Raw genomic sequence first — 144179 nt, 5'->3', positions numbered from 1 at the left:
AATCCTGTTATTTTATTTTTAGATTCAAAATTTGAGATGAAAACGATGGAGTATTCATTATTGTTATCTTCTCTGTATTAAAGTCCGGTCATCGTTATTATACTCTCTCGCGTTCCGCACAATGTGCCTCTTTCATAATCCTTTTCTCGCTGTTCCGCTTCTGCGTTCTTCTCATCTTCATCTGCGGTGGTCCCGACTCTCCAGTTGAGATCTTGGCTTCTCGGCTCTTCCAATTTAGTTCGTGGTATTTCTCACGACGCCAACGAACCGTGCCTAATGTCGAGGGGTAATGGCATTTTAGAGTATTAATACGCCAACTGGTACATAATTTCGGCCCGTGATTGGGTCTATTGTTTTGATTGGATTATTTGGCTACTGAACGCCTTTTTTTGTTGTTGTTTGGTTCGTCAGCGTCGACTGGAGATATCTGCCGTTCCAGTCCATCATACTCTGCTGCCTGAGATTATTTTTTGTAGTTTTCTTTTAAAATGTCTGGCTTGTTTTAAGTTTTTTTTTAAAAGAAAGAGTTGGATATTTTTCAAGCGTAATTATAGCTTCTAGTATTTTGTCTCTAAAAAAACAATAAATAAAAAATTCACTCTGTGAGTAATAAATTATGTTTATTGTTAAGCTTCTTGTCATGAAAAAAATATTCCAAATTATTATTTTGTTCTTAGAATATTTCATGTTTTTTTTACTTTATACTTTATAATTATATTATTTTTGATCTCGGGTTAGATTCAGAGCTACATTCGAATATGGAAAAAAGCTGTTATGATTTCAATATTTTTGGTAAGGGTTAAAAATTAAATATTTTAACAAGTTGCAATAATTGTTCACAATTTTAAACTGATATTTATTAAGTTAATCATCAATATTGTGTTACTTAGCATGATGATTTATTTGTCCCCTATCTGTAACTAGTGGTGCATAGGGCACCAAATCAGAACGATGCGGTATAAGCTCGATCGACTATTATACGTGATCATTCCTGCAATTATTGCACGTGTTTCTTGGATCTAGTAGTGTATGTATTTTTAAGTACTGGAGTAAGTGAAGGAGCTCAGGGTATAAGACATTGGTGCTATATATATTGGATATTAGGCTCTACAGAAATACGAACATAACTTTGGAGCGCCCTTATTTTACAAAAATGGAAAATCTAGATTAATTATATTATTGTAAACACCAATGGCCAGAACATGGGTGGATAACATTTTCAGTAGCCGGGCCAGATTTTAGAAATGAGATTTCCTACCGGGTCGTAAAAGAAAATTATTTTTTCAATTCAAAGCAAACAAGATATTTATATATTTATGTAATATATATATATATATATATATATATATATATATATATATATATATATATATATATATATATATATATATATATATATATATATATATATATATATATATATATATATGTATATAAACATATTTATTAGGTACTTTTCAAACTTATTTGCATGTTTAGCCTCGTAATGCTGTTTAATGTTATACTTTTCAAGATAGAAACAGAATCATTGCATATCAGGCATGTTGGCTTTATTTTAAATTCCACGAAAAAATAGTTTACAGTCTGTTTTAAAAACTACTCAGTTCTTCTGTTACTCTTCTCTTCTTTAGTCCAACGTCTTTACTACTTGACGCCATTATAATTCTTGAAATTATCAGGATAGTGAAATACTCCCATATATGGAATATGTTACGAACTATGCACGGTGGAATGTTCTTTTGGTGGTTTTGTGTACACTAAAGGAAAAAATGTGTGAATTGCTCCGCGGGCCGCGGGCGGGCGGCTAGAATATTAGGATTGTATACTCGTACTCAAATAAGCATGTGTAAGCTAGAAGGTTTACTAGTCGGTTTGAGTTTTTCTTGATTTTCAATGATAAATTCTGCAGAATCAGTTGCAATTTATTTCCGAAATGCGGAAGTCCTCATTTAACGCGAAGTTTATCGATTCCAAGGGATGGTGCAACAGACCAACAGGCAGTGAGGTGTTGTTTTATCTCTTGTGCTGGCTCGGTAACGGCGATTTCGCGGTCACGGGCTTCACGGTAGCTTATCGGTTATTGTATATTTTAACGGTTTAATGCGAAGCCTGTTCACAATTTGTAATGCCAAGTGCTCGCGCGGGGCCTTCTTTAAAATAAGCCAAATTCTCGTATGCGCGAGCTGGCTTTTCTCGTTTCCCACTCCATTTTTTTTATACTGACTAACCATCTTGCAGCTTTTTCGTAGGGGTAGGCAGAGATATAAGAACACCACACCATTCTGTCTTTGCAAACTTTCTTCTCCTCTTCCACATTCACGCATCTCTTTATTCATACACGCCGATTATTTCGACTCATAACCCGACCATTTTAAGTATTTGATATACCTGATCATGCCAAGTTTTTCTCGGCCTTCCTTTGCTCATTTTTACAACTTCATTCGCTTCATAAATTTGTTTTATCGTTCTGTCTACACTCTTTCTACATCTCAACATTCTTTATTTTATCGATAATGCTTATCTCAGCCTTGCATTCTTATTTGTATACTCATTTTCTCTAAACTGAACCTTAAAAGGTTTATGGTAAAAATATTATTCTTTATCGCCTTGCTCTATGCTAAGCGTCGTGGTCCCTTGTAGTTTATAAGGAATTCTCACGAGAGGTGATATCATACATGATAAAAATAGTGTCCCTTGTAGTTTATAAGGAACTCTCACGAGAGGTGATATCATACATGATAAAAATAGTGAAGGACATTGGTACCATAAACCAAGCTAGGACACAAAATGCCAAGCCCTCTTCTACATAGTGGAACGGAAGGTCCGTTGACCACAGTCAAACAGTCCGGCTTCTCCTTAGGAGTTTTAGTGGTTTTCTCTTAGCAATGAGCTGATGTTAAGAATTTCCTTATTGGCCTCACTAGATTATCCCTCCTGTTCCCAACACAGTTTAAAAAAAAACTTGCCTTCCTGTCCTAGGCCAAGTTGAAGATAATGTTTTGGCAGGGCATTTGGTCTTCGGTCCATTTTGCATGAGACAGTTCTCTTGTTCGTTTACTCAACTATCTCCGATGATATTTTTTTCACTGCCTTACCCCTTCCTAGGTTTTTTAGGTCTTTTTTAGGTTTTGGCAGGGCATTTGGTCGTCGGTCCATTTTGCATGAGACAGTTCTCTTGTTCGCTTACTCAACTATCTCCGATGATATTTTTTTCACTGCACTACCCTTTTCTAGGTTTTTTAGGTCTTTTTTAGGTTTTGACAGGGCACGACCATTTTGCATGAGACAGTTCTCTTGTTCGCTTGCTCAACTATCTCCGATGATATTTTTTTCACTGCACTACCCTTTTCTAGGTTTTTAGGTCTTTTTTAGATTTTGGCAGGGCATTTGGCCGTCGGTCCAGTTTGCATGAGACAGTTCTCTTGTTCGCTTACTCAACTATCTCTGATGATATTTTTTCACTGCACTAAACTTTTCTCTTTTGAAATTGGTTAATTTAGTTTTTTTTTTCTTTTTTCAAAACATGTTTTAGTATTGGTAGATCTATTATTGCCAAAATGATATAAAATTTGTAATTGGTAAGGTTTAAACAGGACATCGGAAACTGCTTTATTTGGTCTGTTCATTTTGTGAGACCGTTCTCTTGTTCGCTTACACTCAACTATCTCTAATGTTATTTTTTTCACTGCACTGCCTTTTGCTATTTTGGATTGGTTCTTTTAGTTCTTTCCTTCTTTGACAACATGTTTTAGTAATGGCAAGTCTATCAGTGCCAATATGATATGAAATTTGTTACGCGTTCGTTTTATTTGGTTTGTGAAAGGGGAAGAAAAACTACACGGTTCCAGCCAAAGAAAGCAATTGAAATAATAATGCTGTTTGTCATGGGAGATGACAATCTGCGCCGGAGTGATAGCGAAGCGAATTTTATGATTCGAATTAATAAATAACCATTGATATAAAGAATTCAATATATTGTAGTTGTCAAAGAAATTAATTTGTATTTTATTAACATGGCCCGGCTTGATAAACTGAATTGGTTCATAATATCAGATCAATATCGAAAGACACGTGTGTCTTTTAAGCGATCTGATTGCAGTTAACATACCTAACAATATATTTGTCATTTAAAATAATGAAAACATTTGAAGCTAATCAAATTATAGAAATCAGTAATAACAATATTGAGTGTATGTTATTCTGTAGGCAATTGCCAACGAAACTAAAACATACATTTGGTAAACTGATATAATTTCATGATTTTTGAAAGAAAAAAACATCTTTCGATTTCATATTGAGTTAGTTAGTGTGTTAGTATATATGAAGTGAAACATATTAGAAGCCTAGATCATTTTTTAATTCATCCGCTATATAAATAAATCGATTTTAGCCATCCAATTGTATGTTAAAATAAATGAAATCATTCACCTAACTTCATGATTGAAGCATTTTTGAAAAAACATTTTATTTCATACTAAGTTATTGAGTAGTATCTATGGAGTGAAATATTAGATGCTAAGATTATTGTTTAACTCATTCACCATACATAGGGTTTAAAAATGTATGATGAGATGCCTGAATGTATGAAGAATGAAAAATGTCTGAAAGAATTTAAAAATAAATGTCTAAGTTACTGTAAGGAAATGTAAATATATAAAGATGATGTAAATGTATATAATAGTTTATATTAGTTTTAATATAAGCTAACTTAAGAAATAAATAATAAAAAATAAAAAAATACATACAAATCGATTTAATCGAAAATAAATGAAATCTTCCACTGAGTTGCCATTTATCACGAGCATAGCTCAGTTGACCGTAGTAGATAAAATGAATGCATTTTCCTGCTGTAAATTATTTTCTGTAGTTATAATAAATAAATCTGCAATGTAGGTACACTTGTATATAATATTTTACGGTTCGATTATTCGAAATCGAATTCTTATTACGCTAGTTTTATTTTCTTCAGCCCGTCAAATGACATTGTTATGATGTCCAAAGCCAATGGCAATACAATTTATGGGCCACTGAACAATCACAAAGCTAAGATTTGGCACTCCCGTTAGGTAGTTATGTTCAAATTATTATTTTTATGGTTATTTTTTAAAACTTTTAATATAATACGTATTAATATTTATCACACAACCCCTTTGGGCAGTTCAGTTTGGTTTGAAATGCATTCTAATATGTAGTATATGTTACTTACCATTTTTACGCAATAATAAATAAATGATAATTATATTTACCTAATTCAAATATCGTAATTTTCGCAAAATTTTGTCTCAAGGGTGTTTTACACGGCGATCAAGAGGAAGGCGTTTTAATTTGTCGGCTCATCTTTTCCCCGCTCCAGACTCATCACTCGCTATCATTATCATCATCATCCTATTATTATTATTATTATCTATGTCTTTATAAGTGCCCTTGAGGTAGTATTTTACGAAAATGGCGGTATACAAATTATCCAAATTATTATTATTATAATTATTCTTATTTACTATAAATTATGTTATGTACCATATACAAAGTAATTTCAATATGTATACTCGAAGAACCATATGTAATAACCCCACAAAATGAGGAATATTGCTTGAACGAAAAAGCCGTTAAATTTTAAATTAATTATAATTTAAATTTCATCGAGAGGATATTGTATCAAAGCAATTAACGATCAAAATAAATCTTTATCAAATAAATGCATTGAAGGTATTATTTATCATCTGGAGATCTATTCCGAAGGAATTTTAAGTTGTAAGCGTAGAAAACTTTTATTTTGAATTTTATTTTAAAAAATTGGCACGATCAAAATTTTTCAGCAAGACTGCTCGACGTCCATTCAGCGACATTTCAGACATCACATGTGTCATGTGTGGCTCTATAAATGCCGTAAATTTTTCATGTTTCCGCGTATTATGTGATTTTGGATTTGGTATCTTCAGGATCAGGAAATTACTTAAGTATATCAGTATTTTTTTTACAGAATAGAAGTTAAATTAAAGATAAAATATGATCTTTGTAAATAGATCCCAGGTGCATTTTACCAATAACTAAAAACATATTTGCTCACAATACAATCTATACAAATGGAAACATTCATATCTTATGTAAAAAAATTGTACCACTTTTGATTTCCATTTAATATGATATGAACGTTTACGAATCATTAAGAAAATGAATCCACACGTCAATAAAAATCGGTTCCAAAATAATAAATCATCGGTGATTTATTGTTTCAATTATGACTTATGAATTTCTCCAGTCGAAACGCGGTTTCAGTCGATAATATTGGTGTTTGAATGAGTTATCATTTCATTTATATATCGTGATTGCTATTTTATGCGGAATAAATATTTCGAAATCGTTTTTTTCAAACTCTTGTTATTTTATTTATTTAAACATTAATCAGTTTCAATGGTTTCACTAATCGATTCGGCAATCACTTTGTAGTAATATCTATCCATTTTCAATTAAAGTTTTACTTGGCAAATACCACTATTTCTTAAAAAAAAATTTAAGAAAGATTTTTAAAGTCCACATTTTTGTATTTCATTATTAAAAACACATGAAAATAAAATATGTGACAATTGTTTCGCCTTGGTGTGGCATTTTCAAACTACTGTCAGAAATGCCATAACAAGGCGAAACAATTGTTACAATTTTTAAGTTTGTGCGTTTTTAATATGTGTCGGGTTGTGGTCCTGTGGTTAGTGTCGCGAACTCTTAAGTCAGAGTTTCTCGCTCCGAATCCACACTATCACAATTTGATACCTGTTTCTAATATTGAGCCGCTGAGGCTCACAGAAATAGTAAGAAATTGAAATATTTGCGTAAACAATAAAAACACAAATATTTTTCTTTTTTACTAAAAAATAAATAAAAACAATTAAATACAAATTAGTACACTCTTAAAATGACGATAATAAACCCTTATCCGCATCCCAGTGGTGCATAGGGCACTGCATATAAACGCAGTGTTATCTTGATCGTTAACACATGAAGGAAAGGTGATCAGCCCTCCGCTTCAGGTACTAGTCCAGGGTGATATTGAATAAATATTAGAGTGAAAAAATCACTTATATTTATTTAACCCCCCCGGGAATCGAACCCGGGACCTCCAGAATGGTAGCCGAGCGTGCTGACCATGGAGGCGGACATAATCGTAAAAACAGGGTGTCAATTTGAAATTTATTGTATAAATTAAAATGAGTTCTGGAAATTAAAGGCCAAATGTATAAATACAGTTTTAATGGTTTATGAAACGCATTATAAAATTCTTTGTGCTATGTATGTGTATACAGTGACATAAATAACCTATCATTTTCGATTACGATCCGATTGACTCGAAAGTCGCGTAGAAAGTTTTGTCCATCGGTACATCTGAGGTTCGGTACGAAGATTGACGATGAATATGCCCGTCTTGTGATGCCTTCTGCATTCTGCCTTGTGCCTTCACCCTCCCGTAACACTTTCACCCGCAAATCCTTTTACTATTTCCGAGATCGTGTCTAGCCAGGTGTCAGATCGGCTATCGTTTCTGATTGCTGATTTGTATGCTCTCTTGTTTGCGGACCCGTTGGAAGCTGCGATGTTTGCCATTCCAATTTGTTTTCACGCCTCTCGTGACATGTCGGAAAGGGTAAAGGCTTCTCTGGCCGACTCGTGGCACGCTTACGTGAAACATGTGGATATGATATATAATATAACGTGTCGGGTTGTGGTCCCGTGGTTAGTGTCGCGGACTCTTGAGTCGAACCCACTCTATCACAATTTGATACAAATTTCTAATAACGAGCCGCTTAGGCTCACAGAAATAGCATGAAATTGAAGTGTAAATAAAAAAAACAAATATTGAAAATTAAAAAATTTACATATTTGATTTTGTACACCTCTTATGATTTATGTTATCATTAAGTAAGAAATACAACATTTTGAGTGTGTCCAAATACTTGTTCACAAAATCTGAATTATCTCCAATTACAGGAGTTATTTTCATATTATTTTTTGACATGTAAAGTGATCACTTAGACCAGCCTATGACGGTCATCAGCCCCGTAAATGCCCAGACTTCCATATTCTTCTTCATCTTTGATGAGATGTCAAAAAATAAGTATGAAATAAACTACGTCGAAATTGCGAAAATCAAATTACGCAAAGAGCAATGAAGAGTAGGATATTTATCATATCCCTTTAGTTAGGGACCGAAAACCAAGTACCAGATGTGGCTCAAAGAATGGCATAACAAAACTGGAACTGGGCAGGTCATTTTGCACGTTTGTCTGAGGATAGATGGACGAAAAGGGTGCTTGGCTAGAAGCCTAGAACAGGACGCAGAAGCGTGCGTGGGTAGGCCCCAGACAAGATGGTCCGATGACATTAAGTGGTGGGCCTGCACTGGAAGAGGAGAAGTCGCCTCTAACAGACAGTGGAAGTCCTAGAGGTCTTTGTTCAATACTGGACACAAGAAGAAGGCTGGAGTAAAGCAAGAAGTCTTCGTCTATCGGTCATCAGATTTATTGCTATTCTCACAATTTACTCGTTTAAAAAAAAAATTACATAGGTACATCGCTCACTCCTTTCAACAACATCAAATATCAAAAAACTTGATTTTTCAGGAGATCGTTTTTAAATGCAAAACAATGTATTAAAAAAATATATCAAGCCACTTATAGCACTTTTTACTGTGCAACAGATCTTTTTTTTTCACCGAATTTTTTTTTCTCCATTTGAAAAATATTTAGCATATTTAAAAAAAAATGAAACACTACCCTTTCTTCAAAATGCAAAAACAACACTTTCAGCCCTGTACCGGGTAAATATTAAGTTGAAAATATGCCGCTTTTGCTGGGATATAGTACATTTTCTGGGCAAATCTTTAAAAACATGCATAACTGGAAATTGACGATTTTTGAAATATGACATTGTTGAAAGGAGTGAGCGACATGTTATGTTTACCTATGTTTATACTTTCCTCACGAACCAAAAGTATATATTATTTAAAAAGATAGTACGGTACATTCACAGAGAAATTGCAATACCATGTCATATTATTTGCAACATATCCAATCAAAATAGAAATTGCTCGCAACAATAAAACAAAGAGCTATCGAACTGAGTAACATACGGTTTATACGAGTGTTCCAAACGATTAATTTACAATGTTTTCATTAACCCTTTGACAGCGAATATACATTTATGATATATTTTGTTCTTACCCAAATAAAATATTATGAAACTAAATTTTCTAAAACTTCCCCTCGTTTTTTGATCATTGTGTTGCATTCCTCAATCTATCAAATAAAATAAATCGTAGGATATTTTGTGAACTCACTTTCCATCTCAAACATAGTTTAGTATCTTTTAAAATCTAATATGATTTTACCTTGTTTTATTTATTCAATATCCTTTTCACACATTTTTGACATATCGTATTTTTTTATGACAAAAATTATTAAAAATTTAAGTGCCTGAAAAGGGTGGTTCAAGGAAATAATTAAAATACGAATTTTGTGCGAAGGGTGAAAAAAACGACACGAGTTATAATATTGTAGTACCGACAGTGAAGAAGTGTAGTACTGAAAATAACTGTAAGCACAATAAATTCAAATAAAGTTAGAAATTTAATAATTTCTTAACGTGGCCAATTTTTTCATTTATTCTAAAATTCGTTCCATAAATTAAAGATGCCTCTCATAGATCGTTCTCTTCTTATCGTTCGAAAATACGGTAAAAATCGTCAACAGCATATAAAAGTTTCATTAGTTGATTTGGCAGTCATTTTGTGATAAAATTGATCCATTTTTATCTAAGTTAGTAAATACCACTATGTATTTCTTAAAATCTATTGTGACACGTATTTCGATGCATTCCGCAAAAAATAGTAGTATTTTTGGTAAAGCATTTAAAAGTTTGGATGATTTAGCTGGTTATTGCTTTGAAGCTAGTCGAAGATTATGAGCGATACATATCGTAGTCATACAGGAAAAAGTGACCAAGTGCATTTTTTGCAAAAACGTGATCATTGACTATTTGATATCTTACTAGCTTAATATTGCCATGAAAAAAATCCCAAAGGATTTTAAACTTAGAAGTATAGTATATTGATTACTTAAAAATGACTAACTGCATTGGTGTTTATTTTCTTGCCAAGCAAAAGTGACTTAAATGACCCTCCTGAACATTTTACGTTTTGGTAGTTGGTCACTTTCTCCTGTACGACTACGATATTTGCAAGTTATGTCCTACAATAGTTCAGGTCAGAAAGGGTAATCAATAAAGTAATAATTTTCCTCACACGTCTTACGTTTTGATTTATACGCCAATGTGTTTATTTATTATGATTCGTTCCTCGGGTTTAGCGGCAGTATCGTGTATAACACAAATCGGTCCATTCTCTCTGGCTACATCTCGCCGCTGATTAAGAAGCGGGTAATAAGACAGTTTTATATCTCCGCCCATTATTTATGTCACAGTCTGTGCGCGTTTGGAAGTGATTGCTCCAGTTTCCTGAATGGCTGTCGATCTCCTCCAGTGATCAATGCCACCGGTAATAACTCGGATAGTTCAGGATCTCCGCCTCATAAATTCACAATGCTTATCCAGATAGTGGCGAGTGGCCAGTAATTGATCATCCTTCGCAGAAGAGATCCCACATTTTTCACACTTTAATACTTATTTGTTTATTACGCAACACAAATCACGATATTTAAAAAAAATTAAATAAACTGCTTTTATTTTTGTTTTTAATACCTTCAATCTCGCATCACATCGACGCAGTGTTTAACTTAACGTCAATAATTCAAGAAAACACTTTGTTTTTTACCACTTGAGTTTTATTAAAGACTACATGTTTCAGAAGTTAAACTTCCATCATTCAGGTCTGTATAATAACATAGTTATTATACAGACCTGAATGATGGAAGTTTAACTTCTGAAACATGTAGTCTTTAATAAAACTCAAGTGGTAAAAAACAAAGTGTTTTCTTGAATTATTGTAACATGTCTTACCACAAAGTTAATGCCGAAACAATAAATAAAATAACTTAACGTCAATTATATAATGGCGTAGTATTCAGTCTTACGCTAAAAATTCTTGGTTATAGGAATGGGATATATTTGATGGGACACAGGCGTCCATACGTGAAAGAGCATATGATTAAATAAATAACCGTTTTATGGGAAAAGCAATGGAGAAATTATTGGAAGAAAAGAAAAACGCAATAAGTATATAGGTTGGGTATGCGTATTCATTTTTAATACGCAGCATTGACAAAAAATATTTTGTCGACTCCACGCATACAATTCAAATTTCTGATTCGACGTTCTGTTTTGTCAAGATAATTTTTTCTTTTAATTAATTTTTAATGTCTTTCCTTATTATTTATCAGTTAGCACTTTTGTTTATCTCCTAATAAATGTATTCGTACCGATTAGATTAACATTCATTACATATTTTAAATGTAATACAGTGAAACCTCTCATAACGAGTAATTCGCATAACGAGTAAAATAAAATTGAAAGCTGCTCCATTTTGAGCGACATTTCGCACAACGAGTTACAGAGAAAGGGCAAGTCCCTTTTTCACGACATTCATTTGTGAGCCGGGACTTCTGTGCCAGTCAAAACAAGCGCTTAACGAGAATGATTCTGGAACGAATAATGCTCGTTTTGGGAGGGTCCACAGTTTATTATCTGTATATTTTCTGAAGCACATTTTTTCCATATTTTTTATCGGCTGCAAAATCATATAGATTGAATGCAGTGTCACGATGCCGATATTATTAATAATTTGATATCATATTTCGCTCACTTCTTTCAAGAACGTCATAAATAAAAAAAAACTTGATTTTTCAGGAGAACGTTTTTAATGTTTAAAAATATAGCACAATGTATTAAAAATAAATCTCAAGCCACTTATTGAACTTTTTACTGTGCAACATATCTTTTCATGTAAAACCTGAAAGTTTTTTTTCTATTTGAAAAATATTTAGGATACTAAAAAAATAATTAAACAATACCTTTTCTTCAGAATACAAAAACATCATTTTCTGCCCTGTAGCGGGTAAATATTAAGTTAAAAATATGCCTATTTGGCTGGGATCTACTATTTTCTGTGCATTCCGAAAACATGTATAACTGAAAATTGACGATTTTTGATTTATGACGTTCTTAAAAAGAGTGAGCGATGTAACTTCAAATCTTTCACTTCAACTTAAAAATCCTACTTTGTATGCATTATCTCGTTTCCCATTTAGATTGGAATGCGTAGTAATATAAAAGAAATTATGACACCAGAACTGGTTTCAGTTAACTTTTTTTTTTCTAAGATATTTTTTTTATCTATTCATTGTTCCGTCTTGTCTTATCTGCGCCTTTTCTTCTCGATGGCTACTTTTACAGGTACGCATCTCCACATTACTGGTTGTATCGGTCCTCCATATCCGTCTGCGTCCGCCGCCTCTCGTGATGGATGCGCTGATCACGTCATAATGCGGCCATAAATCACCCATCGGACTGCCATTGGATTCATCTTTTTCATATATTATTGCAGTCGGCATTCCTTTTAATATATGACCACTTTCTTGAATTGTCGTTAATGTTTTATGGACACTTGAGTAGTTTAATGTGCGCAATATATATTTGACGCGCGTCAAAATTTATGGTACACATTATTTTTTTTAAACTACTACGCAGATTAATTGAAAAAAAAAACGAAATTTGATTACTTTCACAGCAACCTTGAGAAATAAGTTTATTTAACCGAGTTTACATATTATCTTCTTGCTTAAACTCTTACCCGCACCCAATGGTGCATAGGGGACTGCATCATATAATAAAATAAAATATCATAAAACCCTTATCCGCACCCCAATGGTGCATAGGGCACTGCATGATATAAACGCAGTGTTATCTTGATCGTTTACACATGAAGGAAAGGTGATCAGCCCTCCGCTTCAGGTACCAGTCCAGGGTAATATTGAATAAATATTACAGTGAAAAAAATATTTATATTTATTTTACCCCCCTTGGGAATCGAACCCGAGACCTCCAGAACGGTAGCCAAGCGTGCTGACCATTACACTACGGAGGCGGACATATAGAGGAAGTATTTAACATGCTTGATCATGCCAAGTTTTCCTCGGTTTTCTTACGCTCCTGTTTCCAACTATTGTACATTCATTTTGGGTGATTCCATTAGTTGTTATTTGGAGTTGCTACGCGATGCACAATAACATTTAGCATTTAGTTTTTGGTAAGAGAATGTAACGAATTATGAGTATTTTAATGTTTAAGAATTTAATAAACCCTGATTATGACAAGGTTCTTGTCGAAACCAGTAGGTTTAAGTGTACTAATAATAAAAAAGTGATTAAAACAAAGTCGTTTAATTTTATTAAGTTTATAAAATGTGCCACAAAGTATCTGCGAAAAACATATTGGAAAAAATCTTGTACATTCGCTCAGGATAACTAGATGTAGGTACAAACGTCAGTTTATATGAAATGTAGAAAATAATTTACCTCTACTTTACCTTTCTACCTACTTCGTATTGTTTTATTTTTTTAATCGCAATTTATCTTACAGTATTAACTCAATAACTTCATAACTAAACGTGAGATTTGAATATTTCCTGTAATCCTTCATTGCCTTTGCGGAAAGAGCGGTTGACGCAATAATCGATTTAGCCTACATTCGGCGCAGTGGCATCACTGCATCCTGCATCCCTTACTCTCTTGCAACCCTCTCTTCTCTCTTTATTAGTTGCATCTCTCTCTCTCTGTTCTTGCACCCCCCTTTCCTGTCTATGTACGCGTTCCTTCTCATTTCCACTAAAAAAACGCAACGTCTGCTATTTCTGAAATTGTTGGCATAGGTAAATTGGTTTTATAGAATAATATGTACTTGATATTGCTCCCCTCCGTAGTGTAATGGTCAGCACGCTCGGCTTCCATTCTGGAGGTCTCGGGTTAGATTCCCAGGGAGGGTGTGAAATAAATATTAGTGATTTTTCTCTCTAATATGAATTCAATGTAAACCTGGACTGGTACCTGAAGGGAGGGCTGATCACCTTTCCTTCATGTGTTAACGATCAAGATAACACTGTGTTTATTTGAGACAGTGCCCTATACACCATTTGGGTGCGGATACGGGTTTTTAAGAATAATAATATTGAAACCTATTATCTTTTGATAAAATAATTTTCATACCTACGAGGTTCTTTTCTTTTTTATCGATATCCTGTGTATAATCTTTTTCACCCATGTTGAGATTTCAATATAAAAATAACTCAAACGGAGAATTCCAGATTTTTAATCAAGGATTTGGACACACTCCTATATATTATTTTTCTTTACTTCCAACATGATGTTTTTAGTGATAAAATGGGTTATTGTGTCATTCTCTCCATTTATCAGGATATTTATTCCGTTTTGCACTTTAGATGACAGTGTAGCAAAGCATATATAAATAATGTTTATAAAAAAAGAATTTGGCGTAAAAAACTCAATGTTCAAATTAAAAATCTAATGAAAAATACTGAATCTGAGCAAAACCTTATTTATTGGTTCATATTACACAGCTTATGCTGACAAGCTTATTTAATTTATATTGTATTATCGTATATACTTTTTTTATCATTTTATAAATCGCAATTTCACTACGCACGGGTTCTTTGTTTACATTGTGATTATTTCCTCCACGTGGAAACGTTTCGATTCAAGGGGTGATCATGGCTGTAGCGAGGGTTGTGCGTCCTTGAATTGGGTAGGTCAGTTCCGCCTTCCCTTATAAATAGATTGCATCTCCCCTAGAAAACTTCTATCAGCATCCCTCCCCTCTCTTTATGGGGGATGATGTAGGTTGGGAATAGAATATGGAATGCGATGGGAAAGTAGACCAACAGATGGTATGGGGGAGAGAAGTTTAAAGGTTAAAAGTTACATTATGGGATGGAATATTGAATATATATATTATATATTGTGCGTTTGACAATAATATTTTACTATTTTTTAATTGCATTTTATTGACTCGATTTTCCCAAAATGTATAATTTATTGTCACATATTTTTCATCAGATCAAACGTAATGTAAAAGTTATAATTATTTCCTGATATTTTCGTTAGAAAATTCCATCAAAACAACTTTTATATGCCCAATAATAATTTTCGATGTATTTTAAAGTATTAACTTGTCCATTTATCAATTATTTGTATATGATAACAAGTTTCTGTATGTAAACCAAATGTCTAGCAAATTAGATGACCAGTATATCTATTAACTTTACTATCCCCCATATGATAATCTTACTCCTCCTGTGCACCTGGAAAACTTTTTATCAAACATTTATAACCACTTTTATATAACAACATTTTGAGTGTGTCCAAATACTTGTTCACAAAATCTGGATTATCTCCAATTACAGGAGTTATTTTGTAATTGGAGATAATCCAGATTTTGTGAACAAGTATTTGGACACACTCAAAATGTTGTTAATAAATTGTCTGGTCAAATTATAAGCTTAAATAATAAAAATGAAAATGGTATTTTCTGGCGTTTCTCATGTGTGTGATTATAATCCAGGATTTGGATCTCACATACTAATATAAGAGTTTCTGCTTAGTAAAAAGCTTTTTTACATCTCACCAATAGATGTCTCTAGTGAAGTTCTAGTGATTCAAGAACAAGCTTTCTAAATTAGTTCATATATACAGAACTTCCAAGAATTTGAGTAGAGTGGTTGTCAATAATGGGTAGAATTGGTGAATGTTACACGTGTGTAAAGTGATCACTTAAACCAGCCTATGACGGTCGTCAGCCCCGTAAATGCCCAGACTTCCATATTCTTCTTCATCTTTGATGAGATGTCAAAAATAACACTTTTATGTATGTTTTTGTTCATTTATTTGGTCATTTATTATATAGCCCGTTATTTTAATTACCCGCGCTAAGCGGGGTCCTTTTTCACATATAATATATAAATGACAATCATACAGCACGGCTGTCCAAACACAAAACACAGTAAGGGATATTTTTTTGTAGTACGTTTTTTTTGCATTTTTGGACTAAGTAGAATCTACCTAGTCCAAAAATGCAAAAAAAAAACGTACTACGAAAAATTGTCCTTTACTGTGTTTTAAGTTTGGACAGCCGAGCACTCCTTTGATATTTGCCATTTTTAATGTTCAACTATCGCGATTTTATACATAAAAACTAATGCGTTTCAAACGTGAAAACAGTTTGTACTACAAATGGTATATATTTTTGGGAATGCACATACATTCGTTATATACACGACTGAAACGGTATTAACTGATTGGGAGTCGATGCGCCGTACACGCGAACGAATAAATATTAGGAAATCCCCGAGTAAAAGATTGCATTTTTCGGTTCCTCGGTGAATCACTGAACAGCGCTATTTAAACAGCGTTATAACGAAACACCGTAAATAGGAGTGGCGTTAAGCGGGGTATAACTGTATTATCAATATAAATTTATTTGATGTTATTTACTGACAGTTTCATGCTTTGCTTTGAAGTATATATTTATTATTTTGTTTTATTTTCTTTCGCTGGCGATCGTTCCGACTGAAGGCTCCAGTAGCGACAATTAACCCGAGAAAAATAAACACCTGGATAGATAAACCAATCGCAAATAGTATAAAAGACTTTCGACAGGTGTTGGAGGTAGATTTCTAGCTAACAATAATAATTTTAGCCACTCGCTATGTATTCTCAGCCGTGCATATTTTGTATTATTTTTCTGCAATCATTGACGTATTATCTATAATAACACACACCTTTATAAGATATGTAATACGGAATATTTAATAATAGTAGTAGTAGTAAAAGCCTATTGCAATATAACAAAAACGAAAAAATGGTTTTTATATTAGACTATAGTTTATCTTTTATTCACATTTCAAAAAACGTCAAGTTTTATGAGGCGAATGTAGTTGGTAATACAGACAAAAAAACAACCGAGGAAAACTTTGCATGATTAAGTATTTCAAATACTTGGGCGTGGTAGGGTCAGTTTTTTTTTTGTTCCAACGTTTATGGTACTGGATTATAAGATGTAGGTAAAACTAATAACCATCGAATAATGTACGACTGTTTAATTTTTTTTTGTCAGCTCAACATAGATGAAGAAGAATATGGAATTTTGAGCTTATAACACCTGTGAATACCCAGATTTCCATATCCGTCTTTATCAATGTTGAGATTTATATATGTTGAGAGTTATCTATGTTGATGTGAATTTTTTTTTAAAAACAACTCCCTATGTAGATAAATTCCAGATTTATGAACAAGTATTTGGACACATTTTATTTATTTATTTATTTAAACTTCATGTACAGAAAATAAAAAGTACATTGGCGGGCTTATTGCTAAAAAGCAATATCTTCCAACCGACCAAAGACGGACTAGTGATATTGATCAAAACGTTTGATACCATAACCGTTTGCAATCAGAGGGTAGATAGTACTTGAACATTTAAAAAACATAAATTACAAATCGACATTTAAAAAAAACATAAATTACATATTAATATACCAATTACCAATTAACAAAAGACGATAATAAGGAGGGCAAAGGAAGAAGGGAGTTTAGGGAAGGATGTAGAGGGAGGAGGTTTGATGACTTAACTTTCATAACATTAAAAATGTTGTGAAAGTTTTAATTAAATTTTTTGTTTAATGAAATTAATTTTTTATTGTAATTGTTTCAGGTAAGTACTGACATTCGATACAAGTGTGACGCTTCAAAATATTGTACATCGCCGTGAACTTCTAAATCAGTAAGTTTTTAAACCAAAACACGTCTGCACAGTAATCTCAGCGGAAAGGGACTTCTGTACACGTTTTTCAAAACGAATCCTGATTTTTTAAATGTAGTGAAACATATAACGAAGACCGTCCACGACTTATTTTGCTCACTCGCACTCGTTTCAAACTTTCATGTTTGGCACAAATTTGTTTTTTTTCAAGTCGTTTTAAACATAAATATCAAAGACATTTTTAATGAATAATTTAGAAAATATTTCTTTTGCAGTTAATATTTATAATATGCACCAAACAGTTGGCTGAATACAGTCGAAATGCGATCCCTCAGACGAATGTGAGGCCAAACAATGTAGGATAGATGTTCGAATGGTGAAATAAGGAAAGAATGCAAGGCTGAGTTAAGCATTGTCGATAAAATTTAGAAATTTGCATTGAGATAGTTTGAACATGTGGAACGAATGAGTGAGGAAAGAATGGTTAAACAAATTTATGAGGATAGTGTAGTTGGAAAAAGAAGCAGTAGAAGACCGATTAAAACTTGGCACAATCAGGTATGTCAAATACTTGAAAGCGGCCGGGTCAGGAGTCAAAACAACCGGCGGGTATATATCAGCAGATGCATGAATGTGGAAGAGGCGACTACTGTTTGGATAGACAGAGTGGTATGGCATGCCATTCTCTCTGCTTACCCTTGCGGGGGAGCGGCGTGATGGTTAGTTAGTTTTAGTTAGTTTTCACTTATCCATCTACATTCACATTTTTCGACATAACAGATCATACCTACTATCGACACATACAATTATATATTTTTTTTATATGCAATTTACGTAACGCCAGCTTTGTATCAATAGTATTTTTTCCTGCACATTTCATATCTCGAATACATATTTTTTTACTCATTATTCCTACATAGTCATTTTAAAGCTATTTTCATGTGTAACAAAGACTCGGGCAACGCCTTTCTAATGTTGCCTATTACGTTTACACAATTCGTATCGTATATACAATATGAACGTGACTTTGGCCTCGTGGGTATTGTTAACTGAGCCAATGCAAGATCATTGCTAGTCCGAAGGCCTCATATTGCCACAAAACTATGCAAAATTCATTTGACAATAAGGGTCCTCATTCGCTCTATCGGTAAAAGAAAGGTACTCTACGTGCTGCTTATGGGGTCCATGTATGTAGGTTAAGCAAGGTCGTCCTCTGTAGTTTGTACCTTCACACATGGCTTCCGCCATCGTAAGAAACAGGCCTGGGTGTATTATCTTATTCTTCTTCCTTAGCCTTCTGTTCTCCACTACTGGATATAGGCCTCTTCCGTCTCCTTCTATTCCCTTCGGTCGGTTGCTGTTTGCAGCCAATTATTTTTTTGGTCAAGGGATCCCTTATGTCACTGTGACCATATTAGGTCTATTGTGACTTTGCAGCCAGTAACTACTCCCTACAGTGGCTATATCGTCTAAACATCTTTTTCGAGGTCTTCCGACGCCCCTTTTATTTTCCCAAGGTCTCCATCTCAAAATTTTTGGAGTCCATCTTGTGGGGTCCTGTCTTGCAATTTGTCCCGCCCATTGCCGCTTGAATCTTGCCACGCGATTCATAATATCCGCTATTTTGGTTCTGTTGCTGATTTCTTCGTTTGTTACTTTATCCCTCAGGCTTAAACCAAGCATGGATCTTTCCATAGATCGCTGTGTGCATTTGAGCTTCTCCGCGTTTCTTTTTGTCCGAGGCATAGGGTCTTATATTATGGCCTATCCATTTGGCTCGCTATTTGTTACTTTATTTAGTAAGCATCTAGACTCCCCAGCCCTGCTTAATACCTCGTTGTTCCCTACATGTTTCGACCGATGAATCCTTAACATGCGCCTGTAGCACAACATCTCAAACGCCTCCAGCCGACCCATTGTATTGATGTTTCATTTTACTTTTCATATAAAATTTTCTTTGATTTATATTTTTTTCCTAATTATTATAATCTATTAACGGCCGTAGCCAATTGGTACATAGTATAATACACGTTGTTTATTTTATGATAAAATAATAGGTTTTATCTTTTTAAGTATATAAGTGGTTCGAAAAGTACTTATCTAAACAAGGATGAACATGTAAAAAAAAAATCAAGGAATTATGCATTAGCTTGAAATATTGTAATGGTTATTGCTTTATAATAAGGAAGTGACATATTCCAGATATCGATATGGTCCGCGAACCATTGCCGAGGTTTTGCATTCGGTGTATAGGAGTATTGAATCCAGACATTGTCCGCCTGTTATTACAATAAAATTTATCGCTCACTCCTTTCAACTACGTCATATATAAAAACTTGATTTTTCAGGGGATCATTTTTAAAGTTAAGAATGTAATAAAATGTATTAAAAATAAATATTAAGACACTTATTGAACTTTTTACTATGCAACAGATATTTTTAGGTAAAACCTGAATGTTTTTTCTCCATTTGAAAGATATTAAATATATTTAAAAAAAATAATTAAAAAAATACATTTTCTTCAAAATGCAAGAAAAAAAAAATTCTGCTCTGTAGCGGGTAAATATTAAATTTAAAATATGCCTATTTGGCTGGGATCTTTTGGGTACATTTTCTGGGCATTCCGAAAACATGCATAACTGAACGATTTTTGATATTTGACGTTATTGAAAGGAGTGAGCGATATGACGGTTATTTGTTATTAAGTAAAGCGTTTCTTTGTCTTTGAGTAATTATTAATATATTATTTCATGGCTTCTTGTGAGTATTTGACGTTAGTTTAGTTTTCTGCTAGAAACTCTGGCTCTACGATGGCTATCACAGTCACGACTTGCTCTGATAACTAAGTGTATGTAGTTTGTCGTTAAGCTCATTTTGAATAAGTCATTAATGTCTGCGATCCGATCTGCAGGTGCGTTTTCTTCATCTCACGTTTTACCTTTACAGTAATGGAATGCCTGTCTGACTTTATCAAATACATTCTAAATTAATTCCTATCAGTCCGTGTTTAAAAGTGGGTACCCGGTTTTCTGTAAACACGGTAAAGCGTGCCCGATCGCAATCTCTACAAAACTCTGGCGAGTGTTTTAAAGTTTTTCTCACGAATTAACACTATGTAGATTCGGTCTCAAAAGTGCAAAAAATGGTAATGAAACTCAATCTAAATAACCGCTGGTTTAGATAGTAAATATTCGTATATTGAGTTAGATGTTGGGTAAGTTTTTGCTAGATTTTAATCTGATGTTTAAACTAAAAAACTCCTCTCAAATTACTCTTAAATTAAAATATATTTCAAACTAGCTGTATCTGGACACGCGTTTCTTTGGCTCAATCTGCTTAAATGGAAAAAAATATGCACAAATTGCTTATTAAATATCTTAGGTATATGAAGCAATGAAAATATTCTTTGAAATCTATTAAACAACAATTCAATAGAAAACATTGAAAATGCTTAGTTATAGCAGCTATCAAGAGACTCGCTGTCCGCCATGAGCGATGTTTAGTATTGCGTGTATTGGTGTTACGTTCAACAGATGGCGCTGCCATTGATAGTAGTTTTAGAAAAATCTCTGACAATATTTTTACCAGTGAATTTTCAAAAATAAAACAAATATCAAATTCTTTTTTGATTGTGAACTTGATTTGTGAACAAGTATTTGGACACACTCAAAATGTTGTAGTATCAAATTATATTGTTATGTTTTTTTAAAGAAGATTAAATAAAAGTACGCATTAAACACTGTTATGTTATTAGCATTATAAACGCGATTCAAGATTACGCAATGAATGACAATTAAACATTACTCAGTATAACATAAAGAAACTAGTTTGCTAATGTGTAACCTAAAACAATTTTCCATTCTGCGTTTCATTTCAATTTTAACTAAGAAACTATTATATCGATTTATTAATATGTTTACCGTTGAATTGCATACGATTGTAATAAATGAATCCTGTTATTTATGAATATTACTCGCTTCGCAAGCGAAATGTATACATTTATTAATCCTTTTTTTATTAACGGCGCACTCGTACACTGCAAGAAGACAGTTCGTAATGATAGACTGTGATAAAGAGGAAATATGACGCGACTAGTGGGGGATGAATGATTGTCTCGCAAGATGCTGCGTCGTGATTGCGAGCAAATAATCGTTTGTGCGGCGTAAATTCAGCGAGAAGTAATCTCGTTTCTCTCTGGAGGATTTTTCAGGAGATAATCTCGTTAGTGAGATGCGCAACACGAACCCAGGAGACAGTTAATCATCAGTGCCTATTCAAATTCATCATGCCGCGATATGAAAGTATCGGGCAGATCGTGATTTGTGAATTGCAACAAACGAACGAGCTCCGATCCGATCTTTCATCTTGCGCTGAACCGTAAAACGAAAATGTGAAAGGGCCAATTTTTTTTATCTCGGATTTTTCAAAACCAATAAAGCATTATGGTCCCCGTAAACCTTGACTTGTCGGTGACCCCAGCTGTAGCTAATCACCCACTAATTACATTAGCTGTATTTATTTACTACCTGCCTTAATGTTTTGTCGTGGAGAAATTTAAACATAAATTTAGTTTTGTATCGTTTACGGCGTACTAAAGTATAATTGATGTACAAAATAAATACTTTTACTCAAAAGTATGGCGGCGATTAGAAAACAACAAAAATGAATACGTACCTTATTTAATGCTGTAAAAATTAATGTTTTTTCAAAAGGTTTTTGTTTTTTTGATGATTTTCACAACTCTTTTTCCTATTTGTTTATAACACGACACCGTAAGTCATCTTGTCATCTTGGCCAAATATTACATGGTACATATTTTAGATGGTTGGATGATCCATTAAATCTTGTGCATTTATAATCATTTTTTTAATTAAACGCTTGTTTAATACCACTTAATGAGTTTTATTTCATTACACACGACTAGTTTCAAAAGTTAATGCCGAATCAAAAAATTATAAATTTATTATTTTAATAGATTTATATTATCCACTGACACTTCGTGATGGAATTGCGTTTTAATATATTATTAGATTAAAACCAACATTTTTAGCTTTTCCACTTTATTTTTATTTGACCAGCGACCGGGTTTCGTCGTTACCGACATGTCACCAGTCTGATGATGTCGGTAACGACGAAACCCGGTCGCTGGTCAAATAAAAATAAAGTGGAAAAGCTAAAAATGTTGGTTTTAATCTAATAATATTTTTTTTTATTATTTGACACGAACGTTAACTCTTAGTAGTAGTAGTAGTACATAGTAGTAGTTTCAGTTTTACTTGGTAAATACCACTTTTTAAAAAATTCTATTGTGAAACGTGTTTCGATGCATTCCGCGTGATTTTCAACACCGTATGTGAAGCTAAGTCTATTTTTACAATACATTTTATACATAATATAGTGATATTTACCCAGTAAAACTTAACTTAAAAATGGACAAATATTACCACAAAATGACTGTCGTATTATTTTTTTATTATTTTTATTTTATAACAAATTATTATTGTTATTATCATTATTACCAATAACAAATTACATTTTTTCTGGATAGCTTTGTATTGAAAAAAAACTTATCTGACCGCACACGCTTGTATTATTATTGAGCCACTCATTTTCTATAGAAGCTACTTGGTAATCTAATGCAGGTAGGTACTTATTAATTATTTCGAAACGCAGAAGAGACGTAAGTTTTCACTTTCATAGACAATTTCCGAATTAAAGGAAGGCTACTAAGGTACAAGGTATAAAATATTTACAGCTTCCCCACGTTTTGTGATGCAAGGCGAAAGTTATCAATTAGATATTAGATTTCCGCGTGATATGCCAGTCATATTATATGTGTTATCTGCTGTACCTTCGTAGGTCTGATCGAATTATAGTATTTCTTCGGCCGTGAGAATCGTTAAAACTAATCTTATAATCGATTTCTAAATCAGATGTAGAACATTTTTTATATATTTTTTTCTTACAAAATTTCACAATATTTTGAATGTGTCCAAATCGTCGTTCACAAGTTCTGGGTTTTTTCTACTCAAGATGCTTTTATATCAAGATTTTTATTGATATCGCAATATAGACGAAGAAGAATATGAAAGTCTGGGAATTTACATATTCAATTTAATTTTTTAAAACTTATATTTTCCGAAATTTTAGCAGTGTGGTTTATCAATCATGGGTAGAATGGTGAATCTTATACGTGTCTAAATTGATCATTTCAACCAGCCTATGACAGATCATTAGCTCTCTAAATGCCCAGACTTCCATATTATTTTTCATCTATGTTGAGATATCGATAAAAAATCTTACTTTCAAAATTTGCCAGAAATTATTCTTACTGTGTGTGCAGGCAGGGGCGTGCATTCCACATAGGTAGAAAAGCTGTGCCTATCCTCATTTACCCGCGTGACTTAAAAACGCAACCAGTATCTACCCTATCTTACTAAGTAGCACCTAGCTTACCTTACTACCTACCTCTCCTGCCTACCCTAGTAAGTAGTACTAGCTTACCTTCGTACCTACCTACCTCCACTGCCTATCTTAATTAATCCTCTGTGCACGCCACTGTGTGTAGGTATATGTATTCTAGCCAAAAAACAATTTTTTCGATATATCTCTTTATCTCTAGATACACAAAGTAATTAAAAATATCAATTACGATTTAATTATAAAATAAATTGGAAATACTCGTATCAATTTCGCCGCACGGTAAATAAATTGTGTGTTTGAATTTTTACCTTTTTTGCATTAATTTCAGTTTTTGCATTTAATTATCCGAATTTCTCGATTTGCCTTGTGAACAACGAGAATATCAGTTTGTTTTGAAAGTTTTTAATGGCTTTTATAAAATAATGGAATATAAGCATTATGTATGTGGATAGTAGGTTCGCGTTCAGAAAGCGTGTTTTCTTTTTGTTTACATAAATATTTGCAGAGTGATAGAGATTCATCACTTCGTTATTCCATTTGCAATTTTTACGACTTTAGATTGTGCCTTAGGTACTGGAGAAATTTAATTAATTCTATAAAAAATATAATCACTTTGTATAACAAACACTGCTTAGTATTCCTAACAGTATCAACATAAAAATTATATTACATTTTCTTACAATAACGATGCAAAATTAACATCAGTTTGAAATGATTTTTTTACACAAGTATATATTTATTAATATTTTATTTGTTGAATTATTTATTTAAAGATTTTTACTATTCATTATTTTGAATAATTTTATCTAAAGGTAACGAGAGGCATTTATTTTTACTATTTAATATTATATTATTTTTTGACATCTCATCAAAGATGAAGAAGAATATGGAAGTCTGGGCATTTACGGGGCTTACGACCGTCATAGGCTGGTTTAAGTGATCACTTTACACACGTGTAACATTCACCAATATTATTATTATAATATATTGGTGAATGTTACACGTGTGTAAAGTGATCACTTAAACCAGCCTATGACGGTCGTAAGCCCCGTAAATGCCCAGACTTCCATATTCTTCTTCATCTTTGATGAGATGTCAAAAAATAATATGAAAATAACTCCTGTAATTGGAGATAATCCAGATTTTGTGAACAAGTATTTGGACACACTCAAAATGTTGAAATATTATATTTATTTATTTCTTGTATTTATTTAGAATATAACTACAATATTAAACGATACGTGTCAAATATGTAACAATGTATTACATACATTCAATACATATTGGTTTATTAGCGACGATAAAAGTATAATATGTTTACATTGGCAAGCCTGTGTTTTCATGTATATGATTAAGAATCAAGGTCTTACCATAGTTTTTTTTTCTTGTACGACCTTACAATTTTCAACCAAAAGTACATAAATTTGTGAAATTTAATATCCGTTCAACGTAGAGAAGTGGGTCATTATGCGTTTTGTATCATTACCATATGCTATGATAAACACGTGTTTATGATGCATATGTAAATAAATTACACGAGTTTGGGTGTTAAGACAAATCTTGCGAAAATAAAATGATCGTTTTCTCGTTTCTGTTTCACACAAAAAGTACCATAGAACGGGGCTACTTGAACTTTGATGTGTTACTTGAGCCCAGTACAAAAAAAATATGTAGATCGTGGTATCGATCGAAGTATCGTGACAATAAGTGTCACTTGTCGGGGAAAAAATGAATTTTGTCGATACGTTCAGTATTGTAGGCCAAATACAGATGTAATTTTTTTTTGTACTGGACTCAAGTAACACGCAAAGTTCAAGTAGCCCCGTTCTATGGTACTTTACATACTGCACTTTTTGAATGCGTCTTATCGAGAGAAATTTAGTATTACTTCGGTACTCTTATTTTATTATGGACCCTATACTGAGTCTCTATCAGTACGCCATACTTCCTTCGGTGTTTGATGGTCAGTGTTTATCATTAATCATAATGTGTCTAAGAATTTCCTTTCGTTCTTCTTGTAATCACCTTTAAATGACTCCGTAATTACGCTACAAACCGTGCTCGTTGGATCGATATTGATCTGTAATATTTGTTAATTGCGTATGGTGAACTATTTGTGGTGCTTTAAACGCAGCCGCTTTTTGACTTTCTTTCACTCTCGGTGTAATTGCGCGCTTAGAGGGACGACCTGAGTAATGAGGATACTACAGTAAAACCTCGATATAACGGACTTATATGGGGAACGGGGTGTTCGTTAAAGCCGAAAGTCAGTTAAATAAAAATTGGTTTAAAACAAATCATTTAAAATAAATATATTTTTTGACATCTCATAAAGAATGAAGAAGAATATGGAAGTCTGGGCATTTACGGGGCTGAAGACCGTCATAGGCTGGTTTAAGTGATCACTTTACACACGTGTAACATTCAACAATTCTACCCATTATTGGCAACCACACTACTCGAATTATTGGAAGTTCTACATATATATATGAACCAATTTTGAAACCTTATTCTTAATTCACTAGAACTTCACTAGAGACATCTAAGTATTGGTGAGATGAAAAGAAGCTTCTTATTGAGCAGAAACTCTTATATTAATGTGTCATTCAATAAGAAAATAATATGCTCACTGTATTTAGATACAAGAATACAAGACAATACAAGACTTCTTCTCTGTCTTATTCCTCGTTGCTGAGAGTTGTGACCCTTGTGGAAGCAATGACGTATGGCGTGATTATCAAGGCTGCTAAAAATTGTTCACTTGCTCCGACACTTGAATTTAAGCATGTATAATATTAACAGGACGTTTTCATTTTTTTTTAAATTCCACCGGATTTTTTGTCCGTTATATCTAGGGATTACTGTACTGCATAGTTCTTGGGCCTACTGTAACGGCGGCTGTCGGGCGTTAAAGGGAAACATTACCTTTTGTTAATACCACAATGCAGATGAGCTCTATTTTATCCGAGGATCATTAAGTATCGTCGATTATTATATACATACGTGAGAAATTATTTTCGTTAGAGAAGACGAAGGGAAATGAGATGAAATAATATATAATATTCATCTTGGTATGTTACATGTAACTGGACTTTTCATTGTTGTTGTTATGCCCTGAATGATTTAGAGAAGTGAGCACCTACCTGCATAAAATGTTTTCAGATCGCAGTGTAATGTATTTTTTATGGGATACGCCTGCAGCTTCTAAAGGTGTGTTTCAAAATATGTAAGATTTCTTCTTTGATCGATGAGCTATGCAAAAACAAATAGCGAAAAAAGACCACCTTGAATGAAATCATTATTCGGTTCAAAACTCTTCGATCAGCATGGAAATTATTCTATTACTACTACTACCAACGAGGATAGTACCTACGCCACACTCTTCTGTCCTGACATACACGCCCAGCTTCCTTCACACACATACATCTTTTTATACATGCACTCCGATTTCTCAGAATTTTGACACCACCAGATTTCAGTTTCTGATTGATCTGATCGTGCCACGTCTTTTTCGGCTGTTCTTGTTCTATTCTCCCGCTCACATTTGCCAAATATACTTTCTTAGTCATTCTCTCGTTATCCATTCGCTCCGCATGTCCAGACCGGTAATAAAGAGTTCTTTAACAATAAAAATTAAATTTACATTTTACAAGTAGATTACTAACAATATGACTTTGGTGAAAGACATGAATATTGAGAATAAATTCTGTGAAAAAAATCTATGTTTTTACATAGTTTTTTTTTTTACAATAAATTAAGTAATATTAGTATATAACCACTCACCATGGTGAGTTGCTAATATTTACTAATATTTTTTACCATTACTATTATTTTTGTAAAAAAATAAAAAAGCAAAAATTACAATAATGTAAATGCTTTAAATATTAATAATTTTGAGAATCTTAGTTTTTACTTTTAAATTCTGATCTTTTTTGCTTTGATGCACTTGTTTTTCTGATCTACGACAAAGTAAATACTTTAAATATGAATAGTATTGAGAATCATAGTTTTTACTTTAAAATCCTGAAATTTTGGCTTTGATGCACTCGTTTTTCTAGTCCACGATTTTGATCCTTAATGCATCATCATACCTCGTATCCGAAAACCACGACTAGTGTCTGCTATGTACGTTTGATCTGTATTCAGCTCTGCCTCTTCTCACGGACCCTTTGTCCGCGTACCGAATCGCTCATTCATCCTCTCTAATAGCTGATGTCTAATAGCACATTATTCCGCGTTCTGGAAAATAATACTTTTCTCTAATTTATTACGAATTGATCGCGTCGCAAGAGTTTAGGTCCAGCGAAAGTCGGTTGTTTTGGGATGCCCGCATTGTTGGTCTATTATTATTGGTGCCTATTTTTCTGTGCCTTGGGCGCTGTTGAACTTTTTGGTTTCGTTCTCTGTAAAATCCATAATAAATCCACTCGATTGAACCGTTTTCAACTGTCTTTCCAGACTTTCTCTATGGAATTCGACCTGCAGAGAGATTTATCATTATTTTTTGTTGTTCTAACTAAACGGTTATTTTTTAATAGTGTTATCTGTTCGAAGTCACATTACCCGCGGCTTTATGTTTTGAATAACAATGAACAAGTGAAAACATTTCACAATATTCCCTTCTTGTAATAAATAATACGTTGACCGTTCTTTACCTACGGTTTGCAGTAATAGCAATACGTAGTCATTCTACGGTACACTACAGTAGTCATTATTGTTTCTCTATTACTTAAAAAATACACATTATCTTTACTTTTATACGAACTTGGATAATAGTAAATTATTATTGTAATAGTACAGTGTTTATTATTGTTGTATGTAAACATTATTGCGTGTAACAACTTTGTGATTTTTTTTTTCATTTTATAACTTAGAAAATAACTTTGTTTTAAAATCAGTTTATGTATTTTGAAAAGTTTAATTAAGATGTGGACTGGTTCCGAAGACAACAGCTTCTTATTTATACTAAAAACTATCTTTCTTACAAATATTTTTTATAATATTTATTAAATATAGTTTTTGGTATTAATCGATCATACGGAAAGAGCTGTTGTAACCGGTCGACATCATAATTAAGTTATAATAGATAATTTGATATTTATACAAAATTATTTTTCAGTTATAAACTATATATTTTTTTCAATTACACTTTGTTATCGTTTTAAACGAATACTGATAGTTTTAATATATCTTTTATTTTGGTTTGAATCTTTCATCCTTAAAGTTTTTTTAAATATATTGACCTAAAATCTGACTAAAAAATCTTTGACTAAGAAAATATATGGGGCGAATGTGAGAGGGAAAACAGAACGAGGACGACCGAAAATGACTTGGCACGATCAGATCAATCAGAACCTAAAATCTGGCGGTGTCAAAAGTCTGCGTAATCGGAGGGCATGTATGACTAGATGTATGGATGTGAAGGAGGCGAGGAGTGTATGTCAGGACAGAAGAGAGTGGCGTTCCATCTTCTCTGCCTACGAAACGGCGTGATGGTAGTAGTAGTATTTAATATAAAAATAACGTATGAAATAAAAACATACGAAACATGTCAGTTCGATGTGATACGTACATATGTTTAAGTTTACCTTACTCTGATATGATTTCTTTGTCATCGTATTTAATTTTGTTCTACCCTGATTGTATAATTCACGCGACTGTACGTTGATCGTACCACCTCAATTTTTAATGTATGTAAAAATGTGAATAATATTTTTTTATCAAATACCTTATCTGAAACATAAGTACTTAAGGACAACGAACTGTGAAGAAGATAATTTTATACTTTTTCCTTAATTATTTTGTATTTTTTTATAGAAATGTATAATTTTACACGTTTATCTTCATCCATCACTAACATTCTTCATTCTCGTATAATGAAATAATATTACATGTTGGTTTATTATAAAGACGTGTTTGTGAACTTAAATAAAATAGTTATAATTACACATATCTATTTCTCCTGCGTGATTATTTAAAACGTGTAGTTATGAGTTTTTTATACTTTCTCCGCTATTTTGTACACAGGTTAATATAATAATAATTAGATACGCTAATTGCTATACTTATAAATGTACCTTATATGTTATCTTCAAGTTTTCAAAAGAATCGTTGGCTGGAGAAAGTTTTTTTTTGTTAGTCAATTTCAAATAAACATGCATAAAAAATATCTTGGAATAAAGTTATCTGGATTACCAATTTTTACGATTTTTATCTGTTAACAGCATGTTTTAAAAATACGAAATATACAGACATTATTGAATAAAATCTTTTAACATTTTCGAAAAAACATCCCTTACATGGTGATGTCTTTCACCCTGTCGTTACTGTCACAGGAAATCATTGGTTGCCTTATACATGTTTTCGTGATTCTAACCTTGTTGCGTTAGCTACTGTCGTGAATTATGTCTGTATTCAAGATAAGGCTCAAAATGAGACCATATAAAAATAAATATATCATTGTTGTGATAGTAAGAAGAGAAGTCATTATATATATATATATATATGTATGTATGTATATATATATATATATATATATATATATATATATATATATATATATATATATATATATATATATATATATATATATATATATATATATATATATATATATATATATATATATATATATATTTATATATATATATATATATATATATATATATATATATATATATATATATATATATATATATATATATATATATATATATATATATATATATATATTTATATATATATATATATATATATATATATATATATATATATATATATATATATATATATATATATATATATATATATATATATATATATATATATATATATATATATATATATATATATATATATATATATATATATATATATATATATATATATATATATATATATATATATATATATATATATATATATAACGTGGTAATATTTTTCTTCTGTAAATTGGTTGTAAATAATATGTAAAGTGGGTGTATAATAATAAAATAAACAATGTGTTGCTTTGTAACTAAAGTTTATTCTTAATTTATCTTTATAATCATTTTTATATCTATCTATCTATCTATCTATCTGATTCTCACAGTTAATAATATTATCGGAAGTCTTTTGTTTTATTCTGAGCGACGCATGCGACATCTGGTGGTATTTTATGTAGGTACTATTTGTAAGTAGGTACTCAATAAAATGTATAGGTAGATACCTAGTTATTTTATTACATATATATATATATATATATATATATATATATACATATATATATTTATATACATATATATATACATATATATATATATATATATATACATATATATATATATACATATATATATATATATATATATATATATATATATATATATATATATATATATATATATATATATATATATATATATATATATATATATATATATATATATATATATATATATATATATATATACATATATATATATATATATATATATATATATATATATATATATATATATACAGATATATATACATATATATATATATATATATATATATATATATATATATATATATATATATATATATATATATATATATATATATATATATAGATATCATTATCTCTTCTTACTATCACAACAATGAAATATTTATTTTTAAGTTTTACTTGGTAAATACCACCAAACAAATAGTGGTATTAACCAAGTAATGCTTAAATTGAAAATGGTAAGATAATACCACAAAGTGACTGCCGAATCAATTAATGGAATAATATGTTTTACTATTTTGAATACACATAGCGTCTGAACTACCCTTACTCGGTGTGCTTTTGGATTCCGCGCATTACGTAATTTCACACGTCGACAATGCACGTATCTATTTTTCTAATATAACATAATATTATTTTTTGACATCTCATCAAAGATGAAGAAGAATATGGAAGTCTGGGCATTTACGGGGCTGACGACCGTCATATGCTGGTTTAAGTGATCACTTTACACACGTGTAACATTCACCAATTCTACCCATTATTGACAACCACACTACTCAAATTCTTGGTAGCTCTATATATATATATATATGAACCAATTTAGAAACCTTTTTCTTGAATCACTAGAACTTCACTAGAGACATCTATTGGTGAGATGTAAAGAAGCTTTTTACTAAGCAGAAACTCTTAAATTTGGACACACTCAAAATGTTGTATATAACATAATATGCCTCCATGTATATCTATGCATCGCGTCATGTCAGTTTGTCGTGGATCGTCATCCTCATGGCGCGTGCCTATAGCAGCGAGCATCATGCATGCAGCATCATTACCTGTAATAATATTCCTTGGACGTAACATGGCGAAGTCATCAGTTCGTGATGACGGATGATGTTCCCGCCCGTCCCCCATTCTTCCTCGTAGCGGATCGCTCGTGATTTCCTCCCAGCCCGCCTTTTCACCGCCGCAGAATTGGAGCCCGAACACCGCAAACGGCGCACTTATTCGATATTAATGTTTTCCTCGCTTTTACGGTGAAAGAGAACAACTCCTGATGGATTTGTGGTCGGTCGAACTTAAAATGTATCGGAATCGATTTGGTTTTTAATGTAATGCAGATACATACTGTATAAAAAAGTAGTCCAGTTCATGCTCTATAAAATAACCCAGTTGGATTTTAACCTTAAATTGGATTTCATCTCCAAATTCATCTTCAAAGAAAAATAATTTTAATGAGACACGATTCAAATCAATCAAAACGTCAAACTTGATTCGATATTGCTTATATAAATATAATATAATATAAGTCCGCCTTCATAGTGTAATGGTTAACGCGCTAGGTTACCATGCTGGAGGTCCCGGTTTCGATGTCTAAGAGGGTCAAAATGAATATTAGTGATTTTTTTGGTCTGATATCTATTTAATATCACCTGGACTGGTACCTGAAGCGCAAGGCTGATCACCTTTCCTTCGTGTATTTAACGATCGAGATGACACTGCTTCTAAACGATGCATTGCGATTATTCGTTATGGTATCTAATCGTTTTACTAAAAAAATATATTTTACGTTCAAAATATGTTTTGTCAATATTTCGCGGCTGTCTGCTAGTATTGTATGTACTTAATGGGAACGCAATAACTTCGAGATTGCAGCTATAATGGGACTTTCAATCGGTTTTCTCTCCCGGTTGTTTTGTCAATCAAAAACACCAATAGCTGTCGCTAAATTGCAATAATTAGAAAGTGTGCAGAAAACAAGAGCAAAACAATTTCAGCAGTCCTACATACTACTTACCCTATCCATACTGCCGATGCAAAGTCAGATTGCTGATGCTAATCGTACGACGACAAATGGACAGCGGACAGTAAGGATTAAGAGGTGAGTTAACTTTCACAAACCGCCACAGTACAATAGTTTAAATATGTCACGATGATTTCTTAGAAGATTTTTAATATCTTTCTGCCGTTCATTATTAGCTAATATAATAATTGTAATACTTATCCGTACACAGTTTTGCATAGAGTACATCATTGAGTCTCTGAGAGACTTGATCCCCAGATAGGGTGATAATGATAACTGTTTTATTTTTATTTTATTATAACAACCAAAGATGCTGGCCTCTTAAAACCGTAGTATGGTCGCGATCAGTGACCGTACTGTAAGGTAGCTGAGCGTATCGCTCCTCGCTCTCTCATCTCTCAAGCGACAATCTCGTCATCAATCGTGAATTACTTGGAATACGCATATTTTTATATGCATTACAATAAAAAATATGCACAATTATGTATTCTGAATAAGAAAGAGTCTAGTCCAGAAATGTCAGTAATTATTTAAATATTTTTTTCTTAAGCCTGAACTTGCAAACGTCCAATTCAGAAAGCGACCTGCTGTGCAATAGGGCCAGACGTGTTTCTGCGCACATTTTTTAAAATTCATCTTGGAATTAGATTTTTTTAGATGATGAAAAAATGAGTTGAAAAAAAAAAAATTAAACTCATTTTCCAAACCATATATTTATTTAGAAAAAAAAGTTTAAAAAATTACAAAATTTGTTTTTTAAGCAAAACATTAAATAACGTCAAATGTTACCTGGGTTTTTTTGTAAAATTAAGTTCTGTTTTATCGTATATTAGGCCTTAAAAGCTTATTTAAAATAAACGAACCGTGTATAGTTTTTCATAGACCCCTTTTCATAATTCATTATTTTTTTAGTTAGTATTTTTTTAAGTGAGTATGTACTTATAACATATTATATACAAAACTACCACTGCACATGTTACAACTATTACTTAAGTACCTAAAATTGTATAGCTATCTATGTCCAGGACTCTCAGTCCATTTAATGTTCACATTAGTTTGAAAATGTCATAACGAGGCGAAACAATTGTTACATTATTTTTTATATGTTTTTAACAATAAAATACAATTTAGTAGACTCTAAAAATCAGTGTTTGGTTTTAATATTTAATATATAAATTAAATTGTCGTTCTACAAATAAAACGCCAAAATCTATATATGCTTTTAACATGCCTTTAAATGATACAGTTTATTTTTATAATTCAAAATATTTATATACTATTACTATATCATATCTCATGGAACGGATGCAACTCCGAGAACACACCGATTACACGCACATACCAAGGTTATCATTTATCATTTTCAGTTTTATACGCAATTCAATTTGTTATTTTCTATCATAGATACCACATAGTTTTAGAAACTAAGCCAATCAACCGTTACGCATTTTGTTTAATTTATTTACCATACTTGTGTGTTTATTAGAAATTATGGTTTGATTAGAAGGCGAAATAAATACGAATATCATTATACGTATATTGACATCTAAAAGGAAGGATGAAAGCAGAGTGAACGCTGTTGAAATACGCTCTGTCAGAGAGTTGTTTGGAAAATCAATGTATGACCGAATTAAAAACGAAGAATAAGAAAGGAATTTAAGGCTGAACAAGGAATAATTGAAAAGATTAGGAAGAGTTCTTTACGGTGGCATGGACATGTGGAGCGAATGGATAACGAGAGAATAACTAAGAAAATATATGTGGCGAATGTGAGAGGGTAAACAGAACGAGGACGACCGAAAAAGACTTGGCACGATCAGATCAATCAGAACCTGAAATCTGGCGGTGTCAAAAGTCTGCGTAATCGGAGGGCATGTATGACTAGATGTGTGGACGTGAAGGAAGCGAGGAGTGTATGTCACGACAGAAGAGTGTGGCGTTCCATCCTTTCTGCCTACCCTTGTGGGGAAACGGCGTGATGGTAGTAGTAGTAGACATCTATCATCAAGTGGAGAAATCCAGTTTTGTGAGTAAGGATTTGGACACACTCAAAATCTTATAAGTAGTTAATATACATATTCGTATTAATTAATTTTGTGTATACCTTTTCAAATCTACTTTCATTCAGTCGTTAGGTTTTTTAACGATTAATAAAAAAAACCTTAATTTATTTTCTAGGGTAGAAAAAGTCGTCTAAAAATTAATTAAATATTTATTAATCTCCAGTCATAAACTTGATCACTACTCGTACAAAATTCACTACCGCGATTAGTTTTTCTTCAAATTTAAATTCAGGTTAATTTTTACAGTGAAAACGTATATTGTAGTAAGATAATTATTATCATTAAAATATTTTTTTCCGGAATTCGCGTGAGATAAAAGATGCAATTAAATGCCATCTCGTGATTGTGTTTAAAATGACATTAGCTTTTTAAATTTTCTAAAGCTGAAAATAAAGCAAGTAAACAGTATAATAATTTTCTCCTTCGTTTGTTTCCACGATGCGATCCCTTTAATTTACATAATTTTTTGATAGAGATGAGTTTCGAGTTACTGATAATATATGTTTATTATTATTTTATTTTAATTTTATTTATTTAAAATTCATGTACAGAAAATAAAAAGTACATTGGCGGGCTTATTGCTAAAAAGCAATATCTTCCAACCGACCAAAGACGGACTAGTGATATTGATCAAGACGTTTGATACCATATATAGCCGTTTGCAATCAGTGTGCAGATAGTACTTGAACATTTAAAAAAAACATAAATTACAAATTGACATTTAAAAAGAAACATAAATTAACAAAAGACGATAATAAGGAGGGCAAAGGAAGAAGGGAGTTTAGGGAAGGAGGTAGAGGGAGGAGTTTTGATCGACAGTTAGGATTCTAATGACAGATAGTAATGTCTCAGACGTTTTTAAAAGTTAATACATATTATTGTCTGATGTAATAGATTTTATCAAAAAACTAAAAAACAATTATTAACAATTAGACAAAAAAGTATTCTAGGATTCTAATGATAAATAGGTAGAATCAGGTAGCAAGTTTAAGAAAGAGAGGAGGGGTCAGGGGAGGAGGAGATGAACAGTTAGGGTTCTAAGGTAAGATAATGATGTTTCAGGCGTTTTTTGAAGGTTAAGATAGAAGGTGCATGTTATCTGCTCACTTGTAAGAATGAAATTAATTATTCCGTTATTATTAATTTATTGCCTTTCGCCCGTTAAAATATTTACTTATCTTGTCCATCAAATTATTATTTTGACCGAAATACAGTTATTACGACAGTAGTTACAGGTATCTCGACATAGGTAAATGCGTTCTGGCGCTATTGAATAAATTCGAAGGCAAGGGAAACTCACGCTGAATTCAGAATATGCTGAAAAGTATTATAATAAACCGTTAATTAAGTAATATACATAATATTATCTTGTAAATGCGTTATAGCGGGAACATCTACCGAGCTACGTTCGAAAACTACTTCTGATTGTAAATCTCTTTAGAGGTTTCTACAATGTATGAAATTGGAATCATACAACCAGTAAATGTATAATTGCAGTCTTTGATTTACAGCTAAAATTAACTTATTTTAATGAATTAATAAAAAAACGTCGTTGTAGTAGTTTCGACTTAAAGATCAAGAGTTCAAGAGTTCAATGTTCAAAAAGTGGCTTGATATTTATCTTTAATACATTTTATTATATTTTGTCCGCCTCCGTGGTGTAGTGGTTAGCGTGTTTAGCTACCGTGCTGGAGGTCCCGGGTTCGATTCCCAGGGGGGTGAAAAATAAATATTAGTGATTTAGAACTGTAATATTTATTTAATATTACCCTCGACTGGTTCCTGAAGCGCAAGAGTGATCACCTTGCCTTCATGTAAGTAATGATCAAGATAACACTGCGTCAATTTGATGCAGTGCCCTATGCACCATTAGGTGCGGATAAGGGTTATAAAAAAAATAATAAAAAAAGAAGATCATTCTGAGATGTCTTTATAACGCGAAATGGTCGTAATAAAATAAACACCAGTATCTGAAGGAAAACAGAAGAATATATTGAATTGAAAAATAGCGTTATACAAAATTTCAGTTTTATAAAAATACAATAAATATTTAAATTTATGATTTGTTTTGTTTTTAGATAGTAACAAACATGTTATCTCTTTATTAAGAGAACAGTGTAATTAATTTTAGTATTGTAAAGTAGACATGTCTGGAAAACGAGATAAATGATTTGAAAAAATTCTTGTAACTATATTAAATAAAAAAATGTCGATTTAAAGACAAAAAGAGCTACCATTTTATGTAAGGTAAAACTATGATTTTTCATATTTAATTTCAAAGTATAGAGGTTCCAGCAAAATCGTCAACTTCATCAATTCCTTTTGCAATTATTTTTTTAAAATTAAACACTTGAATATACCACTTAATGAGTTTTATTGACTAGTTTCGAAAACATACAGATGTTTTCACCTTCTGGTACAAATTAAAAAGTCTTTATTTGTACCAGAAGATTAAAACATCTGTAAGTTTTCGAAACTAGTCGTATATATATAAATAAAACTCATTAAAGTGGTATATTCAAGTGTTTAATTAAAAAAATAATAATCAACATGTCATTCCACAAAGTTAATGCCGATCAATAAATAATATCCTTTTGCAATGTTCATTTTGCGTTTCGAACGCATCCCAGCGTGTCACGTTCGCGTCTCGTGCGAGTGATTCTAACATGTACTTCCTTTACCTCGCTGTGTGCAGTACTCGTACATATCATGTAGGTACCGATTAAGATCACCTAATATAAACAACCCGAAGTTCTCGTGTGCTGCTATTTAGGAGAGATTAGCCTGCTCTCGCCTTTTGTTTATCCGAAGCATCATGATGCATGCTGTAGGTGGCGGCTTACCAGAGATGGAGTGTTTTGGTTCCGCTCGTGGCTTATCTCACGTATCTATTTTGACCTACGTGTGTTTGTATTATTTTTAATGAGTAAACGTTGCCTAGGTCTGTCTGATAGAGAGATTAAAAATACAGAAGAAAAAAGCAACCTTTCCTAAATTAGTTTATATTTTCATTTTTTTTATTTTCTATATAATTTGATTTGTACTAAGTGAAACTTAATACATAATATGACATTTATTAGGTGAAACTTAAATTTAAAAAAAGGTTGGATTTTACAACAAAGTGACTGCCGAATCAATTCATGAAATTGTTAAAGAAAGTTAGAAAAATGCCCCAAATTAATATATCCGTTTTTTCATTAATGTTAACATTTTACGGATAAACCATCATCCGTATTTCATTAAAATTGTAACGTTTACTTATCGTTTAGTCCCTTGTGGGTGTACTCTCAAATATACAAAGTCAGTACGCGACTGGCTGCGCAAAAAACAATATGTGCCGTCCGCGCACAGTATATTTTTAGAATATGTGCTGGAATTTGGTCAGTAAATATTTTTTATAAGTTTTTAGAACTCCTTACCTACAAAAAGTCTTATGATTCAAAACCTTATATTCATTTCGAAGACAACTTATTTTTGCAATACAAAAACAGTATTTTAAGTAAAAAATGCAAAAATGTTAAATGTCACCCCTTACCTACAAAAAGTCTTATTATTCAAAACCATATATTCATTTTGAAGACAATTTATTTTTGCAATACAAAAACAGTATTTTAAGTAAAAAATGCAATAACGTTAAATGTCACCCCTTACCTACAAAAAGTCTTATTATTCAAAACCATATATTCATTTCGAAGACAACTTATTTTTGCAAAACAAAAACAGTATTTTAAGTAAAAAATGCAATGACGTTAAATGTCACTTGGGTTAAGTTGCGGACTATTGGTTATCATGTCTTAAAATAATACTTATCTTATATTACTAATCCACGTAATACAATACTTATATTACATTCTATTTAATCGATTATTTAAAATCTTTTATTGCCTGGAAAAGTATGCTTTGGTTCTAATCGCTGGACGTGCTTATGTCTCTTCTTATTTATGGATTTCCTCTAGACTTTGCAGCTTAATTAAAGCAGTGATTTTATAATAGGTACCGCATAGAATGTGAAATTAAGACCCAGTAAATGCTGACATGTAGCATTTTCATTTCCGAGATATCATGTTTCTACTTTATTGCAATAATTATTTTGATGTTTTTCATATGGTTATGTATGTATGTTGTTCAAAACTATAATTATGTATTTGCAACACTAGAGGTATTAATTTCATCCTGCAATAGCATTGGACTGTTATGTTTCACTATAGTTCGGTCGAGCGATTAGAATAATATTATACTACTTCGTCCCGTCCGCTAGTCTGAAACAGTGTAGTATTTTGTACCTCTGGATACGCTTCCTGAAACAGTGTAGTACATATTTTGTATCTCTAAATAGGTCTTTCTATTGTAGATTATTGAAATAAGGAAATTATTCCGAGGATTTTTTTTATAGTTTCGTTGCTATCGCAATGTCCGCCTCCGTGGTGTATTGGTCAGCGTGTTTAGTTACCGTATTGGAGGTCCCGGGTTCGATTCCCAGGGGGTGAAAATAAATATTACTGATTTTACACTGTAATATTTATTTAATATTACCCTGGACTGGTTCCTGAAGCGCAAGAGTGATCACCTTGCCTGTAAGTAATGATCAAGAAAACAATGCGTCAATTCTATGCAGTGCCCTATGCACCATTGGGTGCGGATAAGGGTTATAAGTAAGTAAGTAAGCCATCGCAATTCGGACATCCATCAAAACTTACAAGCTATAAGTACTACTGCCACTACCATCACGCCTTTTAACCGAAGGGATAGGCAGAGAGGATGGAACGCCACACTCTTCTGTCCTGATATACACTTCCAGCTTCCTTCACGTCCAAACATCTAGTCATACATGCACTCTTTTGATTTTAGACTTTAGGTTCTGATTGATCCGGTCGTGCAAGTTCCAAAAAATTGAGTAGTGTGGTTGTCAGTCGTGACTAAATTTGGGGAATGTATGCCTATGACGGTCGTGAGCCCTGTAAATACCCAGACATCCATATTCTTATTGACCTTTGTTGGGATGTCAAAAAAAGATGATTTTTCTAATTTTAATTTAAGTCTTACTCAGTAAATACCAGTATTTCTTAAAATCTATTGTGACACGTGTTTCGATGCATTAGACTACATTTTCAAACACCGTATGCAAAGCTAATTCTATATACTTATGTATATATTTTTTTACAAAAATGTTAATAATATTAGTAAATAACCACTCACCATTACTCACTCACTCATTATATACATCACTCACTCAAAACTACACAACATGTCTAACACATGCGTTTTGAGTGTGTAAATGGTACTTTGGTGGTGAAGGGTGGTATTGTTTGCATGCTGTGATAGTGATTGTCCTGACGAAGAGATGGGTACGTCTCGAAACCGGTAGACATAAAAATCTCGGTGAGTGGTGGTATTAGTATAGTATATTATTAACATTTTTGTAAAAAAATAAATATTTTAATTATTGTTTCGGCATTAACTTTGTGGTTACAATGATCAAAGAAAACACTTGTTTTTTACCACTTGAGTTAAATAATGAAATAAAAAATAAATAATAAATAAGTTAAAATGACTAACCACAAAGTAAATGCTTTAAATATGAATAATATTGAGAATATTATAATTCTATATTTTAGAGTTGGGTCTTTGGGACGGTGAAAAGGAGGTAAGAGCTTTTTCTTATCTTTATTTATTAATTAATTATTTATTATTTTTTTATATGTTGTCAGTGGGAACATAAACAATAGGGGGGAAGCTTTAGTCAATTGTCATAGAAGATTTAGTCATAGAAGACTTTCTAATTAGCCCATCCATTCCATTCGTATCGCTGTAAAGCAGGTGCGTGGCGGTTGAACTTTGCGTCGAACGTCGGTCGGTCCTTCTTCTAGGCGTGGACCGATTTAGAAACAGGAAGATGTTCTGGCGCTAGGGCCGTGTGCAGCTTGCAGTCCCCGGAAAGGGTGTATTTCTAGCCGCGAAGATTAATAAACTAGCTCCAGCGGACCATCAAACGAATCCGCCTCAAGTGTCGACTGGTACCCAAGCGCACGACAGTAGGTGCCCATCGCGTGAGGACCACTAAAAGTACATAAAACAAATTGTGTTTATCAATCTCACTAGCTAAGTCTAATCAATATGGCAACTTATTGCAACCAAAATGTTTGTAATATTTTTATCATCTCTACATAGATGAAGAAGAATATGGATGTCTGGGCACTTACAGGCCTAACGACGTCATATGTTTGGTTAAGTGATCAATTTACACATTTAGTAAATTGTGTGTTTCTGTGTTATTTTGCCGAGTCGTACTTTATCAAGGGATTTTTTAATGGAATTTTTATAATGACACAGATTTCATATGTCAAAAGTCGACAAAATAATGTTATATTCTTTTTAAAAAATAAATTTATATTTCTTCTTATTTTTTCTGTCGTAACTATACTCTACTTACTTACTTATTCTTGCTTACTTACTTATACTCTTAGGAAATGCCATGAAAATCTAAAAAAATATGCATTTAACTTTCGTAGCCTTTTGTTAATAAACACGATCTCAGAACATCAAGGTTTCAGATTGATAGCAATTTTATTCGCTTCAAAAATAAATGTTGCTTAACTTAGAATCGTTATTCTTTAAAATTTTAATTGAATAGAGGTGCTAATGTAAAGTCCACCTGCTGTACATTATAAGGTATCAAGATAAATGCAGTATAACGTACATAGTAGGACTGTTCGATTATCGAGGTTCGTAAATAGATCGCTTGCCCCATTGTTTTGTGGCTTTCATCTCCTACCTACTTTATGGTAAACCTTTACTATCCGCGGTGTCTTTATAAGCGTTTTCAAATATTCACGGTTAGAGATCATTGAATAAAAATGTCTAATTCGCTGTGATTTTCACCCAATATTTCTAAGTTAAATGATATATCTACTGCGATTATGTCGGGGATAGTGAATTCGATATTGTTCATAATCGATATAGATCAAAATTAAATAAATCAAATATTTAAAAATTAAAATCTTCATTTTTCATTCAGTTTGCACGCAGGTTTATGTGGAAATAAATGTTGAATTTAAGCAAAAGAGAGAAATGAAAAGAAACGCTGGGTTGTGGTCCCGTGGTTAGTGTCGCGGACCCTTGAGTCAGAGTTTCCGGGCTCGAGCCCACTCTACCACAATTTGATACCTATTTTTAATAATAAGCCGCTTAAGCTCGCAGAAATAATAAGAAATTGTAGTATTTTTGTAAATGATAAAAAAACACAAATATTTCTCTTTTCTTTAAAAAATAAATAAATTCTTTAAAAATAAACCCAAAACGAACATGATCATTCATTAGTTTGTGTAATAACTTTTATCCATATTTTTACTGTACAATGTGCTCTAATTGAATAAAACTTATGCAAACAGAATTTTTCAATAATTCTGTCCCCTTCATTAATTACCAAATACTTGGTATTGGGTGTGTCAACATTTGGGGTATTTCTCAGAAGCGTACAGTATATCTGTGATTCCAGGTGTCCACTAATGTATTTTCATCAATCAAATAGTACCATTATTCTTACAATTTGATTATAAACATGTTTTTTTTCTTGTTTTCAATCATCTCAATATTTTTATGGATGAGTGATTTACCTCGGTCACGTTCTTTACCATAATTTTGCAAGTTTTTGCTTAGATTTCGCCAGGTAGGTTTATAAATATACTTGTAGCTAATTTAGTATAATTTTTAATGTAAAACTCGTTTTGGAAGCTCAACTATTTTTCTCAATCTGTTTTGTGGTTTTACGTGTAATTTTTATTTTATTATTTCGGTAGTTTTATATGGTAATACTTGACAACAATAAAATTGTTGCCTGCCAAGAGTATTTAAAAAAAAAGTAAAAATAATAAAGTGTTTTTTATTGCATATGTTGGAAAATATTGAAAAATTAATTATATTGTAGCTACAGAAATACAGCAATTAAGTGTTTAATAAAATGTAATACTAAAGAATTTCAACAAAACTTCAAATATTTGGGAATTAAATATTTCAATAAACTCCCTAAAGAAATTAAAAAAATAGATGATATAAAAATTCTTAAGAAAAAAATTAATGCCCATAACATATAAATCTTGAAAAATTATCAAAAATACTATTATACCATTAATTATATAAAACAAACCTTGAGTGTACGTCCCTCTCCAAGCACAAGAGCTCAGACTCTTTTTTGGAGAGGCACAGCGAATCTAAAACTATAAGTTTGCCATATGTATAAATGTTTAGAAATTGTATTATGTTGTTCTTAAAAATGTAACTTTATTCAATAAATAAATAAATAAATTACAATAATGTCATATGTGACTAAGATTAATTAAAAATATGTAATAATATTATATTAATTTAAGTAATATAAGTCGATAAATGAGTTATATTGAGTACATTCAACACCAGGCAGAACATTTTTTCACGAGTTCGTAAACCTTTTATATGACATTGGGCGTTACTCGTACATTTTACACACACACATGAGCAGTAATCCCCGCTATTTTAGGTCTTGGAAATGTCGCTCCAGAGTCAGCGAATATACATATGTAAGTAGCCGAGCTTTGCTGATTTTCCGCGTTTGCTGATTTTAAATACAACCGTAAAAAATGCCAATCGCCTCGACACGTCCAAGGGGTCGACTTGTGATATTTAGGCATCCATTAACCTTTTCCCCGGCGCCGGCTCATTGTTTATATAGTCTAGGGCAGGGGTCGGCAACCTCTTGGACCCATAGAGACAAACGCGAGTAGCGAAACGGTTAGGAAATTTTACGGGAGCCAATTTTTAATGTACAGTAATGTATATTATTTTTCGATATCTCAACATAGATTAAGAAGAACTGGAAGAAAAGGAAGTCTGGGCATTTACGGGGCTTGCGACCGTCATAGGTTTGGTTTAAGTGATCACTTTGCACACGTGTAACATTCACCCATTCTGCCCATGATGGACTACCACACTACTGAAATTCTTGGGTGTTCTATATAAATATTGTTCACATTCGAAACATAGTGCTTGAATTACTAGAGACTTCTATGGTGAGATAAAAGAAGCTTTGTTCTTCTTCATCTATGTTGGGATGTAAAAAATAGCATAAAAACTCCTTTAATTGGACATAATCCAGATTTGTGAACACACTCAAAATGTTACAATAATTTGATTGAATTTATTGAATGTTTAAAGGAGCCCACAAGTATTTTTTTAAGCAACAGATTTTGTAAATAAAGATACTTTTTTTATTGCGCAGATTTATACATCTATCATAGATGTTTAAATCAATGAATATGCACAGAATAATTGAAAAAATAATAAAAATTTCTGTAAAAATGTCATTTTGAATTTGACAAAGAAAGAGCCACACAAATTGCTTAAAGAGCCACATATGGCTCGTGAGCCACACGTTGCCGACCCCTGGTCTAGGGGGGAGTGTTTACAGAGTGGAGCGTTTGCCTTTACAATGTTGCTCGCGCTAAGCGTAATAATACCCCACGTCGCGCGCCGATTGAAACGCGAACCGAAATTCGTACGATTGTATTTTGTCCCCCTTGTGTGAAAAGGCTGACAGAAATATGAAAGGATCTAAAATTTAATAGGATATAAGTGTTTTACGGCACAATTTTGTTTAATTGTCGCGTCAGTGCTTAATTTTTTACGAAGCAATTACTTATATTTTTTAGCCCCCAACTAATGATAGCATTAAGTTTTTTTATTGATATCACAGCATAGATAAAGAAGATATAGAAGCCTGGGCGCTTGCAGGGCTTACGACTTATCATTGGCTGGTTTTAAGTGGTCATTTTATTCTGTGTAACATTCCCGTTTTACCCATGATTGACCACTAATCACACCGTTCGAATTTCGGAAATTATATTCATACTTCGATTGAAAGGATCAAATATACATTGCTCACTCCTTTCAACAACGTCATATATTTAAAAAAAACTTGATTTTTCAGGAGATCGTTTTTAAAGTTTAAAAATATAATAAAATGTATTAAAAATAAATATTTAGCCACTTAATGAACTTTTTACTGTGCAAGAGATCTTTTTAGGTAAACTCTGAATGTTTTTTCTCTATTTGAAAAATATTTAGTATATTTAAAAAAATATATAAACAATACCTTTTCTTCAAAATGCAAAAACAACATTTTCTGCCCTGTAGCAGGTAAATATTAAGTTAAAAATATCCCGCTTTTGCTGGGATATAGTACATTTTCTGGACATTCCGAAAATATGCACACCCGAAAATTAACGATTTTTGATATATGACTTTGTTGTAAGGAGAGAGCGACATATGTTATTTCGTCGGCGGCATATAAGGTTGCATATAAATTACCTTCATGAACGTACAACTTATAAATTAGACTTCCATATTATTCTTCATCTGTGTTGTTCAAAAAACTTATTTTCTCAATACAAAAATTGTGTTTTAAGGAAAAAATTGAATTACGTCAAACATTACCTGAGTTTTAAGAATATTAAGTTACGGGCTACTGATTACCGGGTCTTAATAATCCAAAATGCACTAAGCAAAATCCAAAAAGATGGGGAGTATCCAATTATGAACCATCACAGTATTTAGCTACATTTTTTTGCCACTCCATCTCGGTCCTGTTAGCTATTAAATGTCATTTAGTTTTTGCTCACAACGGACGTAAATTACGAACTTAATTCGTCAATTACAGCTGCAACTGGTGCGTGGATTTGTTTAAAAAGCGCTCTGAGGTTTTGTCGTAGATCACAATCGTCTTCTTCAAAGCTCTTTTTCTATTCTTTGCGTTTCTCCGAAGTGAATCCGGCGAGATGCATTATGACTTGACCCAGATTATTGTTGCTCTAACGTCCGCTGGAAGGGTTCATAGACCCCACGCAGTTGTCCACCGACACCTCCAGGAATATCCGGGAACCATTACAGATCATTATTTTTTAAACGCTAGGGTTATTTGCGTCCGTAGGCGCCCTTTGACTATTTACATCGTCACAACTTGCCTGATTAACCTATTACTTTGGGCTTTAAAAGTTTGTCATCGTTTATGAATTAGGGACAATTTTAAGTGGAAGATAATGATTATATTTGCGTATTTTAATTTAATTTATAAGCAGTTCATTTATCTGTGTTATTCATAAGATACTTGGATTCAGGAGTCAAATATATTCGATAGGATACATACGTAGTCTCTGTATTGTAATGGTTAGCACTTTTAGATCCCTTGGTGGAGACCTGGGTTCGATTCCAGGGGGTACGAAATAAACATGAGTGATCTTTCACTTCAATATTTATTTGATATTACCTGAAGCGCAGGATTTGATTACCTTGCCTTCATGTAAGTAACGATCAAAATAATACTGCGTCAATATGGTGCTGTGTCCTGTTAACTGTTAGAAGGAGAAAAATACATGTATGGCAATAAGCTTGCCAATGTACATATTTTCTGCACCAAAAGATTAACATATAAATATGTCGTAAGTGAAGAACATAATTGCTAAATGGTAAAGATAATAATACAGGAATAGAAGGTGGGCAAAAGAGAATACCTACAAGAGTCGAACACTTGGGGATGTTTTTTTGTACCCGTACCGGATTGTGTATGATAAATTAAGTACATTAACTTTAGAAAAACTTTTTAATTATTTGATTCGGTAGACACTTTTAATTTTTAATTTAACTTTTACTCTTTGTAAATACCACTATTTCTTAAAATCTATTGTGACAATATGACAATTACTAAAGCCTTCCCCCTGTTGTCTATGTTTCCACTGATAAAAAATAAAAATAAATAAATATAAATAAGAAACAGCTCCTACCCTCTCTTCAACCTTCAACGTCCCAAGGACACAACTCTGCGAGTGTTTTTGCCTAGAATTTTCACTCATGAATTACATGAAATTATAGTAACTTTAAACATAAAGAGTAAATCCACTCGCAAGTAGGCATAGGCTATGAAACTTAAGTTGAAGCCTGAGTAGGGACATGATAAACGGTGTTGCATAAGCCGAAGCTAGATTTCAGAGTCACTTGGACGTTAGGTAAACTCAAAATTTAGACTTGACTTCACATACGATGTTTAAAAATGATGCTGAATGCATCGAATGTCACAATAGATTTTTGCAAAGTGGTATTTATTTAGTAAAACTTAAATTAACAATGAAAAATGAGCAGTTTTATGTTATTGGAAACTTTTCCCATATCGCCATACGAAATAACCCCCTGAAATGGCGTTCTGGCTTTGAAACACGGTCTGTGCACCGTATGCCCATATATTATGCAGTGCAACAGCACTAAGTAGCTCCGCGCCGAGGCGCCATTGACATTGCGATAATTTCACTGTCGGGTATAATATCGCCCATTCGCGCTGGCGTCGGCCGCCATGCCCACCGGCCCGTGCAACCGCTGGCGCTGAACAGTTAGGCTTCGCAGACTGCAGAGGCGATCGTCTCCCCGGACAATGATCTTGCGATCACCCGATACACCGATGGCCGTGCATCTGATATTCGACTTTTCGCAGATGTCTCGTCTGCTTGCCTTATTGCGTAATTACCTCTTGCCCTCTCGCGGTCGCTTCCTTGTTGACCTTTTAGGCGTAGGTGCCCTTTTATTTGATTACATATTCCAACTGTTTGCTTAATGCCCTTTCTAATATCATTTCTTAAGATTCAAACCTAGTTTTTACTTTCGTACGAATATATATGACAACGTGCACTCACATACACACTGTGTGGTCGGTACGTTTGGATACCGTGCTGGAGGTCCCCGTTTAATTTCAGGGGAGTCAAAACAAATATAGGTGATTGGTACCTGAAGCGCAGGACTGATCACCTTTCTTTCATGTATTTCACGATGAAGATAACACTGCATCCATAAGATGCGGTACTCTGTGCATCACTGGGTGCGAATAAGGGTTATAACGTATGAAGATGGTGTAATCAATAAGTCAGCTCATATTTAAATCACAATCATATATCGGTAATGTAAAGGCAAAGGGGTATATCTGTCTCACACCAAATTTTAGGGGCGAGCAAAAACAAACTTGTGAAATTAAATAACTCATTTGTTTTATGTATTTTTATACGTACATATCTTAATAAAACTAAATAAGTTTTGCAACTACAGTTATATCCTTTTGCCAGATATATAGTATACACTATTTTAGATTTGTGAAACAAACTAAGAAAATGAAAAGTTTTACATATGCCCTTTTGCAGAGAGTTTTACCCTTTGCCTTTACACTGCCGATATGTATGTTTATATTCGCGAGAAGTTGCGATCTCTAGACTTCATTCACGTCAATTAACTGCATTTTAAAAATCGTATCGTCTAAAAACGGTAGTTCTTGAAATGGGTGGTAAAAATTTCTCTGATTTTTGTACTTGTCTTATTTTCTTTGTTTGTATTTGCTCAGTTGGGTTTGACTCGAGCTGTTATAATAATTTCCGCACCGGTGGCATCAGTTCGGAGGCTTATTACCTGTTTTCTCACGAGCAGCGCCCATCCAGATAGATCCGCGCTGAGCAGAGCCGATCGCATTTTCACGCTTTTCTGTAGCCTTTAGACGATAATCAATAACGGAATTCATTTCTGTTGGTTTGTTTTTGAAACAGCGCTCTGCCAATCAGCGCAAAACGTGACGGCGCTTCGGTTCGAGCGAATTTGAGCAGCATTCAGAAAATCGCAGTCTGTCATAGAAATGAATACATATCACGAGGTTTTTTTTAATATTTTTTTGCGCGTAGTCTCTGAATACATATGTACTAGAACATTACTTTCCCAAGAAATGAGTGTTCTACAGTCTTTAAGAGGGGAGTTTTCAGTTATTTTCGAGTACATCAAATTCAGTAAGAATATGTATTGGAATTTTTCTGTTGAAATTGAAAAAGTATGTCTATAATTTTTTTTAACTCCTTGCTTTTCGATAACTGTTTTCTTCAAAACCATATACAGTAAAACCTCGATATAACGGATATTTATTTAACGAACTTCGGATATAACGGACCAAAATCCGGTCAAATGTAAAAAAATAAAAAAAAACACTTCCTGTTATATCTAATTACAGTTTTCATATTTCCAAAGGAAAAAATATTAAACCTATATATCGGACTTTTGGCTTTAGTGGACCCCAACAATTAATCCGTTATATCGAGGCTTTCCTGTATTTATTTAAAAGAAAACTAATTTTTTCAATACAAAATGGTATTTAAAGCAAAACTCGATTAGGTACCGTAGAACGGGGCTACTTGAACTTTGATGTGTTACTTGAACCCAGTACAAAAAAAAAATTGATCGTGGTATCGATCGAAGTATCGTGACAATAAGTGTCACCTGTCAGGGAAACAATGAATCATGTCGATACGTTTATTATTGTAGACCAAATACAGATTTATTTATTTTTTTGTACTGGGCTCAAGTAACACATCAAAGTTCAAGTAGCCTTGTTCTACGGTACCTATATATGTATTAATATCAAATGTATTTAATTATAGTCTCAAACATAGATGAGTTAAGCACTGAGTCTAAATAGGACTTAACTCTGCTTGATGCTTGTAGACCAAATACAGATTTCAATTTTTTATTGTACTGGGCTCAAGTAACACATTAAAGTTCAAGTAGCTCCGTTCTACGGTACGTCAAATGTTACCTAAGTTTAAAGAAAATTTAGTTGCGATTTATCGTATATTGGGCCTTAAACAAGCGTCGTGCGTATGAGTTCTTCCGTAATAGCTTGTGGCGGCAGTTTGCTCGCAAGCGTTGTGAAGAAAGAAGTTGGACATGGCGATTGTATTGGCTCGTTTCCCGTCAGCAACTCGACAATTTTCCTTGGTCCACTATTTCCGTTTTGCACCGGGAATAAACGGCCATTGTTCTTGCATGCGGACAATGTTTCACGACTTTCGATGCAAATCGGTTCCAGAATTCGAGACCGGAGAGTTTGTAAGCGGTTATTATTGGACTATCCGCTTCCGTAGTATAATGGTCAGCACGCTTGGCTTCCATACTGGTCGTCCCAAATTCGATTCCCAAGGGGGTGGGCCAAATCAATATAAGTGATTTTTTGATGTACGCGTTCCTTCTCATTTCCACTAAAAAAACGCAACGTCTGCTATTTCTGAAATTGTTGGCATAGGTTAATTTGTTTAATAGAATAATATGAACTTGATATTGCCCGCCTCCGTAGTGCACGGTGCGTCATGGTCAGCTCGGCTTGCACTCTGGAGGCCTCGGGTTCGATTCACAGGGGGGGGGTCAAATAAATATACGTGATTTTTTCACTTTAATATTTATTCAATATTACCCTGGACTGGTACCTGAGGGGAGGGCTGATCACCTTTCCTTCATGTGTTAACGATCAAGATAACACTGTGTTTATATACTGTAGTGCCCTATGCACTATTGGGTGCGGGTAAGGGTTTGAAGAAGATCATTTGATACCATTTTATAAACCTTGTCATTTTGTATAGTAAAATAACAACTGTGTAGTTTTTCCACTTATATTTTATTTGACCACGTTATAATATTATATTATTATAGTGACCGGGTTTCGTCGTTACCAACAACATCAGACTGGTGGGAGGCTAGTAAAAATTATATGTTATATACACAACAAGGCAGGGGTTAAGACCATGATTTTATATATTTTCTGATACAATGAAATAATAAAAAAATATAAAAAATCTCTATATGTACAACATTATGAGTGTGTCCAAAAATTTGATCACAAATCTGAATTATCTCCGCTTACGAATAATTTTTTTACATTTTTGACATCTCAACCAAATCTTTGACGTTCGTAAGGCCTGTAAATGACTTATACATATTCTTCTTCATCTATGCTGAGATGTCAAAGATAACTACATAAATATTTCTTATTTTATTATGAAAAATTCCGTTCCACCAAGAAATATCAGTACAAACTTAAATTGTCGTTTCGTTACAAGTCAGCCTATTTTTCTTGATTGAAAGGATACTTTTTACAAGTAATTATTTATATATCTAAATTAGTTTTAAGCAAAATACGCGTTTAGCCGTGACTTTAGAAATACACCAAGATGTACTCATGTCCCGGAATCCAATAACAATTAATCTTTGCCAGACTTTACATTTAATTGAAAATTACTCTCATTATTGACAGTGGAGAGCCGTTCATTGGGTATATAATTATTTTCCAATTAAAGTCATTGATTCTCTCTTTGTCTATTTCCGCCATTGCTTCCATTGCCTAGTGGTCTAGCCGTTAGTCAAAGGAGTCGTGACTCTCCGTGACAAGGGTTCGTATTCTCGACTGACCAACTCGCGTGGGCTTCGATATGACCCTTCAAAAAAGTCATTGTAATTACGTTCCATTACTACGATGAAACTTTTGCACTTAAAATAAAACGCGTAGTTTCGCTCATTACAATTACAGTTAATACTTGATATAACGGACCTTTATTTAACAAACTTCGGATATGGAGGACAAAAATCAGATGAAAAGTAAAAAAAAAAAAACAAAAACGTCTTGTTAATATTATACATCTTTCAATCAATAAACGTATATACTATATTGTACTTTTTGGTATGAACAATATTTCAGAGAAAATTCATGTTTTGAAGTGTTTACTTCCACAGTGTGATAATATTTCATTTGATCGCGGCTCTAATCTAATTGCTTATATCATCCCATGATTTTTATGTGATGTTAACGTTAACTTCAGTAAAACAAGACTGGTGTTATATATTTAAAGCTTTAAATTTTGTAGAATGATAACCAATAACATCCGAATTACGACGTACAAAAGAAACAATTATAGAAAAAGAATTTCTTACAAAAGCGGTTCAGCAATGTCAAGGGTTACGGTAACAGGTTAGCGGATGGTTTTTGTGTCACCGGATTAGCTTAAATTTAATACAAGTGTCGCCACATGTAAACAATTTTTAGGGGCCATGATAATCACATCATACGTCTAGCACTAGAATTCGAGATATAATGCCGCCCTGTTCGTAGATTTCCTTCAGCAAACTTCAAAAGCGCAAATGGAACTTGATTCCTTTTTCAAAGCAGGATTACCGAAAGTAAGCTTGTCGATATCAAACAGCAACGTCACTTCTCGACGAGTGTCCGAAGACAATAAATATAATTTTTTCATTAATTGATTCAGCAGTCACTTTGTGGTAAAATTTATCTATTTTTAATTTATGTTTAACTTAGTAAATACCACTATTTAGTGGTAGTTACTAAGTATAACTTATATAAGAATAAATATGATTTTGTTTGTGTTTTTTATTGTTTATTTATATCTCAATACATTGCTTATATTTTTCAAACCTATTTTTTATACAAGGGATTTTTGGCTTTAACGGACACCCCTACCTATAAGTCCGTTATAACGAGGTTTTACTGTATTTTATTAGGTCTTCGTTTCCAAGTGTTGTCTATTTTAATTCAATAATTGCGATTTTTGTTAAGTTGGCGAAGGTTGACGCTGCTTAATTTTCATTTGATTCAATTAAAAGCGTCAAGTCCAATTGACACAGTTATCGGAATGTTTTATTACTTTGTGCGCAGAAAAGTGTGGCATGCATATTTTTTACGTTGACAACTAATTACCGTCGGGAAGAGAAGTGCTTTCCGCTTTGCGAATTTCAAATTAACATTAGAAAATTTTATTTAATTTTTAGCGCTTTCATGAATATTTATTTTGTCGTACAAAATTCGCCATAAATTAATTCCGCTATTTGCCAGTCACTGTAATATAATTTTTTGGCAAATCAACATAGATGAATAATAATGTGGAAGTCTGGGTATTTATAGGGCTTACGACCGCCATAGGCTTGATTATGTGATCACTTTACACGCGTGTAACAATCACCAATTCTACCCATGATTGACAACCACACCACTCAAATTTTTGCAACACATAGATATATTGTGGTGGTCAATCATGGTTAGAATTGGTGATTGTTACACGTGTGTAAAGTGATCACATAACCAAGCCTATGACGGTCGTAAGCCCTGTAAATGCCCAGGCTTCCATATACTTCTTGATCTATCTTCCATATACTTCTGAAGAGATGAAGATGTTTATTGTGATGCAAATATTAGGTCTGGGTATTTACAGGACTAACCATCTGTAATTGGCAGCTTTAAGCGATCACTTTACTCCTTGTATAACATTCACCATTCTTCATCTATGTTGAGATGTCAGAAATGTAAAAATAACTCCTATGCGGGGATTATCCAGATTTCTGAACATGTATTTGGACACACTTACAATGTTGTATTATCAATTTTACATAGGTCCTATAAAACACCACTAGTCATATGCGGTGAATAATATTTTCTCCTATATTCGGACTAAATAAAAATGCATTATTGTAAATCATTGGTAAATCAACCCGTAATCATATTTATATATTTATTTCATCATTTACATAATTACAAATAAGAAATTACAATAATGTGCCCCACTGAGTTTTCCCGCGCCAAGGGGACATTAAAAAAATTATAATGTAGGAAAATTATTTACGCAATCGGATACGACATGGCGTATTGAATACTTACATGAAAAGTTACAACAGAGCACTGTCGTCTGCGTCTATGCTAAGAAGTTTCAGGATCGGGTTTCCTAAAAAGAAAAAAGGCAGGCTATCTTTTAGTGTCGGCTGTCTGGCGAAGCGTCGTGCATCATCAAAATATTTGTCTGTCCCACCACCTAACTGAGAATGCCAATTGGCATGAGTCCAATGGAGAAATTCGTCGGCTGGACAAGTTTATGTAATCTCTAAATGGGGCTGCTATTCGACAGTTTTCTACAGTCAAAATGCACTTTTCTCCGCGAGACAGCAAATAAACTGTTATGTCTTAGTCTTGTGCATTTTTTTTTACAATTTAATTCAATTTCGATACATTTCTTCTTCTTCCTGGCTACATCCCAACTTATCGTCTTTGTAGCTCTCCTCGTCCTCAGGTTGTAGGTCCTTCATCCGGCCGACCGCCGTAGAGGTAACACGCCTTTCCACGCCCGATTTTTCTAAAGAATGTTTATTGTATTTTTTTGTTGATTTTTTAGAATATATAAAGAAAAAATATTTTTTGTATTTTTATTGTTTTAAGAAAAAAATCAATTACCTTAAATGTTACCTGGATTTAGAAAAAAAAAGTTTCAACTTAACGAATACTGGGCCTTAATTGGTCGCGTCAATTCCCTTCACACAGTAGGGAGTTTATTCTTCTCGAGTTGTCGTGATTATATTCTCCTGTCAATACTTTACCAAACCCATTGTTCTATTCGCTAATCTTGTATGGTTTCTTTGCAATCTGCACGATTCGTATTTTGTTGCCGGGTTCGTTTTCAATTTTCAAGGAACTTGCTGGTGGCTGTCCACGGGCGGATAAATCTTTAAATTTTGTTTGAATTTGCAAGTTTGCTAAACATATACCTGTACACACAGTTCTCTTTGTGTGTAGCATTCACGCGCGGCGCATGTTTATACTCGCCGCGAGACCAGCGAGTATAAACACGAGTCGTCGAGGGGACTAAAGCTGACTTGACACTCATAAATTATACATGATTTTCTTATACACTACACACTGACAAAATATTGTAATCAATACTGTAAGGGTAAACTTTCAACTAAGCAATGATTATTTTAATCCATTTGACTCTTTTTTATCACCCATACGCGCCTAGCGCGTATTCTACACCAAGTGGTGATTTTATTTCCTTCTACATTCATTTATTTTCTATCTTTTCTATTATGTATTTAAAGCCCAGGAATATCGCTTTACGACCATTGGTATTGTCTTTTCTTTATGAAAAGAAAATAAAGACTTGTATAATACCATTTAATAAGTTTTATTCCATTACACGAGACTAGTTTCGAAGACAGATGTTTTCATCTACAGGTGAAAAGTGAAAACTATTTCTATTTATTGTCTGTATTTCGTTGCTAACACGCTAATATTTGTATACAAGTTATTGAAATAATATTTGTATGCAAGTCATTAAAATGTCAGTCCATTTAATCATCACATTAGTTTGAAAACTGGGCAAAACAATTGTCTTTTTTTTAATATTGAAAGCATTAACTTTGTGGATCATATTGATATATTATTTTGAGAAATAAAAAGACTTTGTGTTTTGATCCACTCACATTATTAACCAACTAGTTTCTAAAACTAGTTGGTTAATAAAAATGTGAGTGGATCAAAACACCGAGTCTTTTTATTTATCAAAATAATGAAACAATTTTTACTTATAAAACAGATAAAAATTTAATTTTATGTGTTAACAATAAAATACAACTTATTTGATTAAAAAAAATCAGTGTTTGATTTAACATTTAAAACATAAATTAAAATGGAGTTCTACAAATTAAACGCCAAATCTATAAAAATATTAAAATGTATTTTTATTGAGAACATTACGCGTTTTGTATTTGTCGGTGAAACTGCTCGATACATCATTATGTATTCAGTGCTAGGTTAAGTTTTTTTCATACTTCTAACACTCGTATTGCTCGACAGACTCTACACAGTCTGGGGGGTCGTGTGGGATGTTTTGTATGTAACGAGGTTATCGTTGGGGTGGCTGAGAGTATGCATGCGTCATTTCAAATCTACTCTTCGAGTAGAGTATTATTATTGAATATCCAGGCGTAGTGACTTTTATTAAACGAATAAAAGTGCTCCGGATTAAGTTCGTTAACAGTACGTAGTGCCGTAGTGCCTTGTTATTGTTTTTCTCGAGTGCGTATCCCGTGGGCATTTTAATCGTGTGTGAAACGAGTCAAATCTCGCTCACTCCTTTCAAGAACGTCATAAATAAAAAATCGTCAACTTTCAGTTGTGTGCATGTTTTCGGAGTGCCCAGAAAATGTACTATATCCCAGCAAAAGAGGCATATTTTTAACTTAATATTAACCGCTACAGGGCAGAAAGTGTTGTTTTTGCATTTTGAAGAAAAGGTATTGCTTAATTATTTTTTAAACATAAGTTCTAAATATTTTTCAAATGGAGAAAAAACATTCAGGTTTTAACTAAAAAGATCTGTTGCACAGTAAAAAGTTCAATAAGTGGCTTGATATTTATTTTAAACACATTGTATTATATTTTTAAACTTTAAAAACGTTCTCCTGAGAAATCAAGTTTTTTGATTTATGACGTTCTTGAGAGGAGTGAGCGATATGTGGGATGTCTCGTCTGGCGAGGATTCGGGGGATGGTGAGAGTTGTGCGGCGAGATGGCGGCGGTGGGGGGGGAAGGGGGTAGAGAGGGAGGGGGAGGTACGTCACGCTCCAGGGAGGCACAACACCCCCCTCCCCCCGCCGAGCGCCGCCCGACGTACTTTAGCTAGTGGCAGACGGGTGATTCAGCCAGTCAGCTGTTCGCCTCAGCCGTAACCGGTCGCTCGCAACACTTCCCAACACTTGCCACTGCTCGCGCATCTCTGATAACACGACGTCTCGCGTTCGCTCACCCCAAAAAACAACTGACAGCCGAAACAAGAGACGATCACTACATTTTATCTCCGAAATCAAATTTTTCAAAGTGTAAACTGTTTATCGTCTCGTAATAAAATTAGAGTCATTTGTCAGCAGTGACCCGAAATTAAATACCGAAAAGGCTTGATATCTGCGTAGCGGCGTGGTGTGTGATTTGTATTTTGGAGTTTTAGCAGCGTATTGATTCAGAGATGGCAACCTACGCAGCTTTCAAGCACGTCGAGCTTCACAAAGTGGGCTACGGAAAGAACAGGTAAGCGAACCTCCTGAAAATCCTGAAACATGTGAAAATTATCGGATTTCATCTTAGATTCATGCGCCCTACTAAACGTTGCCAGTTGCCACCCTCCTTGTAAATTACGAGGGATAATAATTGCGTGTACCTAGGTATCCATTTTAGAGATTTATGAAAACAAAATATTTTTTGTCGTCTTAAAACCCATTTTTTCATTTTAAGAAATTAGATGAACTTTTTCGAATAAACGCGAGATTTCTTTTCCAGATCATTTTTGTTCTGAATTCGTTTAATTCAATCCTACTTCTTTTGATCTATCGTTATAATATATTATTCATCTGAAAATATATATGTACTGTAATTTTGACTCATTTCTCGGAAATTCTGAATAATGTGATAAAAATTTATGTCTTATCGCAATAATTTTTCGCCTTCCTGACTGAAAACAAATAAGTGTAAATGCTTAAAATCATGATAACTGATTTCCTGAAAAATTACGTAAAATTTATTAAATTTGTATGTAATGTGAGTTATCAGCTTGCAGTTTGGGCTCGGTTTCTTAGTAAATATAAAACGTGTCAACCCATTTAAATGACGAAAATAATATGAAAATACAAATGAAACTAAAACTGGTTTATTTATACACCGACATTACTATGGATTTTTTTCATTATTTAATTATTTTTAACTACACGTTAAAAAACTTAATTTGTGTGAAATATGTATTCAAAATTTTCTTTTCTATCGATGGCATTTTTAGACGAGTGTGATCTGTTTTAAAATCATATACGATGATATGACTTTTTGACGTGCGTCACTGACTTTTTTAAAGTTAAAAATGCAAATAAAATATCGTGATACATTTTTCGTATCACGAAGTTCCATTTCATATAAAAACTTCTCGAAAATTACCATAATCATGTTTATACTTTTCTGCCCTTCAAAATATTTTACCGTCGATATAAATTTATTTGATCATTTCAAATGAGCACGAAAGCTCAGCACAGCCTTCAAGTTTTATATGAATATAATTGAAGCCAAAGTTTTCCTAAGAAATTGTCGTAAATTGAACTATTTAATGTCGTATCGTGTTTTGTAAACTTTCCATTGTTAATGGTAGGTATAACTGAAAATGTTTGATAAACGTTTTCGCATCCTTGTCATTGTCTGAATAATACGAATTCTGAACCGAGAATTCGAACAATCGAAGTGTTTATATAATTTAACGATCAATACAGCATAATATTTTAAGACTGCATATAACAGAATAATATAACATCGTACAATTGTATAAGGTCATACTGAATCAATTTTGTATTATCGTATAATTTTAATTTGATTAAAAAAAATAAACTTATACATAATTTACATAATTTAATTCATTTTCTAGATATTTCTTATATTGACAATCTTGTAATATTGACGCTGTTCTTTCCAATATAGAGACTTAGCTCTTAGTGCTTGGAGAGAGACTTACAGTTATAATTTATTATTATATGAATTAAACATTGCTAATTCATGCTTTTGGTTTGTGAACTGTCTGTAATATCATATAGTGTACATAATTTCAATTAAAAAAATATTTTTTTTTTTAATTATTGAATCCTCAACCAAAAAAAAAAAAACTATAAGTAAAATTATAAGGCATGGTTATAACATATACCAGACTGGTCCTGTCTATCTAACAATATTAGGAAACACGAAACTAAATTTTCGTCTAAGAACATAGGGATTCACGCAAAAAAGCGGTAATTTATTTATTTTAATAAAGTTTTAAAAATGTAAGTAAATGAATTAAATCTACTTTAACGTATAAAATATCAAAAATATATATATTTTTAGATGGCGTCATGTATTTATTGAATCGGAAATATTATATTATACGAGTATATCTCAAAAAATCGAGAGACGTTGTTTGTTAGTTTGGCTTATTTGTACATTTTTTTGACATCTTAACATAGATGAAGAAGAATATGAAAGTCCGAGCATTTACAGGGCTTACGACCACCATAGGCTGGTTTAAGTGATCACTTTACACACGTTTTCACTTTCCATATTCTTCTTCATGTTAAGATGTCAAAAAAATCTTTAAACTCGTAAACTTAAAAAAGTATTTGGACACACTCAAAATTTTGTAAAGTGGCTAGCCCAAAAGATGTTAAGCCCAAAAGAGATATTTTTACTAACATAGGTTTACAGTAAAAAAAATGTATTTTACGTTATATGGTCTACATCGTTTGTATTAAATACTATGTAAAATATTAAGCAACATATGAATTGATACAATTTGTTGTCAAATTATCTAGTTTTTATTACCTCACAATCAGGGATAAATAAATAGTAATAAAAACTTATCACTGATTAAAACTACTTAGTCTACGATTACACCTATTTTGTGTGTCATAAGTATCTTCTTTGTAACAATGAGATTATGTTATGTTATCAGAATCAGTATAGTGTGTGCCTTCTTTTAACACATACTCCGCATAACATACTGAATAAATGAATGTATCATGTATTACACATCCATCACCTGTCGACTACAAGCATGTGGAATTAACTCGACAATGGAGAACTTCATAGTCTTTCCTTAATCGATTCACATAGTACCTGTATTGATGAATAATCTGAACCTTATTTCCAACAAAAATAATAGCTTTTGTGCTTCTTATACTTAATATTACAATTTCTAAAGAAATAATCATTTTCCTACGACAGTAGTTTTTTTTTCTTTAAAGAATTTAAAATATAAAAATCTGACACTCATTTTTAGGGTCTACTGAGTTGTATATTTTATTTAAAAAAAAAACATAAAATCCGAGGGAATGCCCTGACTTCCATTTTCCCTTTAATAATTTACCAAGTGAAATTTAAATTTTTACACTGAAATTACACGCACGCTATTTTACGATTTTAAGTATTTTTTCTAAATGGAATTAAACATGACATATATTTTATCATAAAAGTCATTAGTATTATTTATTGATTCGGCATTAACTGGAATGACATGTTGATTATTTGAAAAAAATAACGTAAGTGGTATTATATAAATTTTTATTTTTTTAAAAATAACTAGTAATTAGTCGTTAATCTACAATAGTTGTGAATTTTCAATTTTTATTCCTTAAATAAGTACTTATCTAGGAGAATTATTCTGTGACTAAAATAAAACTACTTTGTATTTCTAAAGCTGAGCATTTTACGAGTAGCTACGATTAGGCCTGTCATTAGAGGACTTATCTTCTATATAAAGCGAAGAATGCGTGTAAGGAAAAGCTTCCTAGCCGTCTGACAAGTATTGATTGCATCTTAGCATACACTAGTGGTATTTGTAGTAATCTGCAGTAGAACAATCGAAACACTACTCTCCTTTATTCTATTCCAGTATCTGGCATTCAGCTGTCGAATTACTGTTTCAACTTCTTTTAGTCAGAGTGCATTTGTTGGATCCCAAAAAAATACGTGTAAATACACATTTTTGTTTCATGTGCATTGCTGAGGGGTAGACGGAGAGAATAGAACACCACACCAGAAGATTGTTTGCAATGACAGACTGGTCCAACACAGATCCAATTAAAAAAAAATTTATTTAGTTAGATGAAACAAAAATCCACTTAATGATCTATAAATAAAAAACAAGGTAAATAATAAATGTAAACCTTGTAAATAAAAAACAAGGTAAATAATAAATGCAATTTCTATCTTAAAAAAATAATTCCTTCTTAATTTTATCTATAATATAATGCTTATCTCAGCCAGGTATTCGTTGGTAATATCACCATGTGAACAACTATCGTGCATCGTTTTGTCACACATTCGGCTGAGAGAACACATTTCGACTTAATTCAGTCTACTTTAATTTTTTCGCCAACTCCATGCTTCACTTCCATACATTAGGGTTGTAACCGGGACCTGAGTTTTTTCACCTCCATTATATGTTGCACGTTTGGTTACTATGAATCTTTTCAAAGCGATTTTGAACAGTTTTTACTCGATTTCAATCTTTCTTAGTAACCTTAGGTAAGTTATTTTCGTTTTTTTTCCTCTAGGATTAATTTAAGTTTAATATCATTGTAACTTCATGGTGTTTTACTTGAAATTATACACACTTTTAAATACTCTGGTTGTGTTCAATTTTCTCTTATTGTACATATAGACATTTTCCAAGTATACAAATAGTTGAATCGACAGAACAAGCCGACACTACTTAGCGTAACAGCTAAGGAATGCTTTTATCGATAAAGATGCAACTAGCGCTAAGCTTTTATCTAGGCATTCTTGGAACACAACTTTATCGCATATTTGCTAGTTTCACATTTTTGTTCTCATTGATATAATCTTCCTTGAATTAAAAAAAAGTTTCTTTAAAAAAATCAACAATTCGAGATTAATTTGTAATTCGGCGAAATATGTTTCACCTACTTTTCAAATTAAAGGTGGATAATCAAAGATGGCTAAAGAAAAATGCGCATTTTACATTGAGTGATTGACTCTTATCTGCACCCAATGGTGCAAAGGGCACTGCATCAAATTGATGAAATGTTCAATTTGATCGTTTATTATATGAAGGCAGGGGGATCAGGCCTGCGCTTCAGGAACTAGTCCTGGGTAATGTTATATAAATAATGGATTGAAAAAACACTTATCATTATTTTGACTCCTCCTGGGAATCGAACCCGGGATCTCCACCACAGTGGCTAGATGTGCATTATGATTTAACATTAAAATCAGTAAATATAAATTAGTTATCAGTAAATATATATTAGATGTTTAAATATGAAAAGAGTGAAATGCGAATCAAAATGACAATAATAATTTGAAGTTTAAACGATAATACTTTTGTATGATCTGTGATCGTGTATCTTATGTCTTACTATGCAGTATATAAAGAGAATCGCTAAATAATCCATTTCGCAAAATTCCTGCAGAACGATTTCCCTCGTAAATTTCCGGAAGTAATTCGATTCGTATCAGTGGGCTTCGGCTTATGCAACCATAATGTAAAATGCATTTTTGTTTCTTGCGCTTTGCGTGTATTCGTTTTTGAAAATAATTTTAAAATAATGTTACCAATACAAATATAAATGTATATTACATAAAATACTTAATACAATTATTAATCTAAATGTGATATTTTTGTAGGAGCAATTAGAGAAATTATGCTAATAAGCAGTATCTTTCTACCAATCAAAATTTAAACTGTTAAAACGTTTTTAGTTTTATCTCATATTTTCTAAATTACCGTATATACTAATAAGACCTCCTGTACTATAGTTACATTAATTGATTCCGCAATCACTTTGTGGTAAAATCTATCCATTTTTAATTTAAGTTTTACTTGAAATTATTAAAGAAAACACTTGTTTTTATACCACTTGAATTTGTTTATGAATGATAACTAGTTTCGGAATCTAAGCTTCCAGCTTCAGGTCTAAAAGTTTCACTTTGTAAATACCACTTAAAAATTTGAAAATGATGCGAATGAATTAATGAATTTGAAATTTGCGGAATGCGTCGAAATACGTGTCATAATGGATTTTAATAAATAGTGGTAGTCACCAAGTAAAACATAAAAATGTTCTATAATTACTTAAAAATTTAATATAAGAAAATCACTCGACACAAAATAAAACTATAATGTTGGATATAAATAACTGTCAGATAAAATACTGATAATTTGGTAGGGAAAACTCACTTATTATTTTGTACATAAGTATGCACATTTACTTGCTCATGTTTATTGAGGTCGATTTTCTACTCTCTTCTTTCTACGTACCTACCCAAAACATTTTCTCCGTTTTATTAATTTTCATGTATGTGCATAAAGTTGGCCGTTATAATAAGATGTATTTCGAAGCGTTTTACGTGAAAACGACTCACAAATATAATATTAACATTACTTATCTCACACATACGCCGCTGATCCAGATTTGCACGGTCTGATTGTCGGATATGTATAAGAGCGGCCATTACACCGTTTTATTGTAATGAAAATGCGTGTTTGGTACACTCAGCGTGCCACATCTTGAAATTAGTTGCGTTATATTATAAATTCAACGTTCAGACTAATGAGAGAGATTTACGATATCCCAAATTGATTTGTTTTGTTAAAATTGACCGCGATCAAATGCTGTACATAGCTGCATATTTCTAACTGAGCTTTTAAGGCCTTACTTGCATATTTAGAATGCAGTAAGCGGCCGGCTGCCCGAGAGGCCACACGTCTCTCCACGCCATTTTTTTAATAATACATATTGATTTTTTTAAAGGATAAGTTTTGAAAAAATATTTTCATAATATTTTTCCAATTTCTTACCTTTCAATAACTCTTTTCTTTTCTAAACCATATTAATTTCGAAGAAAAACTATTTTTTTCAATACAAAAGCGCTATTTTAAGCAAAATATTCAATAACGTCAAATGTTACCTGAATAAAAAAAAATAATTATGCGATTTCACATATCGCTCACTCCTTTCAACAACGTCATATATGTATAAAAAAAACTTGATTTTTCAGGAGATCGTTTTTAAAGTTTAAAGATATAATAAAATATATTAAAAATAAATATCAAGCCACTTATTGAACTTTTTACTGTGCAACAGATCTTTTAATGTAAAACCTGAATGTTTTTTCTCCATTTGAAAAATATTTAGTAAGAATATTTAAAAAAATTATTAAACAATACCTTTTTTCAAAATGCAAAAACAACACTTTCTGCCATGTAGCGCGTAAATATTAAGTTAAAAATATGCCGCTTTTGCTGGGATATAGTACATTTTTTGGGCATTCCAAAAACATGCACAACTGAAAATTAACGATTTTTTAAATATGACGTTGTTGAAAGGAGTGAGCGATATGTTTGGCCTTAAAATTGTATGAAGTGAAATTTTAATTTTAATAATGACTCTTCATTTCTCGTTTCGACGCGTTGTCACAGAATATTTGTCAACAATTATATCACGAAATGCCTATAAAAGCGCCCATGTAATTTCGTCCCTTTCGTCGCATTCCGATGAATATTTAAAACGTAATAGGTTTAAAATCAATTACAAGTTATACGTTCCACTTTTGTCTGGATCGGTAAAAACCAGTCACACATTTCCACGTGAAAATTATCAATTTTCACATGGATTTTTCACAGTTTTGTAACGCCGTTTATAATATTAACCCATACGCAATTGTGAGTTTTCCACGGTACCATACCAGTTTTTTTACAGTCGCTATGCGAGCGAAATGAAAAGTGTCGCGTTTTTACTCGTATAAATTTTCTAATAATACTGGGATCGCTTTTCACAGTCGAAAATACTTGTTACACATGCAACGAATTAATTTCTAATTCATTATAAATACATAATTAATCTTTTTTAGACTCGCTGTTTGCTTCCGTAGTGAAGTGGTGAGATAAATTTTACTCAAAAGTAGACTTTAGTAGTATAGTAGTACTAGTTTACTCAAATGTATACTATAATAGACGTATAACTGTAAAACAACAACAAAAAGTGGAATGAAAGCAAACCGATAACTCAGTTTTGGTATTTAACAACTGTTTAATATCAAATGTTACTTTTATTAAAATCCACTTTTTTCATTGATGCAAATTTTGTCGCATAGTAAAAAAACTGTTTGTTAATATATCAAAATTGATGTACTGATTTATTGGAATTAAGATATTGAAGCCTGAATATTTGCAGCGCTTTCGACTTGTGATTGGTAATTACTTTATAGTAATTATTTTATACACCTGCAGCGTTCACCATCCTTCCTGTGATTGATTGAAAATTGTATTAATAAAATTAATAATAATAATAATGAACTAAATTTGCAATCGCAGTTTCGCAGTTTATGATGTGAGGATTGTAATATACCTTAAACTAATCTATAAGTATAAGTTTGTTCACTTCACCCAATTATTTACAGAAGTGTTTCTCGTTCTGAATCTAGATTTATTCTTCTGTCGCGTGCTTTTGATTACAGGTCTTAAATGGAAATTGCTATTATTCGGTTCTATTGATCAATCTGTTCGTGTTAAGGAAATTATATATTGAAATCATTTGATAAACTTTTTCTCACATATGCTATGTATGCTGCCTTTTTTATATCTGTAGATATGTTTGTTTCTGATTTTGAGTGATTTTTTTTTCTTTAAGAAGTTTTATAATTGATGTTTTTTTTTAAATATTCGATAATTCTATTCTTGTACTGGGAATTTTGCAAAAAGGGTTTGTGTTGAGAATGTTGATCTTTGTTTTAATATTACTATAATAATTGTTATTTGAACTACTTTATTGAGTTTATGATGTTGTCGTATCCCCCTCCCCATCCAATTATTCCACAGTAAAGTAGTGAATGAACGGTAGCATTAATAGCCGTAGTATTAACTTTATTTTGTAATTAAAATGTAACTTTGTTTTTAAATTACTTTCAATTTATAGTGATTTTAAAACAAAGTTACATTTTAATTATAAAATGGAAAATCACAATGTTAGTGATTCAAATATAAATTATATTAATTTTATTTGTTTCATCCATTAATAAATGTGTATAATACAAAGTATCTATTCTCTATGAAAGGAATGTATGGTTGGACTAGTGATAATTGAAAAGTTCTTTAACGGATAAAGAAAGAAAGACGTGGAAAATATATCTGGCAAACGTTAACGGGAGAATAGAACGAAGACGGCCAAAAAATACTTGGCACTCTCAGCTCATCAGAGCCTAGTAACCGGACGGCATGTATGACTAGATGTATGGATGTGATGGAAGCTAGAAGTGTATGTCAGGACAGCTGGTGTGGCGTTCCATCCTCTCTGCCTACCCCTGCAGTGAAATGGCGTGATGGTAGTAGTATAATTAAAAGTAGTTATCCTCTACAGCTATGTTGTTGATGTATGAGTTCTCATTATTTCTTAGTCATCATTACCAAATTTCGTTCTGAAAAGATACATATATTTACATTCAAAATTTTACGACTGTAAAACGGTATGAAACGAAAACATTTTATTAAATATTTTTATACCCTGTCTGGCAATTTATTCCTATATTTTCAGTCATCCCAAAAACTGTTTGCGGCCATTAAAGTCCACTTTTTATTATTCCATGGCTGTTTGTACTTTTTTCGTGTATACATTATATAAACTAGAACAAAATATCGTTCGTCAGTTTCAATATAGCGCGTAGCTGGGGAGCATGACGCTATCTTTCTCTTGGTTTATCGTTTGGAAACGTTTTCTTTTTCTAGACAGTCGATTTACGACGGCTTCGCCATACATACCACCTCGTTTATCGTCTCTATCGATAACCCATTTTTTTCTACACTACTAAGAATAACGCTAAACCCTAGCTTTGAAAGTTCGTAAACCTTACGTAATACGGCTGCATTCTTGTATGCGAGCACAATGCTCTGGAATTTTGTAGAAGCCCAACTTTTGTTGTTTTTGTGGTTTGTTCAACTTACGTAAAATTGGATTATGGCGTGATAGAATGAAGAAGTAAATGTTACCTCATTGGGAATAATGCGTGGTAGAACGTTCTCATAATACATCATTAATCATAATGATTTTACAAAACGCTTACCCTATTGTAAATATTGCAAGTTGGTACCAATGACCTGCGTTAATATTTTACTTTCGCTTGATTTCAAATGAACAATGTGACAATACAAAAAAATCACTCTCCTAATAATTATTACTTTGGTTGGAAAAACGGACTTATAATTTTACATTTTTGACATTTCAACTTACATAAAGTAGATTATGGAAGTCTTAGTATTTACAGGGTTTATGGCCTTATATAGGCCGGTTAAGTGATCACTTTTTATACACGTGCAACATTCACCATTCTACCCATGATTGACTACCATGATTGGAACTCCTGTATGCATCATTAATCTCATGACACTGTACATGTGATTTCACTAGAACCATCTATGTTTGGATTGAGACTGCTTTTTATTTAGCAGAGACCCTTTTCATAAATTGATTCGGCAGTCACTTTGTGGTAAAATCTATCCATTTTCGATTAAAGTTTTACTTAGTAAATACCACTATTTCTTTTAAATTGTGCGGAATGTTTGAAAATGATGCGGAATGCATCGAAACACGTGTCACAGTAGATTTTAAGAAATAGTGGTATTTACTTAGTAAAACTTTAATTAAAAAAGAGACCCTTTTATTTGGATGTATGCAAGATCCTAACTGCATCATTTTACATACTGGGAAACGCTTGAAACATGATTTTCAAGTATTATTTTATGCTGCTTATAAGTTCACCAGATTATTTTATTCACAACATTTTACAAATAAAATGAAAACCGTAAATACACAGACTTTCATATTCTTAATCATCTATGTTGAGATGTCAAAAATGTAATAATAACCCCCAAGTGGAGAAACTGAGATTTGCGAACAAGTATTTGGACACACACAAAATATTGAGAATATATTTTTCATTATGAATGTATGGATTTTCGCTTGAGTTACGTGACAAATATTTATTTTTTAGTCGAAAATGCATTTCGTAATCTGGAATTTTTGCTAAATCATAATTTTAGAAATTCCGATTATACCTTATTATCATAACGCATCATTTTTTGCTGTTAAGGAAAATATCAGAAAAAATATTCATGACTTATGTATTTATTTATTTAATTGTCTTTAGACACGTTAAAGTTATTGTCTTTATTGTCTTAGAGATGTCAAAAAGATTTAAAATGATGATCAAAACACGCCCGAAGGCATTTCGATAATTATTATGTATTTTGAATAATTTCCTTTGTTTTGTATGTAAGAATTGCCCACCCTTTTTGGGCACTGTGCATAATTTAAAATTTGACTCATTTTGAGAAAGGGTTTTCTCGGTTTTACGCAAACAATGAAGCTGAATCATCCACGCCAATGTTCGTGAGCTAAAACCTTTGGAATTATGTTTTGTTTCGCCATCTTAATTATTTTGTGCATTGGAATCGCATTCCTGCCAGCCTGTACACGTCCATTTAGAATTTATAGTTTTACAAGTATTTGACAATTCGTTTGTATTTTAATAGATAGATACTCGTAACTAAGGAGAGTAGTCATAGCAAAATTTACATAAATAGTTCGGCTAGCTGTTCTCATTTATAAGTATATATATGATTGCATTTCTAATTATGTTTCAGGTATAATTTTCCTTTGTCTGCCCCAATACGACAAATCCATGTTGTCCTCTCGGACATTCTTTTCCCTATTTTTTTCACCACTTGAAGTTATGCCTACGAGTAGATAAAAAAATGAGAAATCGTATTTTTTATTTGATTTTTTTCACTATTAAAGGGCTTCTACGTTAAAAAAGAATTTAAGAATTATCAACTACAGTTGAAATCGTTGACTAAAAAATGACACCCGCTTAAAATACATATCGCTTAAAATATTATGGGTATGCTTTCTCGTCATAAATATTCAAGATTTGATAACGCATACGGACATTCACTATCAAAAGCTATTTATCAAATTTATGTACGTATTTTACCAATAAGCATTACTAGATCAAATAACGATATTATGGAATGAAAATGTTATAATTTTCTTTGTTATATCCGATAGTTTTGTTGAGAAAGAAAGACATTCAATTTATACTTTTTGTGGGCGTTTGTGGTGTCAGAGATATTATCGAAATGTCTGGAATGACTGACGAGATGTGAACCGAACTCGTGGCTCGATCACGCATGCTCAAAAGGTAGTTTAAACAGAACGTGATGAGTTTTTACTCGACTTATTTCTCATCACATTTCCTCCAACGCGTCTCCAAGAAGTGTCACAATAAAGACAAATGCAACATTGTTATGTAAACGTTTATAACGTGTCGCGGAATTCACTTGTTTATTTCCTGACAGTGAGAATGACTTTTTTCAATTGCATTATATGCTGCGATATGTATTGCAACAAGAGTCGGCATAAGGTATTTTTTGAGAATAAAAATATATTTTATGTTCGATATCTCAACATAAGCAATAAGTTTTTAAAATGATTTAAGTATGATAGTACGGGTGTTAACTCTCTCGGCATTTAACAGTAGGAAACTCGCATACGAACTGATTCTTTTCACAAGTAATATATAAAACTTTGAGTAAATGTTGTTTTAAATTAAAATTTTACTTAGTAAATACTAACGTGTTTCGATGTATTCCGTACCATTTTCATATGCGTAATACAAGGAATAAATTCCTCTAAATTTGTTAAAACAAATAGTAATTTTTGCCAAGTGAAATTAAAATTTGAAATGGATGTGACTGCCGAATCAATTAATGAAAGTAAATATAGTCGTTCAATAATGTGAATGTTAAACGGTGTGTAAAGTATCACCGAAACTTGCCAATGACAGATTATAAATGATAACACATTAGTATTATTTTCCATAGAAAATATCTTGATTGCATTCTCTCGAGGGTTTCATTATGAATTTTTTTTGTTCAAATATTTGGACATACAAAAAATATTCTCATTTATTTTGCTTGAAACACGTTGAAACAGAATCTTATTGGAAATTGTTTTAGTTTCATTTGGGTGTTAATTAATGAATCGAATATCCATCAATGTTTGTTGTATGCTTGATGCGTATTACCTTTTAGATGCTCTATAAAGATATTGAATACTGATAATTGAATTTGAGCTGGTTCCGAGAGGGCGTTTGGGGCATTATTAACAGGCAGCAAAAAGCGAGTGAATTTTCCGAAAGGCAGCAAAAAGAGCCATTTTTCAGACTGTCCAGTTTGTTTGTTAATTCCCCCACCTCGGTGAAATCGATGGCACGATTAGGGTTTCATGAGATGGTTTAATCGTTGGTTTAATCGTTGATAATTCCACTAGGCTGTTGTCATTAAAGTTTGGTAAAGAAAATAATGGAAACTCTAAGAAATTTTAAAATTTCTCTTTTTGCAAAGTTTTTTTGATAGTCCGAGGTGCACCCCTATTTCCACTCTGGTCGATATCATAAATACAGAGTTATGAAGACAAATTTCTCACAAAATGCAAATATTGACATGACAGTTCCGTATCCAAGCTTTATTTATCACTAAAACATGCATCAGTGATTGTAAACATGTTCCGTTTTGTTAATTGTAGTAGTGTAACACGATTTTAAAAAAATGTGGATACTTATATACTATCGTTTCATACACAATTTTTACCATACTACACGTACCTTCACAATATGTAAACTAACGCATTTTTAACGTATTATATTTTCCCTATATACATGATTTAACATAACTTTATTATACGCATTTGCATCCCTTATCTAACTGTTACATTAATTTTATATCGCAGCACGCACATTCTTACTTACGTACTTTAGTAAATATACTCGGTCTTAAATTTTCTTCAAACAAAACGCATTTTTTCGACAATCTACGAGTGTTTTAACAATCATTGTTACGCCCTTTTTAGGATATGCTCTTACATTTCTTCGAAAAAAATTTCATTCCGTATTTATACCTTTTCATGTTTAATTTATTTTCATATATAATTTTATTTTTTAAAAATCCGATTTTAGTCAATTAAATATCGCTATGCTCACAGGCTGATCTAAAAAAAACGAAATTTTATTTGTCAATATTTATACGTTATAAGTTTTGATTCTGCGGATTAATATTGGTCCAATTAGATGCACACATAATTCCGATTACAGGTGACTCATTGAGTCGCTACTGTAAATAATCCCAAGTCACATTTGCTACAAATTTCACTTTTTTTGGAGTGTGATGGATTAGAATCGCGTCTAATCCTACAAAACCCCGGGATTATCCCATAGGCCTCTGTACAATGGTATAGTTTTGTCTGTCGTAGCCCCGTAGAGCGGTGGAGTATGAGGATTTGTGGAGTTCCTATGCCGTATGTATCCGTGCCTGTTACACGCTTTAGTTTTGTGCTTTTTTTCCGCGGCATTTCAATTTGTAGGCTGATCTTATTAGGTCATGTCACGAAGAGCCGGTATCGTGCGGAGATGCGCAGGGCTCTCAGAACTACGTACATATAACAAATATAACTTATTTATATATTTTCATTAATTGTCATTTAGTGGTAAAATCTATCCATTTTTAATTAAAAATTTTATTAGTAAATACCAGTATTTCTTCTAAATCTATTATGACACGTGTTTCAATGCATTACTTAAAAATGCAAATCCTTAAATATATGAGTAAATTAATTTGTATATTTATGGCATACGAAATCAATGTTGGCCGATCAATGAGAAAAAAAACAAAATACGTAAGTCTCTGAAACTTGTAACGTGAACTAAGATTTTTCGGAAATTATTACATAAATTAATCATGTTTTGTGTAAACCATTACTGTCAGCCCTGCAGCGACTCCCTTCACAGTTTTATGGCCTCTAAATCCATTTGTATGAACTAATAAGCATAATATTAATCGCCACCCCCTTCGGATGACCTGGATTTAGTTTGCATGGTTATTTATACGTATGTATATAAATATATATATATATATATATATATATATATATATATATATATATATATATATATATATATATATATATATATATATATATATATATATGTATATAAATATACATATATATATACATATAACACTACCACCACGCAGTTTCCGCAGGGGTAGGCAGAGTGGACAAGACCACCAGATTTAGGTTCTGATTAATCTGATTTTGCCAAGATTTTTTTCGGCAGTCTTCGTTCTGTTCTCTGGCTCACATTCGCCACATATATTTTCTAATTTCTTAGTCATTCTCTCGTTATCCGTTCGCTCCACATGTCCATACCACCTTAAATAACTCTTCTTAATCTTTTCAATTATACCTAGTTCAGCGTTACATACAAGTACAGCGTGTCATACAATGATTTTCCACACATTCGGTGCAGTTAATCCCATGGAACACGATGTTTGGGCTCCATCGGATAAAGAATGCAGTTTGTATTAGTGGGAAATATACCGGATGTATACATATGTTTGGTATGCTAGTTTCACTGACGTCCATTTGTACATCATAAAACTGATTTCACAATCTCCAATGGTTTTGCCTTTACTTTTTTTACTTTAATATTTTCACAGCTATTTTCCAGGATCGCTCTAATACTAGGATTAGATGGTTCTCTTGTACTAAATACTCATATCTACATATGTAACTGCATAGCGTCGTACTAGTACATACAGTCGGGAATATTCACTACACTGTATGATGTACAGTACACAGTTATGTAGGCGTTACTTATATTACCTAACTAGCTATACCCGGATACACGTTGCTGTGGCTCAGTCTGATTAAATGAGAAAGAAAAAAACCCACTTATTTCTAATACAATGTGTAATCCAATGAAAAACGATTTGTAAATCAAGGTATAATCTAATAAAGAAAGCTCTAATTTCTAATTAAGTGAAGTTATTATATAATATATTTAAAATGTATGAAGCAACAATGCAATCGTAAACATTGATAATGTTAAATGTCAAGAGGCACGCTGTCCGCCGCAAGCAATGTTGAATATTGCGTATGCTCTAGTTACATTCACCAGATGGCGCTGCCATTGAGGTAAAAATGCTGTTTTGAAAAAAAAATATCTGTCCCATGTAAAAACAGGCAAATAAAGTTGCAGGTAAATGAAAACAAATACGTATTCGAATGCAACGTTGTATCCAAATTTCATAGCAATTGGTGAGCAACTTTGGGAGATATGAGATTTTGAACAAACTACCAAAATAAATCGTACAAAATGCGCGCTGAATCAATTTGAGTTTCAGGTTTTATCTTTAACTGAATGTTAGATCGCTAGTTTTATTTTTTAGAGCAACGGTTTCGCCATTAAGCGTTCATTATAAACAGTATCCAGAATAAAATCAAACGGTTTTTTTATTGCTTGGAAGGTTCTGCATACCAACACTTTGAATTGCTTCATAATTACGAGTACACGAACGTGCATTCGAAGTTATTGAAGCATATTTTTACCCGTATCAGTGTCATAACTTGTAAGTACAGTAAAACCTCGATATAACGGACTAATAAAGGCCAGGGGGTGTCCGTTAGAGCAGTTATATAAAAATAAGTTAAAAATAAGTAAATAAACTTAAAAAAATATGAACACTGTATTTAGATATAAAAAAAAAAACAAAACAAAACACAAAAAATATATATATTTATTGTCTTCGGACACTCGTCGCGAAGTGACGTTGCTGTTTGATACTGACGCGCTTGCTTTCCCGCTTAGTTATCCCGCTTTGAAAAAGGAATCAAGCTTTGATTGTACTTTTTAAGTTTGCTTTTTTTTATAATCAACTTTATAAAATTACGAAAATGCGTATAATATAGTTGAACTTCGTTATCTGACGAATAATCAAAAAATGTTATTAGATCGCCGAGATGTGATCTTAGCACTGAAAACTTAATTTTTGGCAGTGTTGTTGTTGCTACGGCTAGGTGCAGTCTACGCGCAGGACGGCATTATGTCTCAAATTCTAGTGCTAGACTGCTCTATGACGTGATTATCATGTCCGATAAAAATTGTTGACATGCTGCGACACTTGAATTTAAGCATGTATAATATTAACTTCTACTTCTTATAATCCTTATCCGTACCCAATGGTGTATAGGGCACTGCATCGCATTGTCGCAATGTTATCTAGATCATTGCTTACTTGAAGGCAAGCTGATCATTCCTGTGCTTCAGGGATCAGTCCAGGGTAATATTAAATATGTAAATGTAAAACCACTAATATTATTTTGTCCTTTAATATTTATTACCTTCTTCCTTGGGAATCGAACTCGGGACCTCCAGCACGATAGCTAAACACGGTAACCATTACACCATGGAGGTGGATAATATTAACAGGACGTTTTACTTATGTTTTATTTTTGATCCCTTATTTCCGAAGTTCGTTAAGTACAGGTCCGTTATATCTTGGTTTTACTGTATTATAATCTCTAGACATCATAATTCCGTGCATACGAGATGCAAAAGATGAGACGTAAAATAATTAGTACCTGGCTACCGTATCGGTTGATTTTGATGTGAACTGGGATGTTAACCTGTAGAAAAACGGTAAATTTGAATATCAAGTCGTGTATTTTTTTACATTCGCGTTCATTAATCAAAATATCGTGAAATCGACTCCATTAGAAGAGATAGTATCATTCCGTTATGCGTCAAAATTTTACAATAGTGTAATTTTGCTGTCTCGTGAAATAGCTGTTCGAAGCGGCCCACCGATGCTGGCTCTGAACTTTAACCATGAGACTTAACAATAATCTGATTCGGTATGGTAATTTTTTTAAGCGCTTCTTCCGAAACACAATTAATGTAGAAGAAATCTTGATTGTACGCTTATTACGGTTAAAGATAAGTAATCCCAGTCAGATGCAATAAAATATACGATAATGAATTAATTTCAGCGTACGTAATTTCCATAATTTTTTTTCTTACTTAATTTTCTATTTAGATGCAATTTATTTTACTAATACAGTACTACATACAATCTTCTCGAATCACACCACACAAAACAATATATTTCAAAAACTAAGTAAAAAAAAACTTGAAATCTGCGTGACTAACTGACTATCGCGTCTCTTTCACATTTCATATGCTGCGTCCCATAGGGGTTTGGCAGAGAAATAAAAAGCCACACCACTCTTGTCTTTTCAAACATTCTTCGTCTCTTCCTTATTTATGAATCTCCTGATAAATATCCGCCGATCATTCCGACTCTTGACCTGACCGTTTTCAAGTATTTCAAAAATACCCGATCATGCCAAGTTTTCCTTGATTTTTCTCTGCTTCTAATATCAATCACATTGAACCAGTTTGTAATATAAAACTAATTTTGTTATAAAATTTATATATTTTATATCCCATGAGTAAAACAAAATCTAAACAAGGTTCCTATATTTATCGTTCGTCAGAATTAGTTAACGATGAATATGTTCAACTCGACATTGTCAACGCTGAGATCACTAACATTGCAAGACGACATTAATATCGTTTTGTGTCTCTCGTTTCGTTCAATTTATCTTTGACTTGGGTTTCGATCTTTTTCCCTTTTCCCCTTTTCCTAATACAAGAATTTTTTAAATGTATAAATAATGATTACGGTACTATATAATTCATAAGTGGATAAAGTGATAGAACAACAAATATTTGGCAATCAAACATTTCAATAAACTCCCTAAAGAAATAAAAAAAATAGATGATATAAAAATACTTAAGAAAAAAATTAAAGCTCTATACATTTCAATCTTAAAAAAATATACAAAAAAACTATTATATCTTTTATTATATAGCATTAAACCACGAGTGTAAGTCCCTCTCCAAGCACAAGAGCACAGACTCTTTTATGGAGAGGCACAACGAATCGAAATATAAAAGTTCTCCATATGTATAAATGATTCAAATGTATTATGTTATAAATAAAAATGTAAATATATTAAATGAATAAAAAACAAGAGCGTATTACATCAGCTAATATTGGACGTCGCAAAGCGATTAATAATCTTTTAAATTGTTTCTTTTATTTGTTCAATTATAAATTATGTTTTTAATTTGCTTTATGCGCTATTACGGAAACATCGGTGTAGGCATGCACATTAAAATTAACGTTCATTATTTTTGTCTAGTGTCTAAGTACGTTGATGCGGTTTGCAGTGCATCGGGAGAGTTCACTGATCTCGAGCGACTATTATTTTAATGAGGAAGTTTGGCTTTCTTAATCATCTTCGCCTCCCACGAGCTTATTACACATAATGCACACATTACACACGAAAATTATTCCAGTATGTTCTTACTTTATTGCCGATACCCGGGAAGATATAGGGATATGTTAATGTAGGGAACGCCTACTATTACTATTTACGACAAACTTTTTATCCATTTGATGTTTGACAATTTACCATATAATATATGGTAAATTTGTATGTACTTCTCATTCCCTTGATGAAAATAAGAATATTATTTTTTACTCAATAAATCTTACATTTCGATGTTATACAATAACTTTTTTGTAGTTTTCCGTATTTATATATTTTATTTGACCAGTGACTGGGTTTCCTCGTTACCGACATTATCAAACTATTGGGAGACTAGATAAAGTTTAATGTTATATACACAACAAAGCAGGGGTTAAAAACCACGATTTTATATATTGTTTGACAAATTGAATAAAAATGATAACGCTGCATCAGTCCAATTTAATGCTCGATATTTTTCTGTTCTTTTTTTATAATGACACTGTAAAAACGACGCTTTTGAATCCTATGAATTTTGGTTTTTTTCAACGTTATCGACCTTTTTTTTAAATATTTTTTTTGTACATCATTATCATACCATAATTCACGTCTGTGTAAGCGCCTTTGAGGTAGTATTTTACGAAAATGGCGCTATATAATTTATCCAAAATCGTTATTATTATTATTTATTATTAAACTGTACCTACTCGTATCTACGCATTTTAGTACTTTGTCATCGATTGCAATGATATACTTTTTTTGCGAATAACCGACTGAATACGTATTACGTTTTTCTCAGCAATTTCGAAAAGTGTTTATAATTATCTATTAATTTTAGAACCCAAATTAACAAGGAAACATCTGGATCTGGTAATCATTAAAATTTGGGTGAAAACTAATTTTCAGGGAATGTAATAAACATTAGACGCCCTTTGCGTGTTAAGTTCTTGTTAACATTAAATTAAAATAAAATATCGTAACCCGGGAATGAACTCATTAATCTGATTGTGTAACGTGAAGTGTGTTATTATCTGTTATGCAATGTACGCGCCTTTTTTCTCTTATTTAATTTGTTATTAGTGAATCTGCATATGTAATTGAAATTACAATATCAAACATGCTTTTAGTTAAAGCGGTAGATAAAATCTTGCCCGGTTGAAGAAGCTTAAACAAATAAAAACGGTATAATCGTATCTCAGCCCAATGGTGCATAGGACACTGCAACGTATAAGTGTTATGTTGATCGTCAAATACGTGAATAGAAGGTGATCAGCCCTGCGCTTAAGTAATAATTAGTCTTAATAAATATTTGGGTGAAAAATCTTCTTGAGGCGGATTTAATACTTTAGAATTCAGTTGGTATTGATGCGTTACAAATCACACTTTAAATCGAGGTTTCAATTTTGTGTGTATTATTGCTTCATTGAACGGTATTTTAGTGTAATGGATATTAACTGCCATCGGAAGTGAGTTACGTTTCCGTTTCGCCGTCAAAATTGAGTCTGGCGGTTTCGGGTAATACCGCCTAAAAACGCTAAAAGACGTGTGAAATTCCTATTGGCGTAGAATTGCAGCGAATTCCTTTGTTTATCGGATGTCACGGCTGATTCGACGCGCGGGATCGATTAACTCAGTGTTCCGCAAACTGTTTCCGTTCAAGGTACACCGGCCAAATAAAGAAATTTTAAAGGAAAAAAATTAAAGTTTATTTAACATTGATTTATTATTAAAAGTAACATAAAGCGAAAACAAATCGCTCACTCCTTTCAACAAATTATCAAAATATATCAAAAGTCGTTAATTTTCAGTTGTGCAGTTGTTTTCGTAATGCCCAGAAAATGTACTATATCCCAGCAAAACAACATATTTTTAACATAATATTTACCCGCTACAGGGCAGAAAGTGTTTTTTTTTGCATTTTGAAAAAAAAGGTATTGTTCAATTCTTTTTTTAATATACTAGATATTTTTCAAATGGAGACAAAACCTTCAGGTTTTATCTCCATTAAAAGATCTATTGCACAGTAAAAAGTTTAATAAGTGGCTTGATATTTATTTTTATACATTTTATTAAATTCTTAAACTTAAAAACGATCTCCTGAAAAATCAAGTTTTTTTGTATATGACGTTGTTGAAAGGAGTGAGCGACATGTTTAACATATTATGTTTAATGGGAAATGTGATTCTGCTTAACTGAGCACAGGCAATCAAAATTTGTAGCAAGCGTTCATAAAGCTGTGTTATCTTCACAAAACTAGACTTTTTCCGCGGCACACCAACTAATCTCCACTGTACATCAGTGTGCCGCGGCACACACTTTGCGGAACACTAGATTAACTGGCTTTTTCGCAAATTTATTTTTTCGTCCAATTATACGGTCTAACTGGTTCGTTGCAATTATCATTGTACAATATCGGCAACCTGAAGCGATGCAGTCAGTACCCTGATTGATTTTAGTTGAACTGCATTTTTTGGCCAAACAAATTTTAATTTTAATAGCGAGATTGTCAATCTGCAGGTTTTCAATCTTGCTATTTAATTTTAATTTGTTTCGATTTGAGATTTTTTCTGAAATTATTAAATAAAAAACAAATATATGTAGCTTCTACTTTTAATTTATAACTCATATAGTGTTTATTTACTTATTGTTAACTTTTATGTTTTTTTTTCTTTGTTTTTTTTTTGTTTTTGATTAAAATCAAATATTTGTATTTTATAGTAGCCTTTTAGTCTATTTTTTTGTTGATATTTATTGTATTATTTGTAGTGCCCTTTATTATAACTTAAAATAAAATGTAGACCCGCACACAGACCATGATTTTGTGGGATCTTTTTTGCTGTTGTTTTAATATAATATAATATTTTTGCACTTGTAATTATATTATATCCGCCTCCGTAGTATAATAGTCAGCTCGCTCGCCTACCGTTCTGGAGGTCACGGGTTCGATTCCCAAGGGGGAGTCAAATAAATATAAGTAATTTTTTCACTATAATATTTATTCAATAGTATCCTTGACTGGTACCTGAAGCGGAGGGCTGATCATACCTTTCCTTCATGTTTAACGATCAAGATAATACTGCGTTTATATGATGCAGTGCCCTATGCACCATTGGGGTGCGGATAAGGGTTTGAAGAAGAATAATTATATTATATTGTGAAATGCAAAAAAGGGCACAGATAGAGTTCAATATAACTCCTACTTCACACATAAAACAATTTTAAAAATATGTTTTAAAATGTAGATCGTCAGTCTTTTCCATGTTTACGTAACTTGTTTCTATTTTCATTCAGGCTTTTTCACGCTTGTGGATTTTGCCGGCTTCCTGTCTTGTACAAATTGCCTCGTTGTTATAAAATGCACATATAAAATTCATTAATGAAACTTTGCGGCTATCTGCCTGAATCTCTGCTGCACTCGGCTGCACGAGTGTTGGCACGCTTCCTAGCCCCGTGTCTTGCGTTGTTTCCTTTTTCCATTCAACCCAGCAGGGTACGTAGTACACTCTAGCAGCTCCCCCTCGCCTCGCCTAGAAACCACGTATGTAGACGTTAATATACGTATAAAATACTAACTATTAACACCTTAACGAGTAGAATTTCCGCTTTAGCGACATAAAATTAGTCTGCTTCCCGAGAATTTAATATATTATACGCAAGGCATAAATAATATTTTTGAAACATTTGTCACTACATTTTAAGTTCATACTTGTTCTTTGCTGAATAAACGCTTTCCGTATTCCAACATACATGGTTGTTGTGAACTCACACATGTGTCACGAGTTTGATCAATGTATCTAGGAGTTTAAAAAGTTGAGAAGTGTGGTTTTCAATCAAATATATCTAGGTGTTCCAAAAATTGAGATGTATGGATTACAATCAAATATATCTAGGAGTTCCAAAAATTGAGATGTATGGATTACAATAAAATAAATCTAGGAGTTCCAAAAATTTAGATATATGGATTACAATCAAATATATCTAGGAGTTCCAAAAATTGAGAAGTATGGATTACAATCAAATATATCTAGGAGTTCCAAAAATTTAGATGTATGGATTACAATCAAATATATCAAGGAGTTCCAAAAATTGAGAAGTATGGATTACAATCAAATATATCTAGGAGTTCCAAAAATTTAGATGTATGGATTACAATCAAATATATCTAGGAGTTCCAAAAATTTAGATGTATGGATTACAATCAAATATATCTAGGAGTTCCAAAAATTTAGATATATGGATTACAATCAAATATATCTAGGAGTTCCAAAAATTGAGATGTATGGATTACAATAAAATATTTCTAGGAGTTCCAAAAATCGAGAAGTATGGATTACAATAATGGGTAGAATTGGTGAATGTTACACTGTGTAAAGTGATCACTCAACCAAGCTTATGACGGTCGTAAGCCCTGTAAATGCTAAGACCCCCATATTCTTTTTCGTCCAAGTTGAAATGTCAAAGATGTAATTTATCACTACATTTTTTACTTGTTCCGTTTTAGTGTTTAGTCAAATTGTGTACAATTTAATTCATATCGAATTGTTAACGGTAGTACATAATATAATGTTTCAATTGTACCCATATTACATTACTAACATGTTATACTACATAACCAAGTCGTTATTTTTAGAAGCGATGAGTTCTATGGATTAATTTCATTAATACTGTGTCCGGTAGTTTGGTTTTAAACAGTATTGTTTTATATTTACTACACTTGCAGTATCATTTTACTCGTCCGTTACATCCTATTAATATCGTTTAGTTACTTGTGTACAAATTCTATTAGAGATATCGTATTTCTTCATTAACCGATGAATTGAGTTTTAGATCGCGTTTTTAATCTTTGTAATGTCCTTTTGGGATAAGGACACCCCAGTTTAATTAAACTAAAGGGAAGTCCTACGGCGAATTTAGTCCCTCTCGTGATCCTTGTTTCACCCCTCGATGACGGCTATTAATTACATTCTAGAATTCCATTAGTGTACGTTGATATTGCGTCATGCGGTGCACCGAGTAATTTGATACCACTGCAAGGATAGTGGAAGAGGAAACGAATGCCCGCAGTAGTCTCGGAAGCACTGGAATTGTTGCATTTCTTGTTTCTAGAACGTGTCGAGTCTCGCGACACTCGCAAAAAGTATTCTCGTGTAATTTAATATATCGGCGAATCAATATTGAATACCAAGTAAGAATATACGAGACGTGTGTAAGATCGATTGCCACATATGGGATAGAGACCAGAGCAGACACAGCGAGAGCCAAATATCTTCTTCAGAAATGAAGACATTGACGTGTATAACCGGAAACACGTTAAGAGACCGAATAAGGAATACGAAAATTCGGAAAATGTGTAACAGTACGGAGGATATTGTCCGATGGAGAAAACAGCGAAGGCAATTCTGGAATGCCCCTGTCAATTATTTCTTCTTCAAACCCTTATCCGCACCCCAGTGGTGCATAGGATACTGCACATATAAACGCAGTGTTATCTTGATCGTTAACACACGAAGGAAAGGTGATCAGTCCACGGTAGTATTGAATAAATATCAGAGTGAAAAAATCACTTATATATTTATTTAACCCCCGCTGGTAATCGAACCCGGGACCTCCAGAACGGTAGCCGACCATGCTAACCACTACGGAGGCGGACATGTCAATAGAATGCAAGAAAATAAACTAGGCCTATGTGATCTTCAAAAGAACGCAGACGGAAAAAGACCACCTGGAAGACCTCCAAAGCTATGGCCTGATAGCTGGCAGTCCACGTAACAAGAGACGGAAAACAGATCAGACAGATCCTCGGATTTATTATAAGAAGGAGGAAGACGAAGGCAAATAAACATTTCTGGACTCCTTTTTTGTTTTTATCTTTTGTTCTATTGAAGTCGTCTTCTTGTCTGCGTTTGGGTATCCTTTGTTGTCCTGCTGCAGCCGATAAACAGCTGAGAGTACTTTACCTATTGACTATAAATTTAATCATACAATACAAAGAGGGTTCAGTCCTATTAATTTATGAATGTACACGGTGTTTCGGTAAATTATGTATGAGCGACATTCTTTCGCTCGGCGACTGAATAATGTAAGAAGCCGCTCTAAAACTTTACACGCGTATTAGGCACCACTCCAACTATGTACACAGTACACACGAGGATACTTACTGGAAAGTTAAAATTAGGGTAGCCCGTGTGTATTTTTATATTGCCGCACATATTCCAGCCGGGGTTGGGGATATGTGATATTTTTAACATGTAAACCATTACTGTTATTTTTTCCCAAAGTTAACGTAACACAAGGCCGCCCTGTCGTTAAAATTATTTGAGATTAAATTAAAATAACATAAAAATTAAATGGCGCCTTTTCTATCCATCTTATGTTGGTTCTGCGAGTGAAAATTGATAAAAAAAATTCTGAAGGTTTCCTTGATTTTATTACAGAGTTAATTGTATCTACTGCAAGCACTGGAAATAATCAAAATTTAGCAACGTTACATCAAATTAGCAGTTTGTTTTTTGAACAAGTATCCGTTTTCTACGTTAGTATCAGATAAAATTACATTAGTTACCGTAATAAAACAGATCATTTTTTGGTGGTTTTAAGAGTAATCCTGTTCCAAAGATGGAGAAAAAAGGAAAAAAAACTACAGAATGACGACATAAAGATTAAATTCGGAAAAGACGTATGCAGAAGGTTGATTGCGGAGGATAAAAATAATTTAAGTATAAGTAATATGTAGAAACATTTAAAAGGAACTGTTTGTGAATCTTACCACGTTGCACTCAGGAGAAGGCGGACTGTCATCAGCAGACCTTCCATTCCACTAGGAGAGGGTTCGACATTTTGTGGTGTTCCTTATTATACGTATCTCGTAGACTCTTGCCAGATATGTTTCTTAGAGTCTTCAGTTCTTACACTCTAAGCTCTTTTGTTATTGCGATATCAAAATAGATCAATATTGTGATTGAACGAAATACTAATACCATCAGAATAAACCGGCTTCATATTATACCAAATACAAATGGGCCAATACAAATGGGCCGATACTAATACGATATCTGAAAGTATGATCTGAACATTAGACCACGTAAAAAGCGTATCAGAATGCACGCCGGAAAACGCAATCGGAGTAACAACTGGAACAAATATGGAACCATAATTAACATGTGAGTGGAACATGCGTTGGTATTGCACCGCGAGGGGATGTTAGGGTTGTAACAGGGAGAAGTGTCATTAATGAATCACGAGAACGAATGGACACGTGGGTAAAGACCCCACAAGATGTCACACGCGAGTGTCGGGTGAAAAAATGCAACCGTAATGTAATTTTCCGTAAATAATAAATGCAGTTCCCATCTAAAAAAAATAAATAATAAGGAACACCAGGATAAGAGAAATATGCGAGATCGATGATATCGTTAGGTAGACAATGTTATGCGCAGGTGATGGAATAGACCCATCCAGACTCCTCCACACTGCACTGCACGGCCAACCCCAAGGTAGAAAACTCCCAGGGAGACCACTAATGAGATGGATTGACAGCTTTGAATCGACATCGCAGGAGGCTAGTGTCTCTCAAAAACATGCCAAAAGGTCTACATCAAGAAGAAAAAGATTAGATTGATTTTTGATTTACGAACTTATTTAAAAAAATGTTATTATCTAAACTTAGTTTTAACGCTATTTTGCTAGACCGATGCTAAACGTTCATTGAAAAAAATCACAGTTTACAGTTTTCAATCCAATACGCTCGGCTGCGCAGTTATCGCATTATGGATGCCCGGGCATAATGTTTTATGTTGTTGTAATGCTGTATTTCTGATCGTTCCATCGATTGTTTTAACCGTAATTTTCCTTTGATGTTTTGGATCCAGTGCCTCGCGAAGCAAACCGAATAACAAATGATTTATCGAGAAAAAACATAAATAGTTTCTTAAAATCGCCACCTAAATGCAGTTTTTTTAATATTAAAATTTTTAATCTGGATAGGAAACTTTTAATTATTTTATATAAAGCGTTTACACAAAAATTATACTGGTAAACTCTCATGTCTTATAGTTTGTCAGGGATATAACCCTTTCGTGTTTATTCTATTCCGTGCAGCCTATTTCATTATTGCCAAATCGTTATTATTCGATATTCCTATGTTTCTCCTAGTTCTGTCAGCGATTTGACTTTATCTTTAGTTTCGTTTTTAAGGAAGTAATGACGGCACGCAATAATTTTAGAGTTTATCGCAATGTGACAACCAGACACGGAAGAGTCATAACAATCGAACCGCCTAGTCCAGAATATAAGGAGTTTCTCATTCGCGTGTCGGACATTTCCGTTCTTAGCTCCATTTTTGGCATATTTCTTATTCCAACTCGCTCCACACGTCTGGGACATTTAGGCTCTGTTCCAGTTATTGCTTTCTGCGTCTGGCGTATTTTGGCTTCGCACCATTTGCGAAAGCCTCGATTATTTGTTTAGGGTGACCTGATTCACCACAAAGTTTTTTTTAATCCTCCTTTCCAAATACTTTACGCGATTGTATTCTATAATATTAGCTTTCTTTGTGCACCTTGTGTAAACGGAGTGCTGTTTGCCAATATCCTTTTAATATGTCATGAAGCCGAGTATTACGAGCGACCCTGTATTGGCAGTAGTCACACCTTGGAAGGCTGTGAGTGCAACGTCCTCCTGTTTTCAGCCGTCTTTATGGCATAATCGATAAACACTAAACGTTTCATGCACGTACTCGGAACTATTTCCACTGCCTTTACAAGGATTTTATATTTATGACATGAAAATCACAGCACAGTTTAATACTTTTGTATCAATCATCCGTATATTATTTTTAAAAATCTTACTATTGGAATATTAATATATTTATTTTTGTCATATATTTGTCAATTAGATACAAATGTTATTGTACTGACATTTTACATCAAATTATATGAACCAAAAGCACTTATCAACAATGTCTAAAGGAATGAATAGCGTACTATTGAGTCGTGTAACATAATTATAAGGGTGTCAGTCACGCTATGGACTACAGGCTAGACGTTATCCACTTGACGCTCGTCATATTGTGTTCACACTCTGACTACCGATACTGTATGGAGTTTAGGAGTTCATTTCTTTTTAGGAATACTCGAATTATAATATCAAATATACTTCACACTTCTAATTATCGATACATCATTTCGATGAACCATAATTCGAATTAAAAATATTCAAGTCATCCGCAGTGGCTAACTACGGTGTTCATTGACCAATATCGCTTCCACAAATTTGCCGATAAATCATGTCTCAATTTATTTTTATCGTGTCGTTTTGTTTTATATGATGATTATTTAACCGAACGATTTTGAGATTACGCAGAATCTTTACATCTTCTATACAACTAGTGCTCAAGGAGGATGGTTTGCGGTGAAGAGTAATGATGGGCTATCACGGCACGAGGAAGTTGGCGGTTAACAAAGTGAAACTAATGCTGGCTTTTCTTTTTGAGACAGCTGTCTGTATTATTATTATCCGTGTACTTGATAAAATCATATCACTGAGACATTTTTACTACAACGCAAACGACAGAAACCAGAGTCATTTAGTGTACCACCAATATCTTTGTTCATTTTTTGTACTTTTTACTCCTCGTTTGTTAATTATTATTAATCTCCCATTACTTTCTGCGTTTCCCGAGTTTATGTTTTAGACCTATTATTTACATCTTTTATTTGATCGATTCATTTTGGGCCTAGATTTTATATTGTCTGTTTAGATTTAGTGCTTTGTGTATAGATAGGTTCCTAGTTTCACTTGTTGAATATTTTAAATTGATAATTGTGATAAATCCGTACGGACTATAGAACTGTTGATAAAAAAGAACTCGCCGAAATAATAATTTTTATTTTTTGTCTACAAATTTAAGCTGTGGATCCTCAATCCCGCCTTTAAAATGGACAGCGATGGAGATTTATGTCCATTCGAGACTTTAAATTGTAAAATATTAAGCCCACGAGAGTCAGAAGTGAAACGCTATCATCTGATTAAGTGTGACCCACGAGAGATTTCGGTGCTGCTTTTTCCTTGACTCTTAATCGAAGGGATCTTTCAATAAATTAGTCACGCATTCTTCGATAATTCAATTCGTAATGCACCACACCGCGAACAACTCCTCTGCCCCGTTTTTATCTGGGCCGAGAGCCTTACTCGGTTATGTTGGCCACTGATTGGCCATCCATTATGCGTTCACAATCAAATTGTATAACGGTAGCCCATTCCGGGAATATTCTGGACAGCTCGATAGGCACTTACCTCGGCACGTGATCAAATTAAGATGCATTATTATTCACTGCCGATTGCCTTTTACTTGTTGAAATGTTCAATACTTGTTTGATTGACCGCGCCCTTGCACTTAGAAGTTCGCGGTTACTGGCTGCACGTTTTTAGTACAGTTAACTATGTATTAACTGTCGTATAATAATGGTCACCGAACAATGCATTACGCTCGTAATATCGTTATGGATAACTAAATCGTGCCGAAGACGTGGTGTTGCTATAAAATACTCGCGTAAAACGGCATCATTCCGCTACTCTCAATTAATCGGCTGTCCAAATTTAAAACACAGTAAGGGACATTTTTTTGTAGGCTCTACTTAGTCCAAAAAAAACCTACTACAAAAAAAATGTCCCTTACTGTGTTTTAAATTTGGACAGCCGCTACCGTTCTGGAGGACCCGGGTTCGATTCCCAGGGGGGGTAAGAATAAATATGAGTGATTTTTTCACTGTAATATTTATTCAATATTACCCTGGACTGGTACTTGAAGCGGAGGGCTGATCACCTTTCCTTCACGATCAAGATAACACTGCGTTTATATGACGCAGTGCCCTATGCACCATTGGGGCGCGGATAAGGGTCTTATTATTATTATTATTATATATATATATATACTCTCGGTTTTTATTTTGATTTCTTTATTTTGTTATATTATTTTTACGGTCATTCTCATAAAAGTAACCAAGTTTATAAAAATCGAATGCGGTTCTGAGTATTCTTTTAAAAAAATATTTAGATATGATTAGATATATTCTTTAACTTTAAAACTTTTAACTTAAAAAAAAGTCAACAGTCACAGTTTTTACGCAAAAATTGTTATTTAAATATTTTGTATTTTATTTGCTCAATTATAAAACTTTACGTAAATAGTATATTTGCATGCATTTTATAAAAAAAATCGATCAAACACATTTTGAAATTTGGTGAAAATAACAAGGAGCTTGGTGGATTTCATATTATCATATTACTTTATTTTCGTGGATCTTGCATCAGATTTCTGGCTGTTGCAGGTTGGTGTCGGGTCAGGGGTTTAAGTTTGGGCTAATGAAGTGCATATTTACTGTTTATTTTCATCACGAACGTGGTTGTGTAAATTCTCCGTTATTAGGAAGCCGTATTGCAGACGAAGCATGGCCAATCGTGGTATCAATTAAAAGAACTTCTAGAGCGTAGTACCTTAGCAGATGCCAAGTGTTCGCTATATTATATGTACGGCTCGACTTCCATTTTGCTTTTATTGGTAGCTTTCTTTAAGCTAACCAATGTCTTCGGGCAAAGTGGATAAATATACACTTGCTGCATGCGTGTTATACTTAGTACGTGATATGGGAGCGATGGACCATCACGACTAACATTTTTGTATATATTATTATCGCTAGTTGTTGCAAAATATCTCTTACGTCTTATTATACACATTATTTAAATGCCTCACAGCCTAATTTACTCGTAGTATTATGTATTCATCATAAAAGTGTGACTATTTGAATTGTTATGTAAGGAAACTTTACCTATTTTTTCCACATCATCGTGACAAGTATATGGTATTGTAATCTGAAGTAAATTCTACCGCAAAATCACCACAAAGATAATCTTTATAGATTATACAGAGTGCATTACGCAAATATTCCGGGGAAACTCATTTTTGCGCTATCTTGTTCCTATGTGCCTGATTAGCACGCTAGGCTATGTTGAAGGTCCCGGGTTCGATTCCCAAGAGGGTCAAAATGAATATTAGTGATTTTACAATCTAATATTTTTTAATATGACCCTGGACTGGCACCTGAAGCGGAAGGCTGATCACCTTTCCTTCGTGTATTTTACGATCAAGATAACACTGTTTCTATACAATGCAGTGCTCTATGCACCATTGGGTGCGGATAAGAGTTAGACGTAGAAGAATACCTTTTTAAGTATAATTTATTTTCAAAAGTAATTTTACCCTATTTATGCACCATTGGGTATATAATAAGGGATTGAAGAAGAATGTGTCTGATTTTTTATTCTTTTTTAAATATAAAATATTTGTTTCAGGGTTCCGAACGCACCTCGCGGCTGCATCGGTGAGATTTTCGGCGACGGCAGCCAGAACGGCGGATCTACTCCTTCTTCCTCCGGTCCTGACACCCCCAGCCGCCCGCGCGACACCCACGCGCGTCTCTTCGGGGGTCCCCAGGCTCGCGGCGCCCCCGCCGGCGCCACCAACGGCAACGGCAACGCCAACGGGAACGGCCACCACGAGAGCTCCCCCAGCAACGGCCACCATGGACACGCCAATCAGACCAACGGCCACGCCGCCAACCCCGCCAAAGGTAACACTACAAAGCCTGTTCTTCATTGCTTCTACCGGTGTTCCGCAAGGCACATTTCTCGAACTACTTTAAACATCATTTTTAATGCAATTAAAACTAACCAGCTCGCCTTTTTATATAAAATCTTAGTAATACTTTATTAAAATCCTTGAGAAATATGCTTCAGCAACTGTCACTATCCAGAAATTGTATGCTACTTTCTGGAGTCGTCCAAGGGTTGTATGATACATACATGTTATAGTTACATATAAATGTTTTTACAACATCTCTTCAACTTGTCAAGATAAGGTATTAAATATCGAACATTGAGTTGTGGGAAGAAACCCATCATGCCCATCTATGATGTTTAAATTTCTTCCTATTTAAAAAAAATATGTTGATGATTTTGCTACACAATTCATTTGAATACGAAGTATAAAATGGCTAGTATTTAAGAGTAATAGAAATAAATATTTCATAAATGGAAAAAATAATTTAAATAATCATTTGGCTTCTTAGGTTCATCTTAAACTATTCAGATTACTAAAGTATTTTTTGAAATCCTCGCTTATTATTTCGTAAGACTCGACCTTTTAAATAACTACCCAAAAATATAAATTAGGTATCATTCTAAGTATGAATTGTTTGGCAAGAGAAGCATCGTCCCCTAGCTTTGTGAGGCAAGACCCATGTATAGCTAAGTACGCAGCCAGGATCTTACTTTTGTATCAGAACGTTTCATTGGCAAATTGCAGCAAAATGGGTACGGAGGAATCCAGTTACCGGTGATGGGATCGGAGAACCAGAGAGAAATATCTGGAGTACGCGCTTTCGCAGAGGTGCCCTTCATCCTCTTCCTTCCTAATCATCCCTGCTTCATCATATTGCGTTAGTTGCATCACAACATAACCTCAACATTGCTCCAAACATGTCTTGGACCACAGTATCTTGAAACTAGCTAGCATTTTCAAACCTTCTAATTCTAATCAATGATGAACATCATTATGTTATTTTGAAGGAATTAAAATCATTTGTATTCGAGTACTTTTTTTTACAGCTTTCTCTTATGGAAATGCGCTCTTGTCAATCAAATATCAACATTTTTTTGTGAGGTTATGTTGTACTGATTATATTTAGGTTGTATGGGTCTTGGTGGCTGAGAATCATCATTTTAAAGTACTTTCTGTTGGCCGTCATCATCATTTGTTATCTCCATAATTCATAAGGATGCTTTAGTTAAAAATCTTTGTTATTTTTGCGTATCACTAAATTAGCAATAATTTTACAAATAGTAGGTGATATTAGTATCATCGTATCCCTTTAGAAGTCGTTGTCCAGTGTTATGTGGATTTCATCATCATTTGTTGTTCCCTTTCAATGTTTCCTCGAAGGATAGTGGAAGATGTAGAATTGTCATTTCATTCATCTCTTTAGTGTTATAAAATCGTTTTACAAATTATTTTTGAGGATAAACATGTTTTTGGTGAATCTTGAAATATGTACATAACTTTTTTGGTATAATTATGGGATTATTTTTTTGGGGAAAAAGTATTTACCTCTAGTATTTTTTTCTTTTTTATTTCTATTTTTGTTTAATGTCTTTTTTTAAATGATAAATATTTGTGTTTTTTATTATTTTATTTGAATTTTCATAATATTGATTGGGTAGGAATGTAGCAAGTATGGTTATGAGTAATTTTCTTATATTTGCATATTCCTCGGTTTAGTTAGTACTTTCTGTCTTCTCTAAATATAATATATATACTTATTAAAAATATTATTGTCTTTTGTCTTAAATTTAATGAATTGTTATATATTACTGCACAAAGTACATTTTTTATGTATTTTTTAAAAATAGATATTTATAGTAAATCCTCATCTGAGTGCTTGTTTACTTACTTATAAATCTAATTAATATTATTAACTTCAAATAGACAAAAATGCTGAAGAAGAAAACTATTTTCATTTTTTTTTCTGAATGGTATGCAGACCATACAAGCAATCGGGTGATGGTATATATTTTCAATAAATCCTTCAAACTTAATATATTTTGGAAAATATGTACATATATTTTTGTGTCCTGTTTTTCTTAAATGTCGCTTGGTCATTTGTACTGAATATTTTTTTCTGAATCTTTAATTGTATGCTGTATTTTAAAAATATTTTATTTATTACTAACACACTGTTCCAATGTTACCGAAAACTTTAACGTACTATAAATTTGCACATATGTATAATAATTTAATGATAGATTACTAAATAAAATGTATATTTTTTAAATAACATGTTAATGAACACATGGACTTCAGTCTAAAACTCTAGGCTCTTTCGCAGACTATATAAAGAAAAATGAATCTATGCATTTCTCAAATTTTGAAATCTAGTGATGGGGGTTTGAAAAAATAAAATTAAAATGAAAAAATAAAAAATAAAACATTTTTTAAAGATAAGATAAATAATAAAATAATTTTAATTTTAAAAACTCTCAAAGAAAATTTTCTTACTTTTCTTTTTCAGAATTTCATTTATTTATTAAAAATATATACGTACATGTACATTCATTCATAAATATACATACAATTTTTTTTTTGCAGAAATCCACCAATCTTGTCGGTGGATTTCTTTAAAAAGATATTAGATTACGGAATCATTGTGGTGGTAAATATTAATTTGGAAATTCGTAAAAAGATATGACACTTTTCTTGGTTTTTAAATTAAATTACAGTGAATATAAAAGAGGGAAACTGAATTAGTAAAAACTAACGGTGATTTAAAATAAATGTTTTTGATTAGGTTTTCAAAACTAATTTAATTTGTAATATTTCAGAGGGTAATCCAATCACAGGAGATGGATACAAGTCCATGAACGGAGAGATCAACACTTATGTGGCACCCCTCAATGGAAACGCTGCTCCCATCAATCACAACCGCGTTCCTCCCGGCGGCTACTCTTCCGGACTGTGGTAGACTCTTCCCGGCCCTCTCCATATCGCTATTAGCAACCCCGGAAACAAAGGACACAAGCCAAACTAAATTATATCGCTTCCAGATAATTCTTACATCGGTGTAGACCCCGGCGATTTGTTGAATCGACTAATCTTCACTAGAATGCAAGTACTATTGACATATCAAAGCAAGGCCAATTTCATTACTGGCGTTTGAGTTTTTGGCAGTAAATTGTTTCAGTCCAAGTTTGTCTGTTGGCGTTTTGTAAAATTTTGTACTCGATCGGATGTCCGCGTCACCTTTCATTAGAGAAGTTGTCGATGCATTTAACAGCTAAAATATTGATGGATATACTTATATACTTAGTTTTATAGTGATATATACCACGTTATTTGAAATTAATATATACAGAAAGTGCATTGTTCGACCGCAATCTTGATGATTCTTTTTTCATTTTTGTGTGTAAGCTGCCTTTAATTTTTTATGTATTTATATTCATTTAATGCTTTATTTTTTGTGCTTTTTTATTTAAATTATTTCAGTCTACATAATAAGCGATATTATGCTCTAACATCCATACTCCCGTATGCATTTTTTATTGTTCTATTTTATCTTTTACTTTTATCAAAAACTATAGATTTAGCGTATTAGAATTTAGGTTTTGAAGGCTAACAATTTTTCTTATAAATTTTAGCGATACTAATTACTAAATATTATATAACATCTTTTCTTTATATTCAAGATACTTTCCTTACAATAATTATTTTATAGTGGTGTTAAATTTAAGTTACTCTGAGAATAAAAGTGTGCGCATTTTGGATTTGTATAGATAATGACGAATCGATACGATTCAGAACTGTGTGAGACTAAGGGCCCAGTATCAGGTGCTATAGAGATGGTTTACGAAGCGGTTGTAGTAACAACTTATTAACGGCTGTCACCGTTCTCAGAGGTTGTGTAAGTAAAGATCAGATTTCCTGACACCAATCAGCTATGTCCAAAATTGTTAGAATAGTGTGCCTTCCTAGAATCCCAAGAGAGAGTATAGACGTGTTAACCTAAAATGTATCAAATTTTATATTTCATTTGAGCCTCATTTCTGTCTTTGGAAATTTTGAAGCATTTTTATACTTTTTGTACTCACCTTGCGTATTTCGTTTCTTTTGATTGTAACGTAGCACCGTTGGAATAATTAGTATCAGATCTTGATGCTCTCCCTAGGTTATTATCACATTTAGGATTGAAAACATTCTACATATTATTTTTAATTATTGATAATATAAAAATCAAAACTTAACTTATTCAACACATCAATCATTTTTTTCCTTATTTGAAGATATTGTATAATTACTTACAATCATAAGCTACTAATTATGTATATTCATATAAGGTTTTTAGATAATATTCATTAAATTAGTAAATAAAGATTTTTCCTAAACTATTTTCTTATTTCAACCTTTTACCAAAGTGAAAGATCATCAAATTAAAAACGAATACTTCCCTAACCTTGAATTCCTTCGGGACATTCACTCGGAGGGTTCGTCCTTCCGTTAAATGTCCTATCACTAAACTCTCCAAAAATCAATAATGCAATTAAAACAAAAACATTTTAGTAAGTATTAATTAAAATTTAAAAAATACCAGTTGTGTGGCATGAATCACTCAATTTTGGGTGCTTTGCCAAAAAAAAAAACAAATGAAATGATGACCTTAAAATAAATAGTTACCAAGTTCAAGTTCATGAATCGAAAATTTGAAACTAATCATGCCAATCAATCCATAAATTTAACTGCGTATTATAAAAGTTATAAATATATTTGACAATTCGACGTATGTCAAATATATTTATAACTTTGTGAGGAGAATGGAACCATCCAGACTCCCCCACATCGCACGGTACGGCCAACCCCATGGTAAACGACTCCCGGGCAGACCACCAAAGAGATGGGTCGATGGTTGGGAATCAACATCGCAGGAGGCTAATCCCTCTTAAAAACAGGCCACAAGGCCTACATCAAGTTGAAGAAGAAGACAATTTGACATCAAAAACTTGATGCCAAAAGCTGGAAAGAAATATTAACTGAGAGAAAGTAACAAGTATAATTCCAATCAGGAAAATGTAACAGTTAGGTAGCTTGTGCACTACTCGGAATTTTACCGTCCGGCAGTCCGGTTTTGAAAAATAAAAGCGACTACGACAGTTAAGCGTGATTGAATTTATGCGTAACGTGTTCACGCACCGATTCGAAGAAAGATGGACAAAAGCACAAGCCAATCCAAGCCAATCATCGTTTTATCACGCTAACTGAAGTGCCGGATGGTAAAATTCCGTGTAGTGCACAAACGCCCTTAGGGCGCTTACACGCAATTTTTCTGTACGGCGGATGATTGGCTTGTGCTTTTGGCCGTCTTTATTCGGATCGGTGTGCTTGATCGGTGCGCGTAAATTAATAATAAAACCCTTATCCGCACCCCAATGATGCATAGGGCACTGCGTCATATAAACGCAGTGTTATCTTGATCGTTTACACATGAAAGAAAGGTGATCAGCCCTCCGCTTTAGGTACGAGTCCAGGGTAATAATATTGAATAAATATTACAGTGAAAAAATCACTTATATTTATTTTACCCCCCTTGGGAATCGAACCCGGGACCTTCAGAACGGTAGCCGAGCTTGCTGACCATTACACTACGGAGACGGACATGCGGAGGCGCGTAAATTAGATCACGCTAAACTGTCGTAGTTGCTTTATTTAAAAAAAAAAACGGACTGCCGGATGGTAAAATTCCATGCAGTGCACAAGCGCTCTTACCCATTAGGCACATCTTTACTTTCCTGTTTACAAAATTGGTTGCAGTTTACAGTTGCACTTATATTTTTAATAAAATTGCAGTTTTATCAAAAATGTTTTACTTCCATTTTACATCCGATGGTGCATAGGGCACTACATTGGATTAACACAGTGGGTAATTTGTTCACCAATTTTATGAAGGCAAGGGGTGATCAGTCCTGTTCTTCAGATTTCTGGATATAGGAGTGGCATATATTTGATGGAATACAGTGAACAAAGTGAAAGAGCTGGGGGTGAAGTATATTATTACTGAACGAGGAAGGAAATGGAGGAGGAATGGAAGTAGAAAAACATAATACAATTAAAATTTAATATCAACAATTAGGGCTATTGGGGTTGTGTATATGATTATTTTGATATAACATGTTTTAGAAAACAACCCCAATTCCTATTTTACTTATATTGTTTTGCTTTAAAATGCATTGTAAAATAATACATTTAAAAAAAATACCATTGTTTTGTTGATGACCCATCAAGTGTTTATTTAAACTAGTAATTTTTTAAAAGCCTGGATAAAAATTATCAGGTTGCTGTGCTGGACTTATGATGAAGGTGTTATCTATGTAGATAAGCCAAGGTCTGTAAATTTAAGTTTACTTCTTTTCAGTAAACCGACAACTATCCTTTTTCTAAAACATTGATTTCCTGATAATACAAATGGACAACCAAATGTCAAAGCCGTAATAAATAAAAGTCTGGAAGCAAAGTTTAATTTGTCCATATATTACTTATATATCGCTCACTCCTTTCAAGAACGTCATAAATCAAAAATCGTCAATTTTCAGTTGTGCATGTTTTCGGATTGCCCAGAAAATGTACTATATACCAGCAAAAGTGGCATATTTTTTACTTAATATTTACCCGCTACAGGGCAGAAGGTGTTGTTTTTGCATTTTGAAGAAAGGGTATTGTTTAATTATTTTTTTAAATATACTAAATATTTTTCAAATGGACAAAAACCTTCAAGTTTTACCTTAAAAGATCTGATGCACAGTAAAAAGTTCAATAAGTGGCTTGATATTTATTTTTAATACATTGTGTTATATTTTTAAACTTTGAAAACGTTCTCCTGAAAAATCTAGTTTTTTGATTTATGACGTTCTTGAAAGGAGTGAGCGATATGTATATAGATATAGTACTCAGAATTTAGCCCCTGGTATATTAGAGGCAACTTTTAATTCAATTTCAAATTATTAATTTTCAATTAACATATACATTACAAACAATTTTTTTAAAGCGTATACATTAAATATGTACATACAAAAATCGAAAATATGCAAGAACTATTGCTAAAGGTGTAGGAAGAATCCCGCTTCGGAAAACTCCTTCAGACACATGGGAACAGATCAATATCCAATGAGATATTGTTCAACATAGCGGTAGCTCTTCCTACAGGCATAACCATCGGCAGGTTGGTCCTGTGTATAGGAATGTGAAACAATCTATGCCGACGCTGTCTTAGGTAACTATCGGAAACGTACAGACCAATGTTCCGGATAATTTCAGGATTATCAATCAGTAGTACTTCTAGTAGTTATGAGCAAGTTGGTTACATACATGGTTTTTATCCACGATCTTGGTTTAGTAATATTTTTTTATAACACATAAGAGATAAAAGAATGAGTCTTATGCTGGGCATATTGCCAGGAAGAAAGGGAAGTATTTCTAGAAGGGAAAGGAAGGGACAGTTGAAGAAAAGTGAGCAAGAGGGAAGCAACTTAACGGGATTTTCTTTATGCCACATCGCCCAGAGTCAGGAAGAATAGAGACGAATCATGCAATATGTTTAGACATCCTAAAAGGCACTAAGTAAGGTGAGAAAAAAAAAAAGAAAAAGAATTTGTAAAATATGTAAACGATGTTCCTTGGATCTTTATATAAAAGATATGTTTTAAAATAATAATTAAATAAGATTAACAAATATCGCTTTTAAGAAATCAAGTTGTGAGGTCCAACAAAATTATTTTACAAAAAAGCTCATGAACTCAAACAATAATTAGAATTTTCCTACAGTTAATTTTATTAAAATTCTGGTTTTTCCAATGATTTTTTCATTCTCAGAGTTTGAATGTTTTATATTTTAAAATTCTAAAATATAATTATAAAAATCACTGAATGTTTTTATTCCTACGTTTCATTTATGAAAATATTTTTCGAATTTTGGTACCGTATTTCAAATCATCAAGCTTTTAAGTATACCAATTAAAAATTTCAATTAAAATTTGCACAACATGGCCATTGAGGCCCTCTATGAAGACCTTGTTAAAATTAGTAAATTATTATGTCCCTTTTTAATCCAACATTCAAGACTATTCCTTTACTCAAAAGTTATAAAGAATTTCTCATAGATGGTGCAAGTATAAACAATTTGTAAATATGCAATACAACTGCCAATTTGTAAATATGGGTTGCAGAAACATTTTGTAAAATGTTGCCAGCATTAACATTTAAAGTACCTGGAAAAGGACCTGTTGTGCTACCAAAACCGCCGAAAAGGGAATAAAACACCAAGTAAAGAAAGCTGCAGCTACATCAAAACACTTTACAATGTATTGATAGAATTTAATATTTATTTGTATTTTACCAATAATTTTTATACCTCATTGTTTTTAAAATTAATATCCCATATCCATCAATAATACCAAATTTTCATTGCTTAAATTTTTGTGGTGATGTCACCACAAAAAATGCCCATGTGGGCGAGACATGAACTTTCGATGCAGTAGAGAAGCACTGAAGATTTATATAACAATATTTGCATATTCAGGAGGAGAATAGATAGTATTTTCTCGTAATAATGAAGCCTCTTATTTCAAATAGTTAAATATAAAGTAAGATTAAAAAACTGTTAAAATATAATCAATCAAAACTGGTGTCTTTTCTCTTCCTTTGAGGTGGTAATAGATAATGCGGGAAACTATTTGTATTACCTGATAAAGCTTTTTTTAATTTTTATTTTTCATAAAACATAAAACTACAAAACTTTCTAAAAATTGTATACATATACACACACACACACACATACACTCACACACACATATGAATCCATGTACCGTGGCATATGCAAAAAATAAATAATAAAATTATCATGATAGATAAATTCATGATAGATCTTTTATATCATTCCCTTACAATTTTTATTTTTGTGGTTATCGTTATTCATATTGGAAAGTACATTTTATGACATAAACATACGTTTGTTTATTGGGAATACCCATAGATTGTAAAACAAATGATCAAGGAAATATTGTTTTCGCTTGATATATTATTTACTTCATGTATTTATTTTTTTAAATCAATATAATTACTTGAATTGGATCAAAATATCTTTTTCTGTAGAATTACATTGACGAGTTAGGGAAAATTAGTTATTGATCATGAACTCCTTTATTCCAGATTTTATTTATTATGAATATAATGAGATAAAAACATTTTTAAATAAATCTGATAAGCCACTGTTTTTTATTTATGTAAAAATACCATCAAACTTTATACCAAATACTGTAGTTAAAAAATGTTCAGCATAGCGCTCGAAACTTTTTTGATTATTTGTGTCGATATGATCAAAGCCATTTGGTCTGTTCTCTCTAAAAGCCCTTAAAATAAAGATAATAAAATACTTAAAATGTAACTTTGTTTTAAAATCACTATAAATATTTTAATATAACTTAATTATAATGCACACCGGTTAGCTTCGCTAGACATTAAAATTAAATTACAATAAAATATTTATAGTGATTTTTAAACAAAGTTACATTTAAATTATAAAATGGAAAATCACAAAGTTAGTGCTTCAAATATAAATTATGCAATAAAATACATTTATGAAACATTAATACGTTTATTGCCCAGCTGGGAAACATTCCCTACTGAAATCTGTTTCGTGAATTACTAGTGTTATGTCTCTCCAAAGATGTGAGGCAATATCAAAACACATACGATATTCAGCAAAATCAATTCGATGATATATCTAATACAACAATCTCAGTGAATGTCTTCACAAGATGTATTTTTTTGTGGCGATTCAATTTCTATAGTGACGGGTCCATCATTCTGTATGTGTACTTGCATATAGGCTCCAAATACACCATCTGGAATCAACCATTATTATTTAGAAAGATAATAGTGTCATCTCATGTACATGTTGATTATCAGTAGCCAAAAGGGATGAATCGCTTTTTTTCAGGAGCGCATTTGAAGCGTAATAAAGCGTTATAAAGCAGTCATCAACCTATTGCACATGTATATTATTATTTAACAATAGTTAAATAATACTAGTTAACACTATGCTATCTTGCGAAACCACTTTGGTGTCCCGCAAAAACTATCAGGCAAATGGCGGTAATCCGTATTGGTGTCGTGCACAAAATTATCGAGGTGCCGGTGACATTATCCAATATCATGAGACAATATCTTTTAATATCGTGAAAATAGAGGGACAGAATTGAGAACTCATTTTAATTGATGATGATAGTAGATTAGTAAAACTTGACAATTTATGATTGTTAAATCAAACCTAGAATTGTATCGCTATTTAAGGACAGTCGGTCCATTAAGTCTTCACATTCATTTGAAAATGCCATAACTAGGCGAAACAATTGTCACAATATAAATTTTTATGTGTTTTTTAAAAATAAAATACAACTTAGTAGACTCAAAAAATCTGTGTTTGATTTAACAATTAATACATAAATTAAAATGGAGTTTTACAAATTAAACGCCAAATCAATAAATAAATAATTTATGATCTTCTGAAAACCTGGAAAAACGGCCAGCGACAAGCAAAATTATCTGAACCAGTCCTACTGGCGCCAAACAAAAGAATCCTGATTAGATGCAGGGACAGCATAGTGTTAACAAAGTTAAAGAGCGTTTTGTGTGTCTCCAGAAAAGTAGTGATTTGTCATTCATTTAAAAATAAATATACCTTTAATCTTTTCTTGATTATAAAGTCTCCCTAGTTCGGCTAGAAAATCATTGTATAAGGATTGAGATTGTTCTCCTCCCATAGCTTTATGGAAGTCTGGTTTCCTTCCCTTGAGAGAGCTATAAAGCGTAAATTGACTGATACATAGTACTTCCAGCTGTTTATCAGTTATACTGTGGCTCCATCTCTTACCAGCATCGTCATCAAATATTCTAAGGTTTAATATCTTCTTAGCTCTGAAAATTTAATAATTATTACTTAGTCAATTGATAGATTTTCGAATATAAGACCAATGGAAATTTCATTTACCCATACAATGCATTTATTTTACATTCATAAGATAATCACTTCAGTGCATGAATGCGTTTAACCACCTAACAGTTAAATTTGTGCGAGAAAATTCACCAGTGAAGAAATTTTCTCCAATAAGTCGAAACAAGACTACCCGAACACCGCTTGGGTTAGTAAAAAAATATTTATATATATATTTGTCACAGGCAAATTAAAGCCGAGAAGTTGGAATACAATTTTCACGAGCCGCACTCGGGCTCATCATTACAATGCAAACTCCTTGTCCTAGTCACACTCACACTCCTAGGCTAAACTGGGAACTGGTAAAACACCGTTTTGGAGCTACAATTAGAAAAACAAGCATTATAATCAAGTTTCAGGGTCAAGAGTTTCTTTACTTGTAAGTGTACACAGGATAGCCTTAGGATTTAGGATTTACAGGAGAGCATTTAGGATTTACAGGATTCAATAGTGTGAAGGCTGTATGGAGATCAGATTTGTACCCAATAAACACCAAATGCCAACTATTCAACATCTTCATTGAATCTATAATGTCATTAATTGATTCGGCAGTCACTTTGTGGTAAAATCTCTCCATTTTTGATTAATGTTTTTAATTAAGAATCTATAATGTTCTGAAACATGGCACCTTTCAAGGGCTTAGGACAACCTTATACTTAGCTTTGAAAATAGGTGTCTCTGACACATTTTAGACATTCAATGGTTTGACTTTATGAGGAAGATATAAACAAAGAGCAGGATACACCAATCAATGGTCACAACAGTCACCAAGAAAAGGTGATTCAGTTGCCTCAGTCGTATACTAGCAGCCAACAGACATTGACTACGACTACATTTGTTCCACATTGAGGGCGGATACGGATTATATAAGTGAAGTGAACTTACAAATATTCATAATCTTGTTTAGTGTCTTCTCGACAGATGCCGACTAGAATACATAATCCTTGTCCTATGCTGTTTATTAATTCATCTCCAACTGAAAAGTTAAATCATCTATATTAATTGAAAAATTCATATTAAATATCGCTCTCAAGAACGTCATAAATAAAAAATCGTCAATATTCAGATGTGCATGTTTTCGGAATGCCCAGAAAATGTACTATATCCCATCAAAAGAGGCATATTTTTAACTTAATATTTACCCGCTACAGGGCAGAAAGTGTTGTTTTTGCAATTTGAAGAAAAGTTATTGTTTAATTTTTTTTGAAATAAACTAAATATTTTTCAAATGGAGAAAAAACCTTCAGGTTTTACCTAAAAAGATCTGTTGCACGGTAAAAAGTTCAATAAGTGGCTTGATATTTATTTTTAATACATTGTGTTATATTTTTAAACTTTAAAAACGTTCTCCTGAAAAATCAAGTTTTTTGATTTATGACGTTCTTGAAAGGAGTGAGCGATATGAGTGATAATTCTGATGGCATATAACATTACATTTTTTTACAGAAGATACACAAGCAAACATTTTTGCATAGAAGTACACTACAATAGTAATGTTCACACGCTGCATAAAAATGTTACATGTAGTAAACTCTCGCAAACCTCAGATGTACGAATGAGAAATTCACACATCTGAACTTGGCAAGCGTGGTTCAAATAAAACTGTTGTGTCATGGTACAATCGTGTTGTGTGGGGTTAGCTACAGGATAGCGCAAAATATCAATTGGATTGTGTCAACTTTCATGGTTCCGTGCTGGTGTTTTCCCATGTGGTCTAATGGGATGGATATGTTATGTTTTCCCCATGTGGTCTTATGAGATGGATATATTATGTTTTACCATGTGGTCTAATGGGATGGATATACTATACTTCCATCTATTTACCATTTCTTTAAAAATAATAAATAAAAAATCATAATCATTAAAACTTTAGTAACAATTTTTTTTCTAATATTGTCATTGTTGAAAAATATCAGGGTTATTGATTATAGAGAAATTTGACTCTTTTGACTATGAATTTGTGGACTGGATAGTTGTGTATATTTATAAAAAGAAAAATAAATAGCGAAGACTCTTTTTTTAGAAGAAAATAAAAGATTTTTAGAGGCTTGTCTGTAGGGAGAATAGAAAGGATAGGGAAGGTAGCTATGAAAAATTCATCACAAACACGCAGGCCAATTGAAATAAAATAAAAAATTAATTCATTTTGCACTTGGCGGGAATCAAATGAAAATGTCCAATGTTTTATTTCAAATTTCCACCAGTCTTCAAAATACCCATATGTTGGATGCTGCGGGAAACCTATCTCTATCTGGGAACATTGTAGTGATGGAAGTCATATTTTTTTTTGGTCTGGCTTAGCAGTTGATTTATTTTTATTTTTTTAACAATTGCCTAAAAATCATGGTGCGTTTTTATAGTCCATAAAATACGGTATGTATAATGTTCACAAACAATTATTGCTCAAGTGCAAGTTATACCTTAGATTTATAAAACTATACTGCTATGCAGAGCTTTTTTTCATGCAACGCGATGGAACAGCATTTCACCATCTTTTTTCAATATATGTTTTTTTAGTTAAAAGCTTGACATGAAGTGAGTTCGGAGACCTTTAAAAAAAAACCCTGTTGCTGTGTATAAACAACTAAATACAGTACAATATTGTTCCCATTCATTATTTCAATGAAGAGGAAATTAAGTAATCGGTAGTTCCCTTATATTGTAATTGTGGGTTTTTCCTTGCTCAGTCATGGTTCTCTGACGGATTACAGTGTGATGGATAATGTTAATTTAGATAAAATTTATTTACGTATTTCTGTAACTTTTATCGGAAAAATAATGTTTGAGATAACCTTAACGTCTGTGATCGACTACGCGTATTGTTTGTTGTATAACAAATACCTCATATAACACAAAATAATAACAAATAAAATACTGGAGACGCAAAAAACTGTGAAAAGTCTGGATATAATTAAATAAAAATGCATTCAAATGCCAAATTTATATGCCTTTTTATTTAGAGTACCGTAGAACGGGGCTACTTGAACTTTGATGTGTTACTTGAGCCCAGTACAAAAAAAATATTTAGATCGCGGTATCGATCGAAGTATCGTGGCAGTAAGTGTCACTTGTCATCAGGGAAACAATGAATCATGTCGATACGTTCATTCTTGTAGACCAAATACAGATTTAAACCTTTTTATTGTACTGGGCTCAAGTAACACTTCAAAGTTCAAGTAGCCCCGTTCTACGGTACCTATATCGGTATTAATATCAAATGTATTTAATTATAGTCTCAAACATCAGAGATGAGTTAAGCACTGAGTCTAAATAGGACTTAACTCTGCTTGATGCTACCCATACGTAGAAATAGTGCTCGTTGGCAAATAAAAAGAGAAGACAAGAGATTACGCAAACCTGGTAGCTTTCAGATTGGTGATGTTGGTAATATTTGAACTCCGGTAACTGGTCAAATACAAACTACACTACGAATGTCACCAACTGTCTAAAGGTGGAGACTGACCGGTTCATTTCGTCGTAACGTAACACGTTACGATGCAAGCATTCAGGCAGTCAGTACAGCGAGCCGAGCGCTCCATCCATAGTTTCGGATGCTCGCTGATGCTCGCCGCGAGCTATGTTACGGCCTTATGTTACCACGAAATGCTCCGGTCAGTCTCCGCCTTAATGGAAACTTTTGACGCTCATTATTTTGCTCCGTCTAATGGTGGTTACTATTAGTGATTTTACACGCTAATAATTATTTGATATTACCCTGGACTGGTCCCTGAAGCGCAGGAGTTATCACCTTGCCTTCATGTAAGTAATGATCAAGATAACACTGCGTCAATACGATGTAGTGCCTTATGCACCATTGGGTGCGAATAAGGGTAAGAAGAAGAAGAATAGTGGTAAACCCTTTTTTTACCATTCGGTGCCGATAACCTTAATTTAACTATGTTAGCTGGATCAGGCAAATGTAGCAGCAAAGTCAAAACGATTAAAAATTATTATTATATAAAGATTACCACAGAGACTAATCTAAACAATCATAGCGGGAGTACTTATATTATCAGCGACGTATAATGGCGAAAGAATTTAATTTACACAAATAATTAAAATATGTATTACATTCAACGGATTTAACCTCAAAAAAGTTTTGTTATTTACCTGTGACGCTAGCTTTAGTGACTCGTTGAATAATTGCCTTCATTTTACAGGCAAAATAAATACGTATTGGAAAACAAAGGCGTACACTTATTTTATGTAATAATAGGTTTTGACAATTTATCAGAACATCAAAATTTATATTTTCTCGCCGACATTTTGACGTTTAGTAAATGTTGCCATTAGTTAGGGATAAAAAAAAACATAAAAATGTGACGTTTGATATTGTGGTTTTTAAATCCGGGAAGGAAAATAAAACTATTGTATTTCCCCAAACTCTAAACTATCCTCTTATCATTTGAGCAAAAATAAACATGGTCATAGTTTTGAGTAAAGGTTTATAAAAAATAAAAAGGATGCTATTTTTTTAACCCCTAACCGCACTCAGAGTACACAGAACATAGGATCAACGTGGTATAAGTATAAAGTTGATCGTTAATTACACGAAAGTGAGGTGATCACTCTCGGGCTCTTTTTTTTTTAGATAAAGGAGTGGAATCTATTAGTTGGGATACAGATGAACGTAAGTCAAGGAGGTTAAGTTAAAGGACACAACTGCTATGGAAATGAGAGAGGAACAGTATATAGGGAAAAAGGAAAATATCGGCAATGACTAGAGATTGCATACCCGTACTCGTACTAGCTAGAGTAAGTTTGACACAGCCAATATGTACGAGTCCTTTGAAGAAATTTTTATAATAATAATAACTTTGGATTACTATATGAATGACGGAATAATATCATCGATGAACTTTTCTCTGATAACCTTTTCTAACCTTTAGAATATTGTGAGTTTTAACAATTTCAAGTAAACGTCAAGCACAGTTTTTCTATGTATGCAAAAAGTTACAGACTTTAGTGCAAATTACTGACGGAAACTATTTGAAATTTTGGAGAAGCCCGGTCGGTTGTTATACAGCGTCAGACCGAAAGACCAACATCCAAATTGATAAAAGTAATATATTAAAAAAAATACTATTATATGTTTAACAGGTACGCATAAGCGTACCATAAGAACCTGTTATAAAACAGGTGATAATTGTACGAGTGTAATCCAAATTTAAAACACATTGGATTCCAACAAGAATCTTATCTCGATAGAAATATGTATATTAAAAAATATTTATAGAAATATGTATATTAATATAAAATTTTTATTTAAAAAAAAAAAATATTTTTACAATATGAGTGTAACGAAAAAAAATATTAAATTGGTCATAGTTTTTTTTAAACTTTATTTATTTATTTATTTATTCTTTTTTTTTAAATACTGACATGCTTCCATTAATTTCTCGTTAAACAGGATGCGATTGTTTGTCATTTTATGTCAAGTTTACAATTCCCTAGGATTTTTTTGTGTGGTTTTGTTAATAATTTTCACAATACATTATTTGAGTCATTGTTTTAATGTGGTTTACCAGTTTAATTTTTATTTTAAAAAGTGGCTTATAATTTTTTATGGAATAATTAAAATTTGGTACTAAGCACAAAAGGGGTAACTAACAATTTAATATAATTTCATCCTTTTATTAATTTGGATCTCTGTTTTTTTTCAATACGTTGTTTAAAAATTAAGTGTCGATATCCATAAAGAAAATTACAGATTAAGGCAAATAAGATGAGTGAAAAGAGATTCAAATTATAGTGACTGAATCTAAGAGGAAGTCGGTCGGGGAACAGCTCCCGTGCCGGAACATACAAGATGCTACTTTTTCGTAACATTATAATTTTCATTTTCGTATATGTATGTATAAATTATTATATTTTGCTGCATATTTATTCCCTCGAAAGCGAAACTCTTTCTTGATTGGACAGCATTCCATACTAAATTACATTTTAATCCTACAAACGTCCTTTTCAGAACAACATTCTTAATTACTTATACCAGATATTTCATTCCATTAATATAATGACAATGTGTAAAATGATTTTCACATAATGACGTTGTTACAATATACATAATGGCGTCACTAATAATAATATTATTTATAAAAAGGACACAACGCTATCACAAATGTAGAGTTACAAAGCTTCGACTATTGGAGTGTTAAAAATATTTCATAAAAATGCATTTAAAAAAGGAATAACCCCCAAAGCCTATATTTTAGATGCATGGCTGCAGGTAGAAAAGTAAGGATAGGGAAGGTTAATATGAAAAATACATCAAAAGTACCCAGACTTGTTGAAAATAAATCATTCTTAAATTAATTTTGCAATTAGCGGGAATCGGACCCGCGACGCCAGTTTTACAGTAGAGCGTCTACCCAACTACGCCACGGCGCCTGTCGGCAACTTTTTGAGATTTATGACCTTTCATAACAAAACTAATAACATCGCTGAGCTTGGAATTAATAAAAATATAAAATTTTAAATAATATCTCGAATTTACAACACTTTGAGTATGTCCAAATACTTGTTCACAAATCTGGATTATCTCCAATTAGGAGTTATTTTTTATATTATTTTTGACATCTCAACGATGAGAAAAGATGAAGAAGAATATGGAAGTCTGGGCTTCTGGGCTTATGGAAGTCTGGGGTAATGGCTTCTTTCATTTCACCATATACTCGTATGTCTCTAGTGAATTGAAGAACTATATTTCGAATTTGAACAATATTAGAGCTTCCCAGAATTTGAGTAGTGTGGTTGTCAATCATGGGTAGAATTGGCGAATGTTACACGTGTGTAAAGTGATCACTCAAACCAGCCCATGACGGTCGTAAGACCCGTAAATACCGGGACATCTATATTCTTCTTCATCTATGTTGAGATGTCGAGTGTCGGGTTGTGGTCGCGTGGTTAGTGTCGCGGACTCTTCAATCAGAGTCTCTCGGTTCGAATCCACTCTACCACAATTTGATACCTATTTCTAATAATGAGCGGCTTAGGCTCACAGAAATATTATGATATTGAAGTATTTTTTTAAATAATAAAAACACAAATATTTCTCTTTTAAAAATAAAATATGTAAAAAAAATTAAATCTCGAATTCATAAACTCAGAACGTAGATACCCCTTTTTCCTTTAGCATGGCAGTACGGAGTATGTGCATCGCGTTCAGATTCGGTGTTGACAAAACAAGTTCTAGCGAGGATGACCGACGGGAATCGCCAATGCCAATGATTACCATACGAATTGAAACAGTCTAGCACCTCGCATCCGTAGCGGTGGATGCCGAATTCGCTCATTTGCGTGGGCTTGATAATTTCAAATCCAGTAGCAATATTTATCAACAGTAAAAATAACAAGTACTAGTTTTGAAGGAGTACAATTTGTTCTGATAATAACGTTACAGATTGTATGTACTGCGGTCGGGTTACAAAGGGCGCGCTATGCTTTAAAAGTTTTTACGTTGTATTGTACTTGTTATTTATAATTTAAAAACTGAATAATTAAAAGTTTTAAAAGTGATTTAAAATGAAGTCGTTTCTTCTGTGTTTTTTCGGTAAGTGCCCGATAGTTCTTGTTTTTAAATGTATATGTGTGTTTAAAAATATACAAGATATTAAGGAACATAAAATGTTAAAAACATGATGTCAGGTTTTCTCATACATATATGCATATCATTTTTAAATCATTGTTGTCCTTGGTAGATCAAAAAGGCTTAAAAAGAATACCGTCATGTGATGAGCTAAAAAAACTTGTTGAATTGAAAAATAGGAAAAAAAGTGATGATAAGTATTAATTGAAAAACGCTTTATTTAATTATTTTAAAAAGTTTTAAACTGACATTTCTTAGTGGAACTGCATTTTATATGATAAAATAACCACATAATTATTTCCACATAATTTTTATTTGACCAGCGACCGGGTGTCGTTGTAACCGACATCATAAACTGGTACGACGAAACCCGGTCGCTGGTCAAATAAAAATTATGTGGTGAAAACTATAAAGTTGTTATTTTATTATATTTATTTAAATGCAATAATTCTACAGTACGTACAGGGCATAAATAAAATGTACGAAAAGGTTTTAAAAAATTTGTAGAATATAGCATTTTGACACTGTGTCCATTTATTTCTATCTAGGCCCATTATTTACTGTGGTTCTTTTAAAATTTAGCACGAAACATCCCAAAGTTTTTTTTCAGCGGTTCGAGTAATTCACACTTTTAATTACATGATAGACCATTTTTTTGAAATTGATTAATTTATTGAATATCGTGTTATTAACATTATTTTGAATTCGAGAAGGTATGTGTGCGAATTCACTAAATCGTATACCTTGTAACGATGAGTTCTTAAAAAAGATAAGGCCGATTCACACTAGTAATAACCGTCATATTCCCTAAAAATTCCAAAGCAGAAGCAACTTTCGAAGACAATAAAAAACTGTTGAATTTAACTACCTCTAGAATATTGTTTATGGCCTGTTAGCAGTCACGAATCTACCATAAAGTTAAGTAATGACAGACATATGTCGTAAAATAATACGTCTTTACACTAAATACTGTTTTGATAATATTATGGTCATCTATTTACTTATATTATTTTTTGACATCTCATCAAAAAAGAAGAAGAATATGGAAGTCTGGGTATTTATGGGGCTGACGACCGTCATAGGGTGGTTTAAGTGATCACTTTACACACGTGTAACATTCACCAATTCTACCCATTGTTGACAACCACACTACTCAAATTCTTGGAAGTTCTATATGTATGAACCAATTTCGAAACAATGTTTTTGAATCACTAGAACTTCACTAGAGACTAGTCTATTAGTGAGATGAAAAGAACCTTTTTACTAAGCAGAAACTCTTTTATTAGTATGCGAGGTCCGAATCCTTGATTATAATCACAGACATGAGAAACGCCAGAAAATATAATTTTTATTTGTATTATTTAAGCTTATAATTTGAACAGATAATTTATTTACAACATTTTGAGTGTGTCCAAATACTTCTCCAATTATAGGAGTTATTTTTCATATTATTTTTTTGTCTACAAATAATATAAAAAATAACTCCTATAATTGGAGACAATCCAGATCTGTGAACAAGTATTTGGGCACACTCAAAATGTTGTTATCTATTAATATTTATTTTCCTTTGCTAGATTTTCGATCGATTTTGATTTCGACCACCACTAACCAGAGTGGCTAGTTTTGCGTTGTATAAAATTCATCATTATATATATATATATATATATATATATATATATATATATATATATATATATATATATATATATATATATATATATATATATATATATATATACATATATATGTTCTAAAAAAATAAGCAGTGTGGTTGTTAATCATATGTAGATTGGTAAATTTTACACGTGTATAAAGTGATTACTTAAACCAGCTTATGGCAGGTTGTAAGCCCTGTCCCAGACTTCGATATTCTCCTTCATCTTCGTTGAGATGTCAAAATGTAATTTTTATATTTTCCAAATATCTTTATACACAAAATAGACATTATTTTCTCTTATTGGCAGTTAGTATTTATATATCTGGCATATTTTAGTTTCCTTACTCTTTGATTATTACTTATTGGCATATGAGGAAGTTTCATCTTCGATTCAGCCCGTGTTCGATGAAAAAACCCTCGGTTAATTGGCGAACCGGATAATCCAGTTACAAACCTGAACTTTTGCAGCATCTTACACGTACTTTCATGAACTTGGGATCAGCATCGTTCAATTTTAGCGGAATATATTATATTAATTAATAATTTGAAAATCTGTGTTGAAAAGTCGAATGGTGAGAATATTGTCCTGTCAGGATCTTTAAAAACTATGCTTCTCTGCATTGTATGTATGTTTCTACTGGAATCAACATCACACACACACATTTTCTCTCATAAATACGTGTTTATTTGCTAGATCTACACTAAATATTTTGTACTAATCTTTATGTTTCTGTGGTTAACTATAATTGGCTAGTTTAATGTACATCTTTTAATGTTTTGTTTTACATATGTAGCTGTTGCTAACCCAAATAAAATAAAATAAAAATAAAAAAAGCTAAATAAATATAGATTTATTCACTGTAATATTTATTCAATACTACAATGGACTGGTACCTGAAGCGGAGGCCTGATCACCTTTCCTTCATGTGTAAACGATCAAGATAACACTGCGTCTATATGACACAGTGCCCTATGCATCATTGGGGTGCGGATTAGGGTTTTATTTAAATAAATATTTAATTTGTTAATGTCTGTTTCATTCTAATAAGAATTTTTCATAGCTGTGACAAACACAATTTAAGTTTTTATATTGGATATAAAATATATTGGACATGAAATATAACACATATTTACATAAAAGTTTTGTACTGACATTTCTTGGTTGCATTTTATGTAATAAAACTTTTTTTTTGTTTTTTATTTTTTTATTTTATTTGACCAGTGACCGGATTTCGTCTTTACCGACAGCAGACTGATGATGCCGGTAACGACGAATCTCTGTCATTGGTCAAATAAATAAATAAAAAAATCTATGTACTTGTCGTTTTATTACATATTTACATGAATATAATATAAACTATTTATTTAGTGCTAGCTGTAACCGACTACGCCTTGCTAAGGCTCAGTTTGTTTAAATAAAATAAAAAAATAAACATAAAATATTTAAATGTATGTAAAATAATGCCTGTGAAGTAATGAATATATTAAAAATCCATTAAACAATAATACAACTGAATACATTGAAACTGGTACGCAACAGGAGTTGTCAAGAAGCACGTTGTCCGTCGTAAGCAATATTTGTGTTGTTTTAACTTTTAACAGATGGCGCTACCATTGTGGTAAAAAAAGGTTACATATGTTTTTACCTGTTACAGTGGTATATTAAAACACGCGTGTATTTGAATGCAAAGTTTTGTTAAAATTTTAAAGCAATAGCTTTGGGAGGTTTTAGATTTTGTTATATAAAAACGAACATTTAAATTTTTATTATAGATGGTAGTAGTATAAACACATTTTAAAGTACTATATACACAATTTGCCATATGATGAATATTGAATATGTACGATAATTGAAAGATAGTCACGATCGCACAATTTCAGTTTCTGGTTGAATGGATTCGGTAAATGCGTTGATTAGGATATTAGGTAAATTTAAATTTTATCTTTGTTATTTGAGTGGTAACTGGTAAACACGTCTGGATAATTAGTTTTTATGATATTTCCTGATGTATATAATACAATACATAGTTTGAGAACAATACGATTTACACGATTACTAAACGTAGCTAGTATTCACAATAAGTTTCAGTCACCTATTGTTCTAGACGTATGTACTCGTATAGTCCTACCAGTTGATGAATATAATAAAAATGTTTAATCACCATGAACGAAATAAATCCAATAAAAGAAATATAGAATGGTCAACCTTTTCAGATCATTGAATGTTTTCATCTGCTCCTATTTCCAACCACATCGTCTCATACATTTATTTTACCGTTCATTCCTCACTCATTTTTTCCACATGTCCATACCATCTCAACTCACCTAATTTTTAATAATATTCACGAGAAACTTGTCATTTCAAATGCTGATAAAAAATGGGTCAGAGAATGTTTACATATTTTAAGTAAAGGCTATCAACAAAACGTAGATATACACAACTTCGATCCGGGGCATCTTGTGATATTATATAACATTTTAGTCTGGTATAGATATTTTGTTATGAAGATGTAGTGACAGTTTTTTGGAATTATTAGGAATTTTTACGACTTTGTCTAGTCAAATTTATCATAGGAGACAGCTTTAATATAATATAATAGACTTTTGCTGAAATAGTAGCATCTCTGCGAAAGTCCTTTAACGAGGTTTGACAATGAAAACACATAAAAGGCGTTCTGCTTCTGTGTGAGTAGGCACCATAACATATGCCTCCTAGAGTTTAGATTGCCACTCTCCTATTTGGGTTCTAATAACTTGAATCAACTCTTGTCATAAAGAGGAAGGCTGTGAAGTTGACCTGATACTGCGAACAACTAGATGTTTTTTATTTGCCTGGAGATTAAATCGATTAACTGTTAAACTACGAATAATCGATATATCGACTCTGGTATACTTTGCATAAAGCGCGGCCATCGACATATAGACGATGACGCCAGTTTATTTTAGCAATCAAGCCATGATGTTGTGTCACAGCTTGCACGTTTCAAAAGCTCGGATTCGTAAAAATAAATTTAAAAAAATTAACTAGTTTTTGGTAAAATATGTACAACTTTTTGTTTTTGCTTTAACAACGATGGATTCGTTCAATAGTGAAGCTGAAAGCGATTGTCAAATATCGCACGAAAATGTTTGTTCTGCTCAAAATAGTGATAGTGACGATGAAATTAGAATGTTTACCAATGATAGTGAAAACTTCGAGTACGATTTTCACATGAGCTTGATACATTCTTCTGTCAAAAAACACACGTCACATTTTTGCAGAAAAAATCGTCAGAAATTTTAGCATATACATAAGAAAAAGTCTAAACACTTAAATAGTTATTTATTGAACGCTCCAGTAAATACGTATTGTGCATAATCGATTTTCTGATTGTAAAATCAATACTTATACTAACTGATTACGAATTGTGTAAATACTATATCTATTTGCCTATCAGAGATACATGGCAAATATATATATTCTCCAATGATTTGAAGGTTATGCTGAAAAACTAGTCGGTTGTTATCGAACATTGTTTTCTAAGAATCTATTGTTTTAACAATAATATACCCATATATTAAACAATATTTATAGCCAAAGAAACACAATGATTATTAATTATAATAGTTCCTAGATAGCAATTATGACCTAACGAGATAATATTAATTTGTTTTTGTGGTTTAAAATAGATTTTTTAATGATCACCACACTAACCAGAACTTGTGAAGAGACGTACAAGGTGGCGCAAAATTAATCACCTTATCGGAAGATATAATATTTGAAAATGGCATTGCACATAAATCATATTTAGAAATTGTAAACTAGACAGCTGAAGTATATAAAAAAATCAATTTTGTTTTTTTAGTACTTTTTTTATTTAAAAATTTTTGAGTGATCGATATCTTGATTTTATCATTTTTCTGTTAAGTGGAAAAGATGATTTCCGTCAAGTGGCTGCCGTCAATGTTAATACATATTTGTGTCTGTTTCGTAAATTTGTTTGTATATTGAAGCTATCTCATTTGCAAATACAATTTAATTGACGTGCGACGCCATTTGCATAAAATATAACATCTTTCTATAGGGTGATTAATTTTTCGGCATCCTGTACATATTCATTCAAACCCTTATCCGCATCCAAATGGTGCATAGGGCACTGCATCATACATACGCAGTGTCATCTTGATCGTTAACACACGAAGGAAAGGTGATCAGCCCTCAACTTCAGGTACCAGTCCAGGGTAATATGGAATAAATATTAGAGTGAAAAAATCACTTATATTTATTTGACCCCCCTGGGAATCGAACCCGGGACCTCCAGAACGGTAGCCGAGCGTGCTGACCATTACACTACGGAGGCGGACATATACTCACATTATTTTTCAAAAAATCCCAGAGCCTTCCACATGTGGGTATGATTTTCGATGCGTTTGGAAGCATAGCTGATTGTTGTGCCATCAGTTGAGAAATTTATGAAATATTTAGACTTCCATATAAGAAGAACGATGGATGTTTTATATCTAATTGAGATACCTCTAATATTGACATCTCATCCGTAGGGCGAATAATCCAGTGTCTGATATAATAAATAATAAATATGGTCAAAGATTATTTGGAATTATCCCGCGGTATCGAATGCTAATGGTTTCTCGGTAGGAGAACGTGTTTGTTGGTACGAAGTTGTTTTTAGTTTTGTTTTGCAATATTCGCGATAAAGTTATTATCTCTCCGTAGAGTCGTCGCGTCCACTTTGTGCGGGACTGATAACCGGTTTTGAGCCGCTAGTATAGTCCACTGCCAGCGGTCAAGTACAGAGATGCCTGGTATTAGGTACTGCGTGACGTTTCACCACGATATACATAATAATATATACCACGGAATTGAAAAAGTAAATTCAAAATGGATTTGGAAAAATCTTGCCAATTTACGTTGAAAGATAATCACTGCTTTTATTATATATATATATATATATATATATATATATATATATATATATATATATATATATATATATATATATATATATATATATATATATATATATATATATATATATATACACATATATATACATATATATATATATATATATATATATATATATATATATATATATATATATATATATATATATATATATATATATATATATATATATATATATATATATATATATATATATATATAATATTATATAAATTAAACCCTGAAGAGGGCAACAGGTTGTTGCTGAAACTAGTCGGTTGTTAGTAAAAATGTGAGTGGATCAAAAAACAAAGTCTTTTTATTTCTCAAATTAATATATCAATATGATCCACAAAGTAAATGCTTTCAATATTCAAAACATTTATTTTATTATTTTAAGTAATCTTATAAAGCGTTTTTTTTCATTTTAATCTTGGAAAGCTAGTAAGCCATCTATGGTTGGTTTGAGAAAGCTTTTACTTAGCAGAAATCCTTTATTAAGATGCAAGATCCCAACCAAATTATTTCACATATCGTTCACTCCTTTCAAGAACCTCATAAATCAAAATACTTGATTTTTCAGGAGAACGTTTTTAATGTTTAAAAATATAATACCATGTATTAAAAATAAATATCAAGCCACTAATTGAACATTTTACTGTGCAACAGATCTTTTAAGGTAAAACCTGAATGTTTTTTCTCCATTTGAAAAATATTTAGTATATTTAAGAAAAGAATTAACCAATGCCTTTTCTTCAAAATGAAAAACACTTTCTGCCCTGTAGTGGGTAAATATTAAGTTAAAAATATGGCGCTTTTGCTGGGATATAGTTCACTTTCTGGGCATCCTGAAAACATGCAAAACTGAAAATTGACGAATTTTGATTTATGACGTGGTTGAAGGAGTGAGCGAAATGTGTTTCATTTTGAATCTAGCTACCCAAGGATAATATATGTTTTCCAAAGTGTTTATATACAAATTATGCGATATGTTTACTTTCCCATTTACCGACTGTTTCAATGAAACAATGCCTTCAATAATCACGTACATATTTTCTTCTTCCCTAGCCTTTTGTTCTCTACTGCTGTATATAGACCTCTTCCGTATACTTCCATTTCCTTGTTAGTTGCTGTTTGCAGCCAGTTTCTACCCCTTACAGCAGCTATATCGTCGGACCATCTTTTTGGGGTCTTCCGACGCCTCTTTTATTCTCCCAAGGTCTCCATCTGAAATTTTTTGGGGTCCATCTTGTCCTGCAATAAGTCCCGCCGATTGCCATTTGAGTCTTGCCTCGCGATCCATGATATCCTTTATTTTTGTTCTGTTCCTAATTTCTTCATTTCTTACTTTATACCTCATGTTAAAACCAAAATGGATCTTTCCATGGATCATATCTCGTACATGTGGATATTATAAACGTAAATTAATAAATTTTTATGTTTTTTCAGTGATTTATTTATCCGTCGATTTTACTGTCAGTCAAAGCAATAAATACACCACAGTTAATCCTGAATTGGACCAATTCTTCAAATGCTCTTCGAATGCTGAAAAAGATTCTCACGATGACTTCGATTGGAAACTTATCGGGGTAAGTGGTTGTTATTTTAACAATTCATTAGTTTTGTCGCTATGTCAGTTATGTCACTGTGTAAGCTATGCTGGCTATGTTAGAAATCGCTCTCTCCTTTCAACAACGTCATATATCAAAAATCGTAATTTTTCAGTGTTACATATTTTCAAAATGCCCAGAAAATGTACTGTATCCCAGCAAAAGCGGCATATTTTAAACTTAATATTTACCCGCTACAGGGCAGAAAGTGTTGTTTTTGCATTTTGAAGAAAAGGTATTGTTTAATTATTTTTTTAAATAGACTAATTATTTTTCAATTGGAGAAAAAACCTTCAGATTTTACCTAAAAAGATCTGTTGCACAGTAAAAAGTTTAATAAATGGCTTGATGTTTATTTTTAATACATTTTATTATATTTTTAAACTTTAAAAACGACCTCCTGAAAAAGTTTTAGATACATGACGTTGTTGAAAGGAATGAGCGATATGTGCGCTATATCGGCTTATATTAGATATTTTCGCTGTGCCAGCTATGCCAGCTATGTCGTCTATGTAAGATACTCGAATGTGAGCTATCAGATATATAACATACATCTGATAGCTCACATATCGCTCACTCCTTTCAAGAACGTCATAAATAAAAAAAACTTGATTTTTCAGGAGAACGTTTTTAAAGTATAAAAACACAATGTATTCAAAATAAGTATCAAGCCACATATTGAACTTTTTGCTATGCAACAGATCTTTTTAGGTAAAACCTGAAGGTTTTTTCTCCATTTGAAAAATATTTAGTTTATTTAAAAAAATAATTAAATAATACCTTTTCTCCAAAATGCAAATATAACACTTTCTGCCCTGTAGCGGGTAAATATTAAATTGAAAATATGCCTCTTTTTCTGGGATATAGTACACTTTCTGGACATTCCAAAAACATACAAAACTGAAAATCGATGATTTTCTATTTATGACATTCTTGAAAGGAGTGAGCGATATTTCAGCTATTTTTAACTAACGTTTTACTAAGTAAATACCACTATTTATTAAAATCTACTGTGATACGTGTTTCTATGTATTCCGCATCATTTTCAAACACCGTATGTGAAGCTAATTCTAAATTTTAGAGTTGGGTCCTTGGGACGTTGAAGGTTGATGAGGGGGTAGGAGCTGATTTTTCCTAGCTTTGTCACTTATGTTATCTATGCCAGCTACAGTATCGAACAGATTAATTGAAACAAAATTTTTTTGTTGTATATTCGTAAAAAGTTTTGTAAAATCTTTTGTTTATTAGTTTTATCACAAATTAATATTTTATATGATCTCATTTAGACTCAATTTAAATTTTTACACTTTTTGGAATCTATTATATGGTAAGGTTTTGGCACGTGAATGTATTTTATCGTTTCGAAACCATACCTGAATAATGGACAAAATGAGTTTTTCCACCGTAGTTCAATCAATTATGGAGAGCCGATTCTTACAGATTGCCGATAGATTTTCAATAAGGTTTATGTCTGGTAAAATTCTTGACCAGTCCAACACAGTTAATTTTTTTTGTCTGAAAAATTTCATAATTTTGTTTGCATTTGTGGCAGGGAGTTAAAATCTTTCTGAAATATTCCATTACCTTTTGACCTTCGTCTTTGTATCACTGGTAGTATCTTTTCCAGTAGAGTTGGGCGATACTTCTCGCTATTCATCATTTCAGTCACTGGTCCATAATACGAGGAACACCCCAAAACATTTTATTTAGAGGATGTTAATAATACGAAAAAAAAATTGTTTCAATTAATCTGTTCGATACTGTATGTCGGCTATGGAAGATATGTGAGCTATGTCAGTTTTTTCAACTATCTTACTTATGCTAGTCATGTCAGTATATGCAATAACCACTTACCGACTTTTTTGTATAACGGTTTCGATACGCTCGTGTCTTTGCCAGGATCCAGTGAATAATATTTCACACCGGCACAAAATATTTAAACTCTGTTTATGTAGTTTTTCTGATGAAAACCGGTATATGTACTCGAAACCGGTTGATATAAAAAGTTGGTGCATAAGCGTGCAATAATCTTTCAACCAAATTAAGAAAGAATCGACTACTACTACTATCACGCCGTTTCCCCGCAGGGGTTGGCAGAAACGATGGAACGCCACACTCTTCTGTCCTGGCATACACTCCTCGCCTCCTTCACATCCATACATCTAGTCATACATACCCTCCGATTACGCAGACTTTTGACACCGCCAGATTTTGGGTTCTGATTGATCTGATAGTGCCAAGTCTTTTTCGGTCGTCCTCGTTCTGTTTTCCTTCTCACATTCGCCAAATATATTTTCTTAGTTCTCTCGTTATCCATTCGATCCACATGTCCATACCACCGTAAAGAACTCCTCCTAATCTTTTCAATTATTCCTTGTTCAGCCTTACAATCAAGTTATCAGTTGAAATAATCAAGTTTTCAGTTTTTAGTTTCTGTCACTACTTCTATTAATTCATATTCGCTCCCCATTTGGAGCATATGGAGTCCACAAAGTGCCTCCAGGTTCTTCTGTCGGTTGCTAGCTTCTTAGCATCTGGGCGGCGGGAGCCTGATGTCTAGTAAAAGATGTAAGCTATATTATGGCTCTCGGGAGGTATGCAAAGTGCATGGCCTAGCCAACTAAATTATTTTTTTATTCCGCCTACGCTGTATTTCCTAACCCAGATTTCTGAACAAGCATTTGGATACACCGAAGTGTTCATTCACATTTCCTTCCCATTAATTGCTTTGTCTCTGCGGGTAATGTGATGTAACCCATTTTATATTACTATTTTTTATACCATACCCTTACCCTTTTACTCCCTTCCTCACACACACACACACGCCCACAATTTTTTTTATCTCTTAATGTTTAAAGAATTTGGATACACCGAAAATGTTGTGTTCATTCACATTTCCTTCCCATTAATTGCTTTGTCTCTGCAGGTAATGTGATGTAACCCATTTTATATTACTATTTTTTATACCATACCCTTACCCTTTGCTCCCTTCCTCACACACACATACACACACACACGCCCACAATATTTTTATCTCTTAATGTTTTAAGAATTTGGATACACCGAAAATGTTGTGTTCATTCACATTTCTTACCCATTAATTGCTTTGTCTCTGCGGGTAATGTGATGTAACCCATTTTATATTACTATTTTTTATACCATACCCTTACCCTTTGCTCCCTTCCTCACACACACACACACTCACACACACACACACACACACATTTTTTTTATATCTTAATGTTTTAATATAGTTATTATAACATAAATGTGGAATTGTTTGATTGGCTTTATTTTTATTGATGTAACTATTTTTGTTAATGTAATGTAATGTTTATTATTGGTAATGTAACTATTTTATATTAAAAATAATATAAATAAAACCCTTATCCGCACCCAATGGTGCACAGGGCACTGCGTCATATAAACGCAGTGTTATCTTGATCGTTTACACATGAAGGAAAGGTGATCAGCCTTCCGCTTCAGGTACCAGTCTAGGGTAATATTGAATAAATATTACAGTGAAAATATCACTTACATTTATTTTACCCCCCTTGGGAATCGAACCCGGGACCTCCAGAACGGTAGCCGAGCGTGCTGACCATTACACTGCGGAGGCAGACATTATATGCTTTTTTTATATTATATTTTATATTTTATATCATATGCTTTTTTTTAATGTAAAGCTGTATAATTTCCGAACGAATAAAATATAATAAATAAATAAAATTATAATTATAATCCAGGATTCGGACCTCACATACTAATATAAGAGTTTCTGCTTAGTAAAAAGCTTATTTACATATATAGAATTATAGAATTACATATATAGAATACAGATTCATATATATAGAATTTCCAAGAATTTGAGTAGTGTGGTTGTCAATAATGCCGCTAAACGGTCGTCAGCCCCGTAAATGCCCAGACTTCCATATTCTTCTTCATCTTTGATGAGATGTCAAAAAATAATATGAAAATAAATAAAATATTTGTTTGTGCAGAAATTCAACCAACAGAAGGAAAACACCCTTGTATCACCGCTCAGCGTCAAGATAGCCATGGCGATTCTGTACTTGGGAGCAGCGGGCACTACAAAGGGACAAATGCAACAAGTTATGGGATTCCATTCCGACGAACTTCGTGTTGCGAAGGAGTTCAAAGCGATGAGGGAATGTCTCAAGGTGCGTATAATCATTTAGATAAATAAAAAACAACTAAATAACAATCAAGCCGCTTCCTCAAAGGGGCAGGCAGAGAGAGTACAGCGTAGTAGAGTACAGTAGGAGGCACAGCGTAACTGGTACTCGTAACATATCGCTCACTCCTTTCAACAACGTCATATTTCAATAAACTTGATTTTTCAAGAGATCGTTATTAAAGTTTTAAAACAAAATAAAATGTATTAAAAATAAATATCAAGCCGCTTATTGAACTTTTTACTGTGCAACAGATCTTTTTAGGTAAAATCTGAATGTTTTTTCTCCATTTGAAAAATATTTAGTATATTTAATCAAAAATAATTAAACAATACCTTTTCTTCACAATGCAAAAACAACACTTTCTGCTCTGTAGCGGGTAAATGTTAAGTTAAAAATATGCCGCTTTTGCTGGGATAAAGTACATTTTCTGCGCATTCCAAAAACATGTACAACTGAAAATTTACGATTTTCGATATATGACATTGTTGAAAGGAAAGAGTGATATGTTATGACTCGAGTACCAGCAATTGGTCGAATTTTAAGCTTCATAAAAATTGAAAATTATGTTTTCAGGAATTTCCCAGTATGTAAAAATAATGCGGTTATGGTCTCTGCTAAATAAAATATGTCTCAAACCGACCATAGATGGCTCCTGTGAACTCAAATTAAAACCGTCATTAGATTTATGATATGTGTACCTACGAGTTTCGACAATTTGAATTATGCGGTTGTATATCAAGGTTATAGTGGTGAATGTTACACGTGTGTAAAGTTATCACCTAACCAGATATAGGTCATCCGCTCTGTAAAAACCCAGACTTCAGTATTCTTTTTTAATCAATGTATTACTTAGTAAATACCACATTTTCGTAAAATCTACTGTGACACGTGTTTCGATGCATTCCGTCATTTTCAAACACCGTGTGTGAAGCTAATTCTAAATTTTAGAGTTGGGTCCTTGGGACGTTGAAGAGGGGGTAGTAGCTGCTTCTTATTTTTAGTTATTTATTTATTATTTATTTTTATTTCTTATCAGTGGGAACAATTTTCAAGCTTCACATACGGTGTTTGAAAATGATGCGGAATGCATCGAAACACGTGTCACAATAGATTTTAAGAAAATGTGGTATTTACTATGTAATACATCAATTAAAAATGGATAGATATTATCACAAAGCGACTGCCGAATCAATTAATTCAGTATTCTTCTTCATCTATGTTGAGATGTAAAAATGTAAATTGTTATGATATTTCCAGAGTCCACCGTCTGAAGAGTACACGCTAGATTTGGCAACCAGGATGTACGCTGACAAGATAGTTCACGTGAGACCAAAGTACTCGAGTCTATTGGAGCATAACTTCAACACCAAAGTCAGACCACTAGACAGCTTGCGGCCCAAGGACACTGTCATCGACGCCAATCAGTGGGTCGGGGAGGTAACCCGAGGGAACATCAACCAACTACTCCAGGAGGGTGAGTGTGCTGATCGTATAGATCAACTAATGTTTTATCGAAATCCTACAGGAGAAAGTGACCAACTGACAAAATGTAAAATGTTCAGGAGGGCCATCTAAGTCACATTTGCTTGGCAAGAAAATAAACATCAATGCAGTTAGTCCTTTTTAAACAAGTCAATTTTACTTCCATGTTTAAAATCCTTTGGGTTTTTTCACGGCGATATTAAGCTAATAAGATATCGAATAGTCAATGATAACGTTTTTGTAAAAAACGCACTTGGTCACTTTCTCCTGTATGACTACGATATATGTATATCTTAACATATTGACTGCCAATGTCAGCCACCCGGTAGGTGACACAAGGTATTTCAATTGCGTCTTGTCGGCCACCGGAGGCTGACACATTGCACCCTATATTGAGTTATGTATATTGGCCACCGGAGGCTGACACTTTGTTCCTTATATTGACAATATAAGGTTCAAAGTGTCAGCCTACGGTGGCCAATATGAGCCAATATAAGGTACTAAGTATCAGTCTCCGGTGGCTGATAAGAAATGCAGCAATTGGAATGCCTGGTGTCGGAAATTGGTGGCAGTCAATGTGTTAATATATAAAAAATTGGTGCATATCGCACACTCCTATGAACAACGTCATATATTAAAAACTAGATTTTTCAGGAGATTGTTTTTTTATATTTAAAAATATAATAAAATGTATTGAAAATAAATATCAAGCCACTTATTGAACTTTTAACTATGTGTAACCGATCTTTTTAGGTAAAACCTGAATGTTTTTTCTCCATTTGTATTTTTTTTAGTGTATTATAAGAAATAAAAATAAACAATACCTTTTCTTCAAAATGCAAAAACATCACATTCTGCCCTATAGCGGGTAAATATTTAGTTGAAAATATGCCGCTTTTGCTGGGATGTAGTACATTTTCTGGGCATTTTAAGTTATTTCACTGGAACCATTAAACCAAATTTCTTTCATAAGTTAGTCTGGCCCTAACAAAGGTGGAAAATTTTGGACTCGTTAAGTGGAAGTGTTTTGGAGTTATTATTTAAAAATATATATATATTTTTGGGGTATAGATAGCGCGATCAGATCAATAATGATCACATAGTTAATAGTAAACATTTTTAAAATTTAAAAACAGGCTTAAAATATATGTTCGATGTTCGAAGTTTTTGATGCAGACGTATAAAACGTAAAAAAAATATTACCAAAAAGCTAACTTGTGTGGGACGACGTTCGCCAAGTCTAATTGTATGGATGAGGCTAGAAGTATTATAATTATAGTCGTAATTAGAGGTGATACGATGCATTGATAATTTTTATTAATTAAACCGGTTTTGATTTATCCAAAGACAGAAAAAATTTGTAAACATTGTATTATATACAGATATTAGAATTTTCGTTCGCGGCATTATTTTCTTTATACATATTATAGATTTTTCAGGGATGAAGTATGTTTTTATAAGAAGTTTCGGGTGTTAAATTGAGCACTTGTGAACGAATATTTTATTATATTACTCTAAAAATTCTTCATAAAAATAACCAGTTTAGAATTTATTCCAACAATATATAACTAATTTTTGAATAAATAAAAACTTTTTGGTAAATTTCTCACAAATTGTAAGTAAAAAAGCTTAGTGTTTTTTACTTTTTAAAGTTTTAAGTAAATTGAATTCAAATTCGTATTATGAGCTAGGAACATCTCAGCATACTCTTTTTAAAAGCAAACGTTTCTTTTTATAAGCGAAAAATCTATTTTAGTCGCTTGTTGATAAATTTGATGAATTCGGAATATTATAAACACCTCGGAATAAATAATGACAGAATTTAATATCTGGGAATTCCTACTGCTCTGCTAATAACACAGAGGTCAACAAGTGGTGGCGACATGGTCACTATCGCTAATGGGAGATTTACTCACACAAATGTACCAATACGCAGACAAGTACACTCACTGTATCACATTATGTGTATAACTATGTAATAGACCAATATATGTACGATTTATATCACAAACAGAAAAGATGAAGGCCGTAACGGTAATTTTGTGATTTTATAAACCCCTTATCAAATTAAAAATAAATTGAGAACCCGAAAAAATACGATCTGTTGGCTACATGGAAATTATTCAATTTTTCGGCTATATTACTCGCAGTGAGAATGATAATAAGAGTCGTGGTAATAAACTATAGGAAAATATCATTAGACTACATACATTTAGGACATAGGTACATACATCAAGGACATAGGTGAATCAAAATTATTGTTTTTCATATTATTTTTTGACATCTCATCGAAGATGAAGAACAATATATACGGGGCTGATGACCATCATAGACTAGTTTAAGTGATCACTTTACACACGTGTAACATTCACTACTTGTACCCATTATTGACAACCACACTACTCAAATTCTTGGAAATTTCTATATTTATGAACCAATTTCGAAACGTTGTTCTTGAATCACTAGAACTTCACTAGAGACATCTATTGGTGAGACAAAAAGAAGCTTTTTATTGAGCAGAAACTCTTTATTAGTGTGTGAGGTCTGAATCCTCGAATCGTTTTATTCTGAATCTCTCAGTGACTAACACTCTAAAATATATAAATATGAACGATGAGTTTTCAAATTTTGGTAGGTGGGCCTAGAAACTCTAATATCAACGAAATCCCAAAAAATAGATAGGTTTTACACTCTTATATATGTATTGTATTTATATGTAGAATTTTTTAAACAATATTGTGTGTTTTTAATCGCCGTTTTAACATAGTCTTAAATAATAATTCTAGTTTATCCTAAAATACAAATGTATTTTTTAAATTAATAAATGTTACATTTTTTATATCGACATATTCATTCCGATACTGCTTAATTGACCCCAGTGTCCACTGCCTGTTGATAAATAAAATTAACTGAGTCTTGGATACATTTCTTTTCTCATTTTTTCCTGTTTGATATAAACAACTCAAGATAAAAAAATAATGTAAAATATTTATTCAAATAATATTAATGAAACTTAAAATGATACAGTTCAAATTTTTTTATCGTATATTTATTTAACTGTTCATGAGTGTATTACTTTATCGACTTATAAAATAGATCACAGATGACATGAAAAATAAAACTAAAAATTAAAACAGTTAGACATTTTGGAACAGGTAGATGATTTTGTATATTAGGGAAATAAGTTTTCTAGAGATGGAGATGGAATGACGTGATTGAATCAGTTGAAACAAACAAAAGCCTAAGATCAGAAGCTAAACTAGGAGTGCACAATGGAATCTTGGTACCAAACTTAATGTATGGAAGAGAAACATGGATTTAGCAAAAGAAGTATGATTGAAAAAAGAAAAAAAAAGCTGAATGCAATCGAAGCGAGATTAATCAAACGAAGGTGAGGCAAAATGATGTGTGATAGATGTTCATGTGGTGAAAGAAGGGAATATTACAAAACTGAGGTAAGCATTATCGACAAATTAAAAATGAAAAGTTGAGATGGTTAAAAGATGTGGAACAAATGAGTGAAGAAATAATGGTTAGACAAATATGTAAGGTGAATGTAGTTGAAAGCAGACGAAAACCAGGCATGATGTAGGTACTTAGAATAATCAGCGGGTATGTATAAGAAGATGCATCATTAAGGAAGAGGCGAATAATGTTTGTTAAGATAGAATGGTGTGGCTTTCTATCTCTCTAGAATTTTAATTCTATACCTCCAGAATGACGCAGCATGAAAATTAGTTAGTTAAAATGAATAAATGCTTCATTCCTAATTCAATGGATATTCCATTACGGTTTTTTGTAGTACGAAACGTCATGCATTCGTATTATGAATAGGATCGTTTTTGGTATGTTTTGTAACATAAACAAAATAACAATATTCACGTTTCGCAGTAAAAACCGCAAACGGATACAATGACCGGAACTATGGCATAATGTCTGTGACTGGACCTAATCATATCGTGATGTATATATTTAATAATATTACTTTATATATATATATATAAACATATACATATATATATATATATATATATATATATATATATATATATATATATAAATATAGGTAAATATATATATATATATATATATATATATATATATATATATATATATATATATATATATATATATATATATATATATATATATATATATATATATATATATATATATATATATATATATATATATATATATATATATATATATATATATATATATATATATATATATATATATATATATATATATATATATATATATATATATATATATATATATATATATATATATATATATAAATATATATATATATATAAATATATATTTAAATACATACATACATATTTATAAAAGTAATAATAATAATTTTATTTCGGGTTGATTAAGTGGTGTGTGCGATACTATGTGCGACATATTTTGTTTACAACTAAATATGTAGTATTATAAAATTGAATTAACATAATAAAAAAAAAAAAAACAAATAATTATCAAGTGTGCTACACAAACAGGGTTATGAAAAATGGTTTTGGCAAAAGAAGGATGAAAGTAGACTGAATTCAATCGAAATGCAATTAATCAGACGTATGTGGGGCAAAACGATTTACAAAATATGTTCGCATGGTTCATATGTATATTATCTCACATAAATTTAGCTATATGTTGTTTTAATGTAACGATAAATGAAGACTGTAAAATCATATTCTAAAATTTTTGGTTAAAAGAAAAGATATACTTATCAAAGTTCCAATAGATCTCAATAGATGCTACCAACTTTGGCTTGATTTATCTGACTCATACATACAAATATTTTTGAAAATTATCCAAACCTAAGTGACCAAGATATCGCTGCTATTGTATTTATCTATTAGTTGTTTTTATTCAACCTCCATTTTATTTCCTATATACCAGAAACATGTTTGGCTCTCAGTTCTTCTCTTGTCATACATATTGTCATGAATGACGTTGTCATTCTTATTTTTCTTCTTCTTTTTGATGGCTTTTCACCCATCTTGGGTGTTATAGCCAGTGTCGAGTTATTGCCGTTGTCATTCAAATCATTTTAAATATATTTCCCACCTAGACCCACCATCCAGAGCTGTAAACTAATCACTTTGATTTCATATAATTAGCGGTCAATTTAACACCATGTCGATTCGACATGCACCGTTGGATGCGAATAGAAGCCAGAGATAGATGACATTATTACTCCATGTCCAAATTACCTAGCTTATTATATTATTAGTCTAAACACTGATTAGTCCCGGTGAAAATGGTCTACACACAAAAAAAAACTCTCGGTAAAACGGTAGGTGAACACACAAATTTACTTTGTGTTATAATAGTTTTCATATATAATAGCCCAGGTTAGAATGTGCAACATACAAAGTAGTTATATTAAAAATGGATGGTCTATGTACAAAATAAACCTAGTCGAAAGAGTATACACACAAAATTACCCTGAGCTACTTTACACCAAAGGCATTATAAGTAGGTACTCGTAACAGTAAAATGTGTTGCGAAAAATACAAGCTAGACATTAGAAATGCCATGGTCTCTTTTTCTAACCCTTATCCGCACCAATGGTGCATAGGGCACTGCATCGTATAGAAGCAGTATAATCTTGATCGTTAAATACACGAAGGAAAGGTGATCAATCTTGCACTTCTTGCAATCGTGCAGGATGATATTAAATAAATATTGGACTGAAAAATCACTAATATTTATTTTGACCCCCTTGGGAATTGAACCCGTGACCTCCAGCATGGTAGCCTTGCGCGCTAACCACTACACTAATGAGGCATATTTGCAATAGTAATAATATTAATTTTTGATTATTCACTTAGAGCCGTTAATATATTATTTGAAATATCGTTGTTCGTTACGAGAAAAAAGGTTTTCATTTTAATTAAATTAAACACTTGAATAATCCACTGAGTTGAGTTTAATTTTTATTTACGATTAGTTTCGAAAACGACAATTGTTTTCATCTTCTGGTACAAATTAAAACTTAATTTTAATTTGTTAATTAGTTTTCATTTATACCAGAAGATGAAAACAATTATCGTTTTCGAAACTAGTCGTAAATAAAAATAAAACTCAATTCTGTGAATTATTCAAGTGTTTAATTTAATTGAAATAATCATGTCATTCCACAAAGTTAATGCCGAATCAATAAATAATATAAAGGTTTTCATAGTTTTGTGTCAGTAATTGGTCCACGAGAGAGCTAAGTAATTTGGTTAGATATCTATTACGTCACTATTACACTTGAGGGATGTATGCCAAATTATTTCGATTCAAAAATTAAAGCCCAACATACATACGTTAAATCGTAACTAATTTTTCTCTAAATCCAGGTACCAATCTACGTAATTGGTTTTTTTCTTAAAAATCGTTTTTGCATTGAAAAAATAAGTTTTTCTTTGAAATAATTATATGATTTAAAAAAAGAGTTATTGGAAGGTAAGGGTATTAAAAAATATAAACGTAAAAATATTTCTTCTTTAAATATTCTAAAAATTATAAAAAAATACAATATACACTCTTTAAAAAAATCGGGTGTGAAAATACATGAGACCTTTCCGGTGGTCGCCAGGTAAATGAAGCGACTTATCAAATACTGGGCCTTAAGGGATGAATTCATCTCTTGATATGACCTCAGAAAAAGAATAACATAAGCTAAAAGCCTGCATAGATCGAACATTTTGTTTTGCATATTTTTGAAAACAGTATTGCGGTTCTTTGTTTTCAGATGACTTGACAGATGTCGTACTGCTCCTGCTCTCGGCCATTTACTTCAAAGGGGCCTGGGAGACCCCCTTTGTCGCGAAAGAGACGAAGTTCAGGAACTTCTACTTCAACGGAAGTCACTCAGTCGACGTTCCCTTCATGACGCAAATTGAAAAATTCAACTACACTAATTCCGAAGAACTTGATGCCAAGATATTGAAGATGCCTTTCAAGGTAAGTGAGCAGTTGTACTTGTCATTTACAAATACAATAATTATTTACAAAAAAACAAATATAATTGAAGTGAAGTGAACCATAGAGTTGGCAAAAAAAGATGAAAGTAGATTGAATGCAGTCGGAATGCATTCTCTCAGACGAATATGCAGCAAAACGTTTTTTGGTAGATGTTTGAATGGTGTTATAAGGAAAGGATGCTTGGTTGAGATAAGCGTTATAGATAAAATTGATAAAGATGTGTTGAGATGGTTTGGGCATGTGAATCGAATGAGTGAAGAAAGAATAATAAATCAAATGTATAAGGTGAATGTGGTTTGTAATAGAAGCAGAGGAAGACTGCGGAAAACTTGGTATGATCAAGTATTGCAAATACTTGAAAGTTGTGAAGTCAGGAGTCTGAATAATCAGCGGGTATGTATGTATAAGGAGATGCATGAATGTGTAATAGGCGAAGATTGTTTGGAAAAATTGTGTGGCGTTCTATTCTCATTGTCTACCCTTGCGGGGAAGCGGTGTGATGGTTATTTAGTTAGTTATATTATTCAATCACTCAGTTTTAAGGTAATTTGACCTGTAAGCGTGCCAACTAGACTACATAAATAAACCAAATCCCTGTAAATGGTAAAAATATCTTATTCTTCTTCTTTTTCGAGATCCTAAGGATCTGTTTGTGCCTCCGCTTGTAGCTCTTGGGATGTTGACTCCCAGCTGTCTTTCCACCTTTTTGGAGGTCTGCCTGGGGGTCTGCGTCCTTCAGGGATTCCTTGAAGAGCGGTACGTGGAAGTCTGTTATCTCACATTCTGTTAACATGATCATTCCTGTATCGCCTTCGTTATCGTCCCCACCTCACGATATCCTCCGTCTTACACATGCTCCGGATGTCGGTATTTTTCTTACTCGGTCTCGCAATATGTTTCCAGTTATGGATCGGAGAGTCTTCATCTCAGAGGTTCGAAGTCGAGATTTTGTTCTAGAAGTATCTGCTCTTGCCTCAATCCCATAAGTGGCTATTGGTTAAACACATGTTTTGTATATTTTCATTTTACTTTCTATTCTCATGTGTTTGTTTCTTTTTACACAGGGTGGAAGCCTTTCCATGGTTATATTGCTCCCAAACAGCATCCAAGGCCTTCAAGAAATGAAGAGGAAGCTGACATCCTACAACATCCAACAGGAGATGGATGTTTTAAAGAATGTCAACGTCAAAGTTACTATTCCCAAATTCAAGTACGACTTTGAATCTCATCTCATTCCCGTTCTCAAAGAGGTAAATCAAATACAATTTTTTTTTTAATAATTTAATATAGTTACAAAAGTTTAAATATAATAATTTTAATTAATTTTCTAGACATTTCTACTTTTACAATCTGAAAATTAATAACGCAGTTCTCTCCAATAAAGAGACTGAGCTCTTGTGCTTGGAGAGGGACTTACACTTATTATTTATTAGACATGGATCCACTGACACTTCGTGATGGAATTGCATTTTAATATATTATTAGATTCAAACCAATATTTTTAGCTTTTCCACTTTATTTTTATTTGACCAGCGACCGGGTTTCGTCGTTACCGACATCATCAGTCTGATGATGTCGGTAACGACGAAACCCGGTCGCTGGTCAAATAAAAATAAAGTTGAAAAGCTAAAAATATTGGTTTTAATCTAATAATACATTATTAGACATGTTTGTTAGTAATACGATTTATTTTTATTATAATTTTTTGTGTTTTCTTTTATTTTCTTAGATTCACGTGTCGCTCACTCCTTTCAACAACGTCATACATCAAAAAACTTGAATTTTCAGGAGATCGTTTTTAAAGTTTAAATTTTTTTTTATTTAAAATAAATATCAAGCCACTCATTAAACTTTTTACTGTGCAACAGATCATTTTAGGTAAAACTTGAATGATGGTGTCACTTCATAAACGCGACTGCGTATATGTCTAAAGGCAGCAAATTCCTCGAAACAGAGAAGATGCAAATGTTATTCTTCTTGTGTATTAACTCTTTCCACTCTGTAGGCCAGACATTCTGGCCCGTATGATTCTAGTAGGCAGCTCCGTGGGCCACAATGTCTGTCCCGGCGCAGGTATAACTTTAATCACTGATTTATAGTATTTTCTTCCAAAAAATATTTTAGATAAATACAGTTAATCTTATTTTATTTATTGTTTCGGCATTAACTTTGTGGTAAGACATGTTACAATGATTAAAGAAAACACTTCGTTTTTTACCACTTGAGTTTTATTATAGACTACATGTTTCAGAAGTTAAACTTTCATCATTCAGGTCTGTATAATAACTAAAGTATAAAATATAAAATTGTTCTATAAATAAGGAGAGGGGAAAGTAAGGGGAAGGGGTTAGTCAAGGGACGGAGTTTGAAAACAAAGGAAAAATGGAAAGCAATGGTGAAGAATTTTGAAACAATATATTATTTAATAAATTATTATTAGAATTCAGGTTTTTTTGGATTAAATTTTCAAGATAATTGAAAATTTAGAAATAACCCCTTCCCTTTACTTTCCCCTCTCCTTATTTATAGAACAATTTTATATTTTATATTTTAGTTATTATACAGACCTGAATGATGGAAGTTAAACTTCTGAAACATGTAGTCTATAATAAAACTCAAGTGGTAAAAAACGAAGTGTTTTCTTTAATCATTGTAACAGTTAATCTTAATTAACATGGTCATACGAATTGCCAGATAGAGTGTCCCAAAATTAGGGAAGCAAAATATTTATTTTAATGGTAGAAAAACGTCGCATTTTTTTATCAGAGTAGCTGATCAGTTATAAGAAAAAATGTGGAAAAGAGTGGAAAGGGTTGAGCATGGTGATATAATACATTTAAATATTGATGATGATATTTTCAGATGGGTATCACGGAGTTATTTGAGAACACAGCTTCCCTCGCGGGGATAGCAGCAGGAGCTGGTCTGGAAGATAAACTAGCCGTCAACAATATCCTGCAAAAGGCTGGAATTGAAGTAAATGAGCTCGGTACTACGGCGTTCGCTGCCACCGGTGAGATTCTTACACACTCTTCCTAGCATATATATCCGTCTCCGTAGTGCAATGGTCAGCACGCTCGGCTACCGTTCTGGAGGTCCCGGGTTCGATTCCCAGGGGGGGGTAAATAAATGAAAGTGAATTTTTCACTAAAATATTTATTCAATATTACCCTGGATTGTTACCTGAAGCGGAGGGCTGATCACCTTTCCTTCATGTGTAAACGATCAAGGTAACACTGCACTTATATGACACAGTGCCCTATGCACCATTGGGGTGCGGATAAGATAGATGAAGAAGAATAGGGAAGTCTGGGTATTTACAGGACTTATGACCTGTTATAGGCTGGTTAAGCGAACATTTCACACAAGTAAAACATTCATCATTCTACCCAAGACGGACAACCACACTACTCGAATTTTCGGAACTCCTACATATATTGATCAATCTCATGCCGCAGTTCACAAAAGTCATCTATTTTGGATTGAGATAGCTTTTATTCAGCAAAGACCCTTTTACTTGTATGCAAGATCCGAACCCCGGATAATTTTAACACACTGGGAAACGCCTGAAAATATGGCTGCTGTGAACCCATAATGTGAAGAAGATCAGAAACGAAAAGAGTATGTTAACAACTGTGTTCAAACGGAATAAGCTAGTACTGCAGGTATTGCTTAACTGTATTTCTAAATATATCGACATATGAAAGGTTCCACGACCATTCCATGTATAAAGGTTTCAATAATTTATACATTTATTACTTACTTATAACCCTTATCCACGCCCAATGGTGCATAGGGCACTGCATCGAATTGAGGCAGTGTTTTCTTGATCATTACTTACATGAAGGCAAGGTGATCACTCTTGCGCTTCAGGAACCAGTCTAGGGTAGTATCAAATAAATATTACAGTGTAAAATCAGTAATATTTATCTTCACCCCCCCTGGGAATCGAACCCGGGACCTCCAGCACTGTAGCTAAACACGCTGACCATTACACCATGGAGGCTGACACTTATACAAGTGTATAAAGTGATCGCTCAAGCCAGCCAAATGCCAGGTCGAAAGCCCTGGGATGCCATCTTCTTTCATATAAAAAGGAGCGATGGATGTTACATATTAAGTTGAGACAACTATAATAAGGAAAGAGTAGTTAGCATTCATATTGCTTTCTTATAGAGATATCTGGAAGACATTTTTGGCTATTAGCACAGAGTCTAAGACATTACAAAACCCAACGATTTATTTTTTTATTTGGGTTAACAACAGTAACATATCGCTCACTTCTTTCAAGAACGTCATGAAACAAAAAACCTGATTTTTCAGGAGAACGTTTTTAAAGTTAAAAAATATAATACAATGCATTCAAAATAAATATCGAGCCACTTACTGAGCTTTTTACTGAGCATCAGATCTTTTTAGGTTAAAACCTGAAGGTTTTTTCTCCATTTGAAAAATATTTAGTTTATTTAAAAATATATTAAACAATACCTTTTCTTCAAAATGCAAAAACAACACTTTCTCCCCTGTAGCGGGTAAATATTTAGTTAAAAATGTGCCTCTTTTGCTGGGATATGGTACATTTTCTGGGCATCCCGAAAACATGCACAACTGAAAATTGACGATTTTTGATTTATGACGTTCTTGAATGGAGTGAGCGATGAACAAAACTGTTAAAAGATAAACATTAAATAAGCCAATTAAAGTTTGCCTCAGGAACATAAAGATTATTACAAAATATTTGGTGTAGATCTAGCAAATGAATGAATATGTTAGTGTGTGTGATGTTGATTCTAGTAGGGACATACATACAATGCAGAGAAGCATAGTTTTTAAAGATCCTGAGAGGACAATATGCTCAACATTCGACTTTTCAACACAGATTTTTCGCAATTGAAAATGTCAACATAGCTAAAACATGAGTTTTACTCATGGTTTAGCTATGTTGACACTACACTAGCCATTCGAAACATAGGTGAGCTCCGTGCATAATTAGTTCGACGGACAGGTACTCTGAATAAAGATTGTGACGTGTAACGGGTACGGTAGCCGGGTACAAAATACGTTATTTCGGACTATCGATACGTCCACTTATTATATTATATCCTGGAGGATTCTAACATTTCTCTTTTCCTTCTCAGCTATATCACTAGTGAACAAATTCGGTATCGATGACGATGCACCGGAAGACTTCCTGGCAGATAAACCTTTCTTGTTCTTCATTGAAGACTCTTCAACCAAGCAAGTCCTCTTCAGCGGAACTGTCAACAATCCTCTCATCACTACCGGAGTCCTTGAAGAGAAACACGTCCCTGGTATGTGATCAGATTCTTTAACTAACTTGTGTCCTTGTAAAAATATCATTCCTATTGAACTTTATTATAAACGAATAAAAATGGACTCATACTAGTCATTATTGAGTGTCCTATTGCGAAATGACGATGTATGATTCTCAATTATGGTGTTTGTTGATGAGCAGACTGTAAATTGAAAATCAATTTAATTCCAGTCATTTTAAATTACGATATAGAAGGAATAACAATTGACGCGTCTTTCCAAATAATAGAATTATACCATATTCGGAGATATGTACCAAATGTCTTCTACATTCAATGGCGGATGTTGGAAGTTACAATTGCAATATATATTATATATATATATATATATATATATATATATATATATATATATATATATATATATATATATATATATATTTATATATATATATATATTTATATATATATATATATATATTTATATATATATATATATATATATATTTATATATATATATATATATATATATATATATATATATATATATATATATATATATATATATATATATATATATATATATATATATATATATATATATATATATATATATATATATATATATATATATATATATATATATATATATATATATATATATATATATATATATATATATATATTTATATATATATATATATATATATATATATATATATATATATATATATATATATACAATATATATATATATATATATATATATATATATATATATATATATATATATATATATTCTTATAATATGTGTATCTGTAGACCTTTCTTCTATAGTCAAAGATCGATAAAAAGGTAGAAAGGAATTATAAGTAATAAAGTTTCTAGTTTCCTTCTCTGTCTTATTCCTCTTTACTGAGGGTTGTGACCTTTGTGGAAGCAATGACTCTTCTCCAACTATCCCTTGACTGTATTGCACGTAGCGCTCCAACCACCGAGGTGCCTGCTGCTGCCTTAACTTGATCGGTCCATCGTGTGAGGATCTTCCTCTCCCTCTCTTTTCGTCTAAGCTACGATCACAATCTAACGTTACCAGGCAATCCTCATTACCACACGCAACGTGTCCAAAGAACTGAAGAATCCATCGTGTATAGACTTTGGCCAAGGTTTCTTGCATCAAACATTAAAACTCTCTGTTATTTGAAATACAATGGGAATGATATTTTTATAAATGCTTATCATTTCTGCAATCTTCTTTCTCCTATCTCTGTTGATTTTTTTGTTTAAAAATCTATTAATAGTAGTTTTATTTCCTTCAACTGCTTTACCAAACAAGAAAAACAAGATCTGAAAACCTGATGAAACTCGATAAACATATATATTACCCACACATTCCACATTTATTTTTGTATTTTAACCCTATCCTATCGTACATTATCTGTGTATTCATTTAGGTACTATAAAATTTTCAGTGAAATAATAATTAAGTAGTATATATGAATAGTATTGATTTGGTTGAGGGTATTAACCAAGATATTATTTGATTCTAGTAGAATTAAGAATCAGTAGAATTGGGAATGATGGATCTGTTTGTTATTAATACTAAAAATGTCAAATGATGTATATTTAAAAAAAATGTAATCTACTTGTTTTACGTATATAAATGCCCAGCGCTTATAAACGTACCTTAATAAGTGATAGAAAATAATAGGTTTTTATTTTCTCTAAATACAATATATCAATTTTTTTGTATCAAAAGTTTTTTTCAAAACTTTAAATAAGTAATCAATCAACAATGCTTATATTATTTATTATTTCAGACACATACACATCCTACGGATGAGATGTCTTTTTAAATATAAAGAGGAACGATGGACGTTTCATATCAATTTGAGATACCTATAAAAAGTAATCAATCATTTGGTTATCATATAAAGGTTTTTTTCCTAAAAGCAATGTAATTGGTATGTTCGTACGCTGAGGCATTGAAATCGTTAAATGACCACAATAAGAACTATTTTAAAATTTTGTTCAGAGTAAATAGGATGAAATTCCATCTAACGAACAATTGATAAAGGAATATATCCTCTAGTTCAGGATGCAGCTTCTAGCTGCCGGTGTGTCCTCATTTAGTCCGGCAAACAGCCATGAGATTGTATATGATTGGTTAAGGATATAGTACATGGTTATATTGTTATTTTTTATTAATCCAACTTTGACTAATAAGTTTTACTGTATTGGAAAATTGATTAAGTATTCTAGAAAATCATTATCCTGGATTTTCTTATAGTAATTTCCACGTCGCGATGCCGATACTGCAAAATACGCTACAGATTTTTGGAAGCAAGAGCAATCTTTCTAATTTGAATGATTTTTAGTACTTTTGATTTTTTTATAAAGACCAAGATTAGCATAAATATACTTGATAGCATTATTTGTTAAAAAATGGCTAAAAAAGTGTTAATGATAGAATGAAGTTAAAGAGTTGATGTGAACTAGAGATATAGGAAATCGAAAAAAAAACAAATAAACGAGGACTTCTATTAAAAAAAGTCTTTACTTACATAATTCGATACTTGGATTCGATATTAAAAGCTTATTACGCCAATCAATGCACAAATTTAGTTGCGCATTGCATTTTTCTAGCTCTTAATAACATAAAGTTGACATTTTGATATGGAAAACTTAAGCTGGATATATACATAGAAAAAGTAACGAATACCATATCAATAAGGTAAACGACAAATTACCCATTAATCACTAAGGTAAATGACAAATTACCCATCAAGTTACAAGTGATAAACAGTTTAGTATTGTTAATAGATTTGGCGTTTAATTTGTAGAACTCCGTTTTAATTTATTTGTTAAATGTTAAAAATAAAAACTGAAATTTTTAGTCTACTAAATTATATTTTATTTTATTTATGTCCGTGATGACATTCGTTTGAAAATGCCATAATTAGGCGATACAATTGTCACATAATTTATTTTATATGTGTTTTTTAACAATTAAATACAACGTAGTAGACTCAAAAAATCAGTGTTCGTTTTAACATTTAATACATAAATAGAAAACTTTACTTGAACTGAAATATATACACAGAAAAAGTAACGAATGCTATAGCAATCAGGTAACTGAAAAAGCAGCAGCTATCTTTTAACACTCTCCTTATCATTCATTGTTCATTTTGTGTAATACCACTTTAAAAAACACTACTTGGTGACTACCGATTAGTCACAGCTTTAGTTATTAGTGATAATCAGTTAGATATTCTTGTAGTATGAACAACTATATATTAAGTAAAAAAAATATTTGAAAAAATATAATAGAAGTCAAGACACCCCCAAAATAACACCATTTTACTCTCGTCAAGTTATATATTGTTATAGTATGAGCAACTATATATTAAGTTTACCTATTTATTTGAAAAAAATATAACAGAAGTACAAACAGCTACTTCCATAATAACACGATTTTACTCGCTAGGGGTAGCAGCCCCGTCGCACTATGGCGGTGTACCAAATTCTCGACCGCCTCCAAACCTAACCCAGCGTCCTGTCGGTTCCAAGCTCGCTAGAGTACCGCTAGCAAGATCAGATGGAAATACGTTCCGCGACTCCACGGGTTATTCGCTCCCCGGATAACCAAGTTTGATGATGGTAAATCACTAAATAAAATTTCGGGGGTCGCTTTCATCACTCGGGGGTCGCTGCAACCGGAAAGCGTATTACCCCCGCTAGTTCTGCGGTCCTGATACACAATGCAACAAGTTACATCAAAAATTTTTTACTGCCTACATTTGTGGAAGTCCTCACCAAAAAGTTGAATACCCAAAATATCGCTCACTCCTTTCAAGAACGTCATCAATCAAAAATCGTCAATTTTCAGTTGTGCATGTTTTCGGAATGCCCAAAAAATGTACTTTATCCCAGCAAAAGAGTCATATATTTAACTTAATATTTATCCGCTACAGGGCAGAAAGTGTTGCTTTTTGCATTTTGAAGAAAAGGTATTGTTTAATTATTTTTTTAACCATAGAATTCCTGATTACTTAAAATCATTTATAATGGAAATTTGACGTTTTGATGAGGACCTCCACATTTGTTTATGACTGATAAATATTTAGACTATATTAACGGTTAAAGGTTGTCTAAATATTTATATTTATAAAGCAAAAATGAGGGCAGTAAAAAATGTACCTTTCTTATTTGCAGTGTGTACTGCGACCGACATACGACGCCTGCAGTCGCTAGATAGTTTGAAATGACGTTAATAAAATATAGCAGTTTTTCTTTTGCTATCGTAAGAGGAGATCATAAGTAGACAAAACCAGATTATGGAGACTCCAACCTTGTTGCGTTATAATATTTATTTTTAAAAAATTTGCACAAGTTAAAAGGTCATATCAGAGTAGCCTTAAAGCCGATGATAAATAGCAACATTTTCATTAAACCCAGGTAACATTGAACGTAATTGATTCTTTTCGTAACACACCGTTTTTGTATTAAAAAAATAAGTTTTTCCTCGAAATAAAAGAGTTATCGAAAGGTAAGGAGTTTAAAAAATACATAAAAATATTTTTATATATTACATATAATCTAAAAAAAACAAATTTCAATATATAATGTAAAAAAAATTAAGCGCGGAAAGACGTCAAGCCTCTAGCGTGACCAAACGCGTTCTTATTTGAACGTTAGAGATTTCAGCCTTAAGGCCGCAGGTTAATTTAATCTCCACCCCTGGTTTATACTCTTAATGAACTCCTGTAATATAAAAAAAGAAGAATTTCTACATTTATTTATTGGAATTTCAAATGTCCATAGCGACTGACATAATTATGCACTTTTTTATAAGAACGACTCGTTGCTTTGGTGTAATGATTTTGTGTTTCACCGATTCATCATTTTGACACTTTTCATCCCTCGTTTCACTATTTTCGTGTTTTGTGACATTGTGTTATGGGCCCTGTTATTGCACGTGGATGTCTTCTATTAAGGTAGGCACATTTCATTCTCTTTAATTATACAGGGCGATGTTTTCGAGGACTACAGATGTTCTCATCAACAGGTAAAAAAAACACAAACAATTAACATTTAACGCATTTAGTTTACCTAATACTTTTGTGTTTTAACCTATTGATGATAGCATCTGTAGTTCTCGAAACTAGTCTCGAATATAGCCTATTGTATCTTCTTAATTTATTTGCATCAGGTCATCACACCCTGTATATTTTATTAACACTTTTATTTGTTTGTTAACACCACGCTTTATCAACTCTTACTAACATGTTGATTGATCAATGAATGAAATAACATGATGTGTTGGACAAATATGGAGTATGCGATAAATCGATAAACTCACTTACTTCCTTGGACAAAAGCATAATGTTTATAAAATGATTGACGGAGGGTTATATCGTGGTTTTGCACTATCGAAAGCAGAGAAACAGGGATGTGTAATGTCACTTTACTTGTTATGTATGTATGTTATAGAAACAGTATTATTATTATTTATTATGTTCATAGTATTACATTTCAATATTATGTTATTATAAATTGTTGTGTAGATACTAACGCAACGCAACCTAATTATCCACTGAAATCTATGGACTGAAGCTACCGACTAAAATCTTTTTGTATTATTTTTAATTGAAAAAATAACCATTTTCTAAAATTTATTTTTGTATGAAAAGAGTGCTCATTGGAGGGCTAATAATGAATGTGTATATAATATGATTGCGGATGACGCTCTTAAGTCAGAGTTTCTCGGTTCAAATCCACTCTACCACAATTTGATTACATAATTTGATTCAAATAATAAGCCACTTAGGCTCACAGAAATAGTGTGAAATTAGAATATTTGTGTGAATAATAAAAACACAAATATTTCTCCTTTCTTTAAAAAAAAATTGAAATAAAAAAAAAATATATAAACATATATATATATATATATATATATATATATATATATATATATATATATATATATATATATATATATATATATATATATATATATATATATATATATATAAATATATATATTTATATTTAAATATATATATTTATAAATACATATACATATATATATATATATATATATATATATATATATATATATATATATATATATATATATATATATATATATATACATATATAAATATATATATATATATATATATATATATATATATATATATATATATATATATATATATATATATATATATATATATATATATATATATATATATATATATATATATAAATTGTAAAAGTAAATATTTTAAAATTCCAATGCACTCAACATCTGGCAATGAATAATCAATTAATCAATTTACCAAGAATATCTTTAAAATAATTCATTTAATTGGATTTCAGAATTTACATGTCCGGATAAAAATGCCAGTTATTTAAATATATATTCTTTATTTGAATATTTTCTGTCATCTTCAATCATTAAGATTTCAAATAGAAATGTGGAAATCAAATCAAAGTTCACTCAAATAATATTATTATTATTTGTGACTGTGACGAATTTGGGATATTCCTGCCTTCGATTAGTAATTATTTCGATCGGTGAAGAGCTCGTCCTGTTTCCGCGTTTTATTTCCGGAACAAATCACTCGGGAAAACCACAATATTTATTGTTTCAAATATCACGAGGTATTATTATTTATTTGTAAAATCGGCCAAATTTAACCCCATTATGTTCTAATTGGCCTAAAGGCAAGCTCCATTAAAATGTTTTGGAAATTCCCAGACATTATTTTGCTTACACTAAACCGCATTATTAAAACCAGCAGTACTCGAATCAGGTCGTGCCAAAAATACTTAATAAAACAAATGTAACAAAAAAATTAATATTCTTCATCTTCTTTGTTCCCTCATCTGCCATCCAACATATGTACATAGGGCACTGGATCGAATTGATGGAATGTGAAGTTTATTGTTTATTAAACGAAGGCAAGGTGGTTAGTCTCACGCTTCAGGTACCAGTCCAAAGAAATATTAAATCAATATTAGAGTGAAACAAATACTAGCATTCCTTTGATCCCCCTAGGAATCGAACCCGGGACCTTCAGCGTTGTAGCCAAACGTAGTAACTACTAAGCCGTGGAGGCTAAATAGTGTTATATGGACATCGTTTTGCAAGACGACATATGGTCTGCCTCCGTAGTGCAATGGTCAGCAAGCTTGGCTACCGTACTGGAGATCCCAGTATCGATTCCCAGGGTGGGGGTAAATTAAGAATAAAAGTGATTTTTTCACCAATATTTATTCAATATTACCCTGGACTGTTACCTAAGGCGGAGGGCTGACCAAATTTCCTTCATGTGTTAATGATGAAAATAACATTGCGATTATAAGATGTAGTGCCCTATGAACCAACCGGTGCGGATAAGGATTTAAAAAAGTGGTATAAGCCGTAGGTAGATAATTCTGCGTGATGCATTTGTATTGAAAATTAGAAAATGAAACGTCACACCTATGTGATTTGCACAGCTTGATGACAATTTTGCACATTTCTGCAAAGAATCGCTATAATTTTTTTTTTACCATGCTATATTTTGATTTTTAAATAAAAATTTACGTAGTTCCGAACTGTATCCCAACGTGTATCGTGGGTGTCTGCTGCGTCAGGAGTTTGGTAATACGCTACCCGAGCAGTTATAATGATCTACATACATAATTTACATAGTTTATATATTCATTGAGGAAAAAGAAAGTTAAAATTGGATTGGTTCGATGCTGAGGGCTTCCCGTCTTCAGCAAAATGGTTCACGATTTAAAAATAATAATACAAAAAGTAATCAAATTTTGGTTTCTCCCAGACGTGCTGATTATGGCTACATGCGTACTTCTCTTTTCTCAGAATTTGACCGGAAGAGGAGAAATTCTTCGGGATTACAAAGTCCAATTTATATTTCCACGTTAGTATCCTTTAAGGCTAATGTTTTAAGACAACAGTCTTATGTGTATAACAGGGTGTCAGAATAGAAGTGATATTCATATGTTATAATTAAATATTCTAAAATTATTACAATTTGAGTGTGTCCAAAAACTTGTTCACAAAATCTGGATTGTCTCCAAATACAGGAGTTATTTTCATATTATTTTTTGACATCTCATCAAAGATGAAGAAGAATATGGAAGTCTGGGCATTTATGAAATTCTAGTTATTCAAACACAATGTTTCGAAATTAGATCATGTATATTTATTGTTACGACGTCGTACTAAATTGGCTTTTTAATAAAGGTTTTTTTTTATTTCACATAACTTTATTTACAACGTTACAATTAAAATAGAACTTTACAAAATATATATGAACACTAGCTGTATGTTCTAAAATTAATTTTTGTTAAAGGTCTTATTTAGAAAAACATTATGTCGCTGTCGGGATTTTTAGTTTAAATATATTATGCTGTTTTTAAGCTCTTTAAAAATAATTTCATTAATTGATTCGGCAGTCACTTTGTGAAAAAATCAATCCATTTATATTTGACTTTTCCTTAGTAAAAATATGTTAGGTAGTTGAACTTGAATTTTGTCCCTAAAACCGTTCGTAACCCAATTATTTGTTTCCTTTATGGTGGAGATTGACCCGAACATTTCGTCGTAACGTAACGTCATAACATCGCTCGCGGCGAGCATCAGCGAGCATCCGAAACTATGGATGGAGCGCTCGACTAGCTGTACTGACTGCCTGAATGCTCTCATCGTAACGTGTAACGTTATGACGAAATGGCTCCGGTCAGTCCCTACCAAAAGATATCATTTTAAATCCATCAGTTTCATATAACAGTACATAATAACATAAATCATAAAAAACAATTGAATTTCCATTGTTGGAACTCAAAATGATTTTTTTACTATTTAAATAAGATTATGCTTGGTAAATGCTACTATTTTTTAAATCTAATATCACACGTATTTTGATGCAGTCCGCATCATTTTTAAATACCGTGTCAATGATGCGGAATGCATCGTAATACATATTACATTAGATTGTCAAGAAAAAGTGGTATTAATAAATAATAATAAAACCCTTATCCGCACCCCAATGGTGCATAGGGCACTGGTTCATATAAACGCAGTGTTATCTTAATCGTTTACACATGAAGGAAAGGTGATCAGCCCTCCACTTCAGGTACCAGTCCAGGGTAATATTGAATAAATATTTCAGTGAAAAAATCACTTATATTTATTTTACCCCCCCTGGGAATCGAACCCGGGACCTCCAGTACGGTAGCCGAGCGTGCTGACTATTACACTACGGAGGCGGACACCATAATTAACCAAGTAAAACTTAATTCGAAGATGGTTAGTTACCATATTACCAGAAAGTGACTGCCAAATCAATTAATGAATTATTGAAAGCAATAAAATATTTGAAAAAGGCAGTAAAGGGTTTTTCTTGCAGTAATATAAAAATGCTCAGTAATTTTTGTTTGCATCATAAAAATTACAGTGAAATATTTTTAAAAATCACCGTTTTCTTTAGTACATAAAAAAATCTTTTCGATGTTTAAATACATACATAATTGCAACACGGATGTACGTATGGGACACATTTCACATATCAAGAATGTCGTGGTCATTAAAAATTGTTTTATCAATTCATCATTGAAAAATATGATTGTCATTTTTTTAGTATCTTTTATGTATCATTGTTCTTTCCATGATTAATTGAATGTGAAAATTGTGATTCATTTTTATTATGGTTCATCATTGGTGATTAACAATTCCATAAATAAACAATCGTAAATTCTTATCGTCAAATTTGTAGGAGAAAAGAAGTTTTTGGAATTTTTTAACTTTTTAACTAATCACGATGTAAACAAAGAATCATTGAACAAACCATTCCTTCATTTAATAATTGAAAATTTACATAAACAACATACATCATTTGCATCCCTATAAATATATATTCTACTACAACAGGACTCTAACCCAATGGTACGGTGAATAAGGCACTGCATTATTATCTTGATCATTCATTGCATGCATACAAGGCGATCAGTCATGTGCTTCTTGTACCAGTCCAGGGTAATATTCAATAAATATGAGAGTGAAAATTACTAATATATATATATTATATTTATATTCATATTTTCTGCTATCATATGGGATTATTATAGAATAATTTTTGCAAAGAGTTATAATTATGCCTTTATTTTTATCCATGTAAACGTCAATACAAGATTATTTTTGTGTATACAAAAGAAATTTATAATTTTTTTTTTAAACTTTTTGTTGCCTAACCAAAAACGCTTTTTTTGCAATAATTATAATATAAGGTGATTTTTTATTGATATTTTTTTTTGCTTTTTCAGGTATTTTGAAAGTCGATGAGGAGAAAGTTAACAATAACACCAAGAATAACTAAAAATATGGCGTACATTTTTTTTCTTTTATCTACATACATTTATATAATTTTCGTATATGTTAATAATACTGTACAAATTTTTACTAAAAATTGTTTGTGTAACGATTTATATTTATCATTGTTTCTGTTTTATAATGTTTTGATAGATTAAAAAAAAATAAACACCTTTTATATATATTTCTATAATGTTTTGTTTTATTTTGAACCTGATGTATTTCAACAAATTTGGGAGGCGAATGAAGTTGGATATAGGAGCTAAGGAAGACCGAGGAAAACTTGATATATTAAAATATTTAAAATACTTGAAAGTAGTCAGGTCAGGACTTGGGCATTCAAAATTATTTATGGTACTTAATTTCAAAATAGCTCACGTATCTAAATATGATAATTTTTGCAACTATCATTTATGGACAACTCTATGGTACTTTTTG

General features: G+C 32.3%; 3 protein-coding genes across 8 annotated transcripts in view; 2 read left to right on the top strand and 1 right to left on the bottom strand.

Moving 5' to 3' along the window:
- The first annotated feature begins 56883 nt into the window (after positions 1–56883).
- Positions 56884–91576, top strand: LOC148308227 (microtubule-associated protein Jupiter-like). Of its 2 annotated transcripts, none has more exons than XM_088262159.1 (3): positions 56884–57263; positions 88316–88593; positions 91400–91576. In XM_088262159.1, exons 1-3 carry the CDS (start codon positions 57202–57204, stop codon positions 91537–91539), a joined length of 480 nt encoding a protein of 159 aa, XP_088118285.1. In that variant the 5' UTR covers positions 56884–57201; the 3' UTR covers positions 91540–91576. The 2 variants fall into 2 exon arrangements, with proteins under 2 accessions (XP_088118285.1, XP_088118286.1); XM_088262160.1 differs by lacking the exon at positions 91400–91576 and adding an exon at positions 89328–89522 and having other exon boundaries at positions 57065–57263.
- Positions 91577–97753: 6177 nt separating this feature from the next.
- LOC148308226 (D-aminoacyl-tRNA deacylase 1-like) lies at positions 97754–103894 on the bottom strand. Of its 3 annotated transcripts, XM_088262098.1 has the most exons (4): positions 103720–103894; positions 100495–100585; positions 99298–99533; positions 97754–98461 (listed from the first exon to the last, which is right to left on the bottom strand). In XM_088262098.1, the coding sequence occupies exons 1-4, from the start codon at positions 103760–103762 to the stop codon at positions 98355–98357; spliced, it is 477 nt and encodes a 158-aa protein (XP_088118224.1). In that variant the 5' UTR covers positions 103763–103894; the 3' UTR covers positions 97754–98354. The 3 variants fall into 3 exon arrangements, with proteins under 3 accessions (XP_088118224.1, XP_088118225.1, XP_088118226.1); XM_088262099.1 differs by lacking the exons at positions 97754–98461; positions 99298–99533 and adding an exon at positions 99733–99930 and having other exon boundaries at positions 103720–103881; XM_088262100.1 differs by lacking the exons at positions 97754–98461; positions 99298–99533 and having other exon boundaries at positions 100491–100585; positions 103720–103881.
- A 2964-nt stretch (positions 103895–106858) lies between these two features.
- The window catches only part of LOC148308225 (uncharacterized), a 68806-nt gene continuing 31485 nt past the window's right edge, over positions 106859–144179 (top strand). For all 3 annotated transcript variants that reach the window (XM_088262155.1, XM_088262154.1, XM_088262153.1), the window contains exons 1-8: positions 106859–107161; positions 115249–115388; positions 119411–119590; positions 120866–121082; positions 127848–128059; positions 129145–129330; positions 130943–131093; positions 133219–133392. In XM_088262155.1, the coding sequence (XP_088118281.1) occupies positions 107134–107161; positions 115249–115388; positions 119411–119590; positions 120866–121082; positions 127848–128059; positions 129145–129330; positions 130943–131093; positions 133219–133392 (1288 nt within the window). In that variant the 5' untranslated portion in view covers positions 106859–107133. The remainder of the gene's footprint in view (positions 107162–115248; positions 115389–119410; positions 119591–120865; positions 121083–127847; positions 128060–129144; positions 129331–130942; positions 131094–133218; positions 133393–144179) is intronic.

The sequence above is a fragment of the Brachycentrus maculatus genome, unplaced genomic scaffold, assembly GCF_059751285.1.
Source record: "Brachycentrus maculatus isolate JH-2025_06_01 unplaced genomic scaffold, ASM5975128v1 h1tg000173l, whole genome shotgun sequence".
NCBI classification, from domain to species: domain Eukaryota; kingdom Metazoa; phylum Arthropoda; class Insecta; order Trichoptera; family Brachycentridae; genus Brachycentrus; species Brachycentrus maculatus.
The sequence above is the reverse complement of the archived record's forward strand: the minus strand, read 5'-3'. Positions and strand labels throughout refer to the sequence as shown.

Coding starts and splice junctions, on each gene's coding strand:
- LOC148308227 (XM_088262159.1), top strand. CDS start 57,202: ATGGCAACCTACGCAGCTTTCAAGCACGTCGAGCTTCACAAAGTGGGC. Junction 57,264..88,315: donor GTGGGCTACGGAAAGAACAG/GTAAGCGAACCT, acceptor TATTTGTTTCAG/GGTTCCGAACGCACCTCGCG. Junction 88,594..91,399: donor CGCCGCCAACCCCGCCAAAG/GTAACACTACAA, acceptor GTAATATTTCAG/AGGGTAATCCAATCACAGGA.
- LOC148308226 (XM_088262098.1), bottom strand. CDS start 103,762: ATGAAGGCAATTATTCAACGAGTCACTAAAGCTAGCGTCACAG. Junction 100,586..103,719: donor CACTAAAGCTAGCGTCACAG/GTAAATAACAAA, acceptor TTAACTTTTCAG/TTGGAGATGAATTAATAAAC. Junction 99,534..100,494: donor AAACAAGATTATGAATATTT/GTAAGTTCACTT, acceptor TTAAATTTTCAG/AGCTAAGAAGATATTAAACC.